The sequence below is a fragment of the Catharus ustulatus genome, chromosome 2 (assembly GCF_009819885.2).
Source record: "Catharus ustulatus isolate bCatUst1 chromosome 2, bCatUst1.pri.v2, whole genome shotgun sequence".
Lineage (NCBI taxonomy): Eukaryota > Metazoa > Chordata > Aves > Passeriformes > Turdidae > Catharus > Catharus ustulatus.
This window is the reverse complement of record NC_046222.1, coordinates 39,530,675-39,674,853: the sequence shown is the minus strand read 5'-3', so window position 1 is coordinate 39,674,853 and position 144,179 is coordinate 39,530,675. Positions and strand designations below refer to the sequence as shown.

The window sequence follows — 144,179 nt, the reverse complement described above, 5'->3', positions numbered from 1 at the left end:
ATTAGCAGATGCCTTCTGCTTATTTATTGACATTGCTGTTTTCAACATATCTGAATCTCTTCATAAGACAAAAAGAAATAAAAGAGACTGGTATGGCACAGTAAACAGTTTGATGGGTCAAGCTATCATGAGCTTACCAATAGGGAAATAAAACAGATAATATCCGGGTTGTTAAAGCTTCCCAGATGGGCAGCTGCTCACTTTTCAGTAACAACTCAGAAGAGCATTGCAGACATCAAATGTGACATTTTTAATAAGGTTTGTACCATTGAATCACAGCTGTGCTCAACAGGCAGAGCGGCTGAGCTTGGTTCTTTCATTAATTCTGTTCCTTTGCATTATTTGCACGAACGCCCTTCAGACCAGATGAGTGGGTCAGATCAAGGGTTTGTCTAGCTCACTATCCTTCCTCAGAACATGTCCAGAGGTACATCCACAGGGAACAGAGGGAGCATGCAACAATCATTTGCCAAAACATTATTCCATCCTTCAAAAGTTTGCAGCTTGGCGTCTTTCTGAGCAACAGGTGATGTCTGTGGTTCCAGTCATCCTCTTTTCCATAAATTTATCCCTCTCCTCCACGTAAACTTCTAACTCTTCATAATATTCTGTACAAAGTTACTCTGTGGTAAAAATACTTTTTTTTAAACCTGCCATCTGCTATTGCATTTGGTATGTCTTAGTTTTTCTATTTGGAGAAGCAGATAATAACTGAAACCTGTTCACCCTCCACATTTCACTTGTCATTTTGCTGATACTGCTATAAACCACCTTTTTTGACAAGGATGAAGAGTAACATAAGGCTGATACAGTATATAGACATGGACCATTTTCTGTTCTGAGGATCAGTAACTTTGCCAAAAATGGACATTTTAGTTAAGCAAACTGTGAGGTCATGTCAGATCTGATAAATAGTTAAGACTGCAAAAGAGGAGGATAAATTGGGGAAATGTCAAAACATTTCATTTGAATGTTTTCAGAATGAAGTATTTGGTATTGCTAAATTGTTTGTTTTGACATTATGTACCTGAAACCTACATAGTTCTTCTCTAAAATAAAGAAAGTGGAGTGCAAGGCCTACAAAAAGATGAAATAATTTAAAAGATAACTAAACTAAACACTTCATTTAGGAGTGAATAAGAGACTTCCAGGTAAACGAAACTATTTGTCTCAGTTTTCTTTGTAGAATATTTGAATATAAATGTTTTTATATTTCCATTCAGACCAAATTCCTGCTGTGGTTTTTCCATCTACCACATCTTCACCCCTATTTACAGGGCTTTGAGTGGGTTCCCCCTTTCTGCAGTACTTTTGGTTCTTATTTTCAATTGCCATTCTTTAATTGGTCACACACATCTGTGCAATGGAAGGCAAGTACAAGCCTATTTGGTATTACTAATGCAGAAAAATCTGGCAAGACTTCAGCTTGTTTATCCTTCCAAACCAAAGTTAGCCAGTAATACAGGTGCTCCATGTAAATACATCAGGATAGACATGTCAGGGAAAGGAGAAAATGTTCACTGAGTGAAGGTGATTTAAAATGAAAGACAACATTGGTGAAAAAGCTCAAACAACTTCGTGAAAGAATTAAGTTAGGAAAACTTTTAACTCCCTGGAAAGCAAATTTAAGGAGACTAAAGGGAATAGAAGGGTATGTTTAGGATGGAACCTGATCAGTTTATAAGAAGACTTAGTAGGATAAACCTAGGATAAAAACCAGACCTTTGTGACTGTTTTGTGCCTTATTCACACTTTACAGAAGTATACAGAAATTCTCTCATTAGCTACAGATCAAGGGATCTGTAGCTACTGTCAAGGGATCATAGCACTACTGCCCCATAAATCGCATAAATACTGACATGGATGAATATTTTGCTAAAACATATCTGTATGATGAACTGAATTCTTGAATTGTCGAATCCTGGGCAAACATGAACCAGAAAAAGTGAAGTTGTGTCTCATTCCTAAAGAGTTGAAATTTGCAATATAAACTGTCTACACTAAACTGAAAACAAACTACCTCTCAGTGGGCAAGATTAATTCTAAACATTTGGAATTGTAGTTTAGTCTGCAGATGTAGTTAAATTGGTGTAGGAAAAGTGTCTTTAGCTCCTAGGTGAGACCTGCTGTCAGAGATAGGCTATCCTCAGAAATTATCATTGCAAGAGATAACAGCTGAACATTGATTTAACCTTTTAGAGTGCTTGGATGACTGTGGCTGGTGATGTGATTTTTGCTGGAGAGTTGGCCAACCTTGTGCCTGGTGCTGGAAAGGAAATGGGGTTGCTCTGTGTGAAGAGTTAAATGCTTGCTGTTTACTGCTCTCCTTGCTCTTTTCACCCACTGGTTAATGCCTAGAAAGGATTTCTACACCATTTGCAGTATGCAAGACATAGTAACACAAAAATCTACAAAGGAGAAATTATTTTGCTCTTTTCTTTCTCAGCATATTTTCTCACTCAGATCTGTGGGTTGAATATGACTCTGTCGCAGCACACAGAAGCCGGCCAGATAAGTCTCTGTGTGGTGTCAGTGGTACAAACACAGAAGTCACTCTCTGCATCCAAAAAGGTGATTGTGAGATATATGTATGCCCAGAGGAGGGGAAGCAAAGGGGATTGTGGTGCTGGTCCAAATGCTTATGCTGCAAAGCAGCTCACCTTCAGCAGCAGTGATGGGAAGGCGCCTCTGGGCCCAGCCTATGCTTGTGCTGTTTGCTCAAGCTGGCGGGCAAACTTGACAGAGTGAAACCTGCCTGCCACCATTGCCTGGGCTGGTCACCCTGGGCTATGGCTGACACCAGTCCCTGTCCCTTTACCTACTGTGCTTTTTTGACTGGTTGTTGTGGGACATGAGAAGTTGTGGATGTCCCATCCCTGGAAGTCTTCAATGCCAGCTTGTGCACCCTGGTCTAGTGGAAGGCATCCCTGTCCTCAGCAGGGGGTTGTAATGTGGTGATCTTTAAGGTCCATTCCAACCCAAACCATTCTGTGATTCTGTGATTCTGTGGTCAGGAATGGCACTGCCCTTGCCCCCACTCTCATTCAGCCCCCATCTCTCCTGCCCTTGCTGCACTCCTGCCTGGCACACTGAGGGACATCTCAGTCCATGAAAGGTTTTGGGTATATCTACGTGCATTAGGAATTGCCCTCCTGACTCGGACTTCAGTGAGGATGAGTAGGGGCTCCTTTTTCACAGAGCAGATTGCATGACTACTCACTGGTTGCCCTATGGCACGGTCTCCATCAGAATATTTTGGAGGAGCCAGCTTTGCTGTCAGCCATGCTCTGCTGTGGGTTACCCATCCATCCATCCATCCATCCATCCATCCATCCATCCATCCATCCATCCATCCATCCATCCATCCATCCATCCATCCATCCATCCATCCATCTCCACAGCCTCGGGGCGACTCCTGAGGTGTTAATACAGCAGCACCCCTCCGTTTTTGAGGTGAGGTCCTTCGAGTTCGTGCTGCTTTCCACTTGATGGCAGCAGAGCCCACAGCAACGGGAGCGGGCAGGTCTGAGAGCAGGTCCGGTTTATTGCGGATGGCAAGTGGCACACAATGAGCCCTCACAGCGAAAAGGTGGCTCCTGAGAAGAATATTCAGCACATTGGGATAAATATGGATTTGGGTCATTTGACTACATGGATAATAAGGATTTTGAATGTCGAGTGGCAGTGAGACCGCTCTGACAAGAATTGGTGTCCTCCTGCCTGTTTCCCAGGGTGGGAGGCACAAATACAGGGTCTATTGCAAGAGGTGAAATCTCTCCCACTGTAACTATGTATGAGTCACCAAAATTTCTTAGAAAATTCAGAGAAAATACTTCATATTTCAGGTTAGTTTTGTCCGCTTTCAGTATAAAAAGTTGTTTTTTTTTTTTTTTTTAATTTTGGTGTGCTGTGCAATTAGAAGGCAGCCAGAAGTTTATAATTTATGAGGCTGAGCCAATTTTTGGCATCGACTTTACAATTCTTTTCAGGGAAGTGTCCACAGAAGAAGCGAAAAGAGAAGAATTTCAGAGAATAAACAGAGAAGTGCAACAAGGACATAGATTTACAGAAAGAACATTTTTTGCAAGGTAGTCAGCTGCTCTGTAGGCAAGTCAGGGTTTTAATTAGGTCTACATTTGCAGGTGTTTCCTAAGAGCCTAATCATCTTTGGAGAAAAACATCATTTGGAGTAAACCAGAGGAGCTTGAACTTTTTTGAGCCCTATCTCCCACATGTCACCTGACAGCTGCATAATTTACTGTGTTTTTGAACTCTTTTGGCATACTGCAAGGTCTGAAACAGAGGCTGCTTTTTTCATTCTTGTCTTTGTTCCAAGGTTACATTAACAGAAACAGTATATGTATTTTTCAAATCACATCAGACGCCAGTATAAAAATGAATTCAATATTATTCTAATCATCTTGGAAATGTTTGCCGTTGCTATTTATTGGGTCTCCCTTTTCCTGCAGGGATAAATAATAGTTTTTAAAAAGACTTAGTTTCTCATTGTAAAGTTATATACTCTGTAAACTCAGGGAAAGAGCCAAAATGTCAACTCCACTGGAAATCTCTGTTTCTTGGATTCTGGTGGAATTGCAAGTGCCATGGTATTTCTGCTGCTGGGAAAGCAGGGCAGAAAAACTTAATGGAGGAAATCAGAAGTTCCCAGAAAGCCCACCTACAGGTTTCCCTGATAAGCAACTTTGATTCAGAATTATTTTTCTGAGACATTTGAACTTTCTTGGTGACAATTTCTGTGAAATTTCTCATGAAGCAATCCCCAGTGTTAGCACTAGACCCCAGGATGGAGTGGTCACCAGGCAGCTGCACTGCTTCTACAGCAACTGAGTTTTTGAGCAAACACTCCACACTATTGCCAGTGAGGCAAGGTCAGATCAAAGGGAAAGGTGGTGACAGATTCCAAACAGTAACAACCGGAAAAGACATTTTTTTCTCCTTTGCTCTATTGGCAGTTTAACTTGTTACTTATAAATAATTGCTTAATGCTGCTGGCTATATCAAGATCTTGCTCCCACCTGAATACTTACTGCTTCTTGATGAATATCCAGCTATTGTTGTGCATTTAACTACACATCCAGCATTTTCACAGGTATAATTTGATTCTCATTCAAATCAAAATAATGATATAATAAAAATTTCCTTTTTCATGTAGTATAATCTGCTTTAAACATAATTATAGCTCCTTTTCTAACATTGTAATGCTTAATTTAATTAGACCTATATACTCATTGATTCATCTATTTGATCTTTGATATTATTTAGAGGGTAACAGTCAGTGGTGTGGACAGATTTCAATTACTCATTCACAAAGTTTTGAAACTGTGACATGAATTGGAAAGTGATTTACAAAGACATTTAGGTTAGATGTCACTTTTCAAATAGATTTGGTTTTTGATAATAAAAACCAAACAAACAGAGCTTATTTTCCACATTAAATGTTCATGTCTTTTGAACCCTGTATAGTTCTTCATGTTTTCAATACTTGTGAAATTTTGTCAAGAGATTTGGAGAGGTTTTTTTAGAATTCAGCACAGAAATAGAGGTTTGGGAACTGTGAAAAGCTTTTCTGGATCAGTAGTTCCAGGTTCTCATGGTACAGAAAGCTATCATGCATCATCCTCTTTTTTAACCTGAAAATTGAAAAGTAGTTTTAATTCAGGCAGAGTTCAAAGACATTCCTCTAATTTGAAGATCATAACTTATTCATGACTTGTTATAGCTACCTGTTCTTGCTTTACCTTACTTGTATTTTCTGCTCTCTGTTTATCATCTCAGCCAGCTATGTCTCAGCTCTTGTTTTGTTAGACTAAACAAGCCCCTGAGCTTTCCCCTCAGATTTGCTCCTCCTCTGACTGAAATGACCATCCTTCAAAGCACCTGTTTCTGCTGAATTTATCCTTCTTGGCCTGTAGTACACAGGGGTTTAGATGACAGTTCACTGTCATTTCTGCACTGCCATTACCACCTTTCTTTCCTTGCTGCCGGATTCACCCAACACTGAAGCTGAATGACATGAGGAGAACAAAACCTGCCACTCTGCGTTTGCCTGTGACAATCAAAGGCCAGGAATCTTGACAGGAGTGTCTTAATGAATCCACGTGAGATGGATGTGGGTGCCTCCACTGGAGAAAGACTAATTGTGTTCACAGAAGCCCTTCCTACTGTTAAGTCATCTTTTGGAGATAGATTTTTTTCACCTTGTTTTCTGAAGCAAATATTGCTGAGTCCCATGATTGAGATATTTAACCTCGGAAATTAATTTCAGATACTAAAGGACAACTTATTTTGAGGTGCACTGTGGAGACTGGGCCACTTTCATTTTGCTTTAACTCTGTTTTGGTAGGAGGTGTCCCAGGTATTCCTCAGAGTGACACAACCTTGCCTACAGAGAAGCATGAGGCTGAGTGGAAATGGGAAATAACAGTGCTTTGACACAACTTCTCAGCATCTTCTCTTGTGTCCTTGTGCCACATGCAGAAATGAAGGCTTTCCAGGTACTTGGTGAGTAAGCAGAGCTGCTCTTATAACTCAGTGCTACCACTCCTACAAACCATGGTATACCCTGATGTTTATTGCTATATACATTACCTAACATCTGTATGAAACAGCATAAAATGTGTAATCTAGTGCTTGGTGTGGTTTGGTCACTTAATTGCAAAGGGTTTGAAGGCACTGTGCATAGGGAGTTAGAAGTACTTAATAGTGGATGCAGAGGTGCAATCTTTGACTATCAGTCAGATGTGGGCTCTGAGCTTTGCTGCTGGAACCGCTCTTGAATAAAATGCCAATAGACTTTCTACCTCCTTGGCTGCTCAGTGTGACCTGGTAAAGACAGTAATAGAAACACTACTGCTTAATGCATAACCATTTCCAGACTGTGGATCCCTGGTACCTCATGGGGTGACTGCTGCGATAGGACAAAGCAAATTGAGGGTTATTCCGAATAATGGCAACTGCTAGTTCTTACCCAGGGCTTTGTGAGGCCGTTTTCCCAGAGATAGGCAGGATCTGGGCCCTGCTGTCTTACAAAATTACATATTTCAAACCTTTCAAAACATTACACATGACAGTCAGCCATTCAGATCCACCCAGAAAGGCAAACCCTATATTTGGAAGCTCTTCTTTGCCAAGCTTGTAATTTTCCTTTCAGGCTAGAATCTTCTTCATACACATGCATGCACACATATACACATAGAAATCTCTTCTTGTCATTTTTTCCCCCCAAAAAGAATTGCTTTTATTTTATTTTTAGGTATAGCCTAAATAGCTGAAGCACTTATTTTGTCACTTACTTGCTTCTTTGTGGGAGGTATTAATTATCCAGATTCCAGTTTTTAGAGGTGAAAAGTTTTTGAAGTTACTGTGTAGTGACAGAGATATGAGAAACACCTGTTACAGCTAGGCACTTTTGGAGACTAAATTTATTTATTTAGCCATTATAGGGCTTTTATGTCCAATACTTTCAATCATATCTGTGTAGATTAGGTAAGAAAGTTCCAATTAACAAAACAGACTACCTTATCCTCACACAAAATCCTGAATAGAGCAACAGAAGGAATAGAATTTATAGAAGTTATTCTGATCAGTATTCTAAAAAGAATACTGCAAAGAATCTCTATCAGCCTAATTTCCTATGGAAATTAATTTCTCAGCTGGATTCCTTCAACTGAGGGTGGGTTATCTCTCCTCATTTAGACATCTATTGATCTCAAAAATTAACAAAAAAACCTCTTGTTCTTTCAAGTTTTAGAAATAAAATATGTTAGAAGTTTTCATAGTTTTGATAATATTTTCTTTCTCCTCTTTTTCTCTTGTGGCATTAAATGCAATAGAATGAACAATTGTAATGGTTTTCAGTTTTATTTTTTTGATTTGTTAAATTGAAAAATAACAAAACAGCTTGGCAAGAGGGAAATGAAACTCTTCTGAGTACAGAGAAGATAAATTTAGAGAAAACAAAAAGAAAAAAGGTAGAAAAATGATAAAAATCTTCCTGTGAAACTTTATTCCACTGAAGGTTTTAGTCAACAAACCAAAAATCTTCTCTTTTCTCCCATTCTCATGGAGGACTCTGCTAGATATAAAAGCTGCATCTCTCTCCTTTCTACCTGCTCTAACTTCTCTATGTTTTTCATGTAGGAGTGATGTGAAGTGCCTCCAATCAATGTGCAACAAGCATAACTAAGAAGGAACCTTTGTTCTACTTTTAGTTAGAGTACAAGAATTCCTCTACTGGTCTCTTCCACTTTCAAGGCTGGAATATCTGTCTGACCTTCAGCTATACTTGAGAAGAGCAAGACAGCCATAGCATAAGATCATTTACCATTAGAATAATAGACCTACATGTCTAAAGATGCTCTGAAAAAAATTGTTCTCATGTAATTCCAATCATCTATATTTTTAGACCATTATTAGCTTTTAAGTCTTAATTGATGCCAGATGTGTCCATCATGTTACCTGTTATATCATCTGGCTGACAATTTAAAAGTAATATAATGGGACATAAAAGTTTAAAATTAAAGACTTCTTAATGGTACTTAATGTATAGATCTAAAAATAAGAAATCTCAAGACAAATTAATATCAGTTGGGATAACTCATAAAAGATCTGAACCATCAACCATGGATATGTCTGAAGAATTGCTGTACTTCTACTGAGACCAAATAAGAAGCTGGTGTACTACAGTACAGGTCCAGTTACTTCAGCAGAACAAATGTGGCATTGGTGCAGAATCTTATCCTTTAAACAAGATGTCAAGGTACTACTAGAAAAGGTTTATAATATGTAGTTCTATTTTCGGGCTTACAGCCTGGTAGGGTGGTTGCAAACAGCTAAAACAATTATCTTTGCTGTAGAAAGCTTCACCATCTAAATGAGGAATAAATTTGAAAATAAAAGTAGTTAAACTGCACAAAACTCCAAAACTGAAGATGCAACCTTAACTTACCAGTTTTATCATGCTTTCTGGTTTAACTGCTGTAGACCTCCTGCAGGTGGTCTACCAGTTTTGGTAGTAACTTGAAAGTACAGTAATTTCCCGATTATAAGCCGCACCATTTTGACTAAAATTTTGGTCCAAACCCGAAGTGCGGCTTATAATCAGGTACGGCTTATATATGGACAGAGAACAAAAAGTTGCTGTTTTAGTTTGGAGGACAGGTGTCTGCTGAGAAAGACAGGAGCTTCTCTTTGAAATGGAGAATGTAAACCCCTTCCCTCCAAATTATTACAATTTTGAAATCAAGCAGCTCTCAGGCAAAGAAATGGGAATTAGGAATAACATTTCTTTACTAGGGAAATTAAAATAGAAATACAGTACTACAAAGAAACAAACTCCAAACCCTGACAAAGTCAGAGTACAACCTGACACCCCGTCAGGCAGGGTGTTGGTAGCAGTCCCATTAAATGGTGGCTGCATCCTCCTGCAGTGACAGATGTGGTTCAGTTGGAGCAGTGCTCCTGTACAAGGTGCAGTTTCCCTACGGAGGTCCAGTGGTGATGTGGAGAAATCCGGTTTTCCTCTGGAGTCCAGTGGAGAAAGGGGCTCCCATAGTGTCCCAAGATTTCTGTTTTTATCTTGGTAAGAAATGTTGGTCTCTTCCCCCTGGTTGGAGCAACTTCCAATGGGATGCAGTAATTTTATCAGTCCCACAGTGGGACTCAATGGCCATTAGCAGAAAATGACTGGCTGGAGGAAGGATGGGTTGTGAAAAAATAAAGAACAATGCCCTGCCTGGTTTCAATGGATGGCCCGTTAGCAGAATATCTGCCATTGAGATAAGGATCACTGCCCCCACCCTCAACAGATGGTGATAGAATAGATACCTTTTATCACACTCTGTATTGTAACCCAAGACACCCGGACGTGCGGCTTATAATCAGGTGTGGCTTATAATCGTGAAATTACTGTACACTTAAGGATGTCCTCAGGCTGTGAAGAGGGCTGCAGTTCTGAGAGCTACAGCTTGTTAGCATCCAGGCTGTGTGCTGAGGTCACCATGCTGAGGGAACATTCACACAATTAAATGAGTGTGGGTCATGGTGACCTTGGCCAAGTCCACCCAGCTGAAGGCAAGCTGTCCATTGGCATCCACACTGCCTTAGACTTGGATATGGGTCTCCTCTGGATGATTTTTAGCACCCCTGTAGCCCTGCAATGAGGTTAGTCCTGCATATTCACATTTTGGAGTGTCCGTAATGGTGTAAGAGCTGATTCTGAGCCACCTGGTGTAGTGTCTTCAGCTCATGAAGCTGCAGTTTCATGTTGCCTGCTGGACACATGGCTTGGGGGCACCTGGCAGTTGTCAGCCTTGCTGCCCTGAAGGAACAAGGCAAAAGCCCATGCGGTCTCATCCACACTGTGTTTTGGGGGCGTGCTGGGAGATCTTTCTCAGATCCACTTGAGTATTGCCTGGCAGAGAGCTAGCTGGGATTTTTCCAAATATTTTTGGCAGGCCAGAATGAGCACCATAATCACAACCACACTCTTGCACACTTCAAATTTCAGGGAAGCTGTGGAAATAAGGCTTCAAAACCATCTCAGTACTTGAAATGGACCAAAAAATAGCTGTGTATTTTTTGTGCCTAAATGGAAGCTAAGCTATTTTGAAAGTCTCTTCTTGGGTAAGATGATGTGCAATTACAAATCTTTAAGAGAACCAGTTGTGTATATGTATGCAGTGTAACCACTCTGACAACTTTACACATGCTTTATGGGAATTCCAAACCTCTAGTCCTCAAATCATATATATAGAGTTCCTTTACAAATTTTTATTCCAGACAATAGTTACTGTAAAACAAAATAGTTATTGATTTTGTGAGAGTCATATTCATATTCATATTTTAATGGAAATTTTTTAAATTACCATTAATTATGTTAATTATGTTAATTTAAGATTGAAGTTGATATTTCTAATTCTATGGGCTCCAGTCTTAAAGTTCCTTCAACAGTTTTGTTAGAACAATAAATGAGGAAAAGAGAACTGTGATACTATAAAAAGACACGGTCACTGTATATCAGATGAGTCTCATCAAGTCAAGCACTAACTTGACAAGATATTTTCATCTGGAAATACTGCAGTTATCTTTGTTGCATTTATCTTCTACTAATTACTTAGGCCAGTGGGTTTCGTCTGGTTCAGGCAAATTTGCACAGAAAAATATTACTTCATCTTTTTCCTTTCACATTGCCAATTCCACAGTTAATCAGATGGGCAATGCCTTTCCCCACATATGTGGAAAGTTCTGTTTCAGGACTAGTATCAGAACATTTTTAACAGAAATGGAAATATAAACACCAGACTATTTGCCAGGGTAATTAGGAGAATAAACAGGCTTAACAATTTTAAAGTAAAAGGATCTAAAGAATAAAATCTTTCCCTGGTACTGAAGCTCTTCACATTTTAAAATTTGGATGATAGTGTCAGCTGAACTTCTGAAGGCTCTTTGTTGTTTGCCTCATGCAAACACTGCAAGATTTCAAAATAAGTTGCCAAACTCCAGTGGCTGAGTGAGAAATGTCCCCTCATTAGGCATTATCAAATCATTCCTGTCTGCTTCTGCCTCTCCACTCCTGGGTGATCTGATGCTGAAGCAGCAGCAGAAGACTCATCTAGCCTAGTCCCAGTCAAAAAAATAAACAAATATCAAAATTTCCTTCACTTTTTATGCCAAGCAGAGCTTCACAGTTCCAGGTTCAAACAGGCTTCACTTGTTACAAAGCTCACATCTAAAACAGTATTTTAAGGATTCTTACAGGCCTGAAAATATTAATAGCTATTTGCATCTTCATTTGCTCTTAGATGTCTCATATCTTTTTATCACCATGATAGTTTCAAACAGCAAGCTAAGATACTTAGATATAAGGTACACAGTACATATTATGTGCTATATAGCATATGTTATATATAATATAGCTGAAGTCCAGTCGTGGCTACCAAGAAATGAAAATGTGAGTTGACTTATATCCTGGGTGCAGAATCTGGCCAGCCCAGAAACTCCTTCAGGGAGTTGCTACTGCAAAATTGACGAATCTCAACATAGAAGAAATACCTGCAAATAGTGCAAACCCTTCCGACACAAGGCAAATTGGTCACACAGGACAATCTCCTGTTGACAGTTATGGTAAGGAGGGGATGTTTCCTACACAGTGTCAGGAATGATGGATTTTGTCTGTGCTGTGGTGGTCATGCAGCAGCACAGGCCAGCTTTGTGTGTGAACATTATACAGCTTTTACAGTTTGCTAAAAGGCCACTTTTACACCTCTTTTCTGTGATTAGTTTGTAATTTCCTTTGAGTGGCCAAATTGCTCTTTCAGAAAGGGCATTTGTACCCCCAAAGGTCCCCCCACAATAGCACACTAGTACACATGCATCAATGAAACTCTGGACAAACAATTTAGCTTGTGCATGAAGACATTTTATGGACAGCTTACAAGGGATGCTGGTTGCTGGCCAGGATTCTCCAGTCTTTTTCCCTTTTCCTTTGCACACTGCTGTCCCCTCTCAGTCTGCTCTACTTTCTTTGACTGCTGGGCTGTTAAGCAGTTTTTGGCACCTCAACTGCCTTGTTCAGAGCTGGCTCAGGTACCTCTCATACTGCTGAATTATGTTTTTGATTCTGAACCAGTGAACTCTATGGGAAGGGCTTGAGCAATTTCACTTGTCTGTATTACTTCCATTCTAGTACCTCCTTTCTAGAAAAAGGTTGCCCTGTTACATCTGTCTCATACTCTCTAAAATGAGGACAAAGAAAATGACAAAAGAATATGTAAGGGTAAAAAGATATCTCTGGAAGGCACGGAGCAAGCAGTTCCTCTTTTGCTACCCAAAAGCCCAAAAGCACTTCTTGTCCTCATTGGACTTCTGAAAAGCCCTTCAAATTAAGATCTAACCACTAGAATTTTTCAGAAGAGAACAGTATAACCTACTTCACACTTCTCAGTATCACAGAGTTATCAGTTCATGCATCTTTTGCTGGCAATCAAACCCTTGACTTGGGTGGACTGTAGTCAGGGGTTGGATAACAAAGCAGTAGGAAGGATGAGGACAGATCATTCTCTTGTGCATGTGCATACCTGATGTACAGTGAAGCAGGCTGGAGCCCTTCCCTCGTTCTCTGTAGAACACAAAAGACCCATTCACCAGTATTCCCTGCCTGGCTATTTTCACTTTGATTCTAACTTGAGATATTACTCCACAAGGCTGTGGGCCAAGTGCTATGTTCTGGCAAGGAGCACATACCAACCCTACAGATTAGCTCCAGAGGTCTCCAGCAGCCCTGCTCTGAGAGATGCAGAATTCATCATTGGCACTCGGGCTTTCCTCCTGGTTTTGGCTCTACCAGCTCATGCCGTATGAAAGCAGCTGTGCCTTCTGGGCATCAGACTTCTCAGCGGTGTTAATTAAAGCCTACAGGCTAACCTATGTCAATATAATTTCATTCTATCCCATTCTAAATATGCTCAATAAATAGTGGGCAGGAAAGGATTTTTTTGTCTGAAAGGGGTCAATGAGAAAGATAATTTGAGCATTGCCCCGAAGAACAGCTGGGAAGGAAATGACATTGCCATTATTGGCAGATTTCCACCATTCATCTGTATTAGCCATGTGTTGGCTTTTGTCAATAAGATTTTATTTTTGTCCAGTTCTTCCTTATAGATATTGGAATTCTTTACAGCCTGCTAGGCTACTGTGAGACATATTTAGAAATACAATTAGTGATCCTAAGGCTCCATTCCTCTGTCCCCAAGGGAACTCCATTAAAAATGTTTCAGTTTTAGGACTGTGCAGCAAAATAACATGGCTTATCACATGGGGGAAAACATTTTGTGCAAATAAACAGAAATTAAAAAATAGTCAGTGAAAACTGCACAAAGACACAAATGATTCTGTGGACAGTGTTGTAAAAAATGTGCTTCCAGAAAGGAAGGTAGAACCAAACAAAAACTAAAATGCAAAAACTATATTAAGAACTTGGTTTCCATTCCATGTTAGTCTGGAAGACTGTTTTTTAAAAATTATTTTTGTCCAAATAGCTTCTCACCTAATTTTTAATGAATATTTGGACTATATCTAACATACAAGGAGCCTTAGAACATAAAACAGAGGACTGAATAGCACAACCACAGCATGACTTCTCTGTCATCAGTGCTCTCCACCTTGTCCCCTGTGTGCCCTTCAGCTCCAGGCTAAGTCACAGTACTGGGGCAGCAGCCTAGGCTGTTGTGACCTATCTACTGCAGACCTTCTGTTGGTGAAAGACCAGGTCACTAAGCAGTAAATAACATAATCTGCCATAAATCCAGGATTTATTTGGCCCTGTTAATTTGGAATGACAGTTCTCACTGTTTAGAGTAGAACTGGACATTTTGTCATTCATTTCTAGGTAGAGTGTGGTAGATACACCAGGGAAATATTTATCCAGATTTTCCAAACTGCATGCTAAACACACTGTCTTTATATTTGTAGAGGAGATATTCTAATTTAAAAGTAGATTCCTCAACCTTTTCTTGTTGTTTATAACCCCCATTTTTTCTTAATGAAAATGCATTTTTTTCAGCACTCTTGATTGTGAAATTGAAGTGATGCTGTTCTGTTACTGTGGATAACATTACTTGGTCTATTTCCACTGAAAGAAAATAGAATGAAGAAGGTGATTTAAGGGATCAGTTCCTTCCATTGATTTACTTAAGAGATCATATTCTTGAAAAAGGTGAGGATCCTCTTCAATTCCTGAAGGACCCGAAGATCCTTTCACTGTTGTACAATGTTCCCGTGCCCTCCCACATGGAACAAGATTATCTTGGTTGATGAAGTTTTTTAAAGCACTTTTTTTTTTTTTTTAATAAGAAGCATGTGCAAATGGCGTGGGGCTGTTGCTGAGTGCTGTCTACCTGCCTGCTCCTCCCTGAGTTTTGTGTTTCAGGAGTGGCAATGCTGACTTACTTGCACTCTGCATTCAGGAAAATGCTGATCAGAGAAATACAGTCTTGCATGTGGATTTGACTCTTCCCACCCAGTGACTGGGACAATCTTCCAGGAGGAAGCAGCAGGGGAAGAAATCTCACTAGTTTATGACTGAATAGGTTTGCAAATGACATTAAATGACAAGTCAGTTTCATGACTGCAGGTGGTCCAAATGGCTGGCTGATCTCCTGTCCCTGTGAAAAAAAAAAAAAAAATTGGGGAAGAAAAAAAGCAACACTGTTTATTGCCTTGTAAACAGTTTGGTTCACAGTAGCACTTTAGGGTAAACTTACCTTTATGCTTATGATCCCATTGCAATCACACCAGACCACTGATGACAGAATAGGGCCTTCACTGCTGTCACCAAATGGCACCACAGAGAAATATTGTTAGCAGCTATTTTCTCCCACATTAGACATTTGTCATTTTGGTGTAATTTTCAGAGTTTAATTACTATAATGGGAGCCATGACAGTATCCCATTAGAACTGTTCCTTAACCAGGAACTCCTCAAGGAACACAATCTTACTAAGCAGCCACAGCAGCTAAGAATGAACAGTCCCATTTATTGTTTAGTTTTGTCTTCATCCTAAACCCATTAGAATATTATTGAAGAAACTGGCCTAGCTATGGCCGAACATTAATACAAGCAATTGGAAACAAAAAACCACCCACTCTTTAAATAAAGATGAACACATTTATTTAAGCAAACACCGCTCACACAAATGCCATGGGAACCTCTAACTCGTTTTCTTCCAGAAAAGTATTCAAATGCATGCTTTGGAAGCACTATTGGCTTATATTAAAACATGTTCTGTTACCTGTCCTGATGTATCTAAATAGCAGTTAGGCAGTGCTCTCTATCTAGGAATATTTAAGCTGTTTTCTCCCTGCTTAGAAATTCCCCCCTCTTATGAGACCAACTGGAATAGATAAAGACACTTGTGTTGATTATTGAATGGTCAACCAAACAAGTCTTACAAGCCCAAGAATGCATACAACTATTGGCATATTTATTATTGATAGCTAACTCATATACAACTCATTGCTGAATGGAAACTAATTTCAAGATCAGGCAAGGCCTGAAAATTTTGTTTTTTTCAGGGTTGTTTAAAATTATCTGGATGTGTGGATGTTGCAAAGGGATCTTTGTGATGGTGCAGAATACTTAGAAGGGTTACACTGACTAATGCTGTTACTTGCCTACCCATTTCTCCTGCTCCAACTGTCCTGAGTTTGAAAAGGAGCAGCTCAAGACTTAGAGATGTATAGTTTCTGTACAGAGACATTCTTCACAGAATGTATGCATTGTTGAAGTAGTTATTAACTTTTTCAGGCAGAAGAAAGACATTGAGAAGGGCATGTATACAGCTCTTCACACACTGCTTATCAACCCTGTGTTTGCCACAACACAATTGCAAGCAGCACAGATGAGAACCGTGTTTTGATACCAACAAATAACACCCCATCCCTAACATCAGCTTCCCAAACTATCCTCAGTGGACCTTTGAGACTCTCACTGTTTGCACCAGAAAAATAAAATGGTGTCCTGTGTCAATAGTTCCAGTGATTCCCAAGAGCATAATGTGAATTAAGTATGTAACCAAGACAAAGACTAAGGTCATAATATCTTCAGAGTGATAAAAGTAGTTAAAAAGACTTTGGAGCTAACTGCTTAAGGTGGTTATAAAGATTATTAAAGTGTAACATAGTGATATATTTTCTCCTGTGTGGAATTAGCATTGCTTATCTGTATTTGCACGAGAGTACTCATTAACACAAACACATGGTCATCACTAGAAAATCAGGTACCATTTAGACAGGCTTCAAAACCTAGGAAGTTACATGCTTTGGATACAAACTCAATGGGCTTGACATGTGCAAAATAACTTGATAACTGTATGCTATCTTTGTGCAGACACCACACTAAAGACCTTCATTGGCTGAAATCTGCAAGGATCTCTTATTTTGCAATTGATCTCAACATAAAACTACTCCCTGAGACAAAGACACAGCTGGGACTTTGTTGCCAGGGAGAGTTCAAACTCTGTCTCAGGCACAGCACCGCAGTCATCAATGTAGTATGGTGCGACCTAGAAGAACGTTGTTTCTAGACAAAACAGCTGATTTCAGTGCAAAAAGGAAACCATGATGATTTTTAGCATACTTTTAATTATTTTTTTTCTAAACAACATCTTCTGTGACCTAGCTCTGGCTATTGCCTACTACAGATTCACAGATTTACACATCCATAGTTCAGTAGTGGAAACAAGGTTCAGGAATCTTTGGAATTTAAGGATATTTTGCTTGGGGACTCTGCCTGAAGCAACATTTATTAAACAAACATGGTTAGCATTTATGATGATAGTTTGTTATTTCCCCAATCTTGCTTGATTACGCTTCTGCCTTGGATCAGCTATGATAATATTTATTCCAATGGGATCTCATTAGTTTCAATGCAAGAAAAAAATTAACTGGCTCAAAGTATTATTTCTGCATGTATTTATTTATAGAAGCATTTATAAAAACAGTTGTGCTTAAATAAGTGTAAGATTCTTTATTAATTGATGCATCCATCCATATTAGTGCTTCAGGCTTTGAGATCTGTCACTATTTAGGACCTCACACTAAAATTATTTAAGTTGTGGGAAGGTTACTGTTATCTCTGTCAGATTTTGGATCAGACTGCCTATGGTGGAGGTCCTTCGTATCGTATTGGATGTAGAAGGGAATAAGGGTTGTAAAAGAGACTGAGAATCAGTCCAATCCATTTACAAAGCTGCCATTCAACTTGCAAAGCAGACATAGATCAAGAGAGATTTGAAAAGTGAAAAAAAGGACTGATTTTTGGAATTAAATTTAATTAGGTAATTCCTTAGGGAGTTTTAGAAATTTTAACACATCATTTTCAGGCAGTACTTTTCTTTCTTTCAGGCTGCTTGCACTTCAGATAATACTTTTTAAATCAGGATACCTGGTGCATTTAAGGGCCAGTAGTTGGAGGACTCTGTAAATTTCCAGTCTTTAGTGCATTCCCTTACAATAATTCAGTATTAATTTTTTACATACTAACGGCACACTGGTAACTCCTGGGTAAAACGCATTTTTTTTCTTTCTGCATGGTCTTCATGATGTATACAACTTCATTAGGACTGGTTAAAAATGCTGGACACATTGTTAGAGTTATTAGTTAGAGCTCTTCGGAGCTGAAAATAACTAAATTGAGCTTATTAGTTAATATTTGTTGAGTTAGTATTTGTTAAATAATTGTGCAGATTAGTTAATTAACTAATTAACTATTTGACTTAATTAATGCCCAGGTTGGATGGGGCTCTGAACAAGCTGGTCTATTGGAAGTTGATCCTGACCATGAAGGGGGGATTGGAACTGGGTGAACTTTAAGGTCCCTTGCAAATCTGTGATTCTATAATTTGTTGACTTTGCCACTACTCTGTAAAGATCCAGAGCAAAATTCTTTACTCAAGAATAGACACCACCAGGGATTTTTTGGTCTTTTATTTAAAGAACAAGACAAACAAGAAATTAATTCTACATTTAAATTTCAGTATTTCCTTGCATTCTTAGGAGGCAGGAGGATTTTTATAAACAACCACTCCAAATACCAGTAGAACTTTCGAACTCTGCAAGCTGCTTGCTTCAAAAAACAAACAAAAAATCTGGTTTCTGCAGCCCATGATGAGAGGAAGCTGTTTATAGCATCTTCTGAAACTCTGGAGTTTATGTATTTAGGGGAACATTATTTAAACGCTTAGTTTGCTTCTTTTATTTCCCAGCACCATGGATGTAGCCAAAGGCAATGCCTGTAGTACTATGTTAAATGACTTCTTTTGCACAGGGGCCAACTTTCAAGCCCTTTTCCCCTTCAAAATAGGGAGACAATTTAATTGAGAATGATGCATGGCATATGCCAAGTCCTAAATTATGCCTGGGAGTTGTTTAGGAAACTTTGAGCATAAAAAAGCCCCAGGCTCTATCCTAACAATTAAACAGTTTAAACAATCACTTGCTGTGTCTAAAGACTGTGCCCAGGCTTTGTTTAATTTACTGTTATTGCTAGCAGGAGTACATGCTGGTAATATAAAGTATCTCAGGCTTTATCATTCTGATCTGTGCTTAGGTGCTGAATACAATCCAGAAATAGATAGGTCCTATATTGAAATAAACTCAAAAGGAGGTATTTCCCACTAAAGTACTACGAATACCTATTGATGAGCAATACATTGCCAGCATATTCTGACATGGGATAACTTCCTGCTTTGTATTCTGACTGCTGTACAGTAATTTCACGACTATAAGGCGCACCTTTTTGACTAAATATTTCCCCTGAACCCGGAAGTGCACCTTAAAGTCTGCTGCGCCTTATATAATGGACAAAGTTGCGAAATTTGCCAAACCGGAAGTGTGAACCGCAATGAGGGGGTGGTGCCGCGGGAGCGCTGAGTTGCAAGGGAGGGTGGGAACTGCCTCCGGCCCCGGCCTGGGCACAAGCGGAACAAGAAGCCGGGCAGCCCCGGCCCAGGCGCGGGGGGAATGAGAAGTGCGAGCCCGCAACAGCCCCGAGCAGAGCCCGCCCGGTGGTGGCATCGGAGCAGTGGCGGCACGGCCCGGGCGGCTGGGGGAAAGCGCCACGGCAGCAGCGGCGCAGCCCCTGCAGCTGCAACAAGGCGGCGGTGGCCTGGCCCTTGTGGCCACGGGATAGTGGTGGCAGCAGCAGTGTGGCCCCTGCGGCCGCGGCAAAGTGGCGACAAGCGGCGCAGCCGGAGGGAAGCAGGGGGAAGCGGGGGGAAGCGGCCCAGCCGCCGCAGGAAAGCGGCGAGAAGCGGCGGCACCACCGCTGGTCGCGGGGAAGCAGCGACAAGCAGCGCAGCCGCAGGGAAGCAGGGAGAAGCGGCGCAGCCGTCGCCATGGGAAAGTGGCAAGAAGCGGCGCTGCTGGCGATGGGGAAGCAAGGAGGAGAGGTGCAGCTGCCGCTGTGGGAAACCAGTGAGAAGCGCCGCCTCTGCTGGCCAGGAGGAAGCCAGGACGCAGCGCGGCCGCACGGTGGGAGCCGGGAGCCGTGAGCCGTGCCAGCCAGCGTTGGGGGCGGGCAGGAGTGCCGGGGCCCACTGCACTGGGAGGGTGCCTGTGGCTGCGTTTAAAGGCTACACCGATCTTTGAAACATGTTTGCAAATTGAGCACCTGCCAGTAATTTGTTACTTTGTTGCATGCCATGCAGCTCCTCTCTGCAAAAAAAAGGTGTGCCTTATAGTCCGGTGCGCCTTACGGTCGTGAAATTGCTGTACTTGCCAACAAGATGGGTGATTAATATTTATAGATGCACATGAATCCTAGAAAAGTAACAATTTTAAATGGATGAGAAACCAGTTGCACCAAAGCTGGTCCTGGGCCATGTTATCCCCTAGCAACATCTCTGCTTTGCCCTCCCTTCCTCACATACAGCACTCTCTACACTACAGATGCTGAGTGCCATTTCTAGCTGCAGCCTTCCCTGAGAACACACATTTGCTTTCTGGGAGCAGTGAGGAGCCATGTTCTGCTGTTTGGCATCCTTCCTGCCACCTCCTTGCTGCAGCTCTGGTTGTGTGAGCCACACTTAGTGTGACTTCAGCTAGTGCCGCTCTTTGTTCAGGTGATGTAGCTACAGACTCTGCCTCCTCTGGAGAAGGCTTGTGCAAAACAGGAGGGGATTGGCTCTGGTTGGAGGGAGGGAATTCCTTGTTCACCAGAGGTTTTCAGGACTGGACAGGGTCCTAATCTCATGAAGGCTTCCCATCCCATGAAAAGCCTGAGTATATGATCATTGGAGGTTCCTTCCAGGTTCTGTGGTTGTTGCAGGATGTAAAGTCAAAAATCTGTGCTCACTTTCAGGATTTTATTGTTCTTCTTTCAGTGCCCTGGTTTTTTCCTTGCAGGCTGCTGTTCTGAATAGAGTTCTCCACACAAGATTTTAACCTTGCCCTTGGAGATGAGAAGTAAGCTTTTTTTTTTAACTTTGGCAATGAAAGTTTTGTGAACACAGCTTCCTCACAGGGCTCAAACTCATGGAGGTAACAGAAGAATTCCACGTTCAGATTTATTTTTTCAATCTCCTAGCTCTGAAGATCTGTAGTGACTTTTGAAGGAACCAACAGTATTTAAGTAACGGAGTTTACTGAAGTTACTCTGAAAAGCTACGCAAAGTTATTAAAAAAATTCTGAGAATGTGGGTTAATTTCTTACATTATTCTACAGCAGACAGGATTCTTACTTGTTCAGTACCCTAATTTAAAAAAAAAAAAAGGATAAACTATTTTATGCATGGAGATAGCCGCTAGATGGGAGGCAAGAGCTGGTTAGGAACTGGGAGCATGAGTTGGGGCTGCACTTCAGGAGCTCCTATCAGCTGTCACAGCCAGCTGTGACAGGCCACCCTGGAGCTGCACACTAACACATCTGGGACCACTTTTACCAGTATACACAGGGAGGTTATTCATTGAAATACAATTTTTAAAATTAATTTATGGTGGTGATGAACTGTTGAAGGAGTGGGAGATTTTAAAAATAACTGTGTTAATTCTTTGCCTCTAAATGCCTTTGCCTTAGGAAATTCTCCTCTTTCATCTGCAGTGTTAATGGAAATGACCATTGTTCACATTAACTCATCTACATGAGGTCTGTTGCAAATAAAACTGCCAAAGGGTTTTATGGGGCAGGAGTGGTCTTAGCCTATGTGTTAGGAGGATGGAATTCAAGTCCTTACAATGTCGCAGACTTTCTGTGTAGCTTTAGGCAAGCTGATTTTTTTCCTCTGTATTTCAGTTCTTCCTCAGCTTCTCTTTTTTTTCCTATCGAAGTGGCATATAATGGAATTTCATGTCTTTCCCAGTGAGATTAATACAGTGTTAATAATAAAACTGTGCTAACATAATTCTACCCAATACAGAAATGTCTTCGAGCAATTTGTGGATACATTTTTTAATAAGAAAAAGTTGCAATTTTTCAATGCTTTGTGTCGCTTCTTATATTTAACTTTAGCCAGAATAACAGGAATTGGATCCAGCCAGTTAACTAAAACTATTTGTAGAAACTGACCAAGTAAAAAATTAAGAAAGTGAATAATTATAAACAAAGAGACATACTAATATTAACCAAAAAGAGTATGGTTTGAGTAATCAGAGGACTAAGCTGGTAATGTAAGAAATTAAGAGCATCAGGTGAAGAAAGTAGGAAAAAACTCAGTTTAACCCTAGACCCTTTGCTGAAGCTTTTAATATAGTTACACAAACAGTATAATTTGGACCTGTGGTAAATGACTTTGATAACATCCTGGTAGGACCTGGAAGCGCAATCCAGAATGAGTGCACTGGCACCTCCCAACCTGGAACTTAGAGTAACTTTCCTGAGACAGAGAGAGGGATCCAAAAGATCCCTCATCTCCACCCTTTACCAGCTTTGGCAATGTCATAATATTAGATCTGGAGCTTGTTCTGCCTTTCCCCCACCACTTCCACCTTTTTTGTGTCTTTTATTCTTATTTTACCTTTTTTCCTCCTTTAGCCAAGAAAGTGTGTTTACTCATGCTGCTGACAGAGCTGGTCTGTGCACAGAGCAGCCGACTGAATCATACCAACATTCTTCAAAAAAAAGAACAAATAAGAACACCAAAAGCAGAATGTATACACCAAGTCCTTGTTGGAGTCTGGCTGCCTGTGCTCAAGGCCAGTTCTGACGTGGCCTCATTGGGCTCAGGGCCTTGCCCTTGGTTTTTTGCAGATCCTGCCCTGCTGACTTGCTGGCCCTCCTCAGCTCTTCTAGCTGGGTGCTGTGAGATGGGGCCATGTCAGGGGGTCACTGTCCTGTCCCTCACTGTCACCTGCACCTTATGCCTCAGCTGCTCCTGCTTCTCCCTGTATTTTCCATCCTTGCTGCTTTCCTTGTTACTTCTTTCTTATTTTGAAAATTTATCTTAAAACAGGACAGCAGCAGTAACAACCTCAGACCATATCCCAGTGAAATTGTCTTTCATCTTCTCCCTACAAAGGACAATATAAATGATGGCCAAATGTAGAAAGTTTCCATTTTAAAATCCCCTCTGTTGTAAAAAAGAGACATTAACTCATGTTGTAAAATTAAAACTGAATCAATAATGGCATTATTTCTCCTTTAAGAAGTTTCAATGTTTACCATGAGATGGAGCAAGCCCAAACCTCAAATCTTGACTCAGCTCTTCCTATCATTTAATATTCTAATGTTAGCCTCAGGCTGAGTCTTACCAATGCTTTTAACTTATTTGGTCCACCAAAAATACCATAAAACTGATTATTTATCAAAAAACACCTAAGCACTAAGCATTTTTCCTGGTCTGAGAAGGTACATTAACTAGTCACATTGAAAAGATTGGTAATAGATCTTGCATATCTGTTGCTGAAATTGTGCTTTAAATATGATACATGGAAAAGCTGTATTTTGCTTTGGAGAAGTAGGAACATTTTCTGGCAGATATAAATTTGAGCTTCCAAAGTTCAATCCCCTGTCATGTACACTCTAGTCCTCCACTCCACATATTTTAACAACTGTCCATGCGCAGTCCCGCATTAAGAGTAAGGGTTGGCATCCCTGAGCTCACCACTGCAATCCTGTTGTTCAGTGCTGTTCATTATTTGCTGCTGCCCAGACACAGGAGTGTCTGCACTCCCAAAAGGAGTGAGTGCCTTGTCTGACCCTGGAGCTCAAATGATGCTGTAGGGATTAGAGCCTGGTTAAGGATATATGGAGATGTCCCAAAGCAGCTGCTGTCCTCTGTTGAACCTGTGATATCTAGGAAGGATGAGGCAGCTACTTTTGTTACATGACCCACTGTGCTGCTAACACAGGAGCATAAACCCATGTTAGAAAGCCTTCTGTGTCCTCAGTACAGAGTTTTAAAATCTTCATGGAGGACTAAATAGCATTTAAAGCCCATGCACCCTTTGACTAGACATTCAGATATCTTTTCCTCTCTCCTCCCAGGTTCTTAAACCATCTTTATTATACAGTGAAAAGAGGATTTGTCCAGGATATTTTCCTATCCCAGCAATATTTGGTCTCGTCCTCTGCTTCGGTCTCTTCTTTCCTACATTAACAGCCTTTCATTAGCAAAATGTTAGAATCATAGAGTGGTTTGGGCTGAAAGAGACCTTAAAGATCATCTAGTTTCTGGCCAAAGTTTGACAAACTACCAGATATCTAGAATACAGCTCCTTTGTTTCTCCCCCCTCTGCTCTGCAAGAAGTGATAATCTTTCTCCATGGAGTCTCCAGGATGCTTCCTTGGCCTGGATGATCCCTTAAGAGCAGAAGTGTTGTGCTGAACAGGAGAACAATTTACACAACACTTTAATTTGTGAAATGCAATCGAATTGCTACTAATAATAGTGCTGTAGTGTTCAGAGGGGAAGTTGACTCAGACTGAGTGAGCTGAGCAGAAATCACATCCATACTTTCCTTCAAGCCTCGCACTGCTGTGCCACTGGAACCAGCTGGTAAATGTCAGCAGCTAATATTTCTGTTTTCATACTGTCTTAATTTGTCTGAACAAGCCAAGGAAAAAATAACTATGTCCCATTTTCATTAGTGGCTATCACTGGGTCTGGTGCTGTGGAGCAAGCTGTGACTGAAAAAGGACATTGCAGGCATTTTTACTCAGAGTGGCAGGGAGAACTGGACTCAGAAGATTCTGGCATTCATTTCTGTGTCCATTGGCTACATCAGACATGGCTGATTCACAACACTGTTTTATACGGGAAAGAAGCACCTTGCACAGCAAACATCTGCTTTCTATCCCCTCTGCCTTGCCCATGCTCTGCTCTTGTTCCAGCTACACACAAGGGAGATTCTGCAACTTCTTGGTTCCTTCAGGAACCACATGCTTGTTGACCCCCTCTTCAATGCACCTATATCAGAGAACAATTTCTGTACTTGTAACCAAAACAGGACATGATTCTGTTTTTTCTGAGCATGAGGTAGGATCCCATACACTTAAAGTTTACCACCCTCCAAAATGAGATTGCCACATCTAACCTTGTTGGGAATAGTACATGTGCCAGTTCTGCCTGGTAATATGCAAGCTCAGCAATGAATCATGCCAGATTTTGGATTAGAATTTAATACAGATTATCACAGAACACTGATTTTACTCACCATCTAATAAGCTTACTGGTATAGTCAGTCTATATGCCTGTATTTTGGGATATGCAGCCTACCCACAAATCAGGACTGGCACACATGCACCAGGATATCTCCTTTTGGATTTCAAAGTCATGACTGCTCCTTGCTAATCAATAGCAGTCTCCACCAAAATTTTCTTATTTAGAATATAATTTGGTGATGTAAACTGATTTTCAAATATATATATATATATCTAAACACACACACACATATATATATGAATTATTTCCAGACTACATGTAATCCTTTGATGCAAACTAGGAGAGGCAGAGACCTTACCAGAAGAAGAGATCTTACTAGGAGAAGCCATGGCTTGCATGAAGCAGCACTTTGTCACCTCAGCCCCTCTTTGTAGTCTCACCTTTATTTAACTGTTGGATGTTTCGCTGTTTTTGTTGTTGACATCACACTTATCTTAGACTTTTCAGCTGAGAAAGGAGGAGGAAGGAATAATAAAAAGGGTTAACAAAAAGAAAAAAGGGATAAGGTACCATTACCCATTCTATTGTTAGAAGTCCACAGCTAAGTATAATAATACTCAACATTAAATTAATATGAATTGTTATATATCTCAGTCTAAATGTGCAGCACTTGTAAAAGATGGATATGTTCATTATTTTGAAAATGTCTTTGTGAAATAAAGAGCAGGATGAACTTCTGTATAGAAGGGGAGGTGTTCACTGTATTGATAAATACCATTCAAAGTCAGTACTCCAGAAGAAGACAACGTTGTCAGTGCATCCTTTTGTTCTGGTAAATGCTTTATTTATGGGGTTTGGGATGGAATTTTATGCAACTGACAATTCAAAAGCAAACATTGCAGTCAACAAAGAGTTAGATCTTTAAGGAGAAAAATGTTTTTTGTCAGGTTGTTGTAAGAATGGCTTCTAATTACAGTGTAGCAGAACTTCTCCATGAATGGAAAACACCATTTCATTGTGTTTAAACAGAAAGATGAAACAATGGCTAATAATTTGTGACATTGACACTCCATGAATCAAAGTAAGTTAATTTTTTACTCCTCTCCTTTATTCTTGTCCTGAGAGTTGAGTCCAGGAAGAAAGGAATGGTCAGAGAAAAGTGTTTTTAGAGGGTTTTTTTTTCTTAATTCTCTTTATCCTTCTCTGTTTCACTGATTTAATTTAATTTAATTTCACTGATTTCACGTAAGAAAATTAATTTCCCCAAGTTGAGTCTGTTTTACATGTAATGGTAAAAATTTAGTGACCTCTTCCTGTCCTTACCTCAACTCACAGACCTTTAATCATATTGTCTCTCCTCTGTCCAGGTGAGGAAGGCAGTGATAAAGCGGTGGCTTTGGTGGGCAGCAAAGGTCAACCCACCACAGTGGGCTGAGCATTACCTCCAATGTGTGAAGCAGAGCTCAGAAGAGGGGCAGAACCTGAAACAATGCTTATGCAGATCCAGTGAGCAGGGGGCTGCGTGCAGGGGAAATGGTAGAAACAGTGGCTATTCTCAAGCAGAACAGCGGAAGTGCAGCTGCCCAGACAGACGATTGCTCACTTGTACATTGTGCAGACAGAAACAGAACATCACTTATTTTCTAAACTACTCTCATGGCTATAAAGACAGTGTGTGTCTAAAAGCAGATCAGAAAGAGCTTGATTACCATGTTTACTGAATAAATCATTACCAATGCAGGTACTTGTATGTATACAGCAGTTGCAAATTTCAGAGTAAGAAACTGATCCTAGGAAGATCCTACAGATGTCCTTACTCCAGTGCTCAATTATCTGAATGATCATAGATTTCCTAACATCTTGTGCTTTCTAACCCTTTCCAGGAGGCTATTTTAAAAAATTAGATTTCATTAGTTCTCTGAAGTAAATGGAAATTAGCTATGCAGCTATTTTTAAATTCCGATAATTAATATTTCCTGCAGCTTTAAAAAATATTTTCAATATCACCTTTTAACCACTAACTGGGTTATGGTTTTATAGTGTCTTACAACTACTTCTACCTCAGGAAGCTCAAGCAGGCAGATGATCATCTTCCTCTTCACAGTCCTCTTTGAACTGCTTCACAGGAACGCCTTGCAGCTGGTGGAGGGAGAATCCTCCCAAGACACATGAAAGAAGTCCCGGCAGTGCACGCTGCGATGTGGATTTTCAGTGTCTCTGAGCTGTAGTTCTCTGGAGTTTTCTCATGAATTAGAGCAGACTTGGGAGTAATGCATTGTGCCATGGGCTGTACTAGTTCCCAAAGCTGATGTGAATCATAGGAGTGGGAGGGTGGCTGACAACTACCTTAGGGCTCTGCTGGAGGGCCATGACTTTTTGCAATATTACAGCTATGGACACCAAGAGACCTACACCGATGGATTATATCCAGCTGTGAAAAACTATGAATGGTAGAATTTTTAAAACAGGAATGGTTTGTCTTATACTACCACAGTTCTTCTCCTCTCTCCTGCCATCTGTTTTCAGTTCTTGAGGGTATTCTAAATATTCTAGAAACATTACATGAGGACATGTGAGCTGTTTGAAGGTGTAAAGCCTGCTGGAATACTGTGAGAGGACTGTGGAAATGGAGGAAGACAGATTTAGTAGATTCTCCACAGTGCTTTTTGGGAGCTGATTTGAAGAGGACTGTTCCCTGACAGTCCTGGGACATAGTCTTGGAGAAATCTGGTTAGAAGTCCAGAACAGGGCCATGACTAAGACCTCCCTGACCCTTTCATAACTGAATATGCCAGGACAAGACACAACTGTCAAGATTTGACAGTGTCTCTGGTGATGTGCAGAACTACAGACATCTGCTAATTTCATAAGCATCAAGGTAGGTCTATGCAAATGCTTAAGAATATTTGGAGTGTTGCTATTTCTTGGACACCCTCAGAATTCAAGCACTATTTTTTCAGATAGTAGGATGCATGAAGTTAGCAGGATAATACGGAAAAGTGTTGTGAATCTGAAGCACTGCCCAAAATTCTCATATGATCTCCTTTAGTGCAACTTGGTATGTTTGTCATGCAGTACATCTGCTTTTTCATTTAAAGATAAATAAGACCTGACAAAGATTCACAAGTATCTGAACATTTGTGACATTTTTCCAAGTCATCTACTTACTGAAGGGATGTTGTACTTTGACTTTGAACTGTACTGAAAGTAAGTTGACACTGGCAGCTTACCAAATTAAACAACAAAAGCAAACTTTGATGTTGGCAATGCCTGACTGGTAAGTCCCAGCACATACAGATCTATATGCAAATAAAGATATTTTATTTTCATTAAGTGGCAGATAGAATATTTTACTTTACTGACATGATAATGATTCATATTGGGAAAAAATCTGGCAGCTTTCTCAAATGTTTCTGGTGTTTTAAATGTGCGGATAATTTCTATTTGAAGTATGAACCACCACAAGCACTTTTGACAGCTGCAGTATCTTCTGTAATCATATTTATTCTTCATCAAAGCTTCGGGAGAGTCAACACACCCCAAGCTTTTAACATTTTGTTACTAAACAGCTATGTTTTATGGATTCCAGTGGGGGCCATCTAACATTTCTGTGTTACAGCTGTAGCAATCAAACTTATCAGCAGCAGTTTTGGAGTTTGAAGCATATTTGTTGAACAGAATGGGCCTTTTATGATCTGTGTTCTTAACTGGTGACATTGACAACATGCCTGCCATCTTCAGCCACATGCCTCATGAACAACTACAGGCACCAGTGGATGCTGGGGGCCACCCAGCTGGAAAGCAGCTTGGAAAGAGAGGAGCAGAGGCTCTGGTGGACATCGAGGTGAATGGGAACCTGCAGGAAACTCTCAATGCAAAGGTGGCCAGTGGCATCCTGGGCTGTACTGGGAAAAGTACTGACACCATGGCAAGGGGAGTGACCAGTCTTTCCCCTCTGCTCAGCACCAGCGTAGCCTCACCTGCAGTGCTGTGTTCAGTGCTGGGCTCCTTAGTGCAAAAGAGACGTAAACAGACTGAAGGGAGTTCAGCCACAAGAATGAAGGAGTGGAGAATCTCTTCCATGAGAAAAGACTGAAAGAGCTGGGACTGTTCAGCTGGGAGAAAGGAAGGCTCAGAGGGATCCCATCAGTGTCTACAAATAACTGAAGGGAAGCTGAAAAGAGGATGGAGCCAGGCTTTTTAAAGTGGCATTCATTGCCAGGACCAGGCAATGGGCACAAACTGAAACACAGGAGGTTCTCTCTGAAGATCAGGAAACACTTTTCTCATGGGAGGGTGACCAGGCCCTGGCACAGACTCTCCAGAGACACTGTGGAATCTCTGTTTGCAAAAATATTTAAAGCATGCCATGTGCCCATGCTTTGCCAGGGTGGTCGGTCCAGATAATTTTCAAAGATCCCTTCTAACCTCAACTGTTCTGTGATTCTAGGCAATACAATGGAAATGAACATCTGGACCTCCTTCCAAAATTTTTTCACAGCAAAGAAAGAAGGGCATCACATGAAAGTTCATATCAAGACAGTACAAACAGTTCCCCATTTGATATACATCAAACCAAGGCCTTCTAAAGGCTCGAGTCACCTTCTAGCAAATGCATTTTTTTAAAAGCTGCGTTAAGACACTGAGTTTTTAACTACAGTTTAAAATGATCAGTGATTAATTTTTCTACCAAGAAAAGGAGGAAAATGGGAACCCTTGGAAATGGGCTGTTACAGACCAGCATACTGATCCTAAGGAACTGCTGTGAAAGGAAACTCACACTTGTAAATAGGGAAATGAAAAGAGATAAAGAGATATATACATGTTTTCAGATTGCATAATCATAGAATCATAGAATGGTTTGGGTTGGAGGGGACCTCAAAGTTGAACCTGGCATGATGCTGAGTCGGGGGAGGTTTAGGGTTGATACCAGGAAAAGGTTCTTCACCCAGTGGGTATTTGGGCACTGGAACAGGTTCCCCAAGGACGTGGTTACAGCACCAGCCTGACAGAGTTCAAGGAGCATTTGGACAATGCTCTCAGGCTCTCAGGTGTGACTCTCAGGTGTCTTGTGCAGACCTTGGAGTTGGACTAGATGAGCCTGATGGGTCACTTCCAACTCAGAATATTCTGTGATTCTCTGAACCCTCCTACCATGTGCAGGAAGTCATTCATTGGACCGAATTGCTCAAAACTCCATTGAAGCTGCAGCTGATCCTAGCCTGGATGATAGGATCGGTGGTTTCATGGAACTCAGCAACTTTGTGCAGAAAGAAAACCTGACCCAATTGGGAACCAGAAAGCTTTAATAATACAAAACCAACAAACTGCAATACACAGGTTATATATATATAACAAACCGAGAAAGTTGGTACAGGGAGGTTAATTCCATGCACAACAGTGATGGCAAAAAGCAAGGGCTAGGGTAAAACAGGGGTATTTATAACTTTGGAGGAGGGGAGAAGTTAGGGCAGAGTTTAGGGAGGAGATCCAATAGGGAAGGGTGATTAGGAATATTAAAATTTTTGCACTAAGAAAGAATCAATGGCAACAAGGAGAACAGGGAACTTTCTGGCAATGATTAACATACTGAACAGGAGGATTTTTCTACTCACACTTAATGCAAAGGGTTATCCCATGGCCTTGGTCATCTATTCTTTTATTTGAGCTAACCCAAACATCCCATCCCACTTCTCTCTGAACACTTTCAAGGATGGGGCATCCAGTTTCTCTGCGCAGTCTGTTCCAGTGCCTTATCACCCTGCCCGTAAAGAATTTCTTCTTATACCTAGCCTAAACATCCCTCTTTCAGTTTGATCGCATGGTGTTCAGTGATGAATTAACAGGAGGTATTGCTTTTTGATACACAGATGAGCAATTTGCTATCCAGGATCTCATGAAATGTAGATGCCATATTGATATTCAAGGTGATTTCAAAATGTGCTCTTAGATATAAACCAGTGATATAAATCTTAGAGGAATGTCAATCATTTGCCAATCAGATAGAATTATAGTCTAGAGACAGATGGATGGCAACATAATTGAGGCCTACCAATGGCTCATTAAAACATCATGCAAAGTAATCACTTTGCAAAGTAATACCTGAGTAAAAGTTAAAATAGAAATTATTCAAAAAGCAGGAGTGAAAATCCCTGAGATGTAGGCACAAGGGTTTTAGTGGCTTTGTATTGCTGCAGTTCTGGCATCCTTAACTGCAATTGAACATGGGAGATCTAGAACTCATAGAAGAAGCCAGCAGAAATTATGAAAAGATGGAATGGCATCTCTGTGAAAGGAGGTTTAAATAGGTTAGGACTCTTCAGCTGGAAAAGAGACAGGAGACAGAGTATGGCAGTGATCTGTCAAGAATGACTTAGAGAAGTAAATGCAGTAATTATTTTTATATTGCAAGACTAGAGGTTATCAGATGAATATCAGGTAGCAGGCTCAAAAGGCACTTTTTTTTTCCCAATACATAATTAAATTATGGGACTCACTGCCAGTGGATGGTCTGGAAGCCAAATATAAAGCATCACAAAAGGAGAATTGGAGAAATGGAAGTCCCTCAAGACTTGAGCAGCCCCAAAGCTAAAGTCAGCTGGGATCTGTGTAGACAGACTGCATATTGAAACAGGATTTTTGTATATTTAATTGGTTCTTGCATTTTTTTCCTTAAAAAAGAGTGGAAATTCAGCCAGAGTATAATTTGTGTTTAGATAGACCTAGCAGAGCATCTATTCTAACAAGGGAGGGTTTAAGCAGACCAAAAATAATTGCTGAAAACAGCCCTTAAAGATTTCAGGGTTAGCAAAATGGAAGAAGCTGGGTATTGTAATCCAGCTGGCCTTGTTCTGAACCAACAGAAACAACATGAATTGAATCCATGATTTCTGAGAGAGAAGCTGTATTCAGAACCTGAAACTTACAGTAAACAAGTGTTGTCTGCAATATCCACACAACATGAAGCAAATTTTTTTTGATGGATGGATGTCTAAATTTAACCAGATGTTAGGATAGAATAGAATCCTTCTGTTCTTACCAAAGAGAAACAAAATGCAGATTACAATATCATTAATTTCTATCACATGATAGTATCTTCTATGTATTTCTGAATATTCATTGATCATCACTGGTAACTCACATGACAGATGAAACTTCTGGAGCATATTAGAAAAATCTCTCTAAGCATACAATAAACAAAGAAGAAAGAATTTGTGTGCAAGTAGCAGCAAGTAGTAGAAGCAAAGAGATTTCCATTGGGTAGGATGTGAAATAAAGAAATAAAGATGTATTATGTCCTTAATGTCACTTCAGTTCTGTGCAGGACTTACTGTGAGTCAAGTCCTGAGACACAATGATAACGTAGAAGGAATGAACACTCAATATACCTTTTGAAGATCTGTTAGTTATATATTTTCTTGAACAAAGAAAATTGTTAGAAACAAAGTAGAATATTGCATAAATGCTTGATACAAATATTGTAATTAGCGAGTCAGTTCCTTAAATCAATAACCTGCAGTCATGGATTGCCCACTGAGAATCCATTTCCTAAATAAATTTCTAAAATAAATAAATAAATGAACGTTTGGAGGAGTATTTGGAATACACATAAATTTGACAATTGAAAATGGATGCTTTCCCCACTGGAAATTCTGCATCACAGATAATCTAATTAATGATGTATGTTAAAGATGATTGAAGTTTATGAGAAGCTTCAGAAGATTGCATTTCCCTTGCATAGGAAAAAAAAAAATCAAATTACTTTATCCTATATTCTCTATTTAAAAAAGGTGTTTTAGGAAAGCAGAAGCAGGAAATTTTATTACTTAAGTCAAATTGGCCATGGATATAGGTAGTTCTGGTGGAGAAATACTGGCAGGTTATTCTGGGGGCAACTAGCATAAAAGTTAGGTTAAGGTGGGGTGTAAGGATAGTGGTTAATCTCCAAGCGTTCAAGCTTATCAAGTTCTGCTGAACTCTTCACACTCAGCCTTGTTTGCAGTCCTTGCGGATTAATTTTGGCTCAAAGTTTGCAGTGCCCCATCCAAAGCCGGGCTCCCCTGCCCTGCCGAGGGGCACCGCTCTATGGGGCACCGCAGCTGGGCCTCAGCAAAGCCGAGGAGCATCACTAAGATGATGATGATGATGATGATGATGATGTCATGGCTCAAGAAGTGTCTGGACACTGCTCTTGGTCACATGCTTTACTTTTATGGGGTCCCACATAGCGCAGGGCGCTGAAGATCCTTATGAGTCCCTTCAGAGCTGAGACACGCCACGATTCCGCGGGCAGCGCTGTGGCGGGGCGGCACGCTGCGGAACGCGCCGGGCGCGCACCCGGAGCCGGCGCCGCCTCCCTCAGCCCGCGCAGGGCCCGCCTGCCCGCCGCCCTCCATGGTTCGCTCCCGCCGGGCGCATGCGCCGCGCCGGCCGGCTCCACATCGGCGGAAGGGCGAGCGGAGCCCGGCGAGGCGATGGCCGGCGCGGGCAGGGAGGAGCTGGGTGAGGCGACCCGAGCCGTGCAGGCCGGCGGCGGCGGGAGCGGCCGAGGGGCGGCGGGATGGCGGCTGGCTGCAGGGCGGAGAGGAGGGGGCGTGAGCGCCGGGACCGGCCGGCCAGCCGGAGCCCCCCCTCCGCTTCAGGAGAGATGGTTCGGCCCGCCGGGGATGCGCTGCGGCACTCGGCGCACCGAGGCGGGCGGGATGAACCATCCCACCTGGAGTGGGGGTGGGCGCTGTGCTGCGGTGCGTCCGCCGCGCCGGGGCCGGATCGGCGGCACCGGGGCCGGGCGGGCTGAGGGCAGCGCAGCCGGGGGCTCTGGGGCGGCGGCGGCCGCTCCCCGGAGCCTCAGTCGCACCTGGCTGGTGCTCGGCTTCTTGGTGAAGTCACGGCCTCCACAGAAGTTCATGGAAATACGTTCTCTTTGCATCGTTAGGTGATGCATTCATCCGCCCTGGATGATTGGGTTGGAGTTTCCCGGGGCATATGTGTGTTTATGTTAGCGTCATTGTATTTGTTGCATGATGGAGGGCTCACGGATGTTCATGGCTTAGTTTTTCTGCCCATGGATGGACGAGTTGTCACATAGCAGGTTTAGTTGTGAAGTGTGGGTGGGGCTGGGCTGGACGCATGGAAAATCTCATCTCAGCTGTGTTTGCAGAATCACAGGATGGGTCAGGTTGGGAGGGACCACAGTGGGTTCGTGTGGTCCAACCTCCCTGCTTGAGCCATCCCAGAGCTCATGGCACAGGACAGCGTTCAGATGGTTCTTGAACGTCTCCAAAGAGGGACAATCCACAGCCTCTGGGCTACCTGTTCCAGTGCATGGTCACCCACACTGTAAAGAAGCTTTTCGTCATGTTCAGTGGAACTTCCCGGACATCAGTTTCTGCCTGTTGCCTTCATCCTAGTGGCTGGCATCACTGAGCAGAGGCTGGCTCCATCCTCTTGGCACCCACTTTAAATACTTACATGTATTAATGAGGTCCCCTCTCAGCTGGCTCTTCTTGAGCCTTTCTTCATAGGAGAGATGCTCCAGTCCCCCGGTCATCCTTGTTCCCCCTGCCTGAAATCTGCAGATTTTGTCCTGTCCAGTGGCAGTGATGGGACTTGAAAGACATGCTTCAAGTTTTATTGTCCCCAAGGCTGATCTGTCTTGCATTGAGAGATTGTCACTTTGGAGCAAAAATTTCTGAAAGAAATTTTAGAGCTCTTTTGTCTTTCTTTCCCCCAGAAGTTCACACATCCAACAGTTTTTCTGTCAGAACCCATAGAAATGAGATATTCTATGGGATTAACTGTTTAAACATGCAGTTCCACACCTGATAAGAATTCCAAAATCTTCTGCATGGTTCAATGCTTTTGAATACTTAGTGAAACTGAAGTCTTGCCAATGCATTGTCACTTAAGAGCGTGTTAATTGTAGAAATGTGTGGCTTGGTCTAGACAGGATAGTGGATTATTTAAGACTAGTGCCTGTCCAAATAAATGATCCATTGTGTGTTGGAGTAAAATTTTGTCTCTGAAAGTGTGTAATAGCTATGCACACCTGTGTGCACTTTGGTTTAATAACTCAAGTGTCCCAGTTTATGGGCCTTCTGGATCCGACAGTTACGACGCAAAAGCAAACAGTTCCTCCTGCTTTTTGAGGAGCTTTATTGACTTTCAACATTTGCTTAGAAATAGCCATTCTCAAGATTAATATATTCTACCACAAAGCCAAATAAATCTGCTTTATTAAGTTACCGTCTGTAATGGAGAGAAATAAATGACCTGAGATTTATTTTCCAAAGAAAAATCAAAAAATGGATTCAAATAATTGTATGCAGGATAGCTTGGAGTTCTTGACAAACAAACATACCAAGAGCTGATGCTCACTTTGACTATTTTGGAAAATGTAATTATTAGTATTTAATAGGAATTTTCAAACTAGATTAGATTTTCCTTTTCCATTTTCAAACCAAAAAATGCGTTTTACTTTGAGGGTTTTATTTGTTTGTTTTTATGTCTTTTATATTCAACAGGAGTAACTGTAGTGGAAAATAAAAAGGGAGCTGGCTTGTGTACAGTTTAATGGTGTTATCTGTTATTTCCCCCTTGAGCTAGGAAAATTTGCAAAGGTTTATCCGTCTGGGCCAACATGCCTCTGGCAGTACCATTCATAATCACTTTGTCTTGCTCTGTAATTTCTTTGGAGGTGGTGGAACCATGTGACTGAGTAATGTAGCCGATCATGTGTGTTTTGTGGACAAAGCTGTACTGTACTGAATTCTGGAGAAGTGCTGGGAGGGTTATTTGTAGGCTAAAGTACCTAAATACCTAAACAGGCATTTCCTTCTGTGGTTGAGGGAGTAACTGAGCGTTACTTTGAAAATAATTAGTGACAATGTTTTCTTTGTAATTAAATTTATCTGGAGAGTCTTGGTTCTGAATGCTGAATTGAAAAACCTCTCCACAGCACTGAGGTAATACACTGATCATCTGTGAACTGAATGCACTTGCTGGGAATACAGAGCCTCTCCTGTTGCCACAGATGTGGTGGTTGACAGATATAAAAGCTTCTTCTGTGTTAGCACTGCAATGAAGACACCTTGAATGTGTCTGCTTGTTCACAGATTCAGTCACTAACTTTGTCCCATAAGAGCAGCCAGCCCTGGTTGGTGACAGAAGCTCTGAGTATGCCCCCAGGATCATGAATCTGACTTTCCACACCCTGTGGGAAAATATTAGCATAAACCTGTATTTTAGGCTAATGTAAAGATGATGTGGTGCTGATTTTTCTCTTTTATGGAGCAGTCAAAACAGCTGCTTGCTAAAAGAGGCACTGGGTCACCCTTTTTTAAATAAAAACATTTCACGGTGTGTGAATCTTGGGCAGTATTTCTGGTCCTGTGGGCATGCTCTTGTGTAGAAGCTGACTGAGCAGTGAAGTATGTACAAGACTTCTTTGCCCGCTGCCTTTTGCTGAGCACTTAATATACATGTGAAGTGTTGCTCCAACAAGACCTGTGTGTTCCCTGTCCCATGAATGAATAAAACCAGCTGATGCAAACAGGTGTGCTATATCCTATCCCCCAAATCTTTATATGCTTGTATGTCAGATCCTGTTCGTTCTGTTTGCTGACACTGACTTCAAAAACCTGAAGGGAAAAAGCCCCCGAGCAAATAAAAGCCAGACCATATTGTTAAATTGGATTGGGAAAAGGGATTTTTAGACATGAATTTGTCTGGGGTGTGACCTTCTCCAAAAGAACATTAGAAAATTGTAGTTAGCTTTTATTTTTAATATGTCCTTTAGGTTGCTAGGCCTGCCTGGCAGACTTCTTCATTCTTTTGTCAGTGTTTCTTCCATAAAATGAAAATGATGGAGATCAGTTCTATCCCCTGTGGAGCCAAATAGTTCAGTTACATTTGGAAGTGTTAATTGTTTAAGCAATATAGAAAAATTAACTAAAGTTCTTGGTGAAAATTAATTTCTTTGCTGAACTTTTGAACCAGAAGATTTCTTCAGAGTGCTCGAAAATCTTGAGAATTAAGTAAATTTAGTAACAGTTCAGAAGTTTCTTTTGCAGTATGTCCATAAGTGTTGGCAAGATTCTAGGGGATAGAAAAGCACACATGAAGATACACAATTGGAAATAGTACTTGCAACAATTTTAACACTATGGATTTAATCTCACTGTATAACTGGGGGTTGATTAGTGATTGAAATTTGGGTCTTTGACCAAATAGTGTTCAGATGCAGCCAGGACAGTTTGGTGGAGCACGGATCTAATGTTGGCTGAGGTGTGCTCTGCACCATGTGCTTTGTGAGAGCAGCCAGACAACTTCTTTTCTGATTCAGGTATTAAGGGCATATGCTGTTCTTGTGCTGCAGTCTGAGATTGTATTTAAATTGCACATACTGGACCTTTGTAGGAAGGAATCAAAGTAAACGTGGGTATTCAGCACCAGTTTTCTGGCAGTGACTGCAGATGTTCCAGAAGAATTAATTTCAAACTAGATCCAAGTATGCAAAGCTCAAGCTTTTTCGTCTCGTGCTCTAGACTACAAGTTTACCCATTAAATGTGGATATTACACAAACCTGGATGTCACTGTGAGTATGGACTGTGAGACACAGCCACAGTATTACAACAGTAGAGATGTATTATCAAATGAGAAACCATGCTTAGAAAGTCACATATTCTAAGCCTCCCATTAATGTCTCAGTACTATTACTGTTAATGGGTTTACATATTTAGGCCAAAACTGTACAACAGTCATGGGATGAAGGAGGAATGATGCGGGAAAGAATCAATTCAAGGGCATTTTTATGGCTGGGATAGAGACCACATAGCATTGTTGGAACGTTTTGTATAATGCAGTATTCAGAGGAACATGTTGTAAGTCATAACCTGTATAGTTATGACAGTGTGAATTGATGATATTGCTGTGTCCCATGTTTTAAAACTAATGGAATTTATTCTCAAATGCATTATTACATTAGAAAAGGAGCAGTAAACTTCCCACCTTAGTGAGCATCTTGGAAATGGATATTCTCGGGTCTAATTTAAACCATTTCTGAGAAAGTGGGTGAATGGGCAGTGGGACAGTGATAACAATAACCCTGAGATGATATGATGGCTTTAAGCATGGGGAGATGACTTTTCAGAAGAAAAATAGTTTGTGTTAGGAAAATTTTTATTATTTGAAAGATGAGGGGAATGCTTGAGTATGTCTATATCTATTCTTGAAAGACTAACTTTGTGATCAGAAGATGGATCGGGAAGTTGGGAGAGAAAGTCAAATGGGATGTCTAAATAAAGTTTAGAGTCTTCTGTGTGTCATCTGGCTGCATGGTAAACAGTGTAGATGTAAATATGTACTAAATGCTCCAGTCTCAGGTTGCAATGAAAGAAGAAAATTTTACTTTTCTCCCTTGACTGAGCAGTTGCTGACACCAAAGCTGTTGGTCCTATGGGTCATGCCGGTCCCTTGCTGCTGCTAACTAAGAACCTTACTTGCTGCATGTTGTCATTATTGTTTAACATTATGAAGAGCATCCTACAAAATATGATGGAGACAAAACTGGAAAATTTATTTAATTATTATTTCTTTTATATGTTGTCTAATTTCATGTGATCACAAACTTGCATGCTTGTAGTTTGGCTTGTTCCTTCAGATTGTTAGTTTAGAATCAATACTTTAAAGAATGAAAATCAGCCTAATCAATTGCTCACTGGTTGAAACGTCCTGTGCCCTCTGATGCCTGAGGAGGCAAGCCTTTTCTCCAGAACTAGAGAATGCAGGTCTTTGTGAGTATCAAATGAGCCCGGCAGGGACTCAGAGCTGAGGGGGAGGATGGTCGTGGCATCCTCAAGAACTAGCCAGCACAATGCTGGGAGCAGAGGGAAGGAACTTTGGTGTTCCTTCTTTTGATCAATTCATAGATTATGTGCCATGTAGAGACTTGTGTAATTAGAATATCACTGAGTATAAATTTACTTTACAGTGTACTTTCTGGTTGAGTCTCTGACCTCTGATTTTTGTTCTTGACTGGGCATCTTTGCTTCTGTCAAGTGCTTTCATTACTGGCTTTCAACTTTTCAGACATGAAATTTTGACAACCCTTTGGTGTTTTCAGAGAGTTTGAGCTACATGATTTAATTTTAATGACTTGGATAAGCTACCTTCTGCTTTGTGGGATTTTTGAACTTGTTCTACAGTTTTTCTTTAGAAGTTATGTAGCACTGGCTTCAGTAACCTGCTGATAGGTTAGACATCTCCAAGGCTTCATAAAAACCTTCATGATTTGTTTAGTGGCTGTAATGGGTTGACCCTGGCTGGATTCTTGATGTCCACAAAAACTACTCTATCACTCCCTTCCTTAGCTGGAGAAAATAAAACAATGCATGTGAGTTGAGCAAAGGACAGGGAGAGATCACTTGTTAATTACAGTCATGGGCAAAACAGACTCACCTTGGGTAAATTAATTGAATTTCTTATCAGATAAATCATAGCAGGGTAATGAGAAGTAAGAATAAATCTAAAAAAACCTTCTACCCATCTCTTCATTCTTCCCAGGTTCAACTTAATTCACAATTTCTCTATTTCCTCCCCTCCAGTGGTGCAGGGAGATGGGGAATGGGACTGCAGTCAGTTCACCACGTTGTTTCTTCTGTTCCTTTCTCCTCAGTGGGAGGACTCCTCACACTCTTTCCATGTTCCAGTGTGGAACATGTTTCTATGTTCCCCGCCCATGGGAGAAAGTCTTCCAGAAACTGCTCCAGTGTGGGTCCCTATGGGATCACAAACATGCCAACAAACCTACTCCAAACTTAGACTCTCCTCTCCATGGGGCCACAGGTCTTCTGCCAGGAAGTCTGCTCCAGTGTGGACTTTCCTTGAGGTCACAGCCTTCTCTGGGCATCCAGCTGCTCCTCTGTATGGTCCTGCAGGAGCTGCAGGTGGATCTCTGCTCCTCCATGGACCCCCATGGGCTGCAGGGGCACAGCTGCCCCACCATGGGCTGCACCAGGGGCTGCAGGGGAATCTCAGCTCAGTGCCTGGAGCACCTCCTGCCCTCCTTCTGCACTGACCTTGGGTCTGCAGGGCTGTTACTGTCACATATTCTCAGTCCACTGTCCAGCTCCAGTTGCTCGGCAGGTTTTTTTCCTTTCTTAACTATGTCATTGCAGAGGTGCTGGCACCATCACTGATCTGGCACCATCACTGATGGACTTGGACTTTTCCTGCAGCAGATCTATCCTGGAAGCAACTGGCATTGGCTCTGTTAACATGGTGAAAGCTTCCAGCAACTTCTCACTGAAGCCACTCCTGTAGCCCCATCACTACCAAACCCTGACAGTGGCTGCTTTGTAATGTAAATGTAAATGTGGTGTGGTTTGTTTGTTTGGTTTTTTAAATACAAAATGTTAACATCACAGGATTTCTCTTTTTTTTTTGGCTGAAAGTTATGGAACTTGAGAATTATTCAACATATTTTATGAATGGATACTGTGGTAGGCAAGTATAGGGTAAATAATCTTTTTGCTCTTGGCAAGATTTGCTTTGCTTAACTGTAACTTTGCTTAACCATTCAAAATGGTTATAATTTCCTCAACATTAAACTGGCATAAGCTGTTAGTTTTGCCTGAAAGGCAATTTTGTTCACTGCTGACTGCTTGCTGTTACTTGGTGCTTTTACTTAGCTGGAATTTTTTGCCAGTTTAAAAGGTTCTTGAAATTGCAACTTTCAAAGCATGCAACCTGATTCCTATATTTTGGTTCTTCAATGAATGGAGATATTTTCTGTGATATCTGTCTTACCTCTTTGAGTGCAGACATAGTGTTTATTTCTGAAGTAGCTACCAATGGTTAAGAAAAATCTCACTCTTTTGTAATGATGGATGACTTTTCTGTCTTGCTTTATGTTGCGTAGCTTGCAAAGTGATTTAAACCAGTGACATTTTCATGATGGAAAGTTAATTTTTTAAATGAAAAACTGTAGTGTTTGGCGATAATAATAATAACAACAATAATAATAATAATGATAATAATAATAATATTGAGATGATGTGCCACTTTAAAGAGGGAGAATATCCTGTGCAAACTTGTGCTCTATATATCTGCTTAAATCATCTTTGTAGTTAGCAACATGTTAAAACCTCGTGGCATGGGAAGTTTGAATCATGTCTTCTGAACTTGATTCTAATACTAATGCAGTGTTAACTCTGTTGTACAGGCATGGAAGTAATGAAGCCTTTAATTGATGAAGAAGATTCAGATGGCATCTCAGATGAAGAGCATGAAAATACTTTTCTGCCAGTTAAGACGCACTACCAGCTTGATAATCAAGAAGGCATTACGTATGTGTTAATCTCGAGTATCAGCTTGTTCAAATTTCTTGCCTCTTGTTTCTTATGAGCAGTTTTCTGAACTCTGAGGGGCTCTTCTTGCCCCTGTGGAGCAGTTTTGTGGTTATAAATAAGGACTTTGCATAATTCTCCCCAAAAGCAACCCATTTTGAATAGGTTTTCACTTCTTTTGAAGCCAACAATGTACTGGCTGCAAAATAAAAAAAACTTATATAAAAAAATATATATTTCAAGGTTCGTATTCGTAAAGTAATTAGGCTACTCAAAGCCCAAGCACTGTTTGAAAAAGATTTTGAGGGACTCTGGAGATAACCTCTTTTGAATATTGAATTAGAAAAGCTTGTAAATATTTTTTTCCCTTTAGATAAAGCTTTGACTGACAGAATTGTGATTTGCAACTGATGATTGTTTTGAATGTTAAAGGTTTTAAAATGACGTTGACAAAATTTGGTAATTTTGACTCTGAGGCAAAAGAGCTGTGAAATTGCTGAGAAATTAACATTTCAGAAGCTGGAGTAAAGAACTGAAGATCAGACTTGTATGTTCTATTTGAGGGTGCTCACATGTAAGGATGAATAAAAACATTATTTGAATGTGCTGTAGTTCCTTTCAAATAGCTGGACCACTGTAAATTGTAAGTTGAAACTTGAAATTTATCACTTTATTATCGACAAAGGATGAGGTTTTGTTTTTACCCTCTACCCTATTTATGTGTACTTCTAGTGTGGCATTTTATCCCCAGGTTTTTGCAAACACTGACTCACCTCCTCAAAGGAAACATCGGAACTGGACTCCTTGGTCTTCCGCTTGCAATAAAAAATGCTGGCATTGTGGTAAGAATTTTTTTTCATAGACTAGAACAATCATCTAGAAAGATTTAAAGATATGTGTCCTGAAAAAATAAAATCTCAATACTTCTTATATGTCACTGCCATCTTAATAGAGTTGTGTTGCTTTGTGCGGGACCAAAGCAACAGAGTTGTGTCATTTCTTCACTTTAATTTGGGAAAATTAGTACTGAAGATTAAGATTTTATTGTTTAAAAGAAATTTACTTCTTTACCCTGAAGACTTCAGTGCATGAATTGCATTTTTGCTTAGCCAAAGTATTTTTCTGGTCCAAACAGAAAGTTTGTCAGAAAAAAAGAAATATTTTGGTTTACTCAGACTCTTGTGTTATCTCGGGGGAATTGTTTCTATGGGGTTGTGTTATCTTTGTACAGATTTCTCTAGAGACAGATTCTATGTCTTAGGATGAAGCATCAGTTGTTAAATCAATGTAGTGTTTCTGCAGAAATAGAGTATAGTCTAGGTTGTTTATACCTGGTAACAAACAATCCATTTCCTAGGGCAGGGTAAATTTAATCAAATGAAATTTTCACTTTAGGACTAAATAATCCTGTAATTCCATAGTACAGGTTGTTCAGTTTGAGAGTGAGTTACATGTGTGTAAGGCAAGTTCCTTCTAGGAAAACTTCTGGTCAAGTTTCTATTCTGAAACAAGTGATTTAATTTGATAGTTATCTGTAACTTGTAACTTTTACTGTCATTGCCACTTTCACATGGTTCAAATCACTGAATTGTGCAGTCTATGCAGTCTTCTTTCTTGACAAACTTTTTTGGCAAGTGAAACAGCTAGCGGAGTGAAGTACTCGTTTGATACTTATGGCTTGACCACCCCTGAATAGCCTTCTCTTAGAGTAGTGAGCTGAAACTGAGGGATGAAACATCAGCCAGCAACACCCAGCTGAGGGAAAATTTTTTAATTATTAGTTTATTTGCTACAGCGGGAAATTTTTTCATGTAAAGATTTTTTCCCCAGCGTGTTTTCATGAAAATTTCTGTATCTCCTATGTTGTCCTTTTTTTTTCCATACCAGGTTGGACCAATCAGCCTTGTGTTCATAGGATTTATATCTGTTCACTGTATGCACATCTTGGTACGTTGCAGCCACTGTCTATGTCAGAGGTAAATGTGGAACTACTCATTCAGTTGCTGAGTTTAAGTATTTTTTTTTAATTCCTCTTTTCTGTTTGTGATTTTTGGATTACAAAATACTCTGGTGCTGTAGCAGTTTCTTCTGTCAGTTTGGAATCTTCCCAAATTCTCAGTGTGCACCTAGTAACAATAGCTATGCTTTGTGCAACACATTCAAAAACCACATTTGTTCTCTGCTCATACACAAAATGAGGTTGGTTTAACTTGTGTTGCCCAGTGCCTTCTTCCCTGCTGGCAGATAATCAGGTCTTTCTCATTGCAGTTTTAATTGCTTATTTTCAATCCTTCTTTATATTCATGGAGCTTCCGAGTCTTAATAGCTTTGAAAATTGTAAATAATTTATGAGTACCCAGTTTATAAGTACTTTATAGGAGTAGAAGATAAACTAAGAAATGCTGTTAATGTCTTTCATGGTTATATGTGAACTCTGTCTCTGAATTGTGGCAACTTGATTCTTTGAAGTTGTAGTGCTGAAAGAATGTGTTATAATGATACTATTGAGTAGATAAATACTAAATATTCCTCCAAGTGATAGGTAGTACTGTGGGGAAGCAGTTACTCAGATTTGGCTGACAGAGTATTTTGATAATAGTGACTTTCATTAAACATTTTTATTGCACTGTCAAGTGTTACAGAGAAGCAGTGGGAGGGTCTCATATTTCGAAGTGTAATGAACTTTTGAACTGAGTAGAATCACAAAATTATTCATGTCCTTGTAGCTGGAAAAGCTTATTTTGCCAGATTAATATGATATTGTACTGTGAATGGACCCTGTCATTCCTGAATTTTTCATTTGTAGTTTTGAATGGTCTTTAAAGTTGATGACCAAAATAAGATCATTGAATGAATTGTAATTAACTGCTTGTGCAACAAGAGTTGAATTCTATTTAAGTTCTTTGTGACTTTTAGAATTGAGAATAATTTTTTGAGCTCATATAATAATAATAATATAATTTTGGAGTAGTTTTTAAGAAACAACCAAAACCTTGTTTTGTAAGAAACTCGTTTAATACTGTTGAACTGGGGGGAAGCAGCACTGTGTTGCACATGCTTGTAAAGTGCTAAATAACCCTTCCTGGGTTAAAGGAGCCCAACCCATACCTCTGAAATTCAGCAAGAGTGTTGCCACGGGTGACAACTTGCTGTAATCATGGAAGACCAACAGTATTTTCAGAGTTGGGTTCTAGGTCTGCATAGTTTCTGGTAATTGTTTTTTCTTCACTTTCTGATTTCAGGATGAAGAAGTCCTCCCTGGGTTATAGTGATACAGTTAGCTGTGCAATGGAAGCGGGACCCCTGACTACTCTTCAGAAACGAGCTTCTTGGGGCCGGTAAGTCTGAACTAGAATTTAATTGAGTAAATTTATTTTTAAAAGTTAATGGCCACACTTGGAATTATTGGGAGATTTCCATTTTACTAAGATTTTACCCTCCTTAAAATGTTTTTATGCAGTGTAATTTGTTGTTTCCTGTTGCCAGCTGGTAGTGTTGAGATGGGAAGATGACTCTATTAGGCATTTCAATTTTCAGTTCTACAAGAGCTCTGAAGAAAAAGAATTCTGTTTAGTAATATAGGAAGAGATGTGTTATAACCAGAAATGCTTTCTGTGTTGTCTAATGCAGTGAATTAGTTTAAGTTTTCATTCTCTTTTCCCAACATTTCTGTGCATTTCAGGTTGACGCTGCAAATGTTAATTACTTTAATGTATCTATTCTGAGAGGACGCAAAACAATTATTTGGTTCCTGTTTAAATATAACATACAAATAATGGAGAAATATTTACTATTTTTGCAATAATGACATGAAGATACAAATGGCTTGTTGTGTCTGTTAAATATGTTGTCCTTCTTTTGCAAAAAACTCATTATTTTTTCTTTGCCATCTGTTGCTGTTTGTGGAGTTTATGGTATGACTGCACAGTAGTGAAATTGTGAGTCTGAAACAGATATGTTGCTCCATGTTAATTTAAAATGTTTTTTTCCTCACTTGTGGAAAAATTTTTTATATTCCTGTTACTTTCAAGGATGCAGCATCTTGCTAGTGAGCTAGTGTTTTAAGATGTGTTGTGATGACCTCATAGGACTGGAGCTCAATTAGAGGGAAAATTGGTTTGTTCTGATATATAATGACAATTTTCTATTGCACCAAAGAGTTATAAGCCTCAAATGGGCAATTGGGTCTCCAGAGACTCTGTGCTGCAGCAAATCCATTCTCTGGGGCAGATCTCTGCTCTGTGCTTGACTCTAGCAGAGTTTCATTACAGTCTGTCTTCAGGCCACCATTGTGCATCACTTTTTTCAAAAAGAGTCTGATCACCCCCCTGTTTTGACATAGGAGGAACCTGCACTGCACTGCACTGCTTGTGAAATTAATGTGGCATTTGAATCTGGCGTTCTGATTACTCTAGAAAGGAGCAGTAATTGCGTATTAAGTAGCAATGGGATAATTGTTTGGATTTTAAGTATAATGTATGTTTGTTTTTTCTTCCTCAGGTATATTGTGGACTTTTTCCTAGTGGTAACACAGCTGGGATTTTGTGGTGTTTATGTTGTGTTCTTGGCAGAAAATGTGAAGCAAGTGAGTAATGCTACCATATGGAAGCAGTTATGGGTTTAGATTCATTTTCCCTCACTTTTATTTCCTATAAAGCTTTTGGTTAAAAGGGGCAGTGGGCAAGACAAGCTAAATTCAGATCTCGTGAAAGTGTATATTTCCTTCAGACTTGTTTGTTGAGTTTAAAAATTAATTGTAGAAATGATGGAAAATAAGGCATAAAATGGTTTAGGAGCCAGTTGTCCCAGAATCTTTTTTTTTTTCTGCTAGGCTTTCTGCTGACTTCCTTTTTTTCTCCCCAAACTCCTGGGCATATTTTATCCTTTTCATGTGACTGGAATTTTTTTTTGTTGTTCTTGTTTAGTCCCTTCTATTCACAGAATCCACTGTATCTAAATGAATCCTGATTTTTGTTCCAAAAATGCCTGACATTGACATTTCTACAGCTTCCTCAGTAGTCAGTTCCAATGCTTTCTTTATCTGTTAGACAGCTGCTTCTTTGTAGAAGCTTCAGATTTCGTATTGATATTGTAAGTTCTTTATTTCAGATTCTAGATATAAGTAATTTATTCTTTTCTATTTGTGGATACCTTTTACATTTTTTAGTATTTTTATCCTGTCTTCCCTTTATCTAATAGAGGGGAGACATGATATAATCTTTAAATTGTTTTTGCTCTTCTGTGAATGCTTTGTGTTTGGTCACATCTCTTTATTTCAAGTTTTATCCCTGAAGTTGCTTAAGTCAACGAAACATTGCAAATGGATTGCTGCAACCACAAATACCTTAACACATCACAAGCAATCCCAAATCTTTCAATAGAGCCCAGCTATCCCTTTTCTTCCCTACTGCCATCCATCACTGACAAAAGCTAACAAAACCAGGTGTATCACTTTTGTGACGGCTTTCATTCATCTACTTTGTCTCTGTCTCTTGCTCTCCAGTCTTTCTAAACTCTTTCTCATGGGGGGATTCTGTTGATGGGGTCCTGGTGAGTGTTGGTCCTTCCTTGGGGCTCACTTGGCACTTGCAGTTTGTCTGCAGTTGCAGTCAGCAGTTTGTCTGAGCACGTGGTCCGTGGAGAATCAGCCAGCACAGGACGGATGCTCAAACACGGGCATGTTGAGCTTGTGGTGTTCTCTCTTCTATGGGCTTTTTGTGATTCTAGGACTCAACCAATGTACTCTGCTGTGTTTTCTGCTCAGGAGACTATAGTTAGTCAGTTGTCATAAAACTTAATGAGTGAATCTGGGCCTGTATTCATACAAGCACTGGTGAGGCAGCACCTCGAGTTCTGTGTCCAGGTCTGGGCCCCTCACTGCAAGAAAGACATTGAGATTCTGGAGTGAATCCAGAGAAGGACAGTGAAGCTAGGGAAAAATCTAGAGAGTAAGTCATACAAGGACTGAGGGAGCTGGAGTTGTTAAACATGGAGAAAAGGTGGCTCAGGAGTGACCTTATCACCCGCTGCAACTGCCTGACAGGAGGATGCAGCCAGGTGGGGGTTGTTGTTTTCTCCCAGGTAGCCAGTGACAGGATGAAAGGACATACCCTGCAGTTGTGCTACAGAAGGTTCAGGTTGGGCATCAGGAAGAATTTCTTCATGGAAAGGGTTGTTAAGCATTAGAACAGACTACACGGGGAGGTGTAGCCACTATTCCTGGAGGTGTTCAGGAAACAACTGGATGTGGCACACAGTGCCGTGGTCCAGATGTCAAGGTGATGATTGGTCAAAGGTTGGACTCAGTGATCTTGGGGGTCTTTTCCAACCCAAATGTTTTGGTGACTCTCTGATGCCATGTATGGTCCTGTATGTATTGAAGGGAGGAATAAAGTGTGGTAGATTGCTGAGCATTAATTGTCCATATGGATTCTTATTCTATCCATAAGGTAGATAACAGGTGTCTTGGCATAGCTTACCTTAATTTAATTAGGAAGAAGAGTCCCCTTGGGCAATTAGCACATAGATGATAGGGGTTTTTTCATCCCATTGTGAATGAGTATTTAAATTGAGTATTCATCTGTGGATGAAGACCTGTCACGAGGCAAATTTGTGTATTTGGAAGCTGGGTACTCTGTAATTTGTATATTGTGAGGGAAAAAAAAATCCCGGCCTTTAAAACTACACTTCTACTGTCAGAATCTATCTCTAAAGCTAAAAATACTATCTGATGTCATTTTGCTGGCCTTCTGAAATGAGATCTTTAATGCATGCTTTGTAATTTTTAATGCATGCTTTTAAATTTTAGAAAGTTTTTAAACTTTGTGAAGTTTAAATTAAAGCTTTTCTTATCTCAAATACCTTCCTGATGAACTGGTTATGTATGTGCTGTGGCCTTAGACAAAAGATGAGACTGAATACTTGCTGACCTTGGCTTTTGTAGATTTGGGAAAAAAAACAAACCCTAAAATGTTTTTCAAGAAACATGATTTCTTGAAGAAAAATTGAAAGCTCTTACAGGAAGTCAGTTGCTACAAAAGCAGTAGCTGCAGAGACCCTATGGACAGGTGGATTAAAGTCATTAGCAATTCAGAAGTTCCACTTCCAAATGTACTTGATTTGGACTGCCCTGTGCTTGCTCTTATGTGAGGGAGAAGTCTGGTTCTTCTTGGCAACTTTCTATCGCAGAAATCAGTCCCGTAGAGGGCACCAAAGGACAAAAATTGTTAGAGCATAAATCCCTAATGATTTGGGGTAGTGAAAGGATGGGGAAGGTGGACAGAGTGAGTGAGGGGGTGGGAAGGGGAGATAAAGGAAAAACATAGTAAAAGTATTACTAATGGCACACCTTGACCAATACATCTGCATTATAATCTGTACTTTGCTGATCATATTTGCACGTTGGTGTGTGTAGATTCCACCATCGAAACTGGTGGAAACTTACACTGAGTTTTTTCTGCGTTACACTAACATTTCCCATACCCTGTGCTGCAAAATCCTGTTTTCAGTTATAGTGAATAGCAAGTCAAACTTTTTCTAAGGAGTATTTTCCAGGAGCACCAAAGAAACTTAGACTGGTGACAAAAGTTCTGGTTAACTCTGTCAGGATGTAAAAAGAGGCTTATGGGTGAAAGTGTTTCAGGCTGGAGAAGAACAGTGAAGCTGGAACAAAACTCCTGTGGGTTGGCTGCAGCAGGGCTAGAGAAGGAACACACAGGGATAGGAAAAAGAGCCTGTGCTCAAAAGAACATGGTCCCCTTTCATGCCATAGTTGCCTTGCATTTCCTGCTTGGACAGCGGAAGAGCCTGCATCAAGAGTCTTGGCATTTCTTAGAGCCATGGAATTGTGAAGGTTTGTTTTGCTAAGATTTTTATCAAAATCGACCAATATTGCCACATTCATCAGGTGCCTAAGTGCCACATCCGCACATTTCTTGAACACTTAAAAACAGTGGTGATTCCAAGACTTTCCTGGACAACTTCTTCTGATGTCTGACCACCCTTTTTAGTGAAGGAAAATTTATCAGCTTTCTTATGAATATTTGCTGAGTTCTCTGGATATTGTTTGCTGATAAAGCTAAGAAATTAAAACACTTCTTTGTTTTTGTGGGCATAGATCTTTAGCACCCTGAAGGTGACCCATCAGTACCATACTATGTAGTGGAATTTTGATTTTATTCCCCTTTTTTTTGGAAAAACCTCACAAAACTTTGGAAATTGTGCTTAGTCATAAAACTGGATGTGTTAAAAATGTTGCGAAGTACAGTATTAAGTTGAAATGAAATGCCGGAACTAAATGAACTGTGAAACATTTATTTGACCTGTTCATGCAAAATTACAGGGTTAAAATATAGTCTTCATCTCTCTGATAACATACTGGTTTTGTCTCATATCTGACCTTGTGTACTGCACTGGCTGTTGCTCTGAGCTGACTAAGAAAGAAACTAGGAGGAACCAGTGAGTTCAAGGACTGCTGTTTTGTGCTCATTTGATGTTGAAAAGTCCATAAAATTGCATGACAGAAAGAGTGTGGTTTGGGATACAGGCAGGGAAACAGTGGTCTCAGTTGAAGGGACTAAGGAAATGGAATTATTTCTGCTTCTGAGATATTCCTGTAAGAAGGAAGCGTGTTCATTGGTCTAGCAGAATTTTTTGCAGGGTCTAATTGTGCATTAGTTTTCTCAGTGGAGAAGGAACTTGATATCTAGATTTGCACAAGTGTTTGATCTTCCTGGATTCAGCTGAAGCTGCTGAATGCCGTTCTTGGGCTGTGTAAATGAGTGAAAAAAACCTGTTTCAGACATCACACCAGCATGGTAAATTAGTGCTTGAGTAGCTGAGGTAACTCCTGATGAAATCTTGTGCCTGGGGACATCACTATGCTTAGTGACTTCACTGGCTATGTGCTTCCTTTCTTTCTCATGTCATTTGGGAAAATATTCGACACCAGATCATGTTGCTTTGTTCAGGACAAAGACAATTATAGATGCTGTTGGGTGTTCTTAGCTCAGCATGACTGCTATATGCAGTAATGCACTAGCAGAGAGCAACAGGAGATCGAAAGGGATTATTGTCCAGAATAAAAATCTGAGGTGATATTAATTTGAATATTTAGGAGACTAGGTTAGATAGTCCATCCTAACACAATCAGTAGTAGATTTGCATGGAACTAAACAGCACAGGAAGAAGTTTAAAACCCCCAAATTCTTCCTGCTCTTTTGTATTTTGGTACCTTTGGAACAGTTTTAAGTGTTGTCTGATCAATTTTTAAAAGCAAAATTTAGAAAAACACTTTCAAAGTCATGGTAATGTTAGCCCTCACCTGAAAAAGCCAGTATAATCTCATCTTCGTTAGAGCTTTCCTTTGCTACTCTGCTGTCAGATCTCCCACAGCCAATTGCTCCATTTTAAGAGGGAGAGTAGTGATCCTTACTTTCTAGAACTTTTGCATTTTACTTTCTGACTCACCTTTATTCTACCAGTCAGTAACTTGTGCCTGTTTGTGTAGTTCTCCTACAAGATTAACCCTGCTGGATCTTATCTTTCGTGCCTCATCTGAGTTAATGTACAGGATCCCATTTTGTCACATCTCAAAGTCCACCTTTGTGGGATACTTTCTTCTGTCTTGCCTAAGCCTGTAAGTGGTACTGCTCTGACTGGTGTTGTTAAAGCCGCTCTTTTGATACAAAGTTGATTTAAAGGTATATATGTCCACAAAAGGGAATAAACTATCCTCCTGTGCATTTTTATCAGTATGACTTGTGGCCATGAGTCTGAGTTTGTACACAATGAGAAAGCAGTAGATACCACTTTGAATTTAGCAAGTTTTTCCATGCTGTCTCTGACAGTATCAGTGTCTCCAAGTAAAGTTGTTATGGGATGGATGGATGGATGGATGGATGGATGGACAACTAGCTGTGAGGGAAAAAAAAGCCATTTGTGTGGTCAGATTCAGAGGGTAGTGGTCATGATCAAGAGCCAGCAGTGTACCCTGAAAGCAACAGCATCCTGGATTGTATGAACAGAAGAATTGCTGGTAGGTGGAGGGAAGTGATTGCCATCCTTTACTTCCCATTTGTTTCCCATATCTAGCATACTCAGCTGAGTTTTGGTATCCTCAATACTACAGTGTCATTGACAGACTGAAGTGAGTTTAGGGGAGCCTCTGAAAAGATTGGGGCTGAAACACTTGTCCTGTGAGGACTGGGGAAATCAGGCTTGTTCAACTTGGAAAAGAAATGGCTTTTGGAGGACTTAGGAGCAGTAAGGACTGCAAATGGCTTGTCTAGAAAATGAAATCAACTTCTGTACTTGGTGAGGTCGAATGGGAGGACAAGAGAAAGTTGTCAAAACACATACAAGAAGTAGGTGCTGTTTCTATCTCAAACTAAAGTCAACTGTGACTGCAGGTCTGGTTAATGCAGAATAGTAATCTGTACTGAGCAGGTTCAGAATTTCATCATTTGTATATTTTTTATTTTTTCTCGCCTCCCAGCTAGAATGTCTTTGATGCCCTGACTTCTTTCTTTAAACTGTATTTCAGGGAACAGGAACTGCTACAGGCTTGTCCAAGTTTTTGAGAATCTATTTGGCCTCCATTTCCTTCTCCAGTGAATTCTGGAGGAGGGAACAATGTAAGGAAAAGGTTACCGTGCTTACTATATTATAAAGCAGGTTATTAAGGGAATGCCTCTGTCTTTAAGAGAAGACTGAAGTGTTTGAATGCTTGAAATTATTTGAGTAAAAACTGGTTTATACTGTGATATTATGAAAATATATTTTAGAGCCTGAACTGTATCTTGCCTGCTAGTTTTTTGTTTGGTTTGGGTTTTTTAAGTAATAAATATTTTATTTATTTTTCCCCAATAGTTCATCAGTCTACAGATATTTGTATAAATTGAAGACATGCTGGTCTAAATATTTATTGTAGCAAAGAGTTTATGTGCTCAAATCACTTTGTGATTCTTAGAAGCTCTTTTGTATGTCTTTGTGTGCAGAGCAGCTCTGGCTACCTGCAAATATGTGCAAGCAAGTAAACACACAAGACCTGTTAAAGTGAAAGGCCTAATGTGCTTGTTCTGTAATTTGGTTTTAAGTATGGTGGGTAAGCAGGAGACTTCCACAGACAGCTTTGCTTCATATGGCATTAGTGAAGTAATTTGGTTAAGCGTTTGACTTACTACTTGGCAAAGTCAAGTTACCATAGCTGTATGAATTAAATTCTAAATGTAATTAGAACTTCTTTGTAGCTCTCTAGAAACGGTATCTTAATGAAAACTAACAGATGTTAAATGTTGCAAGTGACACTTTAGATTCTTGCAAGGTAGAAACCATTAGTGTTTCCATAATGACCAGTGATATTTTCATTAAAAGTGAGATTTCTGGAAGACATGTGGTTGCAGAATTGTATTGTTCAGCTTTCTCTTTCTCATTGTGGCAAAAAAAAAAAAGTACAGTGCTTTTGGTTACAGACAGAGTAGTTTTAAGTTAATTCTCTCTTCTTGAATTTGTAGATTGTTTGAAACAATGGAAATGAAGTGAGTTATTTCAGTTACATATCAGCTTAGTCTTAGCATTTTTGTTTGTCTCTGTCCTATAAGGAATTCTTTTTTCACTGTCTAGGTATCTTTTTGTAGCTATCAAGTCAAAGGCTTGATGCAGCATGAGCAGATTAAGTACAGTCGTACGCTAATTTGTAAGGTGGTGAATGCAGTGGTAGGGAAGTAAGAGATACCTAAGGGAAACAGCATTATGAGATTTAAAACAAATTACACTGTTCTCATTTTGCTGCAAGCAGAATAACCACCAGCTCTGGACGTTTTGATTGTGGTGTGCACACAGCACAGATGGCTGTGTACATTTCCGCAAAACAAATTTTTGCCAGTTGCAACCACACTGACTTTTTCCCAAAAGAAGCAGTGAGAATCATGAATAGTCCCAGTTCAATCTTCTGATTTGCACTCCAGGCAACTATTGTAATGTTATGTACAAAAAAACCCCTAATGCACTTTCACATTGTGTACTACTTTTAATTTATAGGCATTAATTTTTATCAGTTTATCAGATACAGTACTCTGAATTCTGTTTGAGCTCACAGTTTTTACAGTTGATTTAATGTTCATTAATAAAAAAGTGACAAGTGAAAAAAATTCACTTGAATTAAATGAAAGGCAGGGATGTTCATATTCTAATATTGTTTTGTATGTATGCTGCTATGATGTGCATGGTGAAGGCATAAGGTTGTTAGGCACTGAACTCAGGTGCTATAGCATTTTATCACCTAACCTCCTTACTCTTCCTAGGAAAATTCAAACTCTTAAGATTTAAGAGTTTGAATCAGATCTTTCTGGTTTGCTTCCAGTTTACCAAACTCCCGCTTTCTGAAAGGACTGCATGTGTGAATTTCCTCTTTAGTTAGTGGTAGGATAATGATGCTTTCAAGCCCTGATTTCATAATTTGCCTTAAGTATGAAACTCTTGCTATTCGAAGAGCCCTGTCTTCCCCTCTGCATTGAGAGTACATGTACAGGGATCTCAAAATTCCTGTCACTCACCAGGTGAAGCAGAGAGGCAGACTTCCCTATAGGAGAACAGAAGTGTGACCGTATACTCACTGCTACCACTGTTTAACATGTTGGTTTTGTTTGTTTCTTTTAATAAAGGTCCATGAAGGATTCTTGGAAAGTAAGATTGCTCCCATGAACATTAGTGCCACTAGCAGTTCCTCTGAGAAAAGGAGTACTGATTTACGAATATACATGCTGTGCTTCCTGCCATTCCTGGTCCTCCTGGTCTTCATCCGTGACCTTAAGAGCCTGTCCTTCCTTTCATTACTTGCCAATCTGTCCATGGCTGTCAGCCTGGTGATTATTTACCAGTATATTGTTAGAGTGAGTATAAAAAAAAAAATTATTATCTTTTTTTTTCAGTGTGGCAAGTTACGTTTGTTGAATGTGGCAGTTGGTTTCTGATAGATATATACTGACTGACAGTTTCTTTAAGGCACTATTATCTTATATTTGAGGCATCTTAATTTAAGGTAATAAAAATATGTATTTTGATGAGTGGGAAGTGGAGCATGGGGAGAAAGACAATGAGGGATACAGACTGGGCAAGGAGGCAGGAGAAGTTATGAAAAATAAATGGGGTAAGATAGTAATTAATCGTTCTTCAGAACTTTGACTTATATTAAAAAGATGTTCTTTTAGTGTCCCTCATGGTTATGAGGAATATCTGTGCAGTATGAAAGCAACTTAGAAAAAGGAATACACTAAGAAGTTGGCAGAAGATAAGACTTGAGATGGGCACTTTCCCTTCTGTTTTAATTGATGCTGCCTTATACACACCAATGTGATACTTAAATGTGAAAATTTCTAGTGACAATGATAGAACCTAGAATAAACACATTTGCAAATTTCTGTGTGGGAAGATAACTATAAATGTGTATAAAGGACTAAGTTTGGAAGGAAAACCAGGGTTTGTAAATAGCAATGTATACACCACTGTCAACATGTACTGAGTTTTCTTTTGTGTAACATAATCAAAATTGTAGGAAGAGCTAATGCACTGTTTTGCTTTATTTTCTTCAGGATCTAGCAGATCCTCGAAAACTGCCTCCTGTGGCTGGTTGGAAGAAATACCCACTGTTTTTTGGGACTGCAGTATTTGCTTTTGAAGGAATTGGTGTGGTAAGTGCTTTTTACCGACTCTTCAAAATGACCGGTTCTGTGCTGGAGATACCGGCAGTTTTGCTCCTGTTTTTATTTTGCGGGTTTTGTTGAAGCACTAATCTCCTGTGTTGGTATGAAAAGAATTAATTTGTCTGGTCAAATAAGGTGAAAATTGTGGATGCAACATCCCCATCCCTTGGATGCTTAACCCTGTCCCAAATTGCAAAAATACCTTTAGTCGCAAATAGTTAGTGTCAGGAAAATCCACAAACACCTGAGGTTTATGTCCAAAAAGGAGACAGAGGAGTCCTGCTACTTTATTTAGATGAAGGGAGAGAATCCTCTGGGGCACACACCTGCAGTGTTTTCTCTCCTGATGTTTCCGAGGGTGCAACCTCCTTCTATCCCAAACTCCTGGCCTCATGTTGCCTCTTCCTTTCCCCATTGGCTGGGAATACTGGGAAGGTACAGCCTTCCTGAACTGCTTACCACATATTCCCCCCCAACCTACTATTTTACCCCATTCAGAAGTTCAGGCTTACGCAGGTTGTTTCAGGAGCCAGGGTGTCCGGGGCTCTGCAACAAAGCTGCTGCCCAAAGCTGGCAGAGACATTAAGACCCATTTCAAAGATGTTAACACCCATACCTTCACCTATTAAAATATTTATAGAGATGATAGCTTTCCTCTCATTAGTTAACCACTTTTGTTCCACATAATATATTTTAAAAAGTAGCTAAAGAAGCTTCTGGGAATTGTAGGTCATAAATTGTTGGGAAATTACTGTATATGCTTTGTTATATATTTACATACTTAAGCAAGTGTTATGCTTAAAGTCTATGCTTAAAATTAAAAAAAACCCCAACCAACCCCTCCTTCTGTCCCCACCCCGTCCCCCAAAAAACCCCCAACCAAACCCAAACTAAAACAACTGTAAAGCAGCATGCAATTAATGTGAAATTATTCTGTCACTCATATAACACAGAAGATTTTCAAGTCTGTTTTCTTTTTTGGATTTGTGAACTCTGACTTAAACCAGATTATTAACTATTGTGTTATCAGTGGCAGAAGAGCTGAATAGGAAAACCTTTTAACTTATATTAGGTTACAAAAATATGTTTTCAAACTATTTTCCACTGTTTCTCCCATATGAACTGATTGATGGAGAGTTTAGCTACCATATATCTGAGTGTGTCTGAATATCTTTTATCATCTGGAAGTTTCATAATAGGAAATCAGCTTTTTGTCTGAGATTATTTGATGCCTACAGGTCTTGGGCAAAAAAAACCTCCCCAGGCTCAGAGAATCAGATTGGACAACACTAAGCTTGTTACTTTTAGGTTATGTAGTCTGCCTGGGACAGACTGCACTTGCTTGTGTCATGCACTGTTGATCTGATGCATGTCCCAGTTGTATCAGTTTTGCTCATGTACTGCATAGCAGTCAGGTATTTGTAGCCAGGGAATCCCAATGGAGAGACCTGTAAGCCTCCGGAAAATGGTGAAGACTTATCATTTTGTAGCAGTAGTTTATTGAATTATAGGTAGGGAATTGGTTTATGGTAATTATTTTCTGGCATGTTAGATCCCAAATCACAGTAATTTCACGACTATGAGGCGCACCCTTTTGACTAAAATTTTCCCCGGAACCCGGAAGTGCACCTTATAGTCCAGTGCACCTTATCTGATGGACAAAGTTCAAAAAATTTGCCTGCCCGGAAGTGAGAGCTGCAAGCCACGGGGAGAGCCAGCAGGGCCATGGCTGCCAGGTGGAGGTGGGGTGGAGTGGCGGCGGGCACGCCCCGGCCCCCTGGAGGCGGAACTGCCCCTCCAGAGGCATGCCCCAGCCCCATGCAGGTGGCATGGAGGGGCGGCGGCCACAGCCCGGCCCTGGAGAGGCGGCACGGAGGGGCGGCGGGCATGCCCCGGCCCCACCGGATACAGGCGGGCCTGTGGGCCCGCGGCGCCCCTCCTGCCGGGTACAGACGGGCCCGGGGTCCAATGGCTGCCGGGTTGAGGCGGGGCCTCGTCCAGCAACTGCGCGGAGGGAGCTGGGGGCGGAACCTCGCTGCAAAAAAAAAGTGCGCCTTATATGATCTACAAAGTTGCGAATTTTCCTGACTCCTGGGGGTTGCGCCTTATAGTCCGGTGCGCCTTATGGTCGTGAAATTACTGTAGACAGCTACTTAAATTTACATCAGTAATAGTAGCAGCATTGACTGCTGATGTAAACCTTTTAGAGAACTGCCCAGAATATTTTCTTGTTTGACTCCCTGGTTGTTACTAAGGACATCTTTAAGAGGTCCAAATTTTTTTCTCTTTTTCATTCAAGACCTTAATAATGTAGGTTTTATTCTATTTGTACCTTTAAAATGTAATACTACTACTTTATATTATTGGATACTAGCATTATATAAATATTGTATGTATTTCTGCATAGGCCATCACTTTTTTTTACTTGGTCGTAATTGACTCCTTCTTCAAAGCATGGCTAAGATTTCACCTTGTTATTAGTATTTACAAACTAATTAAATGTTATGTTTATTATGGTTCAATACACTGTGTGTGTGTGTGTGTGCTTACACAAAACCATTAATATAACATGGCTACCTTTACAAACTGAAATGAAACTGAAAATATACCTCAATGTCTATTCCTTATATGAAGAATGATATTAAGATGTCCCTGGCTCTCCAGGGGTATTTTGGACATGCAGAATGTTTGCTGTGCATACTTATGCTGTATTTGCATGCACGACAGAAAAGATTTGAAGAAATAATTATTTCATATATTTGAATAATGAGAACTAAACCAAATTGTTGAAGCATGAAATAAAAAAAAAGATAAGTGAAACAAAGTGAGGCAAGAAATTTCCTCTTTACATAATCAATATTTCATATAATTATTGGTGAATGATTTAATTGATAACTAAGTATTGCAGCTCAGGAAGTTACCATTGTAAACCTGTTGTGTAGCTGGAGTGTGGTAACTTATGGTGCTGTCCAACTTATGGTCCCCTGTCCCTCTGTCATTCCTATATCCATATGGTGGAATTGTTCTGGTAAGGAAAAAAAAGTTCTATTGAATTAGATTGGCTCTTTAGTCTACTCTGTCTGACTGCAGGCACATAAAATGAATTTATGTAATCTTGGTCTTGTTTTAGAGACTTGATTTTAGATTCTGTTCAGGAGTGTTTTGCAAATATCTTGTATTTCTGTGAAGCTGTCTGAACATGGCATTATAAACAGAAACCTTAAGGTCTTAATTGTCGGAAAAGTTGATTTTGATTGCTTAGTTTTATACAATAAGTTGGCCTGAAACAGTTACAAGGTCTCATTTTTCCTATTCCTTGAATCTGAATGTCTGTTGGGCCAGTTCTCATCTTGAGAGCTGCCAGATTACTGGGTGTTATGAAAAGGGACAGTGAAATTCTGAGGTTTTGGGCTGGTGCAGTCATCTTAAGCAGAATCTGACAAGAGAGGAAAGCTGCCCTCATTGTGTTTGTTTGGGTTTTTTTTTTCATCTCATAGTTCCAAAATACATATGTTATTGTTTTTTCTTTTGGTTTAGCCCTTATCACTTAAAATATGGCTATAGTTCATTAGTAACTAATACAAATTAGTAAAAAAACAGAGGACCTGTTCAGAGCTAATAAAACAGAGGACCTGTTCACTAAATGGAATGTGTTTCAGAGAGCTGTAATGATTCAGCAGATTCCTACTAGAATTTTCTTCTTGATCTTGAGAAACTATGTTTATCTTATAGATGATGAGTGTATGAACACGGGTTTTGGTTAAAATCTAGCGTTAACTTAGGACCGATTAGCTGTCATAGTTTTATAAGAAAATCAGCAGCATGGAATTTGGAATATTGTTGCTTTGGCTATAGTTGATCCCTAAATAAATAGACCTGAAGAACTTCAATTTTAGAGACTTGAGTCAGTAATAACTCAAAAGTGGATTGTTTAAAATTGAAATGCAGAATCTCAAAGAAACCGAAGTAGTGCCTAAAAAGTCTTGGTTAATACTAAGAGCTAGTTTAAATATTTCATCAGCCAGTGTTATAAAACTATTTTGGGGTATTTTTCATTAAAATAAAAACAATTAATATGTTGAATTGATTATATTAATGTGATTAATTGAGCTGTTCATATCTGCCTGTGAGATCAGTCTAGATTCTTATTTGAGGGCAGGTTTGAACAATTTTGTCATTTTGCTAAAGTCCAGGCAAGTTGTTTTTTTGTTGCTTCAAAATGCTAATTCATTAATCCTTCTGAGTGATGCTTGTAACAGGAAGAAGTGCTGCAGTCCGTTGCTTGTGCTATTCTTTTAGTTGCTGCCTCTTAGAGATGTCTGTAAAAACGGGGTTGCTGCAGATTGGTCTAAGGTTGCTGCTGTAAGTGGTGACTGTCTTGACAGCTGGGTGGGGATCATTACTGTGTGGGAGCAGGAGAAGCTGGCAGCAGGGGCACCCAGTGACCCCATGGCAAACAACAGCTGAGAGCTCAGTACTGCCAGTCTCAGAATTACAGTAATTTCATGAGTATAAGGCGCACTGGAGTATAAGGCACACTTCCAGGTGTCGGCAAATCTCCAAACTTTGTCCATACATAAGGTGCACCGGACTATAAGGTGCACATTTTTTTTCTTTTTTTTTGCAGCGAGGATCCGTGTGCAACAAAGTAAAGAATTAGTAACAGAATCCCGCAATCGTAGGGTTTACTGGCAGGTGCTCAATTTGCAAACATTTTTCATGGATTGGTGTAGCTTTTAAACGCGGCCCCAGGCGCCCTCCCCGTGCCACAGGCCCCGGCACTCCCACCCGGTGCCGGCTCTCACGGGCTACTGCGGGCTGTCGGCTCACACTTCCGGGTTGGCAAATTTCCAAACTTTGTCCAAGGTATAAGGCACACTTCTGGGTTCGGACCAAAATTTTAGTCAAAAGGGTGCACCTCATATGCGTGAAATTACTGTACTATTCATAGTGTTGAGAGTTGCTTAGGGATTCCAGCACTTGTAAGTTTAGATTTTAGGATTGTTGGGGTGACTTGTGAAAATCCTGCTGACTAGTGGCATCAGTTTTGTTTGTGGAACAGCAATGGCAACAGAAAGGCAGTACTCTTAAGTGGATGCAACAAACCATATAAGATACTTGGTTTTGTTTGAACTTTCAAGGGAGGATTTTGGTTCAGCAGGCAGGGTATTGATTTGGAAGTGGAGAAAATGTATATGCAGTCCTCCGTGAACTTTTTTGAATGCAGGACTGTCCTAGGGCTCTGAGATTCTGCAGCGGCTGCTTTCCCTCTGGAGTTTGGTTCTCTCTGGCTGTGAGTTCCCTGTGCCAGGTGATGCTGCCTGGCAAATCATGGGGCTGATGTTCAGGCCACAGAACAGAAGAGAGTAGCAATGCTACTTCTTGAATACAGGAGCCATGGGTGATCATGTAGGGAAGGTGTCTTTCACAGAACATGTAACGTTGTTTTGTAAGAATCATGTTTGAGTGCCTCTTTCATGTTCCAAAGGTGAATAGGCCTGGTTTTAAAGTTAATGTGAAATTTTGTTACTGAAGTAAAAGTAACTTCAGACTGAGTTTGCCCAAAATGAAGAGTCTTGAGCACACTTTTTAGAAGGAAGTAAACCGATGCCTTCAGGCTTGGCTCTGTCTGTAGCATTGCCATGTGCAGGTAATAGCTTTGCATAATGTTGTGCTTATGTAATACCAGTTACACTTAATGAATATTTTGCATCAAAAGTCTGTTCTAGATTAAAAAAAAAATCCAAATGTGGAAGTAATATTTTATAATAAGCTTCAGGAGGAAGAAGGATGCAATAGAATCATAACATTTAAACAAGAAGTATAATTTTCCTTCTCCATTACATATAAATATGCTAAGTTAACTACAGTTTTTTACAATTGAGTATGATTTTTTTCCCCTCCTGTTGAGTGCTGCAGACAGATTAGCTTAGTGAAGAGAAAAACATTACTTTCCAACATTAATTTCAGGTTTGGAAAACAAGACTTCTTATATTTTGGCCTATTACTTGAAGATGTCTATTCAAACTGCTTTTGAACTTGGATATCACAACTTTGCAGCTGAGGATAGGGTGGTATTTGTATACCAGAGGACAGGCTCTGGAATCACATTAGGCAGCAGCTAACCAATTCCAGAAGATTTAAAAAGAGAAAACTAAGTGGATTATAATTTTAAAATGTCATTATTTGGATTTTGAAAGTAATGCAGATGAGCTTGTTAGGCCTGTGGCTTTGAGATAAAAGCCTCTCATTGTCAAAAACTCTTTTGACAGATTAGTATTGTCCTTAAAAAAAAAAAGAAACCCAATGGCATGCTTCCTCGTCCTTAAGACCTTAAGACCAGACTGTATTTGTCAGAAGCAGACATTTAACAGGTAACATGACATCATTCAAATCTACTTGCAGCATCAGCTCTTTAGACCAAGGTATATCAATTCCATTGGTTTTGAGATGTTGCAAAGGCTTCCTCAATATAGGAAATGTGGGATGTTTTTGTAATTGGACAAGCAAATGTAGGTGGCAGGATTTGATGACTGTGGGGATGACCTAGTACATGGTAAATGCGGGCTTTAGATGTGGCAGCAAGAAGCTGTAGGTACTGTGCAAAATCAGGAAATGATTATGAGCAAATGTGTTAGCAACAGAGAATGTTGTTAGAAACAGCAGATAAAAAGGTGTTGTATCAGAAACTGTAAAAAAAAATATATCTTCCTAATTCAGATGGATGTTAATAAAATATTGGACAAATTGATATCACCTCTTTTTCAAGTTAAATATTCCTTACCAGTAGTCTGCACTTCCTGAGAATGGAGAAATTCGCTTTCACCCTGGAGAACTATTTGTTTGTACATATTGTACTTTTATTACTTCTTATTTTAAAGGCAATTCTTAAAAACACAAACAGAATGCCCCCTGGATTACTTCCTTTCAGGCAGCATCCCTCCCACATGTTTGCAACATTCAAATGTTTCTTTTTCCTTAGAAAACCTAAGATACGCATGCATTTCTGCTTATTTACCTGAAACTTTTCTTAATCATTATGTGGTTGGGGACTTTGGAGAAGGGGACGAAGAACAAGAGTGACAGAGTGCCAAGTTGTCACACTCTGCCTTGCCAGCTTATGGCAGGTGGATTTTGGGCTCTGAGCACAGCTTCAGTGGCATACAGAAGCTAATTTTCCTTTTAGATGTGACCCTGTCTTAGATGGAGGACTTGTCTGCCTTAATTATACATGTGGTAGAGGCAGAGTGATGCACTTAGCTGATATTACTGATATAATTAAAGAAGCATAGTTAAATAATTTCAAGCAGGAATATTTATCCAGTTTATTTTGCTTTTTTGGAGCCAGATTTTTTGTTCCCCTGGCCCATCGTTCTGTAAGTCTTCCAAACTGCAGGTTTTTTGAACTTAATTGTGATGGCTGGATAAGGGTTCCTTTCTGTTATTTTCTGAGTGTGTACTTACCTGCAGTGTGTGGAATTATCTAAGTAGTATTTAAATGTAAGTCTTCATGATGTGACAGAGGTTTTGAATATAACCCTGAAGATGGAGAAACATTAATAACTTTTCCTGAAGAGAGCGGCTAGCTAGAGTAAATACTTGCATCCTTGGTTTTAGACTTCCATGTCTGTGATTTAATCAGCAGCATCTTAGCTTTGCCATCTATAATAGGCTCTGTGCAGACTTTGCATTGATGAAGGTAGCATTGCAGTGTTGTGCACATGTTTGTGTCTATATGTAACAATAAATAAAGTTTAAGTTCTAGTTTACCTCTTAAATATTTTGCCAACATATTTTTTTTGTTAAATCTTTTATATATCATGAATAATTTACATTTATTGGATCAAGAATGATGGAGACAGCAGCTGGGAAAAAAGTTATTTTATTGTATGGCTGAAAATACTACATATTTATATTTATAATATTATAATTATAATATATTATATTTATAATAGACCTGTCATTTTGTTCAAAGGAATTTTTAACTCAATAATGTCCTTGAATGTTCACTGAAAAATACCTTTCCTAAACCTAAAATTTTTTATTCATACATATTGTCTCAGAGTTGAGAGCCCTAATAGCATACTGCTGAACACTTCTGCAGGCATCAGTAATGGCTCCCTGATAAATATTGTGGTTGAAAAATTACACTGATTTTTCAGGAGCAGCAGAAGAAAGAACCTAAAAGAAATGGGAGAGGATGAAAGGGAAAATGTTGTAGTGGTGAAGGCATGTGGAATGAGAAGATTATATCAGGAGGTCATGTGGTTTATGTTCTTCAAATTGTCTTTGTGTATTCTTTGACTTGTGTTGTGCTTGAGCTGTGTGAGTCCTTCATGGGAAGGATGATGAGTAGGGCAGCTGTCAAGGTGGTGTGCTCTCAAGGCAGGCTGAAGTGTATGGAACTGTTCTCAAAAAAGTAAAATTGTCAATGTAATTTATTTTTTCACTTCTGCAGTAATGGAATTTGCACAGCCCCATGCAGGAACTTGAAAAATGTGTATACTTTATTGTGTGTCTCTTCAGAAGCTAAAGCAACGTATGGGTGGAGGACCATTTCAGATAAAAGACAAAAGAAGAAGACATTTTATTTTAAACCATTTGCATTGATCAGATGGAAGTTTGTAAATTTTTTCTCTCTTGCCTACAAAGAAGCATGTAGGGATAGGTGAGAATTTAGTAATCATTATAACTTATTTTGAGGGTACTTAAATTCTTTCTTTGAGGGGACTTAAAAAAATGTGGGTTTGATAATTGGCTGGCATAAACATTTAAGTGCCATTGCAGCTTTAGGAAATTTCATTTTTACCTCCTGAACCAGAAAGAGTCCAGAAAGACACAATCACATATTATATCTTCATGTATTGTTGCAGTAGATTGAAATATACCCTCCAGCAGCACTTGCATTTCTAAGTAATTTTTTCTTTTATCACTTACCTTTTAGAAATTTTGAGAGCAGCATAACTTAAACAGAACATATTACAACATCGTACTGTATAGCTTGTAGGCTGCAGTCCAAGTGACTGGGGCTGGGACTGTCTGATAAATTAGAAATACAATTTTCTATTAACATATATCTTTTGCTGGATAAAACTACATACTATTGTAAAGGCATATAACATATAAGACTTTAGTGATTTTGACAGGACAAATATTTAAAAATATGTAAAAATATTGGTGACTGAAGAAAAATGCTACTTTATCATTTTCAGTTTGCATTGGAGAGAAATTTTTCACAAAGTCACATAGGACATGATAATGCACAAACTTGCAGAACTTCTGTTAAATTTCAGAGCAAGCTAAAGATTAAATAACTGTAATAATGAAGTGATAAATAAACTCTTGAACATAATAAAAGAAAAAAGAACCTATGGAGAAAATGCAAGGTTTGGATGGCAAGCTAAGTAAGATTTACACAATTCCTTCAAGCATTGTTAAATCAAGACCATCAGAATAGGGCGGTAGATTGGGTTTGTTTTTTTTTCTGTAGGTGAGTAATTGTTTTCCCAAGTGAACAAGTGAAAAGAGGCTTTACTGGAATCTGGGGAGATTGGTTTTTGGAGTGATTGGAATTGCTCAGCAGATTTCAGTAGCTAGTATGTTCTGTAGTGAGAAGTTGTCTTCTGGATTTATTTATTTCATATAAAACTTTTACTATAAAGATTGATGTACAGTCACCATTTGGCTTGCATTTTTCCTTGGGTAATAGAAGGTGACCTTTTGTTTGCAGTCATGAGGGATGTGTTAAGGAAAATTGGATTGTTTATTGTACGTGTTCTAAATAGTGATGTTCTGAGAGTGAGCTTTAAAAATGTATCTAAATGTGGTGCAATAGAAGCCAGTTTCTCAAAATATTGCTGGGCCTTTTTCTGTGCAGTGCAAGAGGAGATGCACTAGGACGGGCAGGCAAACATAGCAATGTAATAATGATGTATGTTGTTATTATTCTTTTACTTCATGTAACTATACATTTTCTGCAGACAGTTCCCCTGTAGGCTGTGTGATTGTAAATCCACCTTTCAGTGAGCAGATTAATTCATTGGTACATTCTGCAGACAAGAAGGAATAGGCCAGGCTGTGCTGCATTGGTTTGCTGAGGATTTAATATTTTGTCTTTGGATATTTGGTAGTAGAATTTAGGTTTACATATCTTGAATACCTTTGGTACCAGCTTTTTTGCTTTGACTGAACAGAGGTTTATTTTGCTGCTGTAGGGATGATTAGAGATGGATTTTTTCCCCCGAGTAAATTGATAAATATATTGGTTTTAATTTTCCAAAATTCTTGAGTTGTCTCTAGCTTAAGCCAGTTAAGACTTCTATATAGCTGTCTACCTGAAATACTTACTGTAAAAGTGCAGGGGATAGAGGATGGCCATTTTAGTGGGATTTCCTGAGAAATGGGAAGGTGACGATATGTATTTAAACATTAAACATGTCTGCTCTTAAGATATCCATTACAAGATTAGCTTTCAGTGGCTATGAAAATTAAATAAAAGTTTATCTGATTTCCTGCAGGAAGAATGCTCTGGTTTTTTTTTTTATTATTTTTGTTTTTTTTTGGTGCAGTTATATGAAAAGCACAGTAGAGATTTCTGATTAAAATTAGGCAGTCCCCTGCAACTTATTTGCAGGAAGACTGTGAGTGTAGCAAGGATATTCAAGGCAAGGTATGAGGAGGCAATGGTATTACTGGGGATGTTTATATTTGTTTCAAGCAGCTTGAAATGAAGGGGAAAGCACTTTGCATAATGGATGGTATCAGATTAGCCAGGTTATTTCAAACATTCAGTTATGATTCTTTGCCATTTAATTATAGGTACATCTGAATTTATTTGAAAGCAAGATGTACTGTGCTTGTTTTGCAATTTTAAGAAACCAAAGGTTGATTGTAACTAAAAGAACCTAGTATTAAGTTTCAAGGAGTATAATAGTAGTGATGTGTGCAAATGTCTCAAAAATTATAGGAAGAACTCTGTGAAGTAGACAACAGAGAAAAATGTCAGAGAGTTTATTCAGTGAGGAGGAAAAAAAGGATAGAAATCAAGAAATTATGAAAAGAATAAACTTGGTCTAAAATATCTAATTTCATCAGTATTTAGGGCTATGACAGGGACTAGCATGAAGTGAAAGAGAAAGAGCTTGAAGGAAACACAGCATGGAAATCAGAAACACAAAAGAGAGTCATTAAATAAAAAAGTTAAAAAACATATCTTTGGAACTGAATCTTATCTCATCTCATCTCCTGATTCCAGAAAGGAAGCAATAAAACCAGAACTGAGAAGCATTTGTGAAAAAACCCTTGTCTCTTGCATTCAGATGAAATGTTAGGTTTTCAGAAGTCATTGCAAGAGGAGCTGTGCAGGGACTGGAAAGAAGTTTAACAGTGAAGATCTATCCAATAACTGCCCACCAGTGACTCAGTGTCAGAACAAGCACTGGCTCGCATCATATCTGCTGTCAGCCTCTATGTCCTTGTGAACATTCCGCTGATCTTTTGGATCCTGATGGGCTTCAACAGCTTAGGGAGCTGTTTGTGTAATACATGTAAAAATACACATGTAATTGGTTGTTACTTGGTGTCATGTTAATCCCCTGAATTACAGGACTTTGCTTTGGGGATCAGTTTTACTGGGGGAAGCATCTCCTGCAATGATGATTGTCTTGAGGTTGTTGCTGCTGCAGAGAGCATACTTGGAATTACCTGGGAAGGCTCATGCTGAACTGGGAAGGGATACTGTCACCTGGACTGAGTGATGCAGGAAAGGCTGCATTAGCAATTTCATCGGTTCAGCCTGGAGGCACGTTTAGTCCTGATACAAACTCAAGGACAAGCTGGGAGGAATTAGCATTTTAAAATATAGTTTCAAGATCTACATATGTTAACATGGATCTACATGGGTTAATCTCTTACCAACAGTCTTATTATCCTCTATTTCTTTTAGTATCTCATATACTTAAACTCAGCAAAAATGAAAGTTGTGATGTTAAAGAGAGGATGATGATATCATGAGTTTAAATGGGTGTGTTTTATTCTGTGTTTTATTCTGATTTACTCATAAGTATACAGGAAATTATATCATTGCATTTAATGAGTAAGCTTGGTTTAGTAGAGAGTTAAAAGCAGAGTGTGTATGCTTCAGAGCATTGCCCTATAATGGTTTTAAATTGCTTTTAATTTTTAAAAGTTTTTGTTTTCTTGGAGAAACATGGGTCTTCTGGGTTTGAATGCTAAACTGGTTGGGTTTAAATGTTAAAGATAAAAAATTTCAGTATAGTTACAAATCTTAAAAAAAAAATTCAATGCTTCCTTTGGACTCAAGGACATTGAACATAGTATGAGCCACTAGTCTATTTATGAACTAATTTTGAAGCAGACAATTCTGTGATAATCTTGTCTGCCTGTGAAAAGAACTTCGTTAAAATCTAAAAAGATTAAAAAGCAGATATCCTGGTCAGAGTCTGTAAGAGACCACATCTCCTTTTGTATTCTTCCTGCTGCTCAAAACTCATTTAAAAATTAATTTAATTTTTGAAACTCTTCTTTGTTTAAATTTGGCATTCCCCACCAGATCAAGTTACAGTCCAAGCTCAAGTTCTTTTCTGGAGGAGCAACGTCAGCAGTGGAGGCTCTGAAATATATATAGAAGTTAACATGTGTAATGCGTATTAATTGAATAGGAATGAAAATTGCCTCTAAATGTGCACCTTTTTAGAGACCTTTTGGTTCCCCAGTGTAAAATTACTTCTTTGGAATTTCAGATGCAGGAGAAATAGGACCATGTGGGATAGATTGGCAGTGGGGATATGCTACTACAAATCAGGAAGTAAATGTCAGTGGATGACTAGGAGGAGAGGAGTAATTACCCTATAGAAAATAATATACCAGCAATTCAGATATATCAATTTGTTAGTTAATTAGTGGATGAAATCTGCTTTTTTCATAACTCATATTGCTTAAATAGTAAATATTCAGTTAATTAAAAAGCAATTTCATATGATGAACAGTAGCTTTTACAGGGCAACCCTACTGCTCTGAGACTGTTTGTCTGTATTAGATATGACATAAGTGCTAACCAGGGATGACAAGCTTCTTTAATTAACAGTGCCATACTGTTCATCAAGTATAACCTGCATGTCTGCTGAAAGATAAGCTCAGCTGTGAACTTTATTCCACTGTCTGTATTGCCTAGATCCTAATTACCTAACTTCATTATAGTGATGCCTTTTTGTAACTACCTAAAAACAGAGGTCAGACAAAATTAAGAGAATAAAAAGTGGTTATATTTATTAAAGGGCCTTCAGGTGTGTTTAGGGGAGATGAAGCCCCCCCCCCAGGAGCTGCACCCAAAAATGAATGACAGGTCATGGGTTTCCATACTTTTATAAGTTTTCATACTGGGGGTTAATCTTCCAATTACAGCTTCAGGTCATGAAGTAATTTTACCCCAAGTTTGCTCACCCCCAACTCGCTTCTGTTTACATCTCTCAGGGCCTGAGACAGTAAGATGTGCTTGATTCCCAGGCCTGGAGAGGAATTGTTTTGTCTGACCAGAATGCGAAAACAGTAACTAACATGCCATATGGAGTTTAGTTCATACGCTAAAGAATTGCAGAATTACAGGTACAGTAATTTCACGAATACAAGCCGCACCAATTTGACCAAAATTTTGGTGGAAACCCGGAAGTGCGGCTAATATTCCGGGGCGGCTAATCTATTAACAAAATTCTAAAAGCTGCCAACACGGAAGTGAGAGCCCGCGGCAGCCCCAAGCCAAGCTGGAGCCCGGCCGGCCCCGGCAGAGGTGGGAAAGCCTGGCAGAGGCGGGGCCAGCAGTGTGGGGGGCGGGTGGCTGAGCCTGAGCCAGCAGGGCGGGGCAGGGAGGGCGGCAGAGCCTGAGCCAGCATGGCGGGGGAGCCCGGGAGAACTGGGGCTAGCAGTGCAGGGGAGCATGGCAGAAGCAGGAAGGCCGACGGGTGGGGCTGCCTGGCAGCGAGGGAAGCCCAGCAGAATCGGGGCCAGCAGCGTGGGGGAGCCCGGCGGTGCGGGGGCCTGCAGTGCCGGCCAGGGCGAGGAAACGCGGCGGCGGTGCAGACGGGAGGGGGTGGCCGGCGAGCCTGGTGGCGGCGGCGGCAGCCCTGCCGGCGGGGCGAGCGAAAGCGGCGCTCGCGAAAGCGCCGCTCGGCGAGCGAAAGCGGCGCTCGCGAAAGCGCCGCTCGGCGAGCGCGCCACTCGCGAAAGCGGCGCGGGGCGGGCGCGGCGCGGGGCGGGCGCGGCGCTCGCGAGGCGCGGCACTCGCGAGGCGCGGCACAGGGCGAGCGAAAGCGGCAGCGGGGCGGGCGGCGAGCCCGGCGGCGGCAGCCCTGCCAGCCGGGCGAGCGAACGCGGCAGCGGGGCGGTGCTGACGGGAGAGGGGGGCCAGCGAGCCCGGCGGCGGCGGCAGCACCACCCGGCCAACCCCGCCGAGCCGTGGCACTGAGCTGGGCCACCCGGCCCCGTCGGCAACCATGAGCGGGCCGAGCCTTCCTGGCCCCGCCCCGAGCCAGTAAACCCCGCTATGCCGCGATCCTGTTACTAATTGGCCAATTTGTGAAAGCTGCGCACGGATTCTCGCGACGAACGAAAGTGCGGCTAATATTCGGGGTGCGGCTTATCTATTGACAAAGACAGCAACATTGTCGAGGCACCGGGTTGCGGCTTATAATCCGTGCGGCTTGTATTCGTGAAACTACTGTATATGAAAAATAGAAACGTTAAAATCCTAAGGCATCAATAGAAGCTTAGGTGTTTCACTTAGATGTAGACATATAGTATTAGGTGTCTTGGACTATATCCCATACTGAGTATTTGAGATGACTATACAGTTCTCCTGAACAGAGGTGGGGAAAGTGTGCTTGTCTAGTAGGAGTATCCATGTACCTTCAGCTGATGTTTTAATGATGTAAAAGGATCTGTTTTGCTGGTGAAATTGAAGGAGCAATATGAAAAAAATCAAGCTTGCCACTTGGTTTTACTGCCTGGAAATTTTGTCTGGGTGTCTGAAAACTTAAGTTGGAACTTACTGAGTGCATTTTTCTGAATGCCATAGAGTACAAGTAAAATGCAATCTCCAGCAAACTTTATGCAGTAATTGTTGCAATTGTTGCCTGTGTCTTCACTGTGAGGTCGTGGCAGGCCCAGTGAGGTGGCTTGGCTTTGTGAGGCTTAAAGCACTGTATTTAGGAAAAGCAGTGCTTAGTGGGCCTGGCCCTGTTTCTGTCAGAGAGATGAAAAAGAGCATGGGACTGCATTCTGGTAGCCATGGACTCCAGATTCCCTGCTGGGAGGGCTGAGGCTGAATGCTGAGGCTGAGCTTGTGTCAGTAGGTTTGTCTGTGATGGAGGCTGATAGTGCTGGCGTACCTGACAGGAATAAGACAAATTTCCTCGGATTCTGAAAAACTTTGTTACAAAATAATTCATGCTACTCTCATTACTTATGCATTTTCATCTGAACACCTTAAGTTTCTCTTGACGGTTTTTCTAACCTATAAATATTGCTTTATCATTCCACACTGATGCCTTTTTTCAACCAAAATACGTACTTTTCAATAACAGTATTTCTATTGGGTACATAAAACATTGTGACCATCCAGGCGATAAAACATTATTGTAGAATAATCTTACTTTTTTATAAAATCACCTAAATTTTGAAAGTTGACATTGAAAGAGGGGAGGCAGTTTTACACTGAGAACATAAAATGTGATTGATTCTCCCTGGACTTCCAGGTACTGCCATTGGAAAACAGAATGAAGGACACCACGCGTTTCCCCCTGGCCTTGAACATTGGGATGGGAATAGTCATGGCATTGTACATCTCACTGGCCACCCTGGGGTATCTGCGCTTTGGGGACGAAGTCAAAGGCAGCATAACTTTAAACCTGCCACAGGATCAGTGGTAAGTGCCTCTGTGATTTCAAAGCAGTAACCTAGAAGGCAGAAATGTTGCAAAGGTTGTTCCATGCCTCAGTGCCATCAGGGTGCTCAGACTTTTGATGTATTAGTAGAATACATTAATACAGTAGAGCTGTGGTTCTAGCCAGTGATTTCTGCCATGTTAGAAGGACTTGCATTGGAAACTGAACAATGGTATTACAAGCCATTCCATCTCTAGAAGGACCTGGTTCCAGGGCTGTTGAAGGAAGGAATAGGCAGTTTGCAACTGCCTGGCAGGCAGTTCTGAAACAAACTATCTTTGCCTTGGATATCCTGGTAATATAGTACCCTTTTTTAGTGTAGTCACTGAGTTTAGCAGGTGAACAAATGGAATAGAAGACATCAAAGATGAACAGGTTTGTAGTTCAAGTGCAAGTCCATGGATGGTGTATGTGATGACTTCCTATCAGGAGAATTAAGCTTATGTTCGCCAGTGTCTCAAGGATACTGCAATTTTTACTTGGATTTTTTTTTAAATGCTATGAGGGCTGAACATGTCACATGCTGAAGATACACTGAAGATGATTTCATCTGCTGTATTACTCGTATCTGTCTGTGGATGGATGTACTCTAACTTTTCTCTAATGTAATTAATTTTTTTAGGCCTATCAGACAAAAGTACTAAAGTTGTACTAAATTATTGGTAGTGCAAAATCACTAAATTGTACGAAAATTATCAGCAGTGCAAAAGTGCTAAAACTGAAAAGTATTTTAATGTTTTCATTCTGATCAAATAATGTCTTACAGGTTATATACATTCATCTACTTGTTAAATGTCTGTTGTAGTAGGTTATTAAAGTAGTAAAATCTCAAATTATGGGGGGAAAAATACCCCTGCTTTGACGGACTGAATGCTGACATTCTTATTCTTTGAAAAAGAGGAGAACACGTGTAAAGAATGTTCTTAATTTTTAAGTGCTACTTTTTCACTGTCTTTTCTTCCTTTTCATTCCTTGGAGTCAATGTGAACTATGCATTTTTAATATTCTTAAGAAGTTTTGTTTAATTGCCTGACTGATTCCAATGTTTAATACATGAAACTGTAAAAAATGTGTCTTGAAGGATGAATGTTTTTTTCATTCCTAGAACTTTCATCTATTTCTTACTGCTTGTTTGCTTGCTTTGTTTATACTGGTGTTGTAACAACTGAGATTTGGGCCTTAATATTTTTTTTCATTTTGTGGGATCTTTCTTTCTTTCTTTCTTTCTTTCTTTCTTTCTTTCTTTCTTTCTTTCTTTCTTTCTTTCTTTCTTTCTTTCTTTCTTTCTGTCTTTCTTTCTTTCTTTCTTTCTTTCTTTCTTTCTTTCTTTCTTTCTTTCTCTCTCTTTCTTTCTTTCTTTCTCTCTTTCTTTCTTTCTCTCTTTCTTTCCTTCTTTCCTTCTCTCTTTCTTTCTCTCTTTCTTTCCTTCTTTCCTTCTTTCCTTCATTCTTTCCTTCTTTCCTTCTCTCTTTCTTTCTCTCTTTCTTTCCTTCTTTCCTTCTTTCCTTCATTCTTTCCTTCTTTCTTTTTCTCTCTCTCCCTTCCTCCCTCCCTTCCTTCTTTTTGCAGGGCAATCCCTAGCACAGGTACAGGCTGGGCAGAGAGTGGATTGAGAGCTGGATCATCTTCGAGGTTCCTTTCAACCCAAACCACTCTGTGATTCTCTGACATTTAAAAAAAATCCCAGAAGTCTGCAAATGTTTACTATATCTATTCTATGTGATGCAGCTGAAAAGAAAAATACTTCTATTTCTAATATAACATGGCAGTCCTTGTTTATAAGATTAGTGAAAAGCTTGTTTTAAATGGTAGCTTTGGGTTTATTTGTGCCTTAAGAGAGGTGCTGTTAAAAAACAAGGAGTGAGAGGAATGTGGAATAAGCTAAGGTTGCTACTCACTGTTGCTTTTTATTGTACTCATGCAAGCAACAGAATGAACTTTATTCTGCATCCCTGCTGTCTAACAGAGCTGTTCACATACGAGTTTTCAAATAGCTCCTGGCTACAGTGCAGATGTGATGATGATGATATTTGTCCTGATGGCTTTGCAGGCCTAATGCAAGGAAACAGATAATAAAAGAGATGGAAACTGGTGCTCTATAGGGCTGGAAATTGGCATTATAAGTGTAATAACCTCCAAGCTACTCAGGGCACATATCCACAGTTAACAAAGTATCTGTTTTTGTCTTGGCCTGGAGAGTACCCCAGAGCACCAAACAAAATTAGGAGAAGCAGCTCAGTGGTGTGCTCAGGGATTGTGATGTACGATGCTGTTGCTGTGCAGGATTGTGGGTCTACCTGGTACAGTACTGAGGGATAAATGGTGGCAATTAACTGGGCTAGCAAAATAAATTTCCAGTGAACTGTAGGACAGTATTTTGCTGTTTGGTCCTCACATAAAAAGCCAGTAAGTTGCCAGTTTGAACTAGAGAAACTGCAGGGAGTGGAGGAATTTTTTTAAAAAAAGACAGTCAGGCGAAAGAGCCTGGAATGTATCCAAGCAGTGAGACTTGGCTTATGTGTTTAATTCCAGCTGGACAACCCCTGTCTCAAGAATAAGCCTTTCCTGATAAAGAAAATTAAATTTAAATTCTGCTGCTTTCTGAGTTTTATTTGATGTCCTCACAGATGAATTGACTGGAAGGCAAGCCCTAGACGGTTAAGTTCTTAAGTTTAATTTAAATAGAGGACTGCTTGTATTCTTAAAAAATTCCTGCTAGATTAGTGCTTTTGGATAAATGACTTGGTAGTGTTCTATTTCAGATGGTGTTTGGAAGTACAAATTGTCACTCAGCATAATATATTACTTAGAATATGTTGAAAATGGACTTAAAGAGTAGTTTTCAGCATTTGCAGGTGTTAATTATAGAAAATTCTGCTTTAGTACTTGTTAGTGTCCTTGGTTTAGGTCTCATAGGTTCATAAAATGGTTTGGGTTGGAGAGGACCTTTAAAGATTGTTCTGATCCCTGTGCCATGAGCAGAGAAATGTTTCACAAGACCAGGTTTCTCAAGAGCAGGTTTCTCCAAGCTCTATCCAACCTAGCCGTGAACACTTCCAGGAATGGGGCATCCACAACTTCACTACCCTCATTGTAAAAAATTACTTCTTTGTTCTGATTTGGGATCTTGTCTTCTTGATGCTGAATATGAAAGTTCTTTCCACCATCTGTTCTTTGTTAAGATGTAAGTCTTTGTGCAACAGTTCCCTTACTGAATCGCAAAGATTAATGACCATACCAACATTGGTGTATTGAAGTTTGACAAGACTTCACGTGGGACTAGTTGAAGTGAAAGCTTTGCATAGTTATTGCTCGGTTTGGTCTAGCTGTGTTGTTCTGCAAGTTTTGTTTCACTACTTGCCAATATTTCCACCCTTAAAATGGGCGTAATGAAATCTGAAATGTAGAATTGAGAAGAGGTTTAGCACATATGAATGATTTAGATTTTTATTAAAGGGTAGCCTAAGGAGTCATCTTTTTCTGATTGGAGTATAATATTAAATTGCTAGTAAAATCACCTCAGTAATATAATTTTTTTTTTTAATTTGGAAAGTTTTAATCCTCATAGAGCTGCAGAAAAATAGTGTAATGGAGTTGCTTACTTTGAACTACTTGTGTTTAAAGTTTTGAATCCTGTTTTTGAATATATTTTAGAAATTACTTTTGTAAAGGCTTGGGGTAGTCTGAAGCCTGAGGAGTAGAGGGGAATTCTGAGTATCTGGTCAGCTAAAATTTACCCAGCTAAAATCTATCTAAGCTTCTGGAATAAGGACAGTCTTGCAGAGCTCTGGTTTCCTCTAAGTTTCTAAAAGCTGCTCAGCAGTCAAAATGATGTGTGTCACAAAAGCAGCAGCTTCTAAACTAGCTACACCATTATGTCAACAGATAAATCAATGTAATAGTTTTTCTATTTGTCCATTTGAATGTGCTTTTGGAGATTCCCTGAGTTGTGTGCAGTGATGGCCAAACCTTTGATACAGATAATTTAAGACCTATTAGTCAAAATGTATTTTTGGTTGAAGCTTACTTTTCTTTTCCTCATATCATAGAATCATAGAAAGTATGGTAGAAAAGAGCTGAGCTGTAGAGATACAATTTTTGCCATACCATGCCATTTGGCCACAGGATAAGGGGCCAAAAACAACCCTGGCTGGATTTTTTTTTACTAATGCAGATACAGACTGTGATACTCTGAGACAGAATGCTTTAAGTGACCCCTGCAAGGCTTTGAGAGCTACAAAGATCAAAGTTCTATTTGTTGTTCCCTACTCTTGCTGCTTTTTTTTTATTTTCTTACTTGTGCATGTTGGCTTTTCTTCAGTTGAACATCTTTTTAAGGAACTGAAGCAAAACCCAATGTTTTCAGTGCTTGGTCTGCTTGGCATAATCTTCTGTTAAAACAGGTTGTTTATGAGAAATATTTTCTTTCCCATTTGTGAACACACAACACCCCATGGCAATTGAACCGAGTCCTCACCCATAATTATTATAATGTCCATAGAGAGAAAATCATACAAAGAGACTCATAATTTCTGTCAGTTTGCTGCAAGCAATAACAAGTGCAGCACAAATTAAAAATATATCTAAATTTAAAACTGTTGGAGGCATGGATAGCTCTTAGTCATTTGTTTACTCAGTCACAAGTAAAAGAGGTAAAGATGTCAGAACTTTATTGGAAGACTTACTCTAGTTGGCTTATGTTTTGCAATTTTTTAGGCAGTGAAAATATGATATTCATGTTCACCAGGGGAATTTTTTTTTTTAAATATATATATATATATATTAGCCATTATCAGGTAATTTTTAATGAAGAATTTGCAACTTACATACTTACATGACTAAATGTTTTCAACAGGTTGTATCAGTCTGTAAAAATTCTGTACTCCTTTGGGATTTTTGTGACATATTCGATTCAGTTCTACGTCCCTGCAGAGATTCTCATTCCAGTTGTCACCTCCAGAGTGAGGCAGAAGTGGAAGTTACTCAGTGAGCTTTTGGCAAGAGCACTATTAGTCTGCTCAACCTGTAAGTATGTGCACAACATCCATTAAAAAATTTGCTATTACATTTTGTTGGGACCTGCTTATTTAAATATATGTTTTGTTGTTTATTTTTCCAGATGCTAGCAAACTTGAAATTTTGTTTCAATACTTCACTATATTTTGACTTTTATGAACAAGTGAAACTAATGTTGTATTTGTATTTTAACCACATTTGTTTTAGTAGGTGTGACCAATTATTTGACAACAATATCTTTTGCTGGTAATACCCTGAAGCTACCTACAGGAAAATAAACCTTTTTCAAATAACATTTTTTAAGTGAGACACACATTGCTGAGATTTGTCAGCATTTATCTATGTGATCTTCAGTACATGCTTGTCATGGAGAAATTGTTTCTCTGTTTTGTTGATCTGAGGATTAAGCCTAAAGGGTTGTTGGCTCTGTATCCATAAAGAAGCATTGGCAAATATAGATGCTTGGTCACGGAGTTCATGAAGTGCCACTTACTGTAGGTAATAATGTTCCAAAGTAGTTTTGCATCTCTACTTTCACTCCGTGTTGCTCCTGTTGTTTGTCTTGCTTGTCCCCTAATCTTCCCATCCCTCCTGCTGTACCCCTGCTTTTTCACAGCTGATTGAGATCTACTAGCAGGAGTCAGCAGAACTGACATTGGATGGTGAGTGTAGTCTCATCTATAAATCAATACTCCTGAAGATAATGAACTGTGAGGGAAAGTTCAGCTTTGCCTTTACAGCTCCTAGCCAAAGTGCTCAATAACATAGCAACCTTTTCTCAAAGACATTATAAAAAGTTATTTATAGAACAAAGCTGACTTCTTTACTTGGCCATTTTTATTGAAATGAGCTGCTAATACCTTAAAAACAATCAAAACTGATAAATAAGCAAAAAAAGGTAAACCTTGAGTTTTAGGGGAAAGTATTGATGAAAGAGATGATTTTTGGTTTGTTGTCTTCATTCCCTTGATGAATGCAGTAGCTAATGTGCTGGATGACACCTAAGAATTGTTGTCAAAGAAAACTAACATCCAGTGACACCTTCTTAAGGTCAAGCCTGTTGGGAAAAACAGTTTCATGTCAGTGTAATTTAATTACTACAGTAAGCAAAGGGAAATACCATCAATCTAATAACTTGCTGCTTTGAAAATACATTTGCTTTGTGAAATTAAAATAATAAAACCCAGTTTTTTCTTGAATGATGAAGTACGTATCTCCTGACACATCATATAGCCTGTGTTCTATTTCAAGTGATCAAGGCATTAAGATTTTAAGATTGATGATAGATGTGTATAAGGTTGCTTGCAACCAAAGGCTTCAGGGATTTATAAGTGAAAGATAGTTTCATGTATGTGTCTGATGAGAGGAGCCAGTGGTGAACAGGCTTAAAGGCACATTTCCCCGATTGACTGGGGAAAATGATAAATGACTACATAATATTCAGCCATAGGTTTTTTTCTTAACTTTATCACTGACCTTTGTAATTTGTGGATAATTTCTGAAAAGGGGAAACTGTGAAACAATCTCCAAGAAAAGAAAGTAGAAAAAGAAAGGAAATTAGCTATATATATATGCAAAAATACATATATATTAAAAAATAGCTATATATATAAAGATGAACATTAGAATGCTGTATCTTTATGTCAGAAAAAAATGTAGATAGTATAATTGTACCTGGTGTATGCCGTTGCAACTTAACCTGTGGTATGAATCTGTAAAATGGAACTGCTGAAGTGTTATGGGTGTTACTGGGATATTTGAGCATATTAAATTGTTTGCTGCAAGGCACAAAAAAGTAACGTTAAAAGTTTGCTCTTAAAGGTTTGATGTTTTCCAGGCTGTTGTGTGATGTGTTGTATTATCCTAATGGCATTTCAGGTTTTTCCCAAGAGGTTTCTGCAACTTGTATGCATACAATAGCTGTAATACTTTTTCACCGACAATTGTGTAAGCTGCCATGCTTGCATTCATCTTCTGTTTATCGTTTTTCATTGAAGCACTGGTTTTAAACAGAATTAATTTAAATAGCGTCACTTTTTACTAAACTGCCTTGTGTCTGATTGCAGAACATGGTTCCTAAAATGATTCAGAAAGTGTTTATCAAATAGAAAGTAAAAATCCAAAACCTTCTAAATTGAATTTTAGAAATTAAATGGTTTTGATATCAGTGACGGAGTATGTTGTAATGTCTGGGCCATTCAGAGGTCATACACTGATTAAGGGGAATCTGCTTGCTTGAAAATAATTCTTTGAGAAGAGAAATTCAGCTGTGTTGCTAGTAACACATAAGCTTTTTAAGAGAAGACACGAAAAACCACTTATTACTAATTCTTGGGGCTTTTGCATGACTCATTATGTCATTGTTTTATTGTTGGAGTAGATGAGAAACTTTCTGGAAGAAGCAGACCCAGGAGTCTTATTTTTTTTTGTCATTTTTTTCTGGTCTGATAAGGTTTGTTTTAAGTAAGGACTTGACAAATGACTGGAGATGTAACACACCCAAAAACCATCTGTGTTGCTTAGGGCTTTTCATTACTTGCTCACTTTTGGACACTTAGCATTGCAGAAGAATGATCACAGGAATCTTGCATTTTTAGCTGTCCATATTCTGCTTCCTCTGCTTTTTCCTATTTCATTTGCAAGAGACAAACATCTCTTCATCTTTGCTTGGATTTCACTCTATATGGTGTAGCAAGTTGGAAGATCCCACCATACTTTATAAATCCTGACACAAACCATTGTTTTACAAGCTCAGGTGAGCACCTGGTGCGCTGACTGGAGGGCTGAGCTCTGTGTTGAGAGCCCAGCTTAGAGCTGGAGACTGGGTTTGGTGGATGCTGAAAGGAGGTGGGAGCTGGATGTCTAGCTGGCTAGGCAGAAATAGAATTGAAAGTTGGGCTAAGCATCACTGTGGTGGGCTAAGTTAGAAATTAGGAACACACAAAACTAGAAGGAATAGGGCAAGAGTCCACATGGGATTTGGAAAGCACTAGAAGAGATACGCAGGTGCAATTTTGTGTGGATACTGCCTTGGCATTTGCAGTATTTGAATGTCAGATAACCTCAGTGCTTTGAAATATTTATAATGTTGAAAGTATGTACCCCAATTTTACATATTTAAAACACATCACAAATATAGTTTGGATCTGTGTTTGCTGCATCTATTTAAGTGAAGGTTGGGCATCATGCCCAAGGTTCAGCCCTTAGCCAAGCCTGTTGCATGATAGGATTGTATGTCCAGAAAATTGGGATTAACTGTTAAAGTGTGAAGCTTTTTTAGTTTGCTTCTGAAGGAACTGGACCATCCTGGATGAATTTTTAAAAGATCATTTAATATTGTTATATAGAAAGCTGTAAGTTTTGTCTTTCCAGAGGTCAGTTTGTCTGGGAGAACAAGGAAAAAAAACCCTTTTTACTCAAATCACTTCTGTTATGCCCATTGCTTGAAATAAGCTGCTGTGACATCATGAGTGTTCCTTACTCTCTCTTGCTTACTTGGTACTGAGATCATGGTGGTTCTGGAAGGGGAGAACTTGGAGAGGTTTTGTTCAACTTAAGCAATTGATTCTCATGTATTAATAGCTTCAAAATATGCTGAGAACTTGGAGAACAGCCAAACTTTAGTCAGGTTGATGCTAAATGGCATCAGACATATTCAGTTCTGATGCCTCACAATAGGAATAGTGGTAAAAAATTTAGGATGGGGCAAGAATATAAGTTTCCACTAGAATGAAAATGTAAATATCTCACTGTCTAGCAAGGGCCTCCTCATGTCTTCTGACTGAAGGACACTGAAATTAAATCTGCTTGCTGGATGTGTTGGAAGAAGTATGGGGGAATAAAAGGTAGTATTGAGAAAATATTTTATCTGAAAAGGTGGCAGCAAATCCATGAAGAAGTAAGGGAATAAAATAGAAAAGAAAAATTCTAGCATTACTTTCATTTTTAAAGAATATCTTGTGTTTGATTTATTAAAGATAGTAATGAAAGAATATTTTATGAATTGGTAAAAGTGGCTGAAGAATATCAGCAAATATAATGGAGAAAACTAGTGTTGAGCATTAATAGTATCTTTCATCCACACAAGAAGTTTAGAATATTATTTTTTTAAATAGCTTAATTAAGGGCTGTGTTCCTGCAGCCATAGTTCCCCTGTTAAAAGGAAAATTAAGAAATACTGCATTTGCATGTGGATGTAGAGATATCACTTAAATTGACAGCTGTTTTGATTATTACCTTGAAATGAAAGAAATGTAATTGAAGGGCTGATCCAGCTGAGCATGAACCGAGCTGTTACTGAGCTGTTTGCCATTAAGTCTGAGCTTAGTGTGTAATTTTACCACGAGGACAATAAATGCATTATTCAGTTGAGCTTATTAGTTATGTTTATAACTATTTCCCTATTTTAACTGAACCTGGTTTTAGGGAAGAACAGTTCCCTATGCTGACCAATTAGACACAAGATAAGATGATGTTTACCAGATGTCTTACACTCTTTATTGACATTGTGACTTAGAGTAGGTGCAGGAGAGGTAATATGAAGGAGTTTTAAGATCTGTTAGATCTTAATGCATGCTCTTAGGATAAAGTGATAATTATCTATATAGAAGAGGCTTATGTATCAGTCATTAGACACAGATTTTTTTTTAATAAGAGTTTGTTCATTTCAAAGAGTAATATTAATGAGAGTAAAATGGAATAGTTAGATTAGTGATTTAAGAAAATTCCAGATGGGATATAAAATATTTGTGTTGACTGCTAACAGGTGCATCGAAGTAGGCTCTAACACAAAATAATACGAATTGACAAAGGAACAAAATCAAATATTTTATTAATTCAGTTAATTTTTCCACACTGTATTTTGGGGTTTTATCTGACGCTTTTTTGGATATGGGGAGCTGGTGAGAATAATTATTGCTTCCAAGTAGAAGATCCTGTACTGTGATTTTAAGTTGAAAGATGATCATTGCATGTTTTTTTGACATGTGCTTGGGCATGAGAAATAGATATGTGAAATCTGATTTTTTCAACCTTTTTGAGTATCTTTGCAAGAAGAATAAATCTCTTAATTTCAGGGTTAATATATCCTATTATGAGTCCTTTCTATTGATGTGCTGTTATGAATTGTTATATCTTATGTGTTGCCATTGGTGTAGGCATCAATTTATCGACGTATAGTAACTTACGTTCTTTTTAACAGTGCGAATACTAACTTTTTTTTTACCCAATTTTTATATATGGATACCAGGTATCTCTGGTTTATGATTAATGATTAAATGTTATGGTATATTTATTGGTGCTACAAGTGTTTCTTATTGCTTATTGTTCTAGAGACATTAATGTATGAATACATTTTCCAAATAAAACTGTAGGGTTTAGCAGAATGGTCTAATGTTAGCATTCGTGGTTGCGAAGTTTTATATTTTTAAAGCTGCATATGGAAAGTTCAGGTTGTAAAGTAAATTCTTGAAAAGCTATAAAAGGTCCTTCTTTATATGTTTGGTGATTTTTTAATTACTTTGGTGCATGTTGGACTTCTGTTCGGGTGTTAGAATTCTGAATAAATTTTGATTTTGTACTTCAGATTTTGGAGTGCTTTTTTTTTTTCCAAAAAAAATTTATGGGAAAGAGAAAAACCTGCGGGCTTGAACATTGGGCACTGGATATATTCAACATCTATCTGCACACCATCCTGTGCTATGTGCTCTGGGATGGCCCTGCTTGCACAGGGAGGATCAAATGACCCCCTGTTGTCCTTTCCAACCTTACCCAATCTGTGACTCTGTGATTCTGTGATTTGTGATTAAGGTGAAAAATGGAAAATTTTGAAAGATTTGTAATAATAAAATTAAAAAGTAATTTAGAGCTTGTCATGAAACAGGCTAGGTTTTCGTTCTGAGACATTTGTTCCATAATTTACAGAACAAATGAAGAACAATAACTTTAAAACTAATCAGGCCTGCTTTTATTTTTTAGCTCCTGTCTATATTTTCTATCTGTTTGCTTAAAAATATACTAAAGTGGTGATGTGAAAATTCTTTGTCCAAATAACAAATATATATATTTATATTCCCTAGCTCATAGAAAATGTACTTTATTTGAAATATTTCAATTATTCATGAATTTGTGTTTCTCCATTATTTTAGCCCATTATATTTCTATGCATGAACTGACTTAGAAGAAAAGGCCATTTATTAGGTTTCTTCTTAAATGTCATACACGAGCCAGTGATTTTCTGTCATGCTTATTGAGTGGAGCAGCTATTTTTGTAAGTACCCCTTATGCATTTTACATCTATTCAGTGCTTCATAGACTTGAATTTTCCTTTAAGATCCAGAGTTTCCTAAGGGGGAAGTAAAGGATTCAGCAGATGGAAAAACATCAGTTTCTTAGTGCACAGTTAAGAGGAAATATATAATGGTGCTTAGCGTTTTAAAAATCTCCCTATTTTTTCCAGGACATAGGCATATGTCTTCCTTCCGCCCTTTTGATGTGCAACAATACAGAATTGAAAAGTGTGTTGAGTTCATGGACATACCAAAAATAATAGCGTGCCGTGCTTTGCTTAGTTGATTAATCTGAGTTGAGTAGTGTTGAATATTAATCCGTACGTTTTAACTTGATAAGGTCCCTCAGTGTAGATGTTGTGATAATGAGCAGCATTAATTTACTGATACAGAAAATCTAAGGAACCTGGAGCACAAATGACATCCCATTCACTTTTTAATCCTTTTGTTTTCAACATCATGTTCAAAGATTCAGTGATTTGTTGCTTCCTGTTGTATCCTGCAAACCTTATTCTGTCTAGATTTTTTTTAAACGTGGAAGTTTTCCTAGAGCTGACTTGCACTGTGGCCCCAGACCTTTGTCCTGGCACAAACAGAAAAGTTGTTTTCTAGAGTTTAGGGGATAGGGGGAGAAAGTGGAATACCTTTACAGTATTTTTTTATATGTGAGTCAAATTAACATCTTACTGCTTACAAATGTAGAATATCTTCTCTCGTCTTTGGTTTTCTTTATCCCACAATATAATAATTCCATATTCTTCATCATGCTAGTTCTAGCACTCAATCAGAAAAGAGCAGATTGCCCTCACTAATCAGCACAACACCTCTGTTCTCTGTTTAACTATTTTGTGTATTTTTTTCATTCTGCAAGCAATGGAACGTACTGTGTTTTGACTTGCAGTAATGCTCACTGATAAAGCTCTTCTGCTGTCACAGTAATGTTGTTTTGATGTCAAAAATTCTGTAGCTTCTTCTTTGAGTTTGAATGATGTTCTTATTTAATATGGGGTGTTGTGGTAAGGTTATCTCAGCTATAGTTCTTTCTTCAGTAAAAGATACCTTGAATCATGTTGCTGTCCTACTAAACTGGTGTGAACCTCCTTCTTGAAGACTCTTTGGTTCAAAGTCAGGTCTCCAAAGGAATTAGGTGTATATAATTATTCCATCAACATTATCCCCCCACAACTGGCTGTGTCTTTGCTAGACTAAGATCAGATGCCATATGTTTGTTCTTGCTTTTTTACTCTCCTCACTGGTACCTCACTGTGATCTTGCTGGTTGCATCTTCTGTGACCTTTCAGATTTCAACCTCCCATTTTGCTCTTTTTTTGAAAAGCCACTCACTCTCGTGTTCTGTGTTTATCCACTACTTATTCAGTGACCATAAATTTTATATTTTGTAACTTTGCTGCATTTATTTTTCCATTTTTATTTCTATACCTTTCCCTTTATTTTGTACTTTAATTCTTGGACATAATTAATCTATGATACCAGACAAGAAGCCAGAGGATTATCAGTGTAAATGCATCAAATGAGCCATTTGATTATGTGACAAGTAATCAGCTTGACATGATGTATTCCAGATCTAAAGTCTAAATGGTTGAAGGAAGCTGCAATTATGTGGTTTATGTTTACTTTAATTATCCCTATTTGATAGCTACACACTATATTTCTTGCTGAAAGGCAAAATGATTGCAAATGCTTCTGCAAAGTGCACCACTGAGAGTATGGCAGGCGTTTAATTTTAAGACCTGATACTTAAGCATATAGACTAGGCTAGAAGAATTTACTGCTCAGTTGATTATACATGTGAAGTCTATGTGCAGTGTGATTTCACATTTTGATCCTGTTTCAAGGTGGCCATCTTAGAAGTTATTTTGTGGAAGTGTCCAATAGAATTCGGATGCAGCTCAGAGACATGAACAATTTTTGATTACAGAAGCACAAATTCTATATTTATTACTTTTGAGGAAAAGGTGTAGTAATTTTGGACTTCACTGAGTTAATTAAAGTCCTGTCTGTACAGTTAGCTGATTTTTAACAAATTCAAGTCAAAATAATATTTAATGGGCTAGAAAGAAATTGCAAGGCAACTAGCTGAAGTTAAGGAAAAGTTAAAGTATCATGAATGAAAATTAAGTTATTCATTTTTGTGGCTCTGCTCAGCTGGATATCCAAGATATAATTTGCATTCATCTTTGTGCCAAATAAACTGTGGAGTAGTGATAAATTAACCTGCCTTCTGAGGATACAAGAGTCTGCTTGGAATTAGGAGAAACTGTGAATTATTTGGCAGCGTTAACATTTATTCAGCAGGAGAAAAGTAAGTGGAATACCTTGTGTTTTGGGTCATCCCAGGTACATTTCCCTGAGTCACTGCTGTAGACACAATTCTTTGTATTTTTTTTAATTGCTGAAAGGAACTACTGTCCCTTGTAACCCTGGTGATGTCTGCTTCAAAGCAGAGAAACGTACCTGAAGTGTTGGGCATATCCATCTTGATTGTAAAGATGAATCCAGTAAGTTACTATCCTTTTATCTGTGTATTTAAAATTTGGCTTTTACTGTGTTGCATTTATCAAGCTGCAGCTTTTAGGTACCTTTCTTTTGTCTGCTAGTTTTAAGGCTCCTTTCTTACACATATTTTGTTCCACATGTTAGTACAAGCAGGCCATAATTAACTTGCAGTTGGTGTACTCTTTCATAAACTAAAAAGACTGATGTTAGGAGGCATTTTCCAATGCTTCATGTTTCAGATAATTTTTTTATACCCAATATAAAAAGAATACTAACATTCATACAATCTCTTTCACATCTGTTTGGGTTGGAAGGGTCCTTACGGATCATTCAGTTCCAACCTTCCTGCAGTGAGCAGGGACACCTTGCACTAGACCAAGTTGCTCGAAGCCATGTCCAGTGTGACCTTGAACACTTCCAGAGATAGGACATTCACAGCTTCTCTGGGTGACTTCTTCCCGTGCTTCATTACCCTCTTGAAGAATTTCTTCCTGATATGTAATCTAAATCTACCTTGTTTTAGTTGAAAACCATTACCACTTGTTCTGTCACTCCAGGTGTCTTGAGAGAAGTCCCTGTCCAGCTTTCTTGTAAGCCTGTTTTAGGTCCTGGAAGGTGCCATATCTCTCTTATCCATCAAGGGGAAAATAGTTTAAATTGTGCTTACAATAGTGCTGGACTTAGAAGTACACATTAAAAGTCAGGAAGGGATCTTGAAGTCATTGTCCAGAGATTTCTGAAGCCACGAACTCAGTATCCACTGGCAACAAAAAGGCGAGTGAAATTGTCAGAAAGCAAGAAAAAGGGCATAATTTTGCTGCCATATAAATCTTGGCTTTCTATGGTTTAAGTGTTAGTGCAGATCTGGACTCTGTATTTTGGCAAGGATGTACTGGAGTGAGAGAGTATGTGAAGAAAAAGCAGTGTTCTCTGACTTCAGCCCATATTCAGCTCTGGGGGAGTTAGTTTCTTACTAATGCATGCTGGTAAATATATAGTCTTTAAAAGCCATTCCTTGTCGAAAGAAAAAAAAAATATATCTGATAGTTCAATGCAAAGATAAATAATACATTAGCTATTTTCCCGTGTTACTCTTACAAACTTCATTGGCAATTATCAGAGGGGTAAGAAGATAACTTATTATTTTCATTTACTTTATCCTCCTGTGCATAGTTGTTGTGTTTTGTATTTTCTTCAGTAGGTGGTTGAACCCCAAGGAAAAGAACAGCTTAGTTATTAAGTGGTGTATATGCATAACTTAGAATGCTCTGCTCTTGCCATGAGAGAGCTGGAATGACAATAATCACAATAAAAATAAACACACACATTATTGTGAGCAATTGTTTTAGCTCAAATAACTGTCATTCTATATAACATAAAATTACAGGGAGTAAGCACAATAGAAATAATTGCTATGATTAAATACAAACAAAGTGCTTGATAGCAAAATATAAAGCAAGCATACAGACTTACTGATTTGGTTACCAAAGTGCAGGGTAACATTTTAAATTCAACAAAGATAATCAGTCTTCAACTAGTTTGCAACAAAGGACTGTGTATAATAAAAAGCATGAGAAGTTTGCTGAAATGCATCTTGGGTCCTGTGGTTCTTGATTTTCCAGCTTAAATCTAAAAGCCATGAATGCAGAGCAAGTTCATGGAGCAAGTTCAAAATCAATTCTCAGTGCTGAATATTGCCCCTCCCAATTGCCAGCACATGGAACATAATATCAAGTTGCATCCTTAGGCAGACAAGGTTTTATTTCTATTTGTTATTGAAGGTAACAGCGACAGATAAAAGGGAAAAAAGTAATTATGGCTAACTTTTTTTTGTAACTTATTTATTCAGCTCTGTCACTTGGAATAGCTACACTTTGCAAATGAAGATCCTAGAAAAACTGGTATCATTATTTTCAGGATAGTTCATCTAAGGCTGGTTTTCTGTGTGTTGTATTTGCAAACACTAGACATGCTGAACATCTTTTGAAGCTTTAGAGAAGACTGAAGAAGGAATTTCAATGTAGGATATCATTAATATTTGCTGTTCTGTGTGTTGGTAAGGCTTAGGATTTCCATAAAGTTGCCTGCTGTTTTATGTACAGCTATAAAGTTATCCCACAAGCTGAGAATCAAAATAATTTTCTCTAATAGTATCACAGGAAAAAAAAATGCAAAATCCATTTTGCAGCAATATGGACTATTATGTATATTCAGATATATGCCTGTGTATTTCTTGTGCAGATCACAAAACATTAGTGAGAGAAAATTTATGAAGCAGACCCTAACCACTCCAGTATAAAGTCAGGTTCATTGAGTCTCACACAGCAGTAGAGAGTAGGTGAGCATTCCTTATACTATTGGCTGTAATGTATGGAGTAAGACTAGAAATCCCCAAAATAATAGCTGGGATCAAAAAACATACATAATAGCTAAAATCCTAGGTGGCCTTTTTCCTTGATGTGTGAGGAGTCACACAGCAGCTTTTCAGGCACTAAAGCACTGAGGCACTTTCTGCATTTCTCTTCTAGTAAATGTATTTTTCCTACCTGCAGCCCACTTTTCTGTGACTTGCTTAAAATATCTATTGTATTTATATTTATATTATATTTATATCAATAAATTTAAAGAAGACCACTTGCTAGATGGTTCTAACAATATTTTTATCTGAGACTAGAGAATTTGGATGGTGCATGTACTAGTATCATGTATGTATAAAAGAGGAAAAAAAAAGAATTTAGATAATAGGGAGTGAAGACATAAAATGTACTTGAAGTCATGAACAAAACCCCATGTGATTTCAGTTTCATCACTGTCATGTGAAGGAATGACCCATAGATTTTATTTTCTTTTTTTCAACCAAAGGCAATTTAGCATACCTCTCTCATTCCACAAATTTGTTATTCTTTAAAATGGTACAGCATTAATGGATATTGGGCAGTGGCTACCAGACTGGATATTAAAAGTTAAGGAAAATATTGTAAATAGTAAAATACTGGCACAAATAAGTTAATACTGTATTTTACTCACTGAGGGGGTTGTAGCTTAGTCACTTCATTGAGAAATTCCCAGCTATTGGGCATGTAGATGATGCAGGAAATATTTTGAGGAAAATCAGCTGAGAGGTTTGTTCTGCTTCTTTATTCTTCACAATTCAGAGTGCAGCTCTGCTGCAAGCCAGTGTCTGGTGGCAGAACTTCTGCAAAGGTGGTATATGACGTTAAAGTGAAATTTTAAAACTGACTTTAAAAAATCTGCAAGTAACAGAGTCCTGATACATATGCTTATGGACAGAGTCTGTAAAATACATCCCTTGCTGGTGTCAATTCCTTTGCTGAATAAGGAAAGTCATGGTATCATGTTTTCTCTGATGCATTTCAGGTAACTGTGAAATTAGAGGGCCTTGAAGGGACATAATAGAAGCCAGTGGTTGACAGTATTACCAAAGAAGGATACTGCATATTTTGGAGAGTTGGATAATGCACAAGGTGTCAGTAATTGCTTCAAAGAATCACTTCACTCTTCTTTGTTTGTGAAAACATAAATCCTGCGTGGGATACTGAACATTAGGAAAGTATTACCTGGGTGTTGATGCAATTCACTGGACCACAGGAAATGAAAAAATAATAATTATATATTGCTGTTGTTTTTCTGCATGAAAACACCTGTTCTTTTAAAAAAAGCTTTTAAACTTCTGTTGTCCTCTATTTGGAACTCATCTGTTGTCTTCTGTATTGCCTGGGCTATTTAAAACTTCAACTGCTACTTATATGTGTTCAGAGGGCCTGAGAAAGTGTGCTTGTATGCCCTTTCAAGGTCTATTTTATTGCTAATTTCCTAGTTTCTTTTGCCATTTTCTCATCACAAAGTTCATTCTACACTGTAGAACAGTATTAAATATTTAATTTCTTTCATGTGCATAGAACCATAGAAAATTGGAGTTTCACAGAAATGAAATAGTTTCCTAAGGTAAAATTTCAGTTCCCTAATATAAAAATTCAATGTTTTTGGAAATACTCTGTCATGAATACTGTTAAAATAAAACATAGGGAAAAGTAATTTTGAAGGAGAAAGACTTTTAATATTTATGAGTATTTCACTTGCAGAAATATTAACTGAATTATTGGTAATAATGCATATTGAGAGTGTAAGAATTTATATAACTGGACATAATTTTCAGCTTTTTTATTTGAACAGTTCTTCCATCCTTAATACCTACCAGTAAGTTTAGAAAACAAAACTTAACTCTTTTTTGCTTTTCTCCATCTTGATAGAAGTTCTTCTGTGCTGATTTACTCCTGTATTACTTTTAAGCATGGTATACTGTTTAAATTTTGAAACCAAAGAATTGATTAGAGTGTTTAAGCTTTGTTTATAGATGAATGTGAATTTTTTTGGGTTGATAATTTCATTATACTTAGTTACTTTTTGAATCCTAAAGCTGCACTAGAATCTTGAGACTTGTTCAAAGACTAGTGAGTTACTTAAAATGTAATTTAGTTTTGACCTTCAATTGATCTCGTATGTACAATGAAGTAATTTACTACAGCTCATGATTTGGAATTGAGTTTCTTAAACGGCAGCTTTTTAAAATAACAATGCCAGGTAATTGAGTATAAAATTGTAGTTCCCTTAATTTCTTAATTCCATAGCCTTTTCAGAAGGTTGCAATTTGTTTTTCATCACAGCTTTTTTAATCAGTGTGGAATGGTAACGGTACAAACTAACACAAAGGAGTGAGATATTATTTGCTCTCCAGTGGTGGGTGCTGGTATTGGCTGCAGCACCATTGCAGAGTAGGTGATGTGTCTGCCTGACCTCTAACTCAGTGAGGAGGGATGATGGAAGCTTTAAAACAATCCACTGGGGATCTGGGAGTTTCTAGAGCTCATGCAGGAAAGGCATGTTTTGCAAGGAAAGGTTACACATGGGGAAGTAGGGCCAAATAGCTAAATGGCAGGAGAAAGGTGATACCATCGTTTTTCATGGAGACCCATTGCCTCCAGGAATGAGTGCTGATGGTGCTGGAAATGTTTCTTTCAGATCCCGAGGAAGTTCCAATCAAAAACATTCACACAGATGGAAAGACTAGGCAGTTTGATATAGCTGTTAGTAGTTTATGTGCTAAGCTGGTCAATGCATGCACAGATTATCTCAGATGGATTTAGGTTCTTTCTTTACAGGTTCCAATCTTTTGTTGTTCTGAAAAAAAAAATATTTTTGTGTGTGCTTCTACGTTCCAAATTTTGATTGCGTTGTCTCCTATGTTTATTTGGAAATTAAGAGACAAATTGCACAATCCTTAGCTTTTGGGAATAAAAAATTCAGACCTTTAATTTTGCAACAGGATATCTCATTTAGTAAGTGTAGCAGTCAGGTTCTGAGATTTCCATAAGTGGGAAACCAATATTTTACAGCAGTGTAAATGGTAGTTAAACTTCTGTGATTTTTTCCAATAACTTGTTTTATAGATAGAGGCAATAGCTTCTCATCCTTCTAAGAGGCTGCAGAAAATTCAAAACTAAGCAAAACTTTTTCCCTCTAACACGCATTTCAATTGATTTTTCAATTGTTCATGTTGGGAATATGATTGGATTTCCTTTCCAAAGCATATAAACAGAGGCTTTCTGCTATCAAAGCCATCAAATCCCATCCATTCCAGGATTTTCATGGGGTATGTATGGTGGTTTTCAAACTGGATTTTGAAATGTCAAGTACTGCTGTAGTGTTGTACTGAAGACACTCCATGTACTTCCAGGGAATGACTCCTAACCTTTATGGTCCTCCACGGTATTGTTTGCATCTCCATCTATTTAGCTGGGGATTTGCTCTCTCCTGAAGTTTGTCTGTAAGTACTCCACGTGTGGTACTCCTGCAATCCAGGACATGGGAGAATATTTTTTATTTCTGATAAGGAGATACTTTTTTTGTAAAAAGTGTATTTCAATATAAAATGCAGAGTCCTTTTCGAGACAGTGCCTTCACAGTATAGAAATGAAGGCAGAGACCCTAGTCAAAACCAGCTAACACTGCACATTGCTGGCGGTGGCGGACATGCTGCAGCATCTCAATTAAGTCTAGTTTAATTACCCTGCTGTATAATTAGGTAGTAATTCTGTCTTATGGATCAAATTGCAATTATCTCTCCATTTCCATTTCATTCCAGTGACCTTCATGTGAGAAAACTGAAAACTGTAATGTAATTGTAGGGATTTTCTGCTCTGTAAGTGCTGATGCTTATCAATATATAGTAAAAAAGTGGCTCAAATAACTGAAAATTTTAATTAGATGTTTAGTTAAAAAAAAAAAGAAAAATCTTCCTAGCCATTGACCCGATCCCAAGCCAATACACTGAGTGAAGTGTTTGCGGCTGAGCCTTCATGTGTGTGGTTTTTATAGATTCTGAAGGAATCTGGGATCTCTAGCAGTTTCCTACACATGAATGGAAAAGATGAATCCTTGTTTTAGAGAAGTGAAAGACATTCATAGTTACAAAGGGACAGGAGACATAGTATATGTGAGATGGTCACTCACACAGAGTGTCAGAAAGAAATGTTTTAACAGCTACAAGAGAAAATATGGAATTGGATTAGTGCAAATGACAAAATGCTTTTCATCAGTATCAGATAACCTGATGGTTTCTTCTGAAATTGGCAATATGTAACTTTGTTAAAGAAACATCCAGTGTATTAAGACTGAAGTTCTATAATGAACATCTTCTTTATTGTGATACAATAACAGAGACCATAAGAATACATATGTTTGGCTAAAATCTCAATTACAGTAATTTCATGATTACAAGCCGCACCATTTTGACGAAAATTTAGCTCCCAACCCGGAAGTGCGGCGTACACTCTGGAGCGGCCAATATATTAACAAATTTAGGAAATTTCCAAACCCGGAAGTGAGAACCTGCAAGCGCAGCAGCGCTGCCCAACCCTGATAAGCGCAGCAGCACCGCTCACGCCCCGCAAGCACGGCAGCGCCGCTCGCCCCCCGCAAACGCAGTGGTGCTGCCCAGCCCCGACAAGCGCGGCGGCAGTGGCGGCCGGGCACGCCGCTCTCCTGCTTCCTGGCAGCTGCGGCGAGCGGGGCTGGGGCTGCTCCCTGGCGGCCACCCCGAGCAGGGCCGAGCCAGTAAACTCCGCAATTCTGCGATTCTATTACTAATTGGCAACTTTGTGAAAGTTGCACACGGATCCTCGCTGCGAACGAAAGTGCGGCTTACAGTCCGGTGCATCTTATATATGGACAAAGACCTCAACGTTGCACTCCGGAAGTGCGGCTTATATTCAGTGCGGCTTGTAATCGTGAAATTACTGTACAACTTTTCCCTAAGTTTGTCATTTGGGGTTTTTTATATGGAATTTTGCTATCGGCTTAGACAGAACACATTGCACAGATGCAAGGTTTTATTAGTTAAGCCTAATATTATATGAGTATAATTCAAGTACAGTGCAGTTGTGACTAGTACAGTTACAAGGACACTAACACTCATAGCCCAAGTTAATTATGATAGAAAAGCTATATGCAATATGAATTTGCTGTACAAAATGAAAGGTTGCTCAGTGTGCATATGAACTTAACAGATTGCTAACGTGTACTGTAGTCTCAGAACTAAACTAGAAGAAGTTAGGCAAAAGTCAGCTTGACTGTTTGATGGCTAAAGAATTTTTCTCACAGCTAAAACAAGCTAAAATCAGCTCAGGCTAATACAGGTCCTGACAAATCCAGGGACCCTGCACTCTTGAGAGTGTACAGAGCCTGTGGACTTTTTCTGATTGTAGTAAAAAAGTATTTAATGGCTTGCATGTTTAATTAAGTTGCATTTTAAAATATCGCTATGGGGGCTGACAAATTGCATGCAAAACTGTTGGAAAAATTTACTTGAAATATATCAGGTATTTTTACATGCTCTGCTTAGAACACAATTCTGTACCAATTTTTTGTGGTAAGAGAATTTTCCCTTTGCTTGGATAAGAAGTCCTCATATTACAATGTGCTCTTGGGATATGTTGTCTTAATGGAAGAACTGAATATTACATTCCATTGTTAGAAACCAGATGTTAGTTTTGAGGCTTCATCAATGTTAAATCTAATTTTCTTTCTTTTTTCTTTTTTTTTTTTTATGTGGCCTTTTAAAGAGTTATTTCTGTTTTCCTTGATCTACATCAACAGTGTCTTTTCTACCTGGAATAGCAATGCTAGTGTGTATGTTTTTGTCTTGTGGAGCTGTAAAACATGGTACTTATACTGTCTGCATTGTGTCTTCTCTCTAGAGATGGCCGCTGAGCTTGTGATGCATATACATACTAGGATAATTAGATGTTCCTTTGTTACCATCTTGTGTTCTTGCCACCTACTTGCTTGTCCAAGTGCTCTCAAGAGGTGTTGTAATCATTAGGTACTTCAGAGTTCTGGAGAATTGGTGCCATTTAGCACATATGTGACTCATTGCAAATACTTTAGTTTTGAGTGGTGTTCTCACAATGCAGTTAATCTGCTTGGAAGGTTCAGGGTCTAAAGATAAAGAAACACTCTTTGGTAATTTACAAAGAATCTCAGTATCGAGATAATTAGACAAAGGGTATCTAGGACAGTATGAAATATAGACTTTTATGTTGTTAAAAAGGCTGGTATTCACAGTGCCTGTCTTTGAGAATTGCACATAATTTACAATCATTCAAGCTTAGAAAGTCTTCTAGTTCTTCTTGTCTGGTGTAAAATCCATTACATCAATAGAATAAATTGTTTCACTCTGTTTATTTAATAAGTATACAAAAATCGAATTAGTGAAAACATGCATTCCCTTAAACCTTCATTTGTTATAATGTCACGCTGAAAAAGGTAAATGCTTTTATTACCAAGTTCATGCAAGTTCTTTTTCAGTTTAGACTTTATGAAATCAACCTTACTGTCTTACTTTATGCTCAGTACTGCCATTTAAAGTAGTTGTGTCATTCTAATTTGTCTGTGTAACTCTATGCGCTCTATGTGGTCAAATTGTTTTTATTTGAAGCTGATATGGGTTTCTTTTACTTTTGAAAAATACTGAACTTTTGAATTGTTTATGTATTATATATACAGTATGTATGTTACTTCATGCACCTTTCCAGGCATTACTTCCAACAACAATAAAAAAAGAAAAAAAAAACTGGAAAAAATTAGATAAATAGTACCTGTATATGAGAACTTCATTATACAAATAACAAACAAACAGTCTTTTAAAAAGAAATGAAAGCAAATCTAGGGTCAGTAGGAGGATAGTAGAGGTAGGAAGGAAGGCACTTGTCAGTCCTGTTGTCCTGCTGAGGTGGTTTTAGAGTCACTCCAAGTATGTAGACTACACAGCCCCACTGGGTGACTAGCTCTAGTGTTGACCACTGTCACAGTGAAGATGTTCTTTCTCATGTTCAGGAAGAAACTCCTGTATTTCAGTTTGTGCCTGCTGTCTCTTGTCCTCTGGCTAGGCAGCACTGTGAAAATTCTGACTCTGTATTCTTTACTTCCTCCCATGAGGTAAGTGTACACATTGACAAGATCTTCCTGAGACATCTCCAGGCTGAACAGTCCCTGCTCTCTCAGCTCTCTTATGAATAATGCTCAATCCTTGAATCATCTTTGTGGCTCTTTGTCAAACATGTACCAGTATGTTTGTGACTTATGCAGTTGTACATCATTTGAATTAAAAATACAATTTTAAAATGCATTTAAGCATTTTTAAAGCAAATTTTCTTTAGATCTCAGTTCTCCTTGTTCTTGAAGCTATTGCAATACTTTCAAAATTCAGCCTAACTCTTGGAGACATTTGAAATAAAGAAGAGGATGGGTTCAGAAGGGTAAACATGAGATTTAGTTGAAAAAGGAGTACATTTTTAAATCCCCGTATTTCCTGTATAAGATTATGAGTCACAGCTCAGTGGAACACTTGATAGAGTGACATAAAAGCCCTTAAGACATCTTTATTAGTGAAAGAGGTGTAGGACACAAGATAGCCAGTTCCTTAAAACTCCTCATATAAACATAAAAGGTTTTTATATTTATGGCAGCCAAATAGTAAGGTATGTATGGTAAAATGTGACTTAATTATAAATTCTCCTTATTTATTGCCTAGGTTCGTGAAATTACAGCATTTTAAGGAATGAAAGCCTGCAATTAATAAAGTCTAGATCTAGACAATTATCTCATTTTCTGAAGTGCTGAGCCACGCAACAAATATAACTGAAGAAAAGTGGGGATTGCTTGGTGATTGACATTTCTGACATCCAGTAGATGTTTGAATATTGTTTTCACAGTTTAGTTCCTGATACCTGTCAGTGAGGCACATTACTAATGTGAGGTTATTCAGCAAATCTGAAGCATCCACCTATAGCTAACAAGATAGATTTGATCCTTCAGCTTTGCAGTAATTTGGGAATGTTTTCAAAATCAATACATGCACTGAACAGCAGAGGTAATAAAAGGATTTAGCTCTCACCAAGTGGTTGCAGGTGTTGGACTCATGTCTATCGTGGTTTATAAGTGCTTGTAGTTTCTGAGTGGCTCCTGCTAGTGAAACTTGGGTACACACTATTTGTATGTTCCGGTGCCATTAGATCTGGAGCTCCATAGCACTGGTCTGCTCTAGTCTGTTTTTTCTCTTTCTGCCAGCCTCCTAAAGAGGATAATGCTTTCCCCTTTGCATAGAATATTTTTCCTTTAACTGCTGGTTCCTACTGCCTTGAGATCTCCATAGGTAAAAATGAGTTCTGGAGCTGAATCCATTACTTCCTATTTATGTAGGCAGTAGAGATGCTGTTGCAAGAGTGAACTACGAATGTTTTGCTACCAGAAAAAGTTACAGCTTCCTGATGAGTTGCTTGTTATCTCTCAGAAAAGACTCAAAATTGCATACATAAAAACTTCTAAAATTTGCTGTTTCGGTATATGTTAGAACTCCATAACGTTTTAGCTTAATTTTTTGTGAGTCACACAGATCTACCCTACTTAGCTTAAATCACAAGACCAGACTCATTCAGTTCAACATTAGACACTTCCCTGTTACACTAAAATTATGAGCATCTCTGCCATCAGCATCCTTTGGAGGGGACAGATGCAATTTCAAATCATAGAGGAGCTCAACTCTGCTTTGAGGGATGTGATCTCTCACACAGGCAAAGCAGTGGTTGCAGCAGAAATTTGGAGAAACAAGATAATAATTGACAAAGTGAGGTACATGACTGCAGATAGAAAAATACACAAACATTTCATTTTAAAAATACATCTAAAACATTTCCAACGTTTTTTTGTTTACATAAGCATGTTTCATGAAATATCTGATGACAAAGCAAATGGTATATAGAGGTGCTTCTTGTGAGTGAATCAGTCTTCCAATTCCAGCCCACTTAAACTTGCTACAGGAATGTACTCAGGCATATGACTACTCCTTTCATTTTCCAGTGGTGGAGCTAGATCTTTAATGTGATCTACTTTTCATTGCATGAAGAGTCAATTCTGCAATTTTTGCTTTTCTCGTAAAGTGTTTGCATTTTAATTATTGTATAAGTTACTGGATTTTTTTCAATGGCCTTGACAAACAACAAGAGGATAGTTGGTCTTGTTAAAATGGGGAGCGTTGAGGTGCCTCAGTCACAGATTACTGAGTTCTCTCTACTTTTGCAATACTGTGATGAAATTACATTGCGATTACAATTTTCCAAAGGCAATTCCAGTTCCGAAAATTGGTGCTGGTGCTTCACATGCATCATGATTGTAGAGCACCTTGCAAACATGAGTTAGCTAAACATCACTTTTACAATAGATAAAGGATTTGTGAAATACTATCGGTTTGCAAATTAACCTGCTCTCAAAAAAGAGCATCGATAACTTTTCTTTATGCCAAACTAATTTACAGTAGATTGTTTAGTAGTTAGAAGAACAAAACTTGATGCAAAAATCCAAGTATGGTGATTATTTACATCTGACTGCTCAATTTGTAGGAGCACAAAGAGGAGAAGAAACCACAAAAGTGAGGTATCCCATAGTGTGCTGAAGCAGAGCTGTATTGTGAGTTTTAGGAGAACAGATTATCAGTAGAAATTCTCTGGGGAGAGATTTTCAGCAATTCTATGAAACTGTTTCAAACCCTTGTTCTCTAAATGGTTGTGTAATATTTCATATTGTAGCGTTTTTTTTAATGTCATGAAAGTCTTCATTGGCATCACTTAATGCCATACACAAGTGAGAAAAGATATTTCTTATTAGAGGTTATTTATGAGACCTTTTCATTGCATTCAAGTTAGGAATTACTATGCTGCAAGAAATATAATATGTACATAAGAGCTATGGCATCTCTGCTGCATTTTTTAATTCAGGCTTCTTAAACCAGTAAATGCAACAGAAAATCTTCCCAGGGGTTTCTTATTCATAATCAACGATGATTTTAAAGCATATCTACTTTAGCTGATAAAGGATACAGTGGACATTGAAGTAATCATGGATAGATCAATTTTCCTGCACAAAAAGAAAATCTATTCAAAACGAAATAATTTTCCTACCTTATGCTATTCCAGAGGGGCTAAAAAACTGATTCTGTGAAGTTCTGTCTTCAGTCCGTACTAACTGTATTGCTTCTAAAAGCAGAGACATTTCTCTGGTTGCTTTTGTAGAAAAACTTAATGGTAAACAGTAGTAGATTTAGTATGCTTTGTATCCATTACATTCCTGTTGAGAGAAAACCCTGAACTGTGGCATCCTGAGGGAACAGGTGTGTATCATTTGCATATTAATTATCACTACATTGATTTAAATTGAGTCATTCAGGAGGCTTCCATTTATGTTGGAAAATGTGGTGGAAACTTCATTCTTACACTCAGATGAGAAGGAAATCTATGATTGCCCTTAGCACTGGCTTTTCAAGGTAGCCATGGAAGGCAGAACTTACTGCAAATGCCCGTGGAGGGCTTTCTAAGGTTGATAAGGAAGTTATTTAAAGTAGTGTGAGTAGTGTGATGATGGGGGCTGTCAGTATAGATGCTTACTTAAGTTGGAAATGGAGCATGGCATTTTAGTATTTTTATTGAAACATAGGGGAAGGAAAATTATGCTAAACTTCAGTGTTTTACATTTTTTTCAAATCCTGCAGCTAGAAAATGAGCATTTACCAAAATGATTTCAAATAAAATTTAGGAATAACGATTTTTCGTAGTGTTTTTTCCAGCCTTTTTTTCCTGTTGATTAAATACATTTTTGTCAATATGATAGTGTGAATGCTAAAAAATTGCATGGATTTCAACCTGGAAAATTTGGTATTACTTTAAAACAGTCAAGCACTTTCATTATGTAGCACGCAGTTTTGTATACGAGTCTGGTCTCAAATTGTGTTATTTTGTGTTCTGTAGTTCAGCTGTGAAGCTTTGACATTACAAAATCATGAAATTAAGATTGTACGGTCTTGATCCTTCCTGTTATCAAAAGAGCAAATTATACTCTATGTATACAAATATATACATTGCCTACATACTCTTCTGGTTGTCAAAGATATGTGAAAAGCATTTACATTAAGATTTAACCTAAGAGCACCTGACCTCTAAGACAGTGGATGGCATGAGTTTGCCCATATTACGATTTCAAGACCAGGCCCTTAAACATTAATCTATACAATAAGGACTGAATGTAATTCTTCCTTTATTTATTTTGAACTTCTGCAGTTTGGAGTCCCTCCATCTGTCCCTGGTACAGCTAACATATAAAGCGGGTTTGTCTTCCTATAAAAGTATTGCACATTTATTGAAATACCTTTCATGGAATGGGATTACAGTAATTTCATGATTATAAGCTGCACCATTCTGACTAAAATTTTGGTCCAAACCCAAAGTGCGGTTTATAATCAGGTGCGGCTTATATACGGACAAAGAACAAAAAGTTGCTGTTTTAGTTTGGAGGACAGGTGTCTGCTGAGAAAGGCAGGAGCTTCTCTTTGAAATGGAGAATGTAAACCCCCTCCCTCCAAATTATTATAATTTTGAAATCAAGGGGCTTTCAGGCAAAATTATGGAAATTAGGAATAACAGTTCTTTTCTAGGGAAATTAAAATAGAAATACAGTACTACAAAGAAACGAACTCCAAACCCTGACAAAGTCAGAGTACAACCTGACACCCTGTCAGGCAGGGTGTTGGTAGCAGTCCCATTAAATGGTGGCTGCATCCTCCTACAGTGACAGATGTGATTCAGTTGAAGCAGTGCTCCTGTAGAAGGTGCAGTTTCCCTCTGGAGGTCCAGTGGTGATGTGGAGAAATCCGGTTTTCCACTGGAGTCCAGTGGAGAAAGGGGCTCCCTTAGTGTCCCAAAAACTCTGTTTTTATTTTGGTAAGAAATGTTGGGCTCTTCCCCCTGGCTGGAGCAACTTCCAACGGGATGCAGTAATTTTATCAGTCCCACAGTGGGACTCAATGGGCCATTAGCAGAAAATGACTCGCTGGAGGAAGGATGGGGTGTGAAAAGATAAAGAACAATGCCCTGACTGGTTTCAATGGATGGCCCATTAGCAGAATATCTGCCGTTGAGATAAGGATCACTGCCCCCACACTCAACAGATGGTGATAGAATAGATACCTTTTATCACACTCTGCATTGTAATGTGCGGCTTATAATCAGGTGCAGCTTATGCATGGACAAAGAATGAAAAGTTGCTGGCACCCGGAGATGCGGCTTTATACTCAGTGCGGCTTATAATCGTGAAATTACTGTAATACCTAAAAGTCTATTGGAGTAAGAAGCAATATTCTTTCATTTTAGGCAAATGCTTATGAGCCAAAATAAATAGGCTTATCAAGCTTTATTTTTCATTTCATGACCAATTCTGTCTGGGTTTTAGTCATTGAATTTTTGAAACATCATCCTCCAAAAAATCTAACAGTATTTCTACATTTTCTTTTCTCCCAGTACAGACTAATCACGTTTCTTAATGTTCTCATCACCTGTCTGATCTGCATGTTAATTAACTCTGTTGATTGAATGTTAACTATCTCTACTTCAGTATTTCAAGTTCTGACTTCATGACTGCTGAATGAAATGTTCCAGTACCTTCATTTGACTACTCAGCCAAAGATTCAACTCTGTAGAATTGGGAAAATATACCTTAGAATTTTATCTCCATAAGCAGGCTAAATATAAAAATTTCAACATTAAACATACATTTAGGAAAGGTTAGATGTATTGATACAGGTTTTTTTTCCTAGTGCTTTTCTCTTGCTATCGTTGCATATTGCAGATCTTGAGGGATTTATTTTTGTTCTTCAAGTCATGCTGCTCTGTGTCTGACACTTACATTAAATGCTTTCATTCAGACACTTGTCATGAATTATCCTTGTGCTGTTACCTGGAAGTCATCTTAAATTTCAGTTTATCCATAGGAAGCAATTCAGGGCTCGATGAGGTGCCTAAAGGGGTGTTTAACTTTGACTGTATGAAAACATATTGATGTTCAGATTTACACAGCCTGATACTTTTGTGCAACGTGCCAGCGAGGTTTATCTCATTAGTTTTATACAACTACAGGTGGTCAGGCTGTGAGGAAAGCAGTCAGATTATTTAGATGCCATAATACACAGATACAATATGGGGGAGATTTAATACTGACTGTTTTTGTATGGGAAAATTTGACCACAGCAAGTCGGTTGGATAAAATTGTGTTGCACAGATTTCAGTCTTTCTGCAGTTGAGTATACATCTGGGCCTGCTGTGAAGTTACTTTAATCCAATTTCTTTGGAAGTTCCTGTTATTTGATTTTGTTTTTAATTTAAATGATCCATTAAAACAATTATCAGGGCAAACTGCTCTGTTCTAAACTCATACTATAATGCTTTTGATTTTGTCCCACACTTTGGGTTTTTTTGTTTGCAAAACTGAGTAAGGTCAACCATAAATAGTCCAATCTGCACGATAATGTGGTAACATGGAATTAGGTAAAGTTTAACCTATTTAATATCCAGTACCATAAAGTATTTGGTTAATTGCAGAACATCCATAGAGTATAATGTGTATCATGATTATGAAGGGCCATGGCCTCTCAGTTTATTTGCTTTTTTAAAAAATTTGAAATAGGAGAAAGTATTTGATAAAAACAGCTACGAAGCTTTTAGAACTTTTGAATATGAACCCGTTGAGAAAACAAACAGATTGTGTCTCTTAAAATGCAGAAAGATTTCTCTGTTGGATGTGTTTGACAGTGTTAGAAGTATTGGCAGTTGTGCTTAGGAAGACTTGTTTTAAGGTACAGACCAGATAGTTACTTGAGTTGAAATTCAGTGTGATCTATGAGGGAACAGAAAAAGCAGGATGAGTCTCATCCCTAAAGTAATTCTCAAGCTGATAACTAAATATTGAATTGAATTTTGGAAGAAAATGAAACAAACTTATTGAGCTTTACGTTGATACAGCAATTATTCCTTTTTTCTGTCTTTAACACGGTAAAAGCTCGAAAGATGACCAGAATTTCCAAGTTCTATTCCATTAGTTTTACAAAGAGTAACTGTGTCAACACTTAGGATGTAAGAAGTGTGCTTATTTGGAGAGTATTTGGCTGTGAGCGTTCTGCAGCTGCTAGATCACACATTGCATAGTTAAACCTCAACTGAGCAGCACTACGATGGTGATTGCAGCATGGCAAGCATTACAGGCTGCTCCCCTATACTTAATTGAAGTAGATATTTTCTAAAAGTATGGGTTTCCAGCAAGACCACTAGATTTCAGAAGTTTCTATTGTATATAATTTAAACCGTATTATTATACAGGAAAAGCCTTTCTTTAAATTGAATTTTATTTTCTTGAATGGAGAAGTAAAATAATTTTGGATTCTATTCAATATCATTGCTGAAAGGCTTCATTTTTAGTGTACAATTTTACAGGCAGTTGAACAATAATGTAGAGTAGGCTATCTTTTTATTTCTGACACTATATTTTGTGTCTGATGTGCAACTACTGCCTTGTATATGTAGCTTTTTGTTTAATTATAAATTCTGCATATTTCTAGGTATAAAGAAACCAGTGCAAAACAGCACACTTCTGCATCAATTCCAGTATATGATACAATTTTTAAAACATTATGTGCTCCTCAGAGTATTTCCATGTATCTCTGTTGATACCTATTTACAAAAACATCATCTGAAGTCAAAAATTCAGACTTTTCTTTGAGATTTTTGTTCACTGAAGGCATGAGAAATTTTCTGGAAGGAAACAGACCTGTGTGAAATAAAATTAAAAGTATTTGTATTTGGCATTTATAACAATGAACTCTTTCCACAGCTATGTCATAGATGTCCAAATATTTATCATCACAGTATCTTACCTTATTACATTTATCATCACTCTAGTGTTTTCCTTCCTTGAGAATAATTACTTTTCCCTTTGTTTCACCTCTTTCCATCTCAATTTCTTTTAGTGCAGCTAATTCAGGGTTTTCAGAGGAGCATTAGTATGGCAACAACTGAATCAGTTGATGCGCTGTTGTCAACTACTCATCCTGTTGCAGCTTTGTAACTGTTTGACACTCAGTACATTGCATGGAAAGTGACAAGACTGCCAGTGATAGAAGTGATGTCTGTTGAGATCAGAAAGTGAGCTATGTTTCTCTCAGGAAGCCATTTAAACTGCAATAGGACTACATGATCCAGTGCTCTTGATGGCCTCCATCTGCATACACACTCTTGAATCATAGAATGGTTTGGGCTGGAAGGCACCCGAAAGACCATCTAGTTCCAACTCCCCTGCCATGGGCAGGGATACTTTCCACTAGAGCAAGTTGCTTAAAGCCCTATCCAACCTGACCATGAACACTGCCAGGAATGGGGCATCCACAGCTTCTCTGGGCAACGTGTGCCAGTGTCTCACCACCCTCACATTAAAGAATTTATTCTCAGTATCTGATATAAACCCACCCTCATTCCATTTAAAACCATTATTTCTTGTTCTATCACTACATGCCATTGTGAAAAGTCCCTCTCCAGCTCTTTGTAAGCCCCTTTTAGGTATTGGAAGATGCTAGATCTCCTCAGAGCCTTCTCTTCTCCAGGCTGAACAATCCTAACTCTCTGACCAGTGTCTCAAACCTTTCCCCTTAGGAGAGCTGCTCCATCCTGATCATCTTTGTGATGATCAGAAGGCCCTCCTTGGACTTGCTCAAATAGGTCCATGTCCTTCTCGTGTTGGGGGTTCCAGAGCTAGACACAGCACTGCAGGTGGGGTCTCACAGAGCAGAGCAGAGGTGCAGAATCCTCACGCTGCTTTGGATGCCGCTCAGGACACATTTGGCTTTCTGGGCTGTCAGTGCCCATGACTGGATCATGTCCAGCCTCTAATCCACCAGCACCCCCAAGGCCTTCTCAGCAGGGCTGCTCTGATCTGTTCGTCCCCCAACCAGTGTTGGTATCAGAGATTGCCCCAGCCCAGGTTCAGGACCTGGCACCCAGTCTTGTGAAATCTCCTGAGGTTCCTGTGGACCCATTTCTTGAGCTTATCCAGGTCCCTCTGGATGGCATCACATCCATCAGGAGTGTCAGCTGTACCACTCAGCTTGATGTCCCCTGTAGACTTCCTGAGCATGTGTTCAATCCCTTTATCAGTGTCGTGATCAATTAAAGAAAGTATCTTCAGCATTGTAGCAAAGATTAAATCTATTCTGGGCCAAAACCTTTTTTGTGGTGTTCAGCAGAGCTAAAGCATATAGTGCAGGATTAAGTTGTGCTGAACTGATTTTGGTAAGGAAGTTAAAGATGTAAAAACTTCAGTTTTCTGATGGAGAGGTTTTAAAGCAAATTGAACTATCATGATTTAAGTATAAAATGACCATAATAACAGAGATAAAACCAATAAAAGAATAAAATAACTGTTTTCTGAAGATAAAGCTATCATAGTTGTAGTATAATTTTCATAGTGGTCTTTTGCTCTTAGTGATTTCTTAGTGGAGCAGCCAGCTGAAGGGATTGCTTTTATCATGGCCAAAGCCCTTCTGTAGGTTGGGTTTGGGTTTGCACTGTTACTAATTCTCAGTGTATTGGTATTCCATTGTCCTTTTAGTGGTAGGTTACAGCTTGCACTGCAGAAATTCTTTAAAAATCATTTACTCTTCCTGATCTCTTGCTTTTCTAGCTTAATCCTAGCCTACACAGCCCAGGATAAACTCTAATCAGCAGTGAATTAGTAACATAAAAATGATACTGTGCTACTTTCAGGGCAGGGGTGAGTCAGCGAAGAGAAAACAAACTTCTGAAAGTGTTGTGCAGACAATGTCTGATGGGCTAGGGAAATGAAGTCTCCCTAACATTTGAAAACCAGATTAGATGGCTTCTGTGAAGAGCAGAGAGTTGGAACTTGATGATCCATATGGATCCTTTCCAGCTTGACACATTTTGTGATTCTGTAACTCAAAACAGATTTTCACAGAATGTGCCTTTTTGTGGAAGCCATTTTACAACAAAAGAACAAATGGGTCCATTACCCAGGGGATGACTTCATTGGTTTGCAGTACTGAATAAACTAGCCTACTTATCTGAGCCATCTCATTAAAGAAAACATTCATTTCTGAAGTTTATGTTTATTTCTTTATATTTCTCTGCACAGCAGAAAACAAAGTCTGAAGAATTTACTCAATAAAAGCTTGGAATTTTTAGGCATTAGAACTCTGCCTCAGGCTGTTACATCTTGTAATCTTTACTCTGTCCCATGGTTGTGTTGCTCAATTGATCTTTTATTTCTTACAAGCATAGGTTAAGAAAAGGCAATATGTAAAATATGGAGCAAAATGCTAAGAGATGTTGTTACCAGTCAGATTGTTACCAGTCTTTGCAACTTAGACACAGAAGCCATTTCTCTCTTGGAGTATGACTTCCTAAACTCAAACTAGGAAACAAGATAGAAAAGAAGCCTGTCTCAGCTGTGGCCTATGGGGTTTCATTTCTCTTTGGATGTGCTGTCCTCACAATAAGCTGGTAGAAGAAAAGGGTCTAACTAGCTCAGCTAACAGATTAGGGAAATGTTTAAAGCAATGATGTGCACACTTTCATGGTTTAGCCACAAAAGCACCACATGGAAAGGTTTGACTACTGAGCAAGAGGGAAATAATTCAGCTAAACATCTCCAGGTATGTTTTACATTTACACATTGCAGACATTTTATTTTGATTTTCTGGTGGTAATTATTTTTAATGCCTACAAGTACAACCAGCAAGACAAACTCTAGTGACAAACTCTGGTCCAGTGAATTCCCTGCTATGGACTCTCTCCTTGTGGAGAATTCACTGGAGAACTGACACATACCTCTGTGTACTATGTTTGTGGCACTCTGGAGATCACTCAACTGACAGGGGGCATTTAGGTAAGATTTTATGCAAATTTAAGAGTGTCAGGAAGTCTGATTATGTTTCTGTGGCAGCACTACTTGTTGAAGAGCAACCTCTGCTTTCTCAGGGGAGGCAGGGGCGGTGCAGTCAGCATCACATAAAAGGTATGAGCTCATGTAAAAATGAGTAAAAACTGATGTTACCAATCTGCATTTCTAGGTTAGCATGAGAGAGCATTTAAAATTTGTATAGCTAAATACTATATTTACTGTATACGGAGTGAAAAAAATATCAAAAATTGATTGTAAGTCTCTTAAATTGAAGCCCAGCAGGACACTGCTGCAAAGTTGGGTTGTAACTTATTTTCAAAATGCTTTCCTAATTTATTGATGAGGAAATACATTTTTCCTCAAGCATAGATAGATTGCTGTGCAGAGAGCCAAATGTACAGAGCTCTTTCAAGATACTACAAATGATAAGCAAGTTGCAAGTAAGCATTTTGAAAATTGCAAGGTAGCAAAAGGATTCCTTGAAAATGTTTGAGAGGTTTTCGCAGTATATTGAAAACAGAAATAAATCAAATACTCAGGGCCATCAAAGTATAATTTTTGTGCTGGTTTGTATACCTGCATCCTAGTGCCTCTTTTTCTTTTCAATAAGGGTGAAACATTGCTTTGCTTTCAACTGTCTCTTAAGAAATTACTTCATAGCTGGAATTAGTCACTCCAGGCGTTTTCTTTGCTAGTGCTTCAAATAAGCATAAAAGCTAGAATATTAATGATGCCTGAGTGTTACTCATGATTTGTGGCTTGATAAACTGATCCTCACAAAAGCTTTCAAACTTCTGCCTTGTTTTTAAAGGATTGGAGAGAGGTTGCTGAGTGGTAGCAGCTTGTTGTGCTTTATGAACTGCTTTTGGTGAAAATTAGCAATTTTTTAATCTTTGTTTTGTTTTCATCCAGCCTTACCATGTGTCATAAGCACCAAACACTTAATCTTGAAATACCGATGGAAATGTATGAGAATGAAGTCCTCTGTGGATTGATTATAATGATTGCACCAGACTGTAGAGTTAGGGCTTCAAAGATTTCTTGTCATAATAAAGGCAGCTTTAAAGTGATAGAGAAAAAAAAACGGAATAATTCATAACATATAAAGTTAATTAAATCCTTGTAGTGTTACCACAAGGTTTTGGCATTATTGCTTTATTTTGGTTTTTAATGTGTTTTTCCTTCCCTTGGCTTACTGAAATACTGCAACTCACTCTGAAGAGGAAGATGCTTAGAAGTGGTTGCATGACCTGCTTGTATGGATATGCTTGCTAAAGTCATGCCATAAGAAGGGAGGGATGGATAAAACCTTGCCATTTTCTCTTTCTCCTGCTTGAAGGACTTTTTTTTTACACTGTAATCATTGAGTGATTTGTCTCATCCAAAAATGATCCCTCTTCTTGACAGTGTATGAAATACCTTGTGATAACAAAAGGGAGGGATAAAATCAGAATGTTCCTTAGCACAAAAACTGTTCTTAATTTAATTTGTAATAGATCCTTCAAGGTCTTTGGGAAAGGATTTCACAGACCGGTTTCTAATCTATCAACATTTGGTGCTGTTAAATACAAATCTTTCCTATGCCTTTTGGTTGTTCATACAGTATCAAAGGTATTACTTTTATAATGAACTGTAATTATATGATGCATGCAAATTGCATAACCACATTTTATAAAATTAAACCGTTAAAAAATTACTTAGCTAATTGAGTGTAATTACCCAGTAAACATAATGAGTATTTGCATTCATGGGGTAAAACACTAAACTTCCATTAAAACAAATGAAGAACATTACCAGCAAGGTATGGATATTTTTTTGTGACACTGAGAGCAAAATTTTGACCTACTGTGTTGTCTGGTCATGTTAACTGCTCTCCACATTCTCTGTGGTGTTCAGCTGTACCTAACCTATAGAATATGGTTTCTTTCTGTGACTTGATGTTTACATTCAAGATGATCCATCAGTTTTTGTTTATGCCCAGAAACCAAAAGTCACTACTGAGCTACCTTATCATAAGCCCCCTTTTACTTAAATCCAAATCTAATATACTTTTTTGTCCTTTTATTTATGTTAGAAATCCTCCTAGTCCATTCTGAAACCATTCGATGATACTGTTCTCCTGTGAGTACAGTAATTTCATGACTATAAGGTGCATCCTTTTGACTAAAATTTTCTCCCGAACCCGGAAGTGTGCCTTATAGTCTGGTGCACCTTATATAATGGACAAAGTTGCAAAATTTGCCAACCCGGAAGTGTGAGCCGCAAAGAGGGGGCGGTGCCGTGGGAACACCGAGTCACGAGGGGGGTGGGAGCGGGTGGCCACCACTGGCAGGAGCCGCGAGGGGAGGGAGGGAGCTGCCTCCAGCCCTGGCCCCGTACGAGCCGTTCGGGGAAGGAGGGAGACGGCGCCGGCCCCAGCCGCCGCGTGGGGGAGAGGGAGACGCGCAGTCCTGTGTGAGCCGCGCGGGGAGAGAGTGGATCGGTGCCGCGCCGGCCCCGTACGTGCCGTGCGGGGAGAGAGCGGAGCGGCGCCATGCCAGCCCCGTATGTGCCGCACAGGGAGAGAGGGAAGCGCCGCTGCTGGCCCGGTGCAAGCCGCACAGGGAGGGAGGGAGCGGGCGGCAGCAGAAGCCACGAGTCATGGCCAGCCCAAGCCAACCCAGACCACGGGCAGCCCCGAGCCACCCTGGACCACCGTGAGCCGCGGCCGCCCTGAACTGCACCTCGCCAGCCAGCGCTGCAGGCAGGCGGGAGTGCCGAGGCTCACGGCACGGGGAGGACGCCTGGGGCTGCATTTAAAGGCTACGCCAATCTGTGAAAAATGTTTGCAAATTGAGCATCTGCCAGTAAACCCTGCGATTGTGCGATTCCGTTAGTATTTTGTTACTTTGTTGCGCGCAGCGCAACTCCTCGCTGCACAAAAAAAGTGCGCCTTATAGTCCGGTGCGCCTTACGGTCATGAAATTACTGTATTTTAATTGTCCCTTTTTCTTGTTTCTTTCATGACTTTTCTCCACAGGGAAGCTAATTAAATTCTTGGTCATCTGGTTTATAAACAGCAATATTATCTCTTCTAATTGAAAAATCTTGTGATAGTTTTGTATTTAACTTGTTTTCTAAATTGATTCTTACACTGACAATGGGTAGATCAATATTCTAACTCCATGGTTATAATCACATCCTTAAATCATGCTTACCCTTCAAGGTTAATTTCATTTTACAAAATTACTCTAGATTTGAATATTATATTATAAACGACAGTGTGATCCAGAGCTAACAATGAAATTATTGCAGGAATTTTTTGACAGTAAAAAATTAAGGGTTTGATGAATTTCAAACATACTGGAATTTACCTTTTTTCTTTGCTAGTTTACAAGTGATTTTTTTTAGCTAGTTTGCAACTAATTGCAAATCATTTTAGTAATATGAGGACCACAGGCAGCAAATGTACATAATAATTTCCACAAGAATATTCCAACAAATTTTAATTAAGGGAAGTATTTGTACCAAAGTAAAGTATGGGGGTAGTATTACATACTGTGAAGATTTTTTTTGTTGTTGACTTTATCAGTTGATATGGTGGCTGTAATGTCTTCTAGTAAAAAAGTGGCATTATAATAAAATAGTGGGTTTTGCTTGATATTTAGTATTGCCTTTTATTCTGCAGGAATTCATACTGCTTTATAAAGTATATTTACACATAATAATTTCACTGTCCACTTGAAAGCATTATCAAAGGTAGAGTTGGTATGGGGAAAAAAAAACCACCCCTAAAAGAGAATGCGAAGCATTTGAGGATAACCAGAAAAAAAGTTTCTGCTCACACAACACAAGCCCAGTTCCTTATTTAGAAAAAAATAATGGAAAGGTAACTTTGTCGGTGAAAACCCAGTATTTGGAATGTAAACCTCAGTCCTTCAAGGGGCATGTCCAACCTGTTCCCCTATTCCTGTGTAACTGCTGTAAGGACATTATTTTCTTCTCCCATCAAGGTGAAAAAATGGTGAGCTCTTTGAAATTTACAGATAAAGGATCATATGTGTTGGCGCAGGTTTCTGATGTGCAATCATGTATTTGTGTTGAGTATTGATTCAGTTGGGTCACAGAGAAGTAAGAAAGAGTGCCTAGGAGGGTGCCCCTTCCCTTGGGCATGCCTGGCATGCACTGAGTGTTCCCAGACAAAACGAGGCAAAGCGTGACCGCGCAGGAAGCCCCAGCCTGCAGCAAGCGTGGGATGAAGCAAGCTGCTCTCTTTGAACTTCATTCTGTGAGGTGAAATACCAACAAAATCAAGACTAAAAACATCTGCATTTTTTGATGGATTTGTACTGCAGGACATAATTCAATACTTAATCAGCCTAAGCCTGTCAACACAGGGAGCTGAACCTTAACCAGCTACTGCACATGGTCCTCCCCAGGAAGCCAAGGCTCTTGGCAGCTTCTTGTTGCTACATCATCAATCACTACAGCAGGCTCTAACTAGCCTGTGCCAGTGACACCAGCTGTTGCAAAGCATTAGTTTGAAAATGCATTGGTCATCTCACTACAGTGTGATTGTTAGTGACTGTAACCTTTTAAAAGGCATTATTTTTTAATTCACTTTTGATACATTGCTGCAAGCTTCCAAGTTATTTATTACTGTATCAGTAATAACAGAGTACATGCCATATGCTATAGCTGCTAATCATACCCAAAACCTCTGCTTTTCACAGCCCAAAATAAGTAGGCCAAGTCAGATCCTTAAAACCAACATGAGAATCCATTTACAGTAATTTCACGATTATAAGCCACACCTGATTATAAGCTGCAATTCCAGGTGTCGGCAACTTTTCGCTCTTTGTCCATATATAAGCTGCACCTGATTATAAGCCGCACGTCCGCGTGTTGGCAACTGTCTTGGGTTACAATACAGAGTGTGATAAAAGGTATCTATTCACCATCTGTTGAGTGGGGGGGCAGTGATCCTTATCTCTGTGGGAGATATTCTGCTAATGGACCATCCATTGAAACCAGGCGGGGCATTGTTCCTTATCTTTTCACAACCCATCCTTCCTCCAGTGAGTCATTTTCTGCTAATGGCCCATTGAGTCCCACTGTGGGACTGATAAAATTACTGCATCCCATTGGAAGTTGCTCCAACCAGGGGGAAGAGCCCAACATTTCTTACCAAGATAAAAACAGAGGTTTTGGGACACTAAGGGAGCCCCTTTTTCCACTGGACTCCAGTGGAAAACCGGATTTCTCCACATTACCACTGGACCTCCAGAGGGAAACTGCACCTTGTACAGGAGCACTGCTTCAACTGAATCACATCTGTCACTGCAGGAGGATGCAGCCACCATTTAATGGGACTGCTACCAACACCCTGCCTGACAGGGTGTCAGGTTGTACTCTGACTTTGTCAGGGTTTGGAGTTTGTTTCTTTGTAGTACTGTATTTCTATTTTAATTTCCCTAGAAAAGAACTGTTATTCCTAATTCCCATATTTTTACCTGAAAGTCCCTTGATTTCAAAATTATAATAATTTGGAGGGAGGGAGTTTACATTCACCATTTCAAAAAGAGGCTCCTGCCTTTCTCAGCAGACACCTGTCCTCCAAACTAAAACAGCAACTTTTTGTTCTTTGTCCATATATAAGCCGCACTTTGGGTTCAGACCAAAATTTTAGTCAAAATGGTGCGGCTTATAATCGTGAAATTACTTTGTGAAAAACTTTTAACATTGTGTGAAATCAGAATGTGGCTTCCCATTTGAACATGGCTAAAATTTCTCTGTGGAATAAAGCTTTTTGTCTTGTAAAGTACTTAACACTGCTGTTACTTAGATAATACGATGTGTAATCTGAAGTTATCAATAAGCAGGAATTAATATATTTTTAAACCATTTTACATAAAAATACTGTGAAATATCACTGGGTTAAAATATAAAATTTAATCCAGTTTTGAATCAGGATTCAAAGTTAATGATGTAAATTAATGTTTACTTAAATGTGATGTTGGCTCACTTTTAACACTGGTACTTTGCGATACAGGGACATAGTTAGGTATTAGTGTTGTAGTGAGCGCATTATCATTTTCTAGGTTTAAAGAACGTAATTCATGTCATCTTAAGTGATCGTTTCATATTTTTATCAGTTACAGGAAGCTTTTACTTTCCCTACTAGCTGTAGGATTTTTACCAGCCTCCAGGCAGAGCACAACCCATTAACAACTATTGTTTCGTCCACTGAGGTTTTTTATTTATCTGTTTTCCCTCCATTCAGACACATGAATATTGTGGCAGACAGTGTCAAAGACCTTTCTAAAGCTGGGGTAAATGACATCTACTGGTCTCCTCTCATCCATAAATCCAGACATTGTACCAAATAAGGCTATCTGGATGGTCAGACATGATTTCTCCTACTTCTCCTAATAAATCTCCTCCTATTTTTCCTAATAAATCCATTAATTTTCTGGTCCTGGATACTCTTTTCCCCTTCATGTGTCCTGAAATATTCTCCAAGATGACTTGCTCCGTGATTTTTCCAAGGACCAAAGTAAATATGACTTGCCTATATTTCCTTGTATTATTCTTTTGGCCTTTCTTGACAGCATTTAATTTCCCTTGTCACCAGGGATTTCCCCCAAGTTCCATGACTTTTAAAAGATAATACAGAGTGGTATTAGAAAGACATTGGCCACTTCTCTTCAACACTCTTGAATGCAACCCTTTATGTTTTGTGTATCCTTATGGTTTGAGTTGTTTCAAATAAGCCCTGATTCAATCTTCATCCCTGATGGAAATTTTTACCAAGGTCTTTTCACTGACAGCAAGGACTGGGAGGCTGACTGAGGCCAAGGCAGCACTGGGTACCTCAGCCTTTGCTGGCTGTGCTGTCACTAAATCCCACACTCCATCCAGGAGCAGGCTCACTTTCCTCCTTTCTGCCTTTTGTTATCAGTGTGGTTGTAAAAGCTTTAATTATTGCCTGTAGCATCCCGTCAATGAGTCTGTTTAGTAGAATTTTGCCTTTCCTGAGACATCCAGACTTGTCCATGTGAAGTTTCTAAATTTCTCTTTTGTAGTATGTCCTCGCTTAAATCTCCTCTTTGTGGTTTTTCTTAATAGAGTGCTCTGTCATGAATTCTCTCATAAAGCAAACTGGTCTGGTACACTTACTTCCTTGTTTGGAAGTTCTGCAAATTAATGTGTTCCTGCTGGTGGAAGCTGTAGCACATGTAAACAATCTCCCCCTCCCCAAAAACACGGGTTAGAGACTCAGAAGTTTCTTTAAGGTTATTCAGACTAGAATCTCCTTGTTGTTTTTGTAATACGTGGTGAGAGCAGGGAGAGCTAACTTACTCTATTACTTAATATATTGTTTAGTCCTTAGATGGTGATTAGAGAAGATAATTTACTTGGCATTATTGTTACAATTTATGGCACCTTGATGGATTCTATTACTACAAAAGGATTCCAAAATAACAGACACTTTTTGTCATTTTAATAATCTGTTTCTTCAATTATCTTTATTAAAGAAGTGTAAAATTTTATTATGAAACAGAAAAAGAAGCCTGAAGGATAAAGATAAGTAATTTTTACTATTCCTAGAGGTGTCTTTGGCAATGTTTCTCCTTCATATTTATGTATTTATGGAGCAAAGTATATTAGCTTGAGATTAAAGCTAAGTATGTTCAGTTTCATCTTCACCACATTATTTCTTGCTTTATGTAGTAATCAAAAGGTGTATAATGAAAATTTTATTTTCAAGCGTAATGGCAAAACAAACTTTTTAATATAAAAATTTTAATACAAAATTATTTGAATTTATTATTGCTTTTGTTATGAAACAACAAAGTAGCAGCCATGTATCCCTGCTTACATTCCTGTGAGATAGCTTGATATAAACAGTGCATCCACGAGAAAGACTGGGGATGCACTGGCTGGCTCTTCAAGGCTTAACCACTCTTCCTGACTCTTTTCTTCACCTCTTCTCTCTGTAGCAAAAAAAGTCTTGTCCTTGGATAAGCAAACATTAATTTTTGCTTGTGTGGTTCAAAACCTTCCAGCTGTCTCAGAGCAACAGATTATTTTGAGAGAGTGAGACAAAGAGGACAAAAGTTCAATTGTGGACTCATTTCTGGTGAGCCTGTAGAATCAGAAGGAGACTGACTGCCAGTGGGAAGTGTCAGTATTCTTGTGGTATGGGATCATCCATTTGGAACTCAGTATTCCTGAGTTTTGCTGTATGCTTTACATTCATTGCTTAAATCCAGAAATGCGTGTTAACAGCAGGTTGCATTATTTCACTGAAGAATGTCTAAAAAGATTTGTATGCTAAAGTATCAGCATCAAATCTCAAATAAAATTACTGCAGAGACGAATGAATAAATAAAATGCTTGAGATCTGACAGGCTGAACAGGTGCCATTTCTGACCACATGGGTTGTAGTTAACTAAATGATCAAATGCATTTACACCTAATGTGGTGCATGCTGTGCCCAGCATATCTGCTTGCTAATTTTATGAAGATCACTGAGTACTGCAGCTCTGGAGAAACTGCAGCATGAGGATGCTCCTTAGCCTCTCACACCCTGGTTTTCTTGGTGTGTTGCCATCCAAAGGGTGCTTAGTAAAAATACATTAATTCTGAAGATCTGGTGCGGGCAGGCAGAGCAGTACGATGAGGCCAAGCAGTTCATTAACTACCGCTTGGGCATTTGGTTCAGTCTGAGTGGTCCTGAGGAGGAGAGTAGGGGAAAAATTGTCTCAGCTGTGTCATTGCTGCTTCATCCCTGTCCCTGTAAAGCTACACCTGCTCACGCAGCCTCCTCCTGCATTGGATTGTTGTGACACTGGACTTTGCTTAAAATGGGTGCAGGCTGTGGAAGCTGAAATCTGAACTAACTTCACTGCCTGAATTTTGGGGTTATATAGAACAGCATATATATATATAGAGAGAGTGAGCTTGAGGAGAGTGATTTTATTAGTGGGGCAAGGGGAGAATGCTGCCTTGAAACAGTTTTCTCATACCAGTGGCACATGCCAGTCCTTTTCCCTGGCTGTAGGTATTTTAAGTAGCCTGGTAAGAAGGCTGGACTCAATGCTGCTGTTAAATTGCTCATTGGTCTGATGTCATTCTTCACGTGTCTTTCTGCTTAAGGAATAAAAATAATTAAAAAGCCCTTCTGGTAACAGTTTTGAAGTTTTGGATGCGAAGTGCTGTAAAACTGGATTTATTTACGTGTTTGAGAAAAGTGGAGGGCTCTGGGGAAGGGATGGATCTGCCTATTCCAGGGCAGTGTCCTGTGTCACCTCTCCTTGTGAAGGATAAGGATACTGAAACCATCTTCTCACATGTGAGTCTGGTCTTTCCTACTAACACAGGACAAAGCAATCAAAAATGTGCTGGTGTAATGTGAGGGCAAGTGATGGGAAGTACTTTATGTTTCTGTATGTTTCTGTATCTTCCTGTATGTTGCAGGAAGATAATGATGAAGGAGTTTTTCGTTCCAAAGGGAACAAAGCCAAACTAGATGATATGTGTGGTTGTCCTGTGTGCAAGCTGTCCCTCTTTTTCTCTCCAGTGTGCAAGTAGAATTTGTCACCTCATAGTGTAACTACAATCTGTCTTCTGCTTTGTTCCTTTTCCCATTTAATTTTGGGTTTGAGATTGAGTATATTTAAAAGTATGCTTTTCAGAAAATTGTATTAGGAAAATTATTTTTCATTAGGACAATCTAAATAGATTTAAAAAAATTATCTTCTATATGTATTTTAATGTCTCAACAGCTGAGACAAACGCCACCTAAAATCCTATTACCCTATTACCCCATTACCCCATTAATTACCATTTAAAAAAAAAAGTAAAATTCTAATTTGCTATTTTGTGATGCCAGGATCTTCAACTAAAATCCTTTTTTTAAACTGCATGTATGAACATGTAAATTATTCACAAATGTTCTTAAGTTATTTGCATCGGTTTATCTGCAAATAGGTAACAGTTTCTACTTGGTCTCATATTCTTTGTACATATATATCAGAACAGTCTGGTGTCCCTTAGGAAAGGCATTCTCTCAGGAAAGGCATTATTTTTTGGTAATTTGCATGAGCAACTTTTCATGGAAACATTAAAGTTTGTTAGATTTTGACATTTATTTTTAAAAGTTGAATAATTTTAGTTGTGATGTAGGACTTGAGAAGATGATATCTTGACTTACTAGTTGTCCAACCTGCACATGTAAGCCCCTTGCAGCCAAACTGGCTGAGCTTTCTGGGGCAGTCCATAGCAGAGAAATGTTTTTCCATTCTCACAGGAGGTAAAGGGATAAAAAAACCCACAACCTTGGGCAATGTGGAGGGGAGCGTTGCAGAAGAGGAGGAGGGATTGGAAGAAAATATGAAGGTGCTGCATTAAGGAAGAGGATCCAGGAAGGGAAGAGTGGCTGATCAGTAAAGAAAAATAGAGAGTGCAGCCTGGGATATTAGATTAGGAATGAAGATTCAGGCTGATATTTTGAATTGCTGTTTTACCTATGGCAGAATTATTGGCCAAACATTTAAGTGTTTTAAACTCCTGGAAGGGGCCCTTTCTTTGCCATACCATAGACATCTATGTATGAAAAATAAAATTTTGTTTTGTGTTTTTGGAAAGTCATATGGATGTCAGACACCCATATTTAATACATCAATGTTGTAGTCTGCTATCTGGTCCTGGAAAAGTGGTACAAATAGAAAGTTTGGGGTATGTTGGCTTCCTGCAGGACAGGGGCCTCCTCAGCACTGTCACTGCCTTTATAGAGAACTGATTGTATGTCACTTGAGACAATTAATTTGCTTTTCAACTGTGAAGTTACCACATTTTTTGTGTTTAAGAAGCCCCTAGTCTTTTTAACTATGCCTATTTATAAAATCTGCTGTTAGGACAATTTGCTTGGACCGTACTTCTGATCTGGTAATGTATGTACTACTTTTTTTCAGATGCAGTATTTGAATACCACTGACCTGTTTTTATTTGTCAGAATTATGTTTGAATACCTAGATAAAATCTAAAATCAGATATTATCAGAAAAAATAATTTCTTTTAATGATTTTAGTGAAGAAATATTAAGCTACTTTATTATTAAGCAAACAGAAAATATAGGAGAAATTGTCATTACTATTAGCATTTTAAATTTCAAATTTGGTTTCTGACTTCCTAGAGATGCTTATTAATTAATTCCTACCAGAAATATGGAATAAAGAGCTTTTTAAGTGAGCTCTGTGATTAAAGTGTCCTGATGAAGTCATAATATGCTTTGCTTTTGAACTGTCTATGGAAAAGACCAAAGTTATAATCTTTTCTTAGATCCATAGATCCTGATTACAGCTGTGCCCATCTTGCTCAAGGATTTACCATGGCATGTGCATTACTTTCTGATAGAAATAAGGTAGATCAAGATTTGATTACTATATTAGAATATGGTAACCACCTATTTGACTTCATTAGGAGGTATAATGCATTTAGGTTGGGTGGAAATGGCAAAACTTTGTTTTTCCCCAGCAGTCTCACTGTAATTTCCTCCCAACAAGAAAGTCTGGTGAGTAATTTGCTGATTCTTTAACAAAGGGGAAAAAATGTAAAACAAGCAGCACTACCAAATAGAGTAAAATTAAGAGTATCTTCCCACTGGGGTGTCATGTCCCTTAAGAAAATCTAAACCTTGTACTGTAGCATTCCTCCCCTCAGAAAATCTCAGCTGGCACAAATGTGGGACTGCATAGTTGAGAGAAGCTGGAGAAACCATGAATTGTAGTTTTTGAGATTAGACTGCAGAGTTTAAGGTAGAAGCAATATGATGCTACCTCTTTTTATCTCTGCAGAATGCTTTGTTCATATGGCCCCCACTCTTTTATTCAAGCCCAAAGAAATTTAACTGTTGACCAGTTGTCAAAAACTGTTGACCAGAAAAAAAAGTGTGTTATTACTAATGTCGAACTTACTGAGATTCCCAGATTTTCCAAACCAGAAGGTCATGGCTGCTGATAAAGGATTAGAATTTTTTCTTGACATTGTGTTTTAGAAACCTAAAAATGACTGGGAAAATCAGGCTCCCTACCTGTAAGAATGCCCCTTGTTTTCTTCTGGAAAAAGAAGGCCTTTCTTAACTCTTGAATGCATTCTTTGGTAGGTAATAAACATGCATTGTATTTCTCTTGGCTTGTTAGGGAATAAATAAGACACTAATTAAAACCTTGAAACACTTTTCCAAACCTCCTCCCACAGCAATATCCAGATTCATACAAAATTGTATGAGTCAGACAAACGTTTGATAAGATTCAAATCAACACACAGCATTTTGTTTTGCTGTAACTTGAAGCAATTACAAACTAGAGTTGGATTTTTTTCCAATTAAAAAATATGAAACATAGTCTCATTATTTTAATAAGGCAGAGTGTTTGAGTCTAAACTCTGAACTATAAATAAATGAATGCCTTCTAAACTCTGGACACATGTGGAAGTGAAAGAGGTCTATTAAAGAAGTTGAAAATCTATATTTAATGAATACACCCACTACATCTGTTAAATTGGCAGGATAATAAGTGTGCAGCCCTCTCTTTTACTTCAAAACAACATATTCAACATAATCATGAGCTGAAAGTTTTACCAGACGTTGCAAATACACTTCAACTGCACTTTTCAATTACTTTTGGACTTTGTATGGCTGTGTAAGTATCACACTTGACAGTCTGGTCTGTGTGCTCATCTTGTATTGTTTGTACATTTATGGTGCCTACTCCTGTGGCTTGAACAGTTATGGCTGCAAAAGTTACAGTGGAGTGTATTTGGGGACTTTTATTAACTTTGGCATCATTCCTTTCTAATTTCATTCAGCTTTGTCCCGGATAATGCATAAACATGTGACATTTCCAGTCTTCAAATGTCACATCATGTAATGGAGGAAACTGTTTGGCATTGAGTAGCTCCATCCTAAAAGTGGGAGAAAAGAACTTTTCTTAACTGTTTCTGAGTACCAGAGTGTTTCTAAGGTTTCCACTTCTGTCTCTGCCCTGTCTTTCTTCAGCCAAATGGTGCCTCTCATATCTCTGTAGAATCCCGAAGTGTTAATAAACTATAGTCATCTCAAGCAGGAACAAGTTAATTGGTTTTGTTTTGGTTTTTTTTCAGATCTGTGAATAATATGTTCCTTTCACATAGGATGGGCTAGAAAATCCACTATCCTTCTGCAGGTTTATACCTTTTAGTCTTAGCTCCTTTTTATGTGATAGCTCTATAGTTACAAGTTTCATTAAGATGTGTAGCACTGCCAGGTAGCAGTGGACAGCTGTTGTGTTCTGTAAGTGAATTTTGAGTGTATTTTCCAGTGCAGTTTCTCCCAAGTTATTCTCAGTGGAGACTCTCAACAGGAACATCATTTGAGTATGTCTTTCATAATCAAAGTGTGTCAGAATTTGATGCAGCCGGTGCCATTCAGCCCACAATAAAGACACTGCAAATAGAAAGCACAACTTCACAGTTATACGTTATAAAGCTTTTGGTTTTCATCCTCACATGTTATGTTGAGATCTCCTTCCTGTTTGTTCCATTTGTTCATTGCCATAAACACTATCTGAATAACATATGGTCAGTGAAGTTGCTCTAAAGCCAAACATGCTTTTATTTTGGCTTCAGAGTGAAGGGAGTTATGGAAGAACCAAAACATACTGCATGGTATTTTTTGTGTGCTTTTACACCTCTTTTCCCCTTCCTCTTTCTTTATGATTGCTTCTTTGTCTTGATGAGATGAGGTGGAACGGTGCAAACAGGCTGATGTTGTGGATATTTACACTAATGTCTGATAGCTGAAAGGCAGTATATTCATGGAAGGGAAAAAAGACATTTCCACCACATACAGGGGTCATATAGAGGCTTTTGAAAGCTGTTTTCTAGTCCAGGACTGAAAAGATGACTCGACAACTCACGTATCTGAGTTAATACTAGGGCCTTGCCAGCTAAAGCAGTTAAAACCAGAAGTGTTTCTGGTCCAACATGACAGATTCTGTTTCTATAACTGTTGTAGTTTCAGGAGGTGAGACTGGCCAAGTTTAAAAGGCTTAGTGAGCCTTGTGCTCAGACTCCTCTTGGCAGGACCAAGTTCTCCTTTAGTTAACTAGGCAACTATTGCAATGACGTTTTACAAACTGAATGCCATTGTACAAACCAAGGTTTTTCAAGTTTGTAGGTAAAAGTCACTTAAACGTCTGTGTGACTGCCAAGCAATCAACAGGCTTCGTTAATTTTGAATAATTGTATGTGATTTTTAGGTTATTAGTTATACAAATGAATAGACAGTAATATATTTTTGCCCACTGTCTCCTAGGCAGCATGCAACAGCCCCTTCAATTCTTCCTCAGCTTTTATTCTTTCATCCTAAAAATCTATTGACAACCAAAAAAGTAAAACACTTCCTTGCAATTTCATATCTTTGATTTCTCTGATTTTCAGGCCAAATCTATTTACCCTGTAAGTACAAGAACACTTTATCTTGACGGTCTGCCAATTCATGCAGAAATTCAGAAGTGAAACTCAGTCTCTCAGATGAGCATGAAGATGCCGGTTACTGACAAATATGTGCATTCATCTGTATAGTGCACACCATGAGGAGCTGGAAAAATACTGAATTATGTAACTTTGTAAAAAGCTTGGACTGCTTGATTATGTGTTTGTTGCAGTTTTATTTCTTATGAGGACATTGAATCTGAAGTCACCATTTCTCCTGTTGTGCTTTAGGTGCTGTAGCAGTTCTGATCCCTCGCCTAGACCTGGTGATTTCTTTTGTCGGAGCCGTCAGCAGCAGCACTCTGGGACTGATTCTGCCACCTCTGGTTGAAATCCTCACATTCTACAAGGAAAACCTAAGTTTATGGACAATATTTAAAGATGTTTTTATAGCTGTTATTGGATTTGTTGGATTTTTAACAGGGACATATGTGACAGTTGAAGAAATCCTTTATCCTGCGTCCACAGTTCTTGCTAATGCAACAGGGAACTTTCATGCAGATTTAAATGTTACAGACTTGGTGGTTGGGTTAAAGTAATTAACCAGGCACTGTGAACTTTTTCGTTCCTTAACAAGAAATTCTTGACTCAGGACCTGCTTTCAACTACTGGTACTGTGTAAAGAGGTACAGTTTGTAAGAGATGTAGGATATACATGTGAAAATACATTATTTTTTTAGAAAGTAATTATATATCTCTTCTGGACTTTGAATGAAAAGTTTCAAGATTTTGTTTTGTTTATCAAAGCAATATTACTTTCATGCAAAAACATTCAACATCACACATGATAAGCAATTTATTTTTGTACATTTTGTTACCTTGACCCATTTTTTACATGATTTCTTTATCCTTGATTTCAACTATACAAAAGTATGAAATACTGTATTTTTTATTACCTGTGGCTAGAAGTCTGTAGACATACATATCTATATTTCTATTGAAACACATAATAATTATTTTTGCATTCTTATGTTCTGCCTTAAGTAGTACCTAGCATGCCCTTTGCATATTTTTGCTTCATTTGTCTATTTTGGAAGAAAAAAATAGTAAGTTCATAAGTTGGTATCTGGGTAGAAATTAAATTTTGTTTAGCAAGCCTGCATGATGAGTTTGCCATGTAGAATCCTGATTTTCAGGGTTCATATTTGACTTTTTGTCTCACACTTTGTACATGACTTTCACTCCAAATGTCAAAGCACTATTTTCTGTCTTGTTTTCTAAAAACCCTATAGTTTGTGCAATAACATAACTTATTTATCACAGTCATTCCTGTTATAAAAAAACCAAATTTTTCTAAGGCATATTTTTAATCATAACATTCCCCTAAGAAATATGCTATGCCAAAATCTCTCCACTGTAGTCATACAAATTAAGATAGAAATATATGTAATATTTTGCCTGCCTTCAGTATATTCCTCAGTAATCTACCATTTGGTAATCTACCATTTGGCATGACAGTGCTAGAGTAATATACTGTTAAATATATCTATATTTATATTTTCTCTTAAGAATATTTCCACTGTCATCTACCATCTGGTGACTGTAATGAGCACTTTTATCTCCATGTTAACGAGGGCATTTCTGATAGGGATTTGTTGTAGCATGTAGTTTAAACTGCATGTATTTGTTCAAGCAATAGTTCTGAGTAATTTTGATTTTAGCATGGACAAAGTAAAATACTTGGCAGGCACTTGGAAGGGATGAACCTCTGCCTGTGTGATACCACAGAATCAGCCTTTCTTATGGAAGTGCCACAGTGGAGCAAACACAGGTAGCTAGCAGAGAAGAAAAAGGTAACCTCAGCTTTTCATCTTGAAGGTTTTTTAGTTTTTAAACTGTTTTAAAAGACATTAAATCTCAGTGTTTCCATCTGTTTCATAGTGGATCTGTTGCTTACCTAACCCATACACTACACACCGATAGAATGTATTTCTGTGCAGCCTATTTTACTTGACATTAAATAGTTTTGCAAGAAACATCTTTAGTAAGACTGAGAGGATTTAAATGCAGGTTACTTTTCCTCTTGGTTTTTCATCTTTCTATTTGTGTATTGGGAGAATAAAGGACTTTGAAGTGCAGTCATGTCTGTTCTGCTTCAGTTGTGTACTGGTGAGCAGCTCTGAGAAGGTACTTCTACCAGAGTGCAGAAGGACTTGCCCAGTTCAGAGTTTTGGTGGTGATTTTGTCAGGTGCAAGTGAATACTGCCATGGTGCCATCAGTGAGTGTTTGCTGAGCTGGTACCTATAGCCTACAGAGGTGGCCCTGGTACCCAGTGAATGTCACATATCCTTGTGAAAATCAGATAACTTGTTCAGAGCTTGATAGGTTTGAGGGTTCTAATCTTAGCCATCAGACCTTGGAAAAGCTGACCCGAATACAAAGCCATGCACCCCCGCTCCTGCTCTGTCTGATTCCAGTGCTGCCTGCCAAGGCACAGGTTTCCAGAGCAGTAGTGGCCAGCCTGGTCGGCTGACCAGGTATGAAGGAGTGTTTTAATGCAGTTGGCCAACGTCGCCAAGTCTAACAATGTTTTATCTTCTGAATCTTTAAAATGTTTATTAATATATTTTGCACAGTATCAATTTTCTCCTACAGTGTAGGATTTTTATAATTTTAACACTCATACAGTGCATTTGCATGGCCTGCTCTTTCAAACAGAAAGAGTCAGGAATCTGAGTGTCCTACTTCGGATAAGATTAAAACGTCATGTGGTGAGAAACTGTCTGACTAATGAGAGTGTCCTGTGAAGCATTGCCAAAGATGTAAAAGAGAGGAAATTCTGATAGAAACCTCTTCTGAGTAAGAGTGTTCATTCAGCTTTTAAAGTGCTGTAATAATAGTTGCAAGTTAAGAGGCAGGGAGTGAAACTAAGAGATTTCATAGGTATGGTTTACATTAAAATAAATATTTAAGATGGAAATGTACTTTAGCACAAGCTAAATTAAACTGCAAAATGTGTGATTAGCTTATGTTCCTGACAAGGAGCAGAAAGCTATTGTATTTATATACTGTACATGAACTTATATTTTACACTATAATATTGTTAACAGTTTTAATGTAATTTAATCATAAGCTGCACTACAGGTAACTGGATAATTTTCTTGTCTGTAACTGTTCATCCTCAAGTATTGGGCAAATAAGAGGATGAGTTTGCCTGATGTTCTGTAAAACTTTAATCTTCTGTATCAATAAACTACAAATTACCCTGGAAACTCAGTGTTATCCTGCCTGTCACTACTACTGCATCACTAGAAGAAACAGCTGTCCTAATGCAGAATTTACCTTTGAAGTTGTCCAAGGAATGGTGATTGATATGAGACTCACAGGCAAGCTCCAGAGCTGATTTTTCCTTGATGATAAATCTCATTTTAAAGTCACATAGGCATTCCTGAAAAATCTCACCTCCATTCCAAGGGTTTTCATGAGGGCACAGTTAAAGTTAGGCATCTGCATCTTTTTAGAGCTGCATATAGTAAATAAGTTAATTTATAAATGTAAAAAGAGATGCAGGTATTCCCACTGAAATTCCACTTCCTATTTAGAAAATAGGAAAGAAAAGAAAAATACAGACATTTTAAAATTGGACAAGCCTATACATATTTGCTCTGGACTTAGCCTTATCTATAAAGATGGAGTGCTGTCTCAACATGTTGATAGAGAAGGGAAAGTGTTAACTTGGAAAACTCTTGACTAGAAGTGAGGACTGAAATTAGTTGATGAACAACCTAAGGGATTCTACTCAGTTTCCCTCAGGGAGAGTGAAAGGTAAGAGGGATGTACTAAGAGGGAAAAGTTATTATTTTAATTAATTTTAAAAAAATTCTGTATTAAAACATTTTAGATTAAGGGCTAGAGAAACTGTATACATCACTCACTACCATTCTACAATTGCTGGAATGTATTATGAGCTTTGTCAGACCTCCTGTTCTTCTGCTTTAATTTATTTGGTTCTGTATGGATTCATCATTATTTCTGCTGCTTAAAGATTTCTGAATTGAATTGCCAAAGTACAGTAATTTCACGACCATAAGGCGCACCGGACTATAAGGCGCACTTTTTTTTTTTTTTTTTTTTTTTTTTTTGCGAGGCTCCGCCCCCAACTCCCCCCGCGCGGTTGCTGGCCAAGGCCCCGCCCCAACCCGGCAGCCATTGGCCCCCGGGCCTGCCTGTATCCGCCATTCCGTGCGGCGTCCCCGGCGCCGGAAAAGGCCCACCGCCGCTCCGTGCGGCGTCCCCGGGGCCAGAAAATGCCCGCCACCGCTCCGTGCGGCACCCCCGGCACCAGAAAATGCCCGCCACCGCTCCGTGCGGCGTCCCCGGCGCCGGAAAAGGCCCGCCGCCGCTCCGTGTGGCGTCCCCGGGGCTGGAAAATGCCCGCCGCTGCTCCGTGTGGCGTCCCCGGGGCCGAAGAAAGCCCTCCGCCGCTCCGTGCGGTGTCCCCAGGGCCGGGGAACGCCTGCTGCCGCTCCGTGCAGCGTCCCCAGGGCCCCGCTGCTCCAGGAGTTCCCTGGTGCTCCGGGTGCCCCCATGTCGGCGGACTTGCCCCGCGCCGCCACTGCCCTGCCGCCCATCCCTCGCTCGGCTCCCCGGCGCCAACTGCCCTGCCTCCCATCCCTCGCTCGGCTCGGCGCACTGCGGCCCCGTCGGCCCCTATTGGGCTGTGGCCCCGCTGCCTCCAGCACCGCAGCCCCGCTGGCTGCGCCTGCCCCTATCAGCTGTGGCGCCGCTGCCCCCAGCACTGTGGTCCCGTCGGCCCCTATCGGGCTGTGGCCCCGCTGCCGCCAGCACCGCAGCCCCGCTGGCTGCGCCTGCCCCTATCAGCTGTGGCACCGCTGCCCCCAGCGCTGTGGTCCCGTCGGCTCAGGCCGCTGCGCACAACAAAGTTACAAAGCAGTAACACCTCCCTGCCAGCGCTGCTTCCGGTACCTGGGGCACCCAGGGCTGCCCCCTGCCTTCCAGCCCGCACTGCTCCCTGTGCCTGGGGCTGCCCGGGGCCGCCCTCTGCCTTCCAGCCTGCGCTGCTCCCGGTGCCTGGGGCCGCCGGGGGCCGCCCCCTGCCTTCCAGCCCGTGCTGCTCCCCATGCCTGGGGCTGCCCGGGGCCGCCCTCTGCCTTCCAGCCCGCGCTGCTCCCTGTGCCTGGGACTGCCCGCGGCTGCCCCTCCATGGCTACTCGGCGCTCCCGCGGCGCCGCCCCCCCTCGCGGCTCTCACTTCCGGGGTGGAAAATTTTGCAACTTTGTAGATCAGATAAGGCGCACCGGACTATAAGGCGCACTTCCGGGTTTAGGGAAAAATTTTAGTCATAAGGGTGCGCCTTATAGTCGTGAAATTACTGTATTCTCTGGCAGAAAAAAAGCAATACAGATAACATCTGTTGAAGTTCATTTTTCACATGCTGTCCATGGGAGAAACCACTGCAACATCTTGGTAGGGTTTTGGGAAGGGAGCAGAACCTTCTCCATGGTTTTGTGTGTTATTTACAGATGTTTTGGCCATCCTAGACCATCTTAACGTGACACTAGAAGTCTGAATCTTGCCCACAGTTAGCTGAGTTACCCTCCAGACTCCCACAAGGTTCTGATTAGTGTAATGTAGGTCTGTGAGCTGACTATACCCCTGGACATGAGGCTGGTCTAAATACTGGTTTGAACTCAGTAGCTCAGTGGTTTCATCTCCAAGTTCTAGAATGCTTGGATGAGTAGCATCTGATAGCAGTATTTTTTTTTTACTCTTGGTTTAATTTGTTTTTTCTAAAAATGCTTTTGTTAACAATTAAGAATTTGTCTCAATTTACAGTTCTGTAGATTCACTTCAAGCAGACAGTAGCTGGGATGTAGAAAGCAGCATCTAAGGAGACATTCAGTTTGAGTTCAGCAAAAATTTCTCTGCGTGCTAAAGGAGGTGCCTCTCAAATTACAGAAAACTAATCTGCAAGGCTGTATGGAAAAGCACTCATCTTCGCAGACACAAAGGGGCACAGAGGCATAAGTGAGAGTGAATGAAGCCCACTTCAAATAAATTCACCCTTTTTTCTGTTCTTACAGGATAAGGATTAATTTCAAAGGAGCAAATTTCACAGGTTGCACCAAATGATTAGGAGCCTGTCTTGTAGCATGGCAAGGAAAGGGAGCAGGGGCCACTGGTGAGGCTACAGACCAATCTCTATCAATGCAAAGGAATGGGGGAACCGAAATATCCTCATCAGAGAAATGGAGCCCCAACCTGGCTTCTCCTAGGGTTTTCACAGCACAGATATCAGTCCGTCATCCAGGTGAGAAAATCACCAAAGAGGGTTGGCTGGGGAACATCTCTCAGGATCACTGCATAAACTGAGAGCATTACTGCATAAAGGAGCAAGGGAGCACCCTGTAGGATGTATGGGAAGTGTATTTTGGGTATGTACAGGACTTGTAATGACAATTTGGAGTAGCAGCCGAAGTAGGAGAAGAGATGAATCAAAGTGTATTGGGACAAATGGAATGTTATGGTTCTGTGAATGTAGAGATAAAACGGTCCAGTCAATCCCATGTGAGCTGGGAATGGTCAATACAGGTGTCTGTCCATGTCCTGTGCCTGACCAGTGCAGTCTCTCTTGCCTTCTCACTAAACTAGGACTGAATCCAGCTGTGCCTGGGCTTGTCTCTCGGAGGAGGCGTTTAGAAAGCAAGGGGGTCCTTTCTGCACCTTGTGACTCAATGAGAGGGCTTCTTTAGTAAACTTTGAAGCTTCTGCTCCCACCCACGACAATGTCCCAATACCTCCCGTGAGGGGATTTTCCACACCTGAGCCAGTTGTGTAAGGGAGTTGTGTTGGCATGATAAAAAGCATTATCCCACCTTGCAGGATCTGCTTCTTATTGGCCTCTTCTCTTACCTGGCTCAAACCCTGGCTTGGGGTGTGTGCACACACATGGTCATGTGCTTATCAGGAATATGTGCTCAGCCTCACTGTGTGCTGGACATGGAGCTGTGGCAACCCCACTTCCTTCCTGCTACCAGCTTTGGCAGCTCCTAACAGAGCCCCCTCATATTTCCTGAGAAAACTGGTTTCTCTGGGGCTCAGCATCATTGCCTCATACTACTGAACTTTGGCCTTTCTGTCATTTTGCAGGTAAAATGTACATGTGCCCCCTAGCACTCCTTTACTTTAGGTAATAGTTTCTTTAGTGGTTTTTAAACAGCTCAATTGCTTCTTAAAATTTGTGGATGTGGCATTTTGTGAGGCATTTTTCATGATGTCTCTGGATAATTTATGCTATCTCTTGACCTGATAGATTTATTTGACTTTGAATGACTGAGCTCAAACTACCGAAGCCAGAGAAGTCCTTTCAGTTTTGTTCTTACATATGCACTCAGAAACAAAGTTTTATTTTGGGAGCATTCCCATTTGTATCTTAGATACTTAGGGAGAATTGATTGTTCTATATTTTAGTTTTCAGCAACTTTCCAAAATTCAAATGCCATCTTTAATCTTTAATGTATCCAGCCCTCTAAATGTTGACATGTAAATGCCATTGGAAATTTCAGAGTTTATTGATTTTTTCATCTTCATATCTAATATAATCTCTTTGCAGAACAGAACATTTTTTTGTTGGTTTCAACTGCCAGCCCTGAGAGACCAAAGTCCTGGGAAACCAAGACCACTGCTCTTTTTCATACTTCCCCAGGGTTAATGAAATCATTGTGAGGATTTGTTAGTCTTTCAGCGTCATTTGTGCTACACCATCTCCTCCAAAGCCTATGGCATTGTTACTGTGAATGGATTCATATTGAATAATAAATTGTTGGAGCAATTCTGAACCACAAGATAGAGAATCCATTTGTTCCTACTGCTGGGTAGGCTCCAGAGGGTGTCAGCCTACGGCTGAGCAAACTTATTATTAGTAAATATGACTCAACTATATACAGGAATAAGTCCATCAATGGGAACTTAGCTTCTTTCACCTCGTCAACCTTACAAGCTACCCTTCAAAGAGTACACAGCTTTTACAACACAGGTACTGCTCTACTTTAATCTCCAAAACTTTGCTGAGAATAATTACATGGATAGTTAGATCAGATTAATCTTTTTGCTTCCCCTCACTTGACAACTCTTTGTTGTCCCAAGTTTCTGTTAGAACCCATGGTGCAATAACCTCTACAGGGTTATTGTATCTGACTTCTCTCTCTCCTGAGTCTGATCATCCATGGATAATTTTGTGTCTTCAAAACCTAATATTTCACCCTATCTGTCACTGGGGGGCTCCTTACTTTTCTGGTTTTTAGTGAATTCTCTGCCATTTAAAGTTCCATATTTCTGTTTTAATTGCTGAACTCATGTCAGCTTGGTTGAAAGGAGCTTTTTATATATAAAAATAAGTACAGTAATTTCACGAATACAAGCCGCACCAATTTGACCAAAATTTTGGTGGAAACCCGGAAGTGCGGCTAATATTCCGGGGCGGCTAATCTATTAACAAAATTCTAAAAGCTGCCAACACGGAAGTGAGAGCCTGCGGCAGCCCCAAGCCAAGCTGGAGCCCGGCCGGCCCTGGCAGAGGTGGGAAAGCCTGGCAGAGGCGGGGCCAGCAGTGTGGGGGCGGGCGGCAGAGCCTGAGCCAGCAGGGCGGGGCAGGGAGGGCGGCAGAGCCTGAGCCAGCATGGCGGGGGAGCCCGGGAGAACTGGGGCTAGCAGTGCAGGGGAGCATGGCAGAAGCAGGAAGGCCGGCGGGTGGGGCTGCCTGGCAGCGGGGGAAGCCCAGCAGAATCGGGGCCAGCAGCGTGGGGGAGCCCGGCGGTGCGGGGGCCTGCAGTGCCGGCCAGGGCGAGGAAACGCGGCGGCGGTGCAGACGGGAGGGGGTGGCCGGCGAGCCTGGTGGCGGCGGCGGCAGCCCTGCCGGCGGGGCGAGCGAAAGCGGCGCTCGCGAAAGCGCCGCTCGGCGAGCGAAAGCGCCGCTCGCGAAAGCGCCGCCACGAGCCGCCGCCGCGAGCCGCCGCCGCTCGCGAAAGTGCCGCCACTCGCGAAAGCGGCAGCGGGGCGAGCGAAAGCGGCAGCGGGGCGAGCGAAAGCGGCAGCGGGGCGGGCGGCGAGCCCGGCGGCGGCAGCCCTGCCAGCCGGGCGAGCGAACGCGGCAGCGGGGCGGTGCTGACGGGAGAGGGGGGCCAGCGAGCCCGGTGGCGGCGGCGGCAGCACCACCCGGCCAGCCCCGCCGAGCCGTGGCGCTGAGCTGGGCCACCCGGCCCCGTCGGCAACCATGAGCGGGCCGAGCCTTCCTGGCCCCGCCCCGAGCCAGTAAAGCCCGCTATGCCGCGATCCTGTTACTAATTGGCCAATTTCTGAAAGCTGCGCACGGATTCTCGCGACGAACGAAAGTGCGGCTAATATTCGGGGTGCGGCTTATCTATTGACAAAGACAGCAACATTGTCGAGGCACCGGGGGTGCGGCTTATAATCCGTGCGGCTTGTATTCGTGAAACTACTGTACATTTCATGTTTATTAAAATTACCCATTGCCTTCTTACCTAAGCTATTTTCTTGGAAGTCAGTGCTATGTCTTGCATCCAATGACCTTTCCTGGCTCAGAATGCAAGGCTAGGTCTGTCTCTGGCTCTCAGTTCTAGACAGAATCATGCTTCTCATCATCGTGCTATGAGCTGTTGCTCATGGTCTGCCTTGTGTCCACCCAACCCCCAATACCTTGCTCATTCAAAACACTTATATATATATCATAAATGCATATCTGAATTATATTTATTGTGAATATCAAATTTCTGCTTGTTTTATTGAACCCAGGTGTCACAGCTGATTTTAAAAGGTGACAATATCAGGAAGTTCAAGGATTCAGTTGGCAGTGATTCTAATAATCAAATGTGCCTGTGTCCAGTGGCGTTATTTAAGAAACAAAATTATGTGTGTTCAATTCAATTGTCTTCTGGAAAACACACCATTTGGGCTGGGGTTGTGGGGTGACAGCAGCACTGGTGTGGACCATGTCTGAGCAGCTGAAAAAGCTGAGGTGAAGATCCAAGCTGGAAGCTGGAGCGCCCTTCTGGATATAGTCCAAGTGCATGGGGACAACCCAGGGAGATCAGAGCTAACAAGACCTGATTTGCTGTTGAGAAAACCAGCTACAAGCAGTGTCCTCAGCTCTTCCCTGAGGCCTTTATAGGCTACTTTGGGACTCACCATCTGTCCTGTCTATTTTCTACAGCCTCAGACTACACTCTGAAGGTGTGCCTTGTTCACAAAATCCACACCAGTCAAGCTCTGATTCTTCCAGATATTTCCTTCCCCCTCTATTCAGCAGACAGCTTCTGTTTCCATCAGATTCAGCCAGCTCAGCTGATTGTTTTTCCTCTTTGCAATTGCATTTCTACCATGTTACATTTCATTTCAATAACATGCCTCGCCTGGAACTGTCACATGCAGTGCCAGTTGTTATCACAGTTTCTATGGTTTTGTCCTATAAATGTTGGCATCTTCTTCTGGAGGCAAAGCTACAGTTTGTAAGAAACTTGTCAAACATTTTATTACAGAACATTTTTCCTTTTCTAAATCATAAGTGCAATATTTCTTAATTAAAATGGAGCAGAATGACCCTTCTCAATGCCCTAAATTATAATGCTCTTTTTATATAGAAGAGGGCTATGGATCTTGTGACTGCCAGAGGCCAGGCTGGCATCACAATTCTCCACAACAGTCATGTTGTTCAATTCGATGACAAATGATCCCTTACAGACACTGCAATGCCAGCAAAATTTGCTGCAACAACATTATTTTCCCAGTGTAGTTTGTTTCTTTTGGGGCTTGGGGAAAGAAATGTGCACTTTGTCCTGCAGTGAGGTCAATGACCCTGTGGCTTGCCTGAAGACTTTAGTTTAAACTGTGTGACTTCTGGCTTTGCAGTGGTTATTGACTGCCATATTTCAGCCATTACTCTCACATCTCTGTATTCATAAGAGAAATTGGGTGTTTTAAAATTTTTGGGGGGACTGTATTTTTTATCTCCCCCTTTCCAAGTTATGTTAGAGTTAGCTGAAGTGATATGGCAAGAGTAGTAGAGATGTTCAATAAAAAAAGTCAGACAGTTGTAGTGTCTATTCAACACTCAGAGGAACAAATTATTACTTCTAACTGACTCTTCTATTTTCTTCCTCCTTTCTCATAAATATTTATGGTCTTCTTAGCTATTAATTTTGGGAAAGGTAAATTCATTACCTCGGGGTGAGTTTAATTTTCATTTATTTTGCACTTACCTATGAGTAATATCTGTGTAAATGCACTCACCAGGTTCTCAAAGGCTGGCTTTCCATGAGGTTGCTCCTGGCAAGCAACAAACACCTTCACATTTTTCCTTACATCATCAAGTGCCTCCAACAAGATCTGCACAGCTCTGCTCCTGAGACACGATCCACAGCCTCTCTGGGCAGCCTGTGCCACCAGTGCCTCACCACCCTCACAGTGAACAGTGCCCTGTTTCTCTTTAAAGCCATTCCCCCTTGTTCTAACACTAGACACCTTGCCAAAATGTTTGTCCCCATCCTGTAAGTCCCCTTTAGGTACTGGAAGGTGCTATGAGGTCTCCCTGGAGCCTTCTCTTCTCCAGGTTTGCAAGCTGTTACCCAGTCCAATGCCTCTTTCTGTCAGCAGATCCTGATTAAGTCTTGTTAACTGTTCATTGGGAATATATTTCTCTTTTAAACTGAACTTTCTTTGCCCCTTCTCATCTTGTGAATCTCCTGCAGCCTCACTGAACACTGCAGTTACCTCGTACCTTTTAAATGGTGTTTTAATTGGAGCCTTATAAAAATAACTGAGTTCAAACTTTCCTGTAATAACTTCAGTGATTACAGCTCACAAATCTGAGAATTTTAAATTTTTTTCTCTTATTAAATCGATTTTTATTGGACCTGTAATATATAGAGAGACAAAATAAATATCTACAAGAAATCATGCAGTTTGGGATAATGACATGCTGCTGAAAAGCCTTAGAGGCAAGAGAAGAAGAAAATAGCAGAATATATTTTGCAAAATGTATAAATACACAAAAAATATACTACTACATTGCTGGTTTCATTTCATATTTCACAGTGCTTAACTGGCATTTAGAAAAAAATATAGAAACATATATAGCCCAGGAGTATGAGTAAGGGACTAAGGCCTTCTTCAACTTCTCATCCAGCTGTTGAAACAGAAATGGATATGTATTAATAAAACATGGACTGATTTCAGTTAGGCTAGGCAAAAGATTTTATATTCCTTTTCAATTTGGCTAGAAACTGAAACAAGAAAAGGAACAGCTGTGAAAGTGTAAAGACAATATTCATATATATTCATAGGGCTTACAAATGAAAAAGGGCATCAGGAGATCACCAAACCTGAGCCAAATGCATTACAGAGAGTTACTTTGCATCCAGATTATCAACCCTGAAACAAAAAGGCATCAGGTCATTAAGCAACAACATCAAGAGGCTGAAAATCCAACACTTTCTCTGGTGTTTTGCTCAGGAGTTTAGTCTCCCTCACTGCTAGAATATTTTTGTAGTTTCTAATTTAGATTTCCTTTTTGCTTCCAGGCATCTTTTGAAATTTTTTGGTTTCATTCCCCACCAGATTAGAGCCCCATTCAAGACACTGTGTTTTCTCCCATAAAAGTATTCCAGCATTTGAATGACATCATTTATTGATTATCTTTAAAAACTAATTCAACTCAATTCTCTCACTGGAAAATAATCTTTTGTCATCTTTTTCTAGTCTTTCCTGACAGCTCAGCAGTGTGTACTCATTGCCCAATATAACCCTTATTTTACTGTTGGTAAAATCCCTTGGTGCATAAATATTGCATTTCTTTTCCCCAGGAATATGAATTTTCACTTATTTCAATGAAATCATTTCCTCAACACCAGCTTGCTCTTAATAATGTTCTATCTCTGCTACTATTTTTCTCTCAGCTATTTTTTATATCATCAGCTCTGCAAAACTTATCTGCAGTGATTTTATATTTACTCCTAGTTTGTTGATTAAAATGTTGAACAGTGTCAGGTCTTGCACTGACTTCATTGGTCTCAACTCCAACAGCTAAAACATTTCCAAGCTGACAAGGCAGTGAGGTTTGAATGGTTTGGTTCAAGGTTCAGACCAGGAGACTTTTGGGATGAATGTGAAGATGCTGGTGGGAGGCAGCCTGGGGCAGTGTTACTTGGAAATACTGCTACCAGAAAAGTATCTCTGTAACTTAAGTACTTAACAGTACCTATTACTGTTTTAAAGCTTATATAGGGACTTCACCTTCTTAGCACTTCATCTACTCTGCTGCATCAGTTGCTGGTTTTAAATTGCTCCTCACTTCTTAAAAACTGCATTTTATTTCCAGTCTTATAGACCTAGATTTAGTCTACTATCTTTGTGCCTTATTATGGCATTTATCTATTACAGAGGGAATCCTTTTCAGCCACTCCTCAAGGAGGTGTGAAAAATTCACACCTGAATTATCATTTCATTTTCTCTTTTGTAGAAAAACATGTCAAGTTTCTGTTCTCTCCCTGCAAAGCAGATTGCATATGGATCTCACTATTTTCTCCTTGGTGACATTATATTCTGGGAAATTTGAGATTTTTAGCCTGATATGCCAAGGCAATGAATTATAGGGTTGCATAATAGGATCCTTACCTTTTAATGACCTTGACACACTCAGGACAGTTCACCAGTCTGGCAGAGGGCATAACTATCACTTTGAAAATGTTGTCAAAGATACTTTTTAAAGTTTTCTCAAAACTGTGACTTGGGGAAATGCTTTCAAATGAACCCTGTGGGGCTGTCAGCTGCTCTTATTATCACACTTGCCCATGGAGCTGCTGTCCCAGCAGCAGCACTCCCAACCCTTGCAAGCCACCACAGCTTGCACCAGCATTTACCCCTTCAGTTTCTAGGAGATGGATGGGGAGTTTTGCTACAGGAGGAAAGGAAACGAGGCTGTAAGGCTCATTAAGCACAGATCTGTGTGATATCAGGCTTCATTAGATTTATTCTTCATGAAGAAACCTGTTTACACAGTGGACACTCTGTATTTCATTTGATTTGAGTTTGGAAGGCTTCTTTGTAGTTTTGAAGTCTAAAAGCCATTCACATTTTGAGGAAGAGTTTGAGAAGAACTGTGATGCCTGGTTAAAGTGGAAGAAAAAGTACCAGATATGATATCAGCTTCTGATCCCATTGAGTATAAACTAACAATCACAGATATGACTGGGTACATTTTGGCCTCCTGCATGACCTACATGGCAGCAAAGTGTAGATCATGTTTTGAGTCAGGTTTGTATTGCAGAAACCTGATCTTGCTCATGTTCCTCATTTCAGTGATTTCCCCTGGGACAAAAACTCATCCTGAGTCTGTGAAGGACAAAGTACAGAAGGATAAAAATGCTATTTTATGTGTTATCACAAGTAATTTAACCAGTGCTGAAGTGTAGAAGTTTTCAATAATGTAAAGAGAAGGAAGGGAAAACTAGTTCATGTCTATGGAGCTGTTTACCTGTATTTTCTTCATTAGCTCAGTATCTGAGATCTTAGGTTACAGTGACATATTTTTCCTCATAATGTGCCTGCAAGATGGAGGAGCTGTATTTGCATTTCATGGACAGTGGGAATGGAGGAACGTTAGTGGTGTTAAATTTGCTGGTACTTCTGGGTATCAAACACACAAAGGTGTCTGTATGCTTCCAAATGCGATCCAAGATGTCTCAAAACAAACAGACAGCTCCAAACCAAGAAAATGTCTATATTATCTTTTTGAAAATATTGGTTAAGGTCAGTATCCAGAACTTCTTGCCTCTAAAGAAGAGGAATAAACTTTGATAGAATGCCTAGTGCAAAGCTGGCATAATGTTATTTACTTTCGTGGAGGCTTTCCAGCTTAGCAGCAAAACAGATAACCAGCCTACTGGTGAAAAAGATTTGGTCCTCAGAAGCATGAGGAAAAGAAATGACTATGTTTATAAAGAATTAATCTTGCCAGATTTTTTTCATAGAATGGCTAAGACAGTCATTGAAAGCAAAGCAGTTGATCTACTTTATTATGCTTTTGGATTAAACCACATCATTTCCTTAAGCAGTGCGCAGGAACTGCAGTGTTTGAAAAACTCACACTCAGAAAGAATTCAGATGAGCCTGAATACAAGCTCTCTTGGGACTGACAATGAAATTAGGAACATATAAGGTTAGCTCTAAGGGTAATATTTTTGGCAGAGTGAGGTGGCAAACCAGGAATCTTTGTAATTACTGTTGTCAAGTAGTTTCTTCAGTAATGATGCAGAAGAAAAAGATTGTGTGTTAATGCAGTTGAATGCCCTACACTGAGAGGAGTCAGGCAAAAACAGAGATGTTGGGGGTGGGAGGAGGAGGAAAGGAAGAAAAAATAACGCTGGAAATAAAAACCACTAAATGTTAAACATCCAGTGTGAGGTGGTTTGGGTCCCTGACATCCAAATCTAACTGCTAAAATATAAAGAAAACATTAAAAATGGTACTACAGAGATTGAAAGAGTAAATATTTGGCTTAAATTTGCTAGCCACACAGATCATCTGCCAGTCTGGAGAAGCTTTTCATTATCCTTGAGGCATAAAGTAGCAAGTTTTGGTGTTTTGGGGAAATCCATTGGAAAAATAAAGATTTAGGAATACTGGAGTTTCTCTGGAATTTATAGGTGAGAAGTATCCAGTGAAAATCCAGGGATTAACAGGAGGTATCTCAAAAGGAGAACTCTAGTAAAGATGTGTAATGATATAATGTAAAACTTTTGAAAGGCTGCTCAAAATCCACAGAAAATGTTCTAGCTGGAACATTTAAAAAAAAAATTAAAGTCTCAAATCAAATTATAACTGAAGTATCTAGTAAATTGTGAATCCTTTCCATTTGCTCTCAATGATTGGGAGGGATTTTTTGACAGATCTTAATAAAATTAATGTTTACATAAGGGAATTTTAAATATGAGCTCTTACCTGTATGAATTCTGACCTGTCAACTCTGAATGTGTTAGTGGTCTGTGATCTGAATACAGAAAAAAAGAAACAGGGTACCATGACTTGTACCAGTCCCTCCAAGTTACTGAGAAGGAATACAAAATAGCCATTCCCAAAACTGCAGAGAACCTGCTGGAGGGATAAAATATTTTGCTGGAAATGAGTGCACGGTCTGGAAGAGTAAATGCATTTGATCTTTTTCAATCTTCTCATGAAACATTTGAAGAAAGGGGATAGTGAAATATAAGACATAACCCAGCATGGTTGCCTGAGCCCCACTGTTATGTGTGTGAACAGAACAACACAGGAGGAGTCTTTATTCTGCTGTTGAATCTAGAACCAGGCTTAGGGTTAGAAGAATACTGCATCAGTTAGAAGATGGGGGACCTTTGGTGACCTGTGAGGCTGGTCTCAAGTTTAGTTATTTTCTCTGTCTTTTGGAAGTAATAACGTATTGTGTTTGCATTGCAAGGTTTTGGTAGTTGGGGTACAAAGGTGGCATCTCTCAGAAGCTGCCAGAAGCTTCCCCCATGTCTGACAGAGCCAAGGCCAGCTGTCTCCAAGACAGACCTGCCACTGGCCAAGGCCAAGCCCATCAGTGATGTGACAGTGACTCTGGGATAACACAGGTAAGAGCAGGAATAAACTGCTGGGGAACAGCAGCCAAGGGAGACTGGTGAGAATATGTGAGAGAGGAGCAGCCCTGCAGACCCAAGGTCAGTGCAGAAGGAGGGCAGGAGGTGCTCCAGGCACTGAGCTGAGATTCCCCTGCAGCCCCTGGGGGGGCAGCTGTGCCCCTGCAGCCCCTGGGGGTCCATGGTGGAGCAGAGATCCACCTGCAGCTCCTGGAGGATCCCAGCCAGAGCAGGGGGATGCCTGAAGGAGGCTGTGACCCCACTGAAAACCCACTCTGGAGCAGGCTCCTGGCAGGACCTGTGTCCCATGGAGAGAGGAGCCTACACTGGAGCAATGTTTCTTGGCAGGGCTCGTGATCCCACAGGGGTCCCACACTGGAGCAGCCTGTTCCTGAAGGATTGCACCCTATGGAACAGACCCACACTGGAGCAGTTCATGGAGTCCCATGGGAAGGGCCTCAGACTGGAGCAGGGAAAAACTGTGAGGAGTCCTGCCTCTGAGGAGGAAGGAGCAGCAGAGACAGCATCTGATGAACTGACCCAGCCTCCATTCCCCATCCCCCTGTGCCACTGTGGGAGATAAGGCAGAGAAATCATCAGTGAAGTAGAGCCCAAGAGGGGAGGGGTGAGTGGAACATATGTTCTAAGTTTGTTTTTATTTCTCATTATCCCACTCTGATTTGATTTTAATAAACTATTTTCCCCAAGGAAGCCTATTTTGCCCACGATGGTAGCTGGTGAGTGATCTCTTCTTGCCCTTTCTCAACCCATGAGCCTTTTGTTATATTTTCTCTCTCCTGGCCAGCTGAGGAGGGGAGTGATAGAGCAGCTTTGGTGATATCTGGCATGCAGTCAGGGCAAGGCCTTGGTATGCATGCACACGTTCCCTTGTCTGCCCTCTACTGTTTTGCAAAAGAACAGAGTTCTCCTAAACACCTAAAAAACCTAAAAAGGGCTATTATAAGCATTCCTCTTTATTTTACTCTTTTAAAAAAATACTATTGTTATTTTTATTTCTTCCCTTTTTTTCTTTATTTTTTTAGACCTTAAAATTTGATGTATATCACTGTCAGAATTTTCTCTATTTTCTCAAGGCATCCTCAAATTCTTCATGAAAAGGACAATTGTTTAGAGAGATGTTTTAGAAGGGCTCCTAATTTCCTAGCTTTACGTAGACCTGATTCTTATACCACTTTCTGATGCAGGTTGCAGACTGGTTACACTGCTTTTATGTAGTTATTTCTTTCAGAAATAACACAGATTTGCATCCTCCCATCCTACTGGACCTAAATACAGCTCTTTAATAAATGTAGCTATAGATAGATCTTGGAATAATGGCTAGCTATTAAAAACAAACAAAGCAAAACAAACAAAGAAAAAGCAACAAGAAAGCCCTGTCTTTCCACTGAAAAAGCTACATTAGATACATACAGCACCTTCCGTGAGCATTGCTGGGATGGGTTTGGACTACTCTAAACCCAGTTCTAATGGTTTCTCAGCAAAACTGCCTTTTTGCAGTGGTGTGCCGAAGTTTTGTGTATTTCCTAGTCTTTTCTGACATCCTTTCTTGAAGAATTACTTTCAGTGGACTGCATTCTTGTTCAGATGTTGTAGAGGTGTAATTTCTCATTAGCTAAGAAAATGCAATTCTTTATTACCTGGAGGCTTGTGGCCAAGTAATATTGTTTCTTTTAACTACAATAATTAATCATTTCCTGTCCTTTCTCTTTAGATCCCTTCTAGCTGGATTCTTTTGGTCTCGGTCTCAAGTGTGATACTCACTGTAGCAGGGAGAAATGAGAAGCTGATCAGACCCACTCCTTTCCAGTACTGCCTACATCTTTCTCTTCACTGACACCCTCTTGTCATTGCAAAGGTATTTGTGCATAAAATATCTTTAGTGTCATCGTGGATGAAATATTGTATACTTGGGTGTTAACACCTCAGCAAATCTCTCCAGGCCCATCAGAAGGCAAGGAAAAGTACAATGAGATGTGTGGTGCATTCAAGGGGCATCTTAGGAGCCACAATCTTGAGCCTAAATTGAGAGCAACTTCCTCAGCATGTGTTCCTGTGACAGAGCAAAGCTTTCATCTGTGTCCCAAAGCACACCCTGGGATGTGGCACTTTGAGACAACCCTAGAGGCAGTGGGAGCAGAGTAAGAGCCAAGAAAAACTCAAAGCTATGATCACTTGGCAGCAGGTCAGGGAGCTGGAGTAACCTGGTCACACTGAGCTCTGTAGTGTAAGTGAAGGGAATGAAGGACAAGTTACCAGCTGGAGAGTGTAAAGGGTTTGTGAGTAATATTTTCCCCATTAAACTCCTTCCAATATTTGTGCAAAGGATTTGGATATCCTTTGGGTTGCTGCAGTGAAGTGGTAAAGTGATCTGCTGTGGAATTACTGCGCTGAGCAGTATTTCAGGAGGGGGAACAAGACGTGGGAATGTGGTCCTGGCCTCATGATGGAAGCACCCAGCCTGGGGCTTCCCTCAGCACTGCTCTTGGAGATCCAGCCTGGTGCAAAGGGAAGTGGGCCTGGGGTGCCCTGCCTGTTTTACATACCTGAATTGCAGCATAGGCATGGGTTATGTACCTCAAAGCTGCACAATACTGAGAAAAGAGGAAAATTTGGGGATATTTTTTTCGCCTTAGATATGCCACATGACTGTTTTGTGCCCCACAGAAGGGAAAGAAATAGTGAAAGATTTCATAGATTATTGTAAAATTTGCAGCATGCTTCCTCATTTCGTGTATTGACTCAGACTGGGTGCTAGGAAAGGTTTCAGTATAAGGAGTAGTGGAGGAGTTAATACAAAGGAACCCTGAGAGCCCAGATCACTGCCCTCTCTGCTGGGAACAGCCCTTTGGACACCAGGAAGTGGCAGAGATACTGGCAGCACAAAAGGGAAACAAACTGCACATGAAAACTAGAGTGTGCCTCTAAGTCATGTCACTTTTTGTGTCTGGATTAAGCCCTTAATTTTGGCTTCTGTGACACAATATTAAATGTATTTTTTTGTCTGACTTTGACATGAGTATCTTTGTTTTCCAGCCTCTGCTTATGGAATAAAAGATCTCCCTAGGCAGAGGAAATGGAACATATCATCCTGAAAAAAAGCAGAGTGACACATGCAGTATTTCTTGTTATAAATTTGTGTAAAAATCCAATGTGACAGTCAATCCTGTGTAATATGCAGATGATAGTAGATTAGTTAGTTCTAATTTGACATAGCCTGTTATCCCTGAAGTAGAGATTGTTCCAGAGCATTCCTTAGACCTGTTTCAAAGAGAAATCTTGATAATATGACAGCGGATGTTAGAACAAAAAAGGAAACATACCTAAACTAAACTACAATTTTAACAGATAAAACATGTCTTCACTAAAAGTTTGTCATCCTGTTCTCAAGAAAACTTGCAGTCTTCTTGTGCTCACTTATTTTCAGCCTTAGACAATTGTGCTGTGCCCTGCTAATAGCAAGAGTTTGGTTCCAGTTGTGCAACTGTGAACTAATTGCCTGCAAATCAGAATTAGATGTGAAGATGCCCATGAGTTTCCTTCTAGAAAAAAAAAGTAATGAGAGTCACTCTCCCCAAAAATTACTGTCATTCAATTTGACTGAAATATTCCCTCCTCCACCATGCATTATGCCCAACCAAGCAGGACTTAATAGCATTCCATTGATATAGCAAATTACTTTTTACTGGGGATGACACAGCATGCTTAAAAAATTTTGCCCCCACCTTCATTTTTTCCTATTCTTCCAATGTGATTCACCCTCCTACACCTTTCTTTCCATTGCCTCATGAGTAATTTCTCTTTATCTGCATCAAGCAAATGTAATGCTGTATAAAAGCTGGAAACAGCTGCTTTTGTACTGTAGTTACTATTAATAAGTCTCTGGTGTTAACAGTTCTCTGATCAACGCATCCTGATTTTTCCCTTGTGAAATGTAACATTCAATTTGTAAAAAAATGGAAAAAAGATACAGATCAGACTTTTATACTTCCTCATAACTTGAGCAGGATCTCACATATGCCCTTTCCTTTAGTCCAACATTAGTAAAAGTTGATTACATGTGCCCACTCTTTTCAAGTTAAACATCATTCCTGCTCTTAAATTATATTGGTGCCCATGTAGTAGAAGCAGAGTGAGAAAACCTACCAGCTGACACAGCATGTATGATGCCAGCTTTCTCCACAGTTCAGAACATGAAAGGGATGTTCCATGGAACAAGGAGGTGCAGCAGATTGGGATGGGCACAAGGAAAAGACAAAGGCTAGCATTGTAGCAGCTATAGCAAAGGAAATGGAAGCCTCCCATGGGCTATTTTAACTTCATTTAATGGCAGACATACAAGAATAAATCAGTGGTCTCCCTTTGTTGTCGATGTTGTCAAAGCTAACCATGAAACCCATGGGTAAGACTACCTGTGGAGGTGACCATTTCTCTCCCTTCAGGGTGGACAGCTGTGGGAATATGCACAAAGTTGTTGGACAAAAGGAATTCCACTTTGTAATGTACTAAAGGGAGAAACATCTGTGGGAATTTCTAGACCCTCAGTCCTGACAGAGAGCAGACAGTTTATGTAAACACTCTACTTTGCTTGATTAACTGGTTGAATTTGTGTGCTTCAGCAGCTCTCAGGGGAGCACTATCCCCCTGAAGTTTCCCTTTTAACCAATGCTGATGGGAGACAGGGAAAGCTGGGAAGTATATGCAGCTCACACTGCAAAGCTTTTTATGCAATAGCCAAATGCATAGAGTGTTACACATGTACATGCCTTGGACTGAAGGTCTTAATGATGAGTTGGAAAGAAACATTTAATTACTCTACCTAAAAATGAATACAGTAATTTCACATCTATAAGGCGCACCTTTTTGACTAAAATTTTGGCCTAAACCCGGAAGTGTGCCTTATAGTCTGGTGTGCCTTGTATGATGTACAAAGTTTGGAAATTTGCCAACACAGAAGTGTGAACCGTGAGCCATGGGGGGAGCTGGCATGGCCATGGCAGCCAGGTGAAAGCGGGGCCATGGTGCTGCGGCTCTCAGGTGGAGGCAGACCTGCAGTGCCGTGGCAGCCGGGTGGAGGCAGGCCCGGGGCCAATGGCTGCCGGGTTGAGGCGGGGCCTCGGCCAGTAACCGCGCGGGGTGAGTTGGGGTTGGAGCCTCGCTGCAAAAAAAAAGTGCACCTTATAGTCCGGTGTGCCTTATGGTCGTGAAATTACTGTAATTAAGTGCATTTGAATTTGTGATTCCAAGACTTTTGTCCTGAGATAACAATGTGGAAGGACACTCAAATCAAAAGAGCAAGTCAACAGTTGCCATCCTGCATACCCTCCAGAAGTCTTCCACCACTTGACAAGCAAGGGAGGCAAACAGGTGCTGCACACATGTTTTAGGCTGTTTTCACTGACTTGCAGATGGCTATCTTCAAAAACAGCTCAATGTTTCCTCTATGGAATAGAGGACTAGTCCAGTGGGACGCAGCAGTCTTTGAGAAAAGTCAGCAATGGCTTTGTGGAACCCCACCAGTTACACCAGCACTCAAGAACACGAATTGCAGGCATGGGAGGGAAGAGTTGCTCCAGCATACTTCTAATTCAGGTCTATGGAAAATAGTTACGCTGATCCTAGAAAAGCCTTGGAAGCAATAATGACGTTGGATGGCAAAAGATTTCTACTTTGTTATTGACTATAAGAACAACAGGAGGATTGCAAATGTCATAACATTGGGTTATTAGGAGGGACTAAACTTCTTCATGAGCCTTAGATTTTTTCTGATTCAGACTCAGATGACTTGCTGAAACAACTTCAGAAAGATCAAAGGTCCACCAAGTAACTCTGAAGATGTGGAAGGGGCATCTGCTGCTGAAAGTTCCAGATAATCCTTCTGAAGTACAGCAGCAGGGGTTGCAAGTGAAAATCCTTTTATTTATTGCTCTGGAAAGTTTTCAGAAGAAGCCAGGTTGTGCCTGCCAGACTGAATAAGGGATGTGTGAAATCACCCCTGTGCCACAATGTTACTTCTGCTACACATAAAATCACAGAAATATTGGACTTTAAAGAGACCTTAAAAATCATCTAGTTCCAACCCCCTGCCATGGGCAGGGACACCTTCCACGGGTTGCTCCAAGCCCTGTCCAACTTGGCCTTGAACAATTCCAGAGAGGAGCATTCACAGCTTCTCTGGGCACCCTGTTCCTATGCCTCACTGCCCTCCTGGTAAAGAATTTCTTCCTCACATCTAATCTAATCTAATCCTGCTCATTCCCCCTTATGGCATCACTACCCACCCTTGTAAAAAGTCCCTCTCTAGGTTTGTTGTAGGACCCTTTAGGTACTGACTGGAAGGCTCCTGGAATGCCTCCCCAGTGCTTTCTCATCTCCAGGCTGAACAGCTCCAACTCTCTCAGCCTGTCTTCACACTAGTGCAAAGGAAAGAGCTAAAGGGCTGGTTAGAGACAGCTGAGCTGGCACCGAGTGAGCTCCTGCATCTTCATGGAAAAACCCAGTGTATGCATTTCTTCCAGAAGCAGAAGAGCTCTGCTGACTTGTTCACACACCTTCCTGGAATTAGCTTAGGGGTCTTCTGCACTGTGGGATGTGGAGAGCTCCCCAGCATCCTTATGTCCCAGTCCCCAGCTTTAGTTTGCCAGGAACAGACTAGTCCTGCATTCTACACGGCATGCTGAAACCTAAGCATTGCTTTTAACCCCAGTGGAGATGAAACATACAGTAAATTCACGAATACAAGCCGCACTGAGTATAAGCCGCATCTCTGGGTGTTGGCAAATATTTCGGTTTTTGTCCATAGATAAGCCGCACACGAATATAAGCCGCTCTGTCGTTCGCAGCGAGGACCCGCGTGCAATTAGCAACAGAACCGCGGGAGGGCGGGGTTTACTGGCTGAGCTAAGGCTGTGCAGGCTCGGCCCGCTAGGGGCCGCTGACGGGGCCAGGTGGCCCAGCCCGGTGCTGCCGCTCGGGGCCGGCCGCCGCTGCCACTGGGCTCGGTCACCCCAGGTCGGCGCTGCCCCGCGGTGGCAGGCAGGGACGGAGCTTCCCCCGCTCCTACGGCAGTGGCGGCGGGCGGGGACGGAGCTTTCCCGCGCCCGTGGCGCCGGTGGCGGGCGCGGACAAAGCACCCCGCCTCCTCCCTGGGCCACAGCAATGGCTGCGCGGGGCTCCCGTCGGCTCCCCGAGACGCGGCAATGGCGGCGCCCCCCGCCCCCGTCCTCCCCTGGGCTGTGGCAGAGGAGGGAAGAAGAGAGCTCTCCCGCCTCTCTCCCCGCCCCCCGTGCTGCCTGCAGGGAGCCAGGGCAACACGGTAACACTGTAACAATCGCGGAATGCCGGCTTTTACTGGCAGGTGCTTGGCTCGGCGCCCTGGCTGGCACGTCTGGGGTTGTAAATGTCAGAAAATTATTAATATATTAGCCGCACCCGACTATTAGCCACACTTCCGGGTTTCCACCAAAATTTTTGTCAAATTGCTGCGGCTTGTATTCGTGAAATTACTGTATTTCCAAATTTTACAGTCATGCAGCTGGTTTGCAAACATAGATAAGAGTTAAGAAACAACAATGCCAGATGGACTTGTATTAGTTGTATTTAGGGCTGATATGCATGATTCTGAAGATGAAAAGCAATTTTTGAGGCTGCTTTTTCAGTTGAATTCCTGCTCCTTATGCAGGTTAGAGACTAAACAAGGTGGGTGTGATTTCTA

The 144,179-nt window shown here is 39.8% G+C and overlaps 1 protein-coding gene across 1 annotated transcript; it reads left to right on the top strand.

The window, feature by feature from the left end:
• Positions 1–33,508: 33,508 nt before the first annotated feature.
• On the top strand, positions 33,509–123,031 carry SLC36A4 (solute carrier family 36 member 4). Its single transcript, XM_033052216.1, is given in 12 exon segments — positions 33,509–33,530; positions 33,533–33,616; positions 41,338–41,461; positions 42,213–42,303; positions 43,349–43,437; positions 44,704–44,799; positions 45,962–46,046; positions 54,124–54,351; positions 55,051–55,149; positions 70,929–71,098; positions 75,973–76,142; positions 120,050–123,031. Coding segments are annotated over 12 exon segments (1,566 nt in total). The 3' UTR covers positions 120,358–123,031.
• Positions 123,032–144,179: the final 21,148 nt, after the last annotated feature.